Here is a 144,179-nt window from a genome sequence, read left to right on the forward strand (position 1 = left end):
GAAACCGGAGTACCCGGAGAAAACCCACGCATGCACGGAGAGAACATGCAAACTCCACACAGAGATGGCCGAGGGTGGAATTGAACTCGGGTCTCCTAGCTGCGCGCTAACCACTTGCAACGTGCAGCCTTCATCAAAATGAAATAACTTTAATATTTCATCTCAGCCAGCTCCTCTGAAAGTTCTCCCATCACAATAGGAGGAAATTAAACAGTGAATAACAGATTATGTTTATTGTGTTAACGTGTACATGTACATGTACATGTACTTACCAGAAGGGTGTGCTACTCACCAACCACTCAGGGTAGCAATACTAACAATAAAATATAAACACACCTCCTTTTTTGGAACGCTCAGGGGGTGGACAAGTTTTGCCCAGTGTTACTCAAGGCTCTGGATGTTGAGGGGCTGTCATGGCTGACACGTCTCTTCAACTTTGCATGGAAGTCTGATTCTGTTCATCATTTTCATGGTCAGAATTTCTAGGCCAAGGCATCGAGAGAGTCCAGTTTGGGGGCCTTAGGATCACATCTCTGCTGTTTGCAGACGATGAGGTCCTGGTGGCCTCTTGGGGCTGTGACCCTCAGTGTGTACTGCGACGGTTCGCATCTGAGTGTGAAGCGTCTGGGTTGAGACTCAGCACCTCCAAATCAGAGGCCATGGTTCTCAGTCGGAAAAGGGTGGAGTGCTTCCTCCAGGTTGGGAATGAGGTCCTGCCTCAGGTGGAGTAGTTCTCGGCGTCTTGTTCACGACTGAGGGAAGGTGGGAGCGTGAGGTCTGCAGTAATGTGGTTGCTGTACCATACCGTCGTGGTGAAAAGAGAGCAGAGCCGGAAGGCAAAGCTCTCCGGTCGATCAATGTTCCTGGGAAGACCTGGGTTTGAATCTCTGTTGAAATGATTGTTCACCTTTTTGACCTAAAAACATTCCCATTTTGACAGATCCTAAGAAATGTCCTACAATGTGTCCGATATAACTCTTTATTTGGACTGTCTAAAATGCAGTTGTTTTTTTATTGGCCTGTGGCCTATTGTAAATGGACAATTCAAGAAAAATGGAAAAGTCAAAAGTAATATTACAGGAATAAAATCAAAATATTGAGAGAAAAAATGTGTAACGTAATGAAAAATAATTGTAATTTTGCATCATTTTAGTAGCATTAAACTGAAATATTAAAGGGAAAGGATATATATATATTTAAAACACATGGTAATATGAGAATTAAATAGTTTGAGAATTAAGTTGGGGGAAAGTTGTAGGAGTGTGTTGCTAATAGCCGTTTCTCACCACAATTAGTATTTGCAAAACGATGTTACACTAAAATGTAACGCTAAAATTCTAAAGCTACTTACCATTGAGAGATATTTAAGTATCCTCTTTTCTTGAGAAACTTGGGACTGTCCAGCCTCTACGTCTGGATCAGATTTGGGATCCAACACGTATGGCTGTATGTCAAAAGCCGCCATTTTAAAAAGATACATTGCCGTTTTTTTATCAACTCCTACAAGGTTGGGTTCGCAGCTAGCGGCACAAACCAGAAGTCCTTTTCAGCTCTTGAGAGTGTGACCAACCACAGAGGATTGGGCGTGCCTGGAGGCGGGCCGTGGATGGAATATATTAAAACAGACCATTTTCGCGGGAACCACGAAATCCAAAGAAATATAGCTGAATAGGTGTAGATTCTGGAAGAACTATAAAGCGTTCTGTGCTGGTTATTGTGTGTAACTGCTCTATAGGAGTCCACAACTCAATACGAAGGGCAAAAAAATTAGCATAATAGGTCCCATTTAACATGCATGCCTTTGGAAAGTGGGTGAAAGCCGGAGTACCCGGAGAAATCTCCACACAGACAAGCCCAACAGAGATTCAAACCCAGATCTTCTAGATCTCCTGACTGTGAGGCCAACATGCTGCCCACAATCAAACTAGTTGGCCTACAATGTAAAGTATTGTTCTCATCTTAAAAAAGAGCTTCAAACGGACTGGGAAAGGACAAAGCTAACGAGCCAAAAACATACCACTTCCACACGGAATGGGAGGAGAGCTTTTTTTTTTCCCACTGTCATGTCGGACATGCCATGGCTACATGCAGTGTGAAGGCAGTCTGTTCTAAGGCAATGTCTCATCAATGGAACATTACCGACACCTCATGACCAGAATACGACTTTCAATATTTTGACATACACGACAATGGACGCACAGTGATACAACAGGAGAGAAAGTAACACTGAGCATTTGAGGCCTGATTTTTTTCAAGGGGGCATTTTTGTAATGCAAATATCATACTCATTTGATCGCATATTGCTTTGAGAAGACAAACCCTCTCAAGTGGCCCCACCGACTAACTGGAACTACATTCCTCATCACCGAAATCAGACTGGGGTAAGTCACCGTTGATGTGCTACACTACTGATGGGGATGTAATACAGCTACACAATAAACAATCTGCGGATCACAAATGGCCCTCGGGCTGGACTTTGGACACCCCTCTTATAGCTGATGTTTCATTCAAAACGATTCAACCTTTACTGCAAATTGTATTTATTTGCAATGTTTATAAACTTGCAGTATTTTGCATGAACCATCAAATCAAAATTGCAATAGAAATGGGAGTTCAATACTTTGGACAGCATCAGTGTGTATTTTTTGTGCTGGATGAAAACATTGTTGACCAAATACAATAATCTCCGCTATTAGCGTTATTGAGACACCTATAAAAAAAAAAAGGCAATTTTGACACTCTTAACACAAACTAACAGGAGGTGATCAAAGCAGACACCTCCCTGACTCACGGTGCAACCAAAAATGAACACGCGGAACACACAATGTAACTAATATCGAAATAAACGCTTCCGAACTTATAACTATGCAAAACAATAGTACTAATCTTATAACCCACAAAGCATGCTGGGTAACATCATGTTGGGGAAGTGTGCATTTGGCAGGTTATAAATTCTAGTAATGCTGGTATTGTTTTACATGTATGTTATTAGTGTGTAAGCATTGTCCGTGTGGTACTGGTCTGTTGCACCGTGAGTGAGATAGGCGTTCAGGTTGATGAGCTGCTGTTGGTTTGTGACGTGTGAGTCAGCAAGCAAGTTAGTTTCCTTTCTGTGCAACTCAAGCGTTACCAGTGTGCCAAAAAGCACAAAAAAGTGTCAGATTGCAAATATGCGGGGATCCACTGTAAGCCTTCAACAGAAGTCAAATGAAATGTACTGAATAAAATGTAAACACTGGATTCCACTTCTTTTGCATGAAGCCTTGTTGCTATGAAAATATCTCTCACAATATAAAGTTTGTCTTTGTCTTTTTTGGTGTAAGTCCCCACATGGCATGTTGTTAGACAGCGGCTGTCAGTCGTCAATGAAGGTCAGCCGTCCCGGTCCTTCATTCCTCATCCAGCGTCTGTACCTCTTCATTCTCGGGTCGGTCGCCATCTTCACCTTCATCTCCTCTTCCTGCTCTGCTCTGTACAGCTGGAGGATACACGTGAGGAATCGTTACAACAGCTGGAAGAAACTTCTCACGTCACATTAAAAGCCAGAGGCAAACATTTCTGGCCTAAATGGAGTATTTTCAAGCATAAAAATGGCTATATTAACTAAAATACAAATACAAAGTGTATTCTACATTGGCCACGAGGTGTTGGTGTTCAGTCAGACAGGCACTAGACTGGCTTATTTACTGTAGTCTACCTCTGTATATTGGCTAATTCAGCCAGACAGAAGTCGCTTTTATTGTAAATATTGATCCAAAATCTGAGGAGAACGTCAACATCCAGCTAGCAGGCGATTATGGTTGTAGGAGCAACCTGTATCAGTTAGTCATAGATTTTGGCCATGTGCCCGAAGGTATGGAACATTACCCCTGCCAAAAGAGGGGCTGTGCTGTCACAATCACACCAAATATTCAGTGTGGGATGTCAACTAATCTTATTAGACTGTCGCAGCATTACAGGACAAAATGTTGGGTATGTTTTCTTTGAAAAATGGCCATGCCAGGTGAAGCGTCTAACATCAGTGAGGTACCTAACCTCAGTGCAGCGAGTCTAAAAGGCTATCATGGCTGTTTTAACTTTAACAAGCCATGTTGACAGTGGAATGCAATAGGAAAAGTACAAAAGCACACACCGGACTAACACCTTTAACATGACTTTGGTACATGGGAATCAGTGATACAGTACTGTCTGCTTTTCATGGGGGTTATGATGAGATGCCTAGAAATATGTCTATTCCTCCTGCTCGCTTCATGTTCTTCCCCAATCTCAAATGAATATTTTCAAGAAAAGTGACAGTTGGAATTATTAGCTTCGATTCAGCTCCGGGACCCCCCCACCCCCACCAACCCACACACACACTAGATTTTATAAAATGTATAGGTCCAGTTAGAATCGGAGTCATGGTGTAGAAGTGGTAAGTTTCAATTTTGTGTCTCACAACAACTATGGTGCGTTTAAGGCCTGCCAAACAAAGTGGGAATGGGAAATCTCAAACAAAACATTATCAAAAACATATTTTTTGGGACAGAACTATGCAAATTGATGGGCCAGGATTTGCCTACTCGCTCTGAAAAAAGAACAGCTCCGTCCATCGGTATGTAGAAAATAAGAACAGATAAAGTCATGGTAATAAAAGTAATAGAAGGTAAATAGAGGACCGTCATGCAGACCTCATAGTTTTCCTTGATCCAGAGCCGTTTTTCCAGGAAGGACTGTCTGGTGCTTTCATCCAGACTGTCAAACTGAGACTGAGACATCTTCATGTATCTCCTGAGGATGAAACACATGATACCAGTGTAAGAATGAACGTGAGAAAGTCGTCCAGTTGAAGAAGAACTGACCTCATGATGTAAAACTTCTCCTGGTCTCCGTACTCCTCCCTGCAGAGGGTGAAGCGGTAAATCCAGGAAGCATACCAGGTCAGGTAGTTGGTCAGGTAGTAGGGGAAGAGCACGATTTGACACAACAGGATGTCTGACAGCTTGGGCTTCTGGTAGCCTCCTTTGATGTCGATCTTGGTTTTGATGATGTCACGGATCACCTCCTCCTCCTGTTCCCGGATCTCCTCTTTGGTGCGCCGGTTCTTGCCCTTTTCCTTGGGCCGATTCAGGAGGCCCTGTTCCTTGGCGATGGCGGTTGCCTGGATCCGGTACTTGGGGACCGTCACCAGGTACTTGATGGCCTCGTTGTAGCTGCTGTGCCAACTGTAGTACTGGAGGATCAGGGGACATGTTTTAATCTTGGTTAGGGACAAAAAGTATGATACGGTTTTTAATTCCAGTGTGTCACCTTCCATTATATTAAAGGGTGCCCTGCCACCCCAAAGCCAACCCCAACTGTGTTACAATTTATTGTATTTCTATACATACAATAAATCCATTGTTTAATGTGCTAAATCAGTGAATTTCCGTAAAGTATGATTCCTTATTTACAAATGGAAATATTTTCATTGTTGCATCATAGTAAACTCAACCTTCTGAAAAAATTATGTAACATTATTAAATGTTAAATAATTCCATGTCCGTCCTTGTCAACTTCCTGTTGACAAGGACTTCCTGCTGAGAACTCTGTCTTAATTCAGGACAAGGGAGGTCTGAACTCACCACATCAACAAACTGTAAGGCGAGCTAGCAAGCTGGTGGCTAGCTAGCTGGTGGCAGCTTTTAGCCTCCATAACCTCCATAACATCTCGGAACCTTCGTGGGGACATTACGGGCTGTAACATTGAGTAGTGAGGGACTATATTCGCTATACCAACGAACACTAGATATCGAAAACAGTTGTAAAAGCCAGCTATCAGGCTAACAACGGTCGGTGTTGACAAGGCGTTGCTTAGCAACCGCAACTATGCGGAGATCCAAGGGGAAGGGTTCACCCCGTGGACAAAATAGTGAACCTCTCAGCCTAAGTACCTCGAATCGAAGTGTACCTGGGAGCTCATGTAGCTCGGGCCGAAGCACTCCGGACACAATTATAGACACGGAAAAAGTCTTCAAAGATCCGCCGCCGATTCCCACCGGAAGCGATCTCCCCCTGTTGCCGCAGCCGCTAACGGAGAGTAGCATACTAGAGATGCTATCGAAGCTGCTAAATAAGGTGGATTATTTCTCTTTAAACAAGCAAAAATATGTTCCGATTAATCGATTAATTGACAAAAATTTCAGTAAAGGCTGCATGGCGGATGATTTGCGCGTAGGCCACACACCTCGGAGACTCGAGTTCAATTCCACCCTTGGCCATCTCTGTGCGGAGTTTGCATGTTCTCCCTGTGCATGCGTGGGTTTTCTCCGGGTACTCCGGTTTCCTCCCACATTCCAAAAACATGCTAGGTTAATTGGCGACTCCAAATTGTCCATAGGTATGAATGTGAGTGTGAATGGTTGTTTGTCTATATGTGCCCTGTGATTGGCTGGCGACCAGTCCAGGGTGTACCCCGCCTCTCGCCCGAAGACAACTGGGATAGGCTCCAGCACGCCTGCGACCCTCGTGAGATTAAGCAGTAGAAAATTAAAGAATTTCAGTAGAAAAATCGATTACTAAAATTTTCGACAGCTGCAGTCCTAGATATGATTATTAACGTCCTCAATGAAGATAAAAGTATTTCCCAAAACTAAAATTGTAAAACTATAAAAACATGCTGATGGCGTCACAAACGGGTGATGGAGCTGACTTCTGGTTCCTGTTTCCATGCTTTAGCATGCTAATAGGACGCCAACAATGATGTTTTGTGATAAAAATATAAGAGTACAGTTGTACTCATGCAGTGTGGGTGACAGGACGCACACCATTCTGCACACTATGCGGAAAATGCACACAAACTGAGGAAAAAAAAAAGAAATAAGCAATGAATTGATCAGAGTTGCGTTAGTGTGGTCGAGCTAAAACACGCCTCCTCTGCAGTCGTACCTGGAATATAGAAATGGCACAAATGGTGACCAGGATGACGATCCTGACATCCACTTTAGGGGTGAGCTGCCGGCGGTAGTAGGCGTAGTAATGCTGATAGTACTCCTCGGGGTGGTCCAGCATGTAGTCGTAGTCCCTGCGAGTGTCCTCATCCTGCGTACAGACAAGAATGAACTTTAAGGCATCATCCCTCAATGTAGGATGAAACTCATTTTGTCAGTGCAGCTCTGCACCGTAAAATACAATCACAAAGTCACAAAAATATTGTTCCCTTTATTGTGAAGGTCTACAATCACAGTGTTCCCCATAGATGAACCGCTACCTGTTGTACATGTTGTTGAACATAAACACATCATGATGGGACTGTCTGTGTATTTTGTAGATGGCTTCTTAACACACCTCATCTGTGGGGTTATGGGGAACTGTCAGGAGGTTTCATTTCACTGCTATATAATGCTCATTTCAAAGTGTAATTGTGATTATGGGGTGTTAGTCCAGAAGGCCATAAACAGGTTTTCTATGATTTAACTACAAAAATATTCTACAAAAAGCCTATCGCGTTAACAAAAAGTCACATGACCGATAGTTGCTGTTTCACCTGTCACTGAGACGCTAAATGATCTTTATCAGGAAGTGTGTCTGACACCTGTCAACGGCATGCAACGTCTCTGTGATAAGAACAAATCTTTTGAGGGACAGTTCTCTCATTGAATTAATTCATTCATTCATTCATTCATTTTCTACCGCTTTTTCCTCACAAGGGTCGCGGGGGTGCTGGAGCCTATCCCAGCTGTCTTCGGGCGAGAGGCAGGGTACACCCTGGACTGGTCGCCAGCCAATCACAGGGCACATATAGACAAACAACCATTCACACTCACATTCATACCTATTTGGAGTCACCAATTAACCTAGCATGTTTTTGGAATGTGGGAGGAAACCGGAGTAGCCGGAGAAAACCCACGCATGCACGGGGAGAACATGGCCGAGGGTGGAATCGAACCCTGGTCCTCCTAGCTGTGAGGTCTGCGTGCTAACCACACGACCCATGGAATTCAGTGAAGGCTATTTATTTTTAACAAATGAGAACAGGTAGATGTTGCTTCAACAGCGCATCGGGATAACACCACCACACTTAATGTCCACTACACCACACTGCATGTCTGAAGCAAATAAACACATAGTATAGTGTACAAATACACTGTATAACTTAGTCTTACAGACAGGAAGCACTACATTACGTTTAACAACAGTGAAGGACAATATTGGACCGACGAGAACCGACCTTTAACGTCTCGTATGCTGTTGCAACGAGGAGGAACTTTTTATTGGCAGACTCCACAGTCTCTCCCTTCAACTCCGGATCTCCTGACCTGAACCTATCCGGGTGGTACCGCCGGGCCAGCTGCCGGTAGGCACGAGCGATCTCAGCCTTGGGGGCCTCGCGTGTGACCCCGAGTACATCATAGCAGACCTCCGTGCCGCAGTACAGACCCTCCACCAGGGCCCTGGCCACCGGCAGTGAGGACGCGGACAACAGTAAGAGCGGGACCCACCACCGAGACCACAAAGACCCTCCACCGCCGCCACGGCAGCGCTCCGTGAGGGTAACCATCTCAACGACCACCGGTGCCTGCTGGCAACTCGGGGTGGTCACGTCATCAAGACGCACCGGAAACAAAGATGATGATTTGGCGGCGCGTGGAGATGAGGTACCTTTCATCTCGCGCTTTTCTTTTATTTTAGAACGATGTAAATATATTTTTTTCAAACGTAATAATTGTGTCATGCTACATTTGCTATGTATAAATAATTGTAGAAATGCATGTATTAATAATTCTTAAGAATATAGTTATATTTTATATTGTATTATATTTTATCATTGAGACTGCAACAGCAGGACACAAAGGACCCAAAACACATACAAGCAGATTGAAGAACCCTTTTTAAATATAACAAATAATTCCAGGTGGACTGTTAGAAACAAGGGTGCACGGCGGACCGAGTGGTTAGCGCACAGACCTCACAGCTAGGAGACCAGGGTTCAATTCCACCCTCTGTGTGGGTTTTCTCCGGGTACTCGGGTTTCCAAAAACATGCTAGGTTAATTGGCGACTCCAAATTGTCCATAGGTATGAATGTGAGTGTGAATGGTTGTTTGTCTATATGTGCCCTGTGATTGGCTGGCCACCAGTCCAGGGTGTACCCCGCCTCTTGAACGAAGACAGCTGGGATCGGCTCCAGCTCCTCCCTGCGACCCTCGTGAGGAAAAAGTGGTAGAAAATGAATGAATGAATGAATGTTAGAAACAACAACCTGTTGGGTTCACACCTGCCCCCGAGAGGGCAGGTATGTTTGCCTCAGTCACTATACCTGTATGTCCCTTTTCACCATGGTAATATGTTGGGGTGCTTTTGGGAACCATCATGTTCTTCGGTGAAGGTCAAAGCAACCTTATATGTTCATTATCCATTTACCCATGCACACACACACAAAGGTACAGGAAGGAAGAAAACATCCTGATCATCATGTGAAAGTATCACAGCCTGATTATCCAGTTCTGGCAGTCATTTCGTTTGTTGTTGTTTTAGAGAAGACTAATAAAAGGAATCTTAATACAACAGTACATTTCTCCACCCTGGGAACAAATCGGGCTGACATCTAAGAAAACACTTATTAGTTGGGACTCTGGTATACCAAGGTAACGCTGTATAAATGGCAATAAAATAAAGTACCTGCAGTGGACCAGTACTTAGTCACTTCTCCCTGAGAATGACTCCGGATCTTTCCCTTTGGCTGTGTTTGTTTTAAGTTTTTGTTAAGGAACACATGATCGTATATTCCGATAAATGCCTCTTAAAACTGATTGCCAGTGGTTAGTCTGGAGCTTGTTTTTGTCCCATGGTATCATGTTCATGGGGTAGGTATGAATTTTTTCAAGTGTCACTGAACAATTTTGCTTTCCTGTTGTCATGCTATTTACTATGTGCGCCAAAGGCTATTTGTATGTGCTTGTTTCATGCGTATAAACATTAGCATGTGTCTAGCCCTATGGTGGTGATGCGGGGGTCCACAGGGGTCTCCTATCTCGCCAGTCAAAGAATATTTGCTTCAAATCTAGCAATTTTTTATGGTAACTGTTGAATTCAGATTTATGCCTTTAGATAATAGCTTCAAGATGATTTGAGCGGAGATCTGATTGGTAAACAAACAATTGAAATGTTCATTCATTCATTTTCTACCACTTATCCTCATGAGGGGTGCTGGAGCCTATCCCAGCTGTCTTCGGGCAAGAAGCCAGACAATCACAGCCAGCCAATCACAGGGCACATATAGACAAACAACCATTCACACTCACATTCATACCTATGGACAATTTGGAGTCGCCAATTAACCTAGCATGTTTTTGGAAATGTGGGAGGAAACCGGAGTACCCGGAGAAAACCCACGCATGCACGGGGAGAACATGCAAACTCCACACAGAGATGGCCGAGGGTGGAATTGAACCCTGGTCTCCTAGCTGTGAGGTCTGTGCGCTAACCACTGGACCGCCGTGCAGCCAAAATAAATAACATTTCCCACATATTCATATCCTCCAAAACATGCATCCAATAACTGATTCGGTTAGTGCACGTTTCGGGTAGATGGACGCTAGTGTCAAATGAGCCAAGTCATGAGAAAGACACCAAAAGACGAAAACAAAAGGTCACAAACATGTGATTAAGACACGGTCCCTTCCAGGAGGGTGGAATCAACCTTTTCTCACATTAAGTCCACCAACATCCACAACCAAACTACTGAATGGAGAAGGTCATTCCTTCATGTCAACAACAACATCCTGTTTAGAATCATTTAGGAGTTGAATTACTTACGCGGTGATCTGTGATGCATTTTGGTTCAGCAAGCTTCACTGAGCTTAAGAAAGTATTCAGACCAAAGCATGCGGTACAGGAATACCACTTAGGGGTGGAGTTCTCCATCAAAACCGAAAGAGTCAGCTGTGTTGCTTCCAGTCTCTATCAGGAAGCAAGATGGGCATCCACTACTCCATCCCCAAAGGTAGAACTCACACGTCTAAGTAGTTGGTATATTCCTACAACGTACATACATTTCTGTCTGCAGGTGACCCCCTTCGAATCGTGCTGATCGGGAGGACCGGTGTTGGGAAGAGCGCTGTTGGTAACACCATCGTGGGTAAAAAAGTCTTCCTGTCTTCAACGAGTGCACAGTCGCTGACGAAGTACTGCGAGAAAGAACGCGTCAACTGTCGGAGAAAGGTTCACGTTGCCGACACGCCGGGGATTCTGGACACTTCAAAAGATGCTGAGAATATAAAGACAGAGATTAAAAAATGCATCCAGGTGACCTCCCCCGGCCCCCACGTCTTCCTGCTCGTGATGCAGATCGGCAGGTTTACTGACGTAGAAGCCAAGTGTGTGGAAGCGCTGGAGAAAATCTTTGGTGAAGCGTTGTACCGCTACATGATGGTCCTGTTCACGCGGGGCGACGAGCTTCAGGGAAGAAACATAACACAATACGTGCAAAACAGCCACCCACAACTTCGAGATGTGCTGAACAAATGCGGGAACCGCTACCACGTCTTCAACAATAAGAAAAGAAGGAACAGATCTCAGGTGGTACGTCTGATTAAGAAGATAGACGACATGGTGGGCGCAAACGGCGGTCAGTACTTTGGGGAGGAAATGCTGAAGTCATCCAAGAAGACTGAATCCTGAGAGAAATGATTGACAGCGGGACTGTTGTTGTCAATCCCTCCTGGTCTCGTCCTTCCGTCCATCATCAGTGATCGTTACGGTAATGGTTGCTATTTGCGGGCATTGCAAGCTACTGGTTGATGGTGCAATACCTCTGCTCTACAGCACTGCGGAAAGGCAATATTGACAGTCATGGAAAAAAATGATCAGACGAAAGCCTGCTACAAGTAAAGGTACATTTGTTTGCAGAGTCAGTTCCAAGTTCAAGTCCAGTCCAAAGTCATCAATATTGGACTGGAGCCATGAGTCATGACACTTGGACTCCAGTCGTGATGATATCAGTCCCTCCAAATGTACCTTCATTTGTAGCAGCCATTAAAATCAACAAGAAACTGTACAAACAAGAATGGTCCAATCATTTTTTTTTCCATGACTGATTCCTGAACGCACCGTACTTGGCTTCACTTTAACGCCGATCCCATCTTATATCGTCATGCGTTCGCGGTGAGTACTTAAACTGTGTTCAAGTATGAGTGGACAATGGCAACTGAAAAGAGAGGGTTCCCAAGCGGAATGATCACGTTTTTACGTTTGTTCTGGCGTCCTGGATGTCATACAGTAACCTCGGTGAAACGTGGGAACTGCTGTACTGGACCAAAGTATTTGGTTTCATCATTAAACACTTTAAACCTGATTGTTGTGGTTTCTAGTCAGGCTGCAATCGAAATAAAAGGAGCTGCAGTACATATACTTTGTTTGCTTTGATTGCTGTACTGTGTTATATAAAGTACACAATGAATCCTTGTAAAAACATTCCACAAGCTATGATGTTGACTCGTCAAACCAGTAGGAATCAAACTGTGAATGACATCATACTTTGGCTTCTCCATATCAGATTAGAAGGCTGACGAGCCAGTTAACGTCATTACGTCATTCATTAATGTAACATTCCACTTTATTTAACCGGGTGGCATGACTCAGCTGGTAGAGGATGGTTGCTGGTTCGATACTCAGGCCACATGCGGTTCAACATTCATTCATTCATTTTCTACCGCTTATCCTCACGAGGGTCGCAGGCGTGCTGGAGCCTATCTTCGAGCGAGAGGCGAGGTACACCCTTGGACTGGTTGCCAGCCAATCACAGGGCACATATAGACAAACAACCATTCACACTCACATTCATATCTATGGACAATCAAGTTGGAGTCACCAATTAACCTAGCATGTTTTTTGGACCCGGAGAAAACCCACGCGTGCACGGGGAGAACATGAAAACTCCTCACAGTGATGGCCGAGGGTGGAATCGAACTCCTGTCCCCTAGCTGGCCCCCATGCAGCCCCTGTGGTTCAACATATTTGTACATTTTAACAATCAGCTTCCACATTTTCACTCCCAATAAACTCCTCCCACATATCTCACCCACTTCTGCATTTAGAACGGAGCTTTCTATTCATTCCCACATTTCCCATAATTTAGTAGGAGTTCGAATGGAATGGATTTATTTTTAAAAGTAATATTACATATAACATTCTCCTGATTCTGCGCAGGGGAACTTGGCTCAGGTCATAGAGTGGTTGGCTTCCAACCGTGGTGGTTGCTGGTTCAACCCTCATTGGGCAAGATATTTCAACATTAATTTCAGCTTCATCTAGTTTAAAACTTATTTGTTTGTCACTCTATTATCTCTATTATCTCTTTATATATGATCATGTAATTGCTGTCATGTAAACTGTTTCCAAAATATTGTTATCACTTCAGGTTGAAAAAACACACAGTTTAGTACTGCACCAGCTCCAGTTTTTATTGCCATCATTTGTGCTAGGAGCATGCTTCAGTAAAAGAATCAGAATCGCAAGAATTTGACTCACTGGCGTCGACGTGTGGACAACAATGGTGTTGCACCAACCAAGTGACAGTGGGTTAGGACTGGGCCAAGAAGCCTCTATTTTCTATCCTAAACTCGACTCACGTATGCCACCTTGTGGTTACATTGTGCCTGAAACGTTCTCTTTTTCCAGCCACGTTCTCACGAGTATTGAGTTAGGGCAGGGGTCTCAAACTCAATTTACTTGGGGGCCACTGGAGCTAGGGTCTGGGTGAGACTGGGTCGCATCAGGTTTTCAAAAAACAAAAAACGCATTTATTAAAAACAGAAAAATGAATAAACTTTGCTTTTGTTCCGATTTTCTACAAGAAAAGCTCTGATAAAACATTCCACTGTTCTCAAATATCTTAATTTTTATTTTTCTACACAAAATAAGATGAAAAATAAATAAACAAATCAAGGATAAAGAAAATCAATCAATCAGTAATAAATAAATAAATATAATAATAATAAAACAGCAAATAATAAAAACTTAAGAAACCACATACAGTTGGTGGGTAGACAAAAAAAAATTCAGATTAAAATGAACAAAGCATTATTAGAGCCCTGTAGACATGACAAAACACGACTATAGTCACATTTATACTCTTTTTATTTACAACATATTGCGCAACTGCAGGGTCTTGAGACACATGCTAACTCGCAAACTAGAGAGCTAGCGACCTAAACGGTAGCCTTCAAGTTATTTCCTTTAAACTTAAATAGCCAAAAACTTACCACTTCCACACAGATAGGGAGGATAACTATTAACAGTTATTTAACCTTTAACATGAACATTAATCAAACGTAATAATTTTTTCTGGGTACATGATACCATACAGCATCCATATCAAACTTGCGCGGGCCGCACTAACATTAAACTTTCATATCAAGGCGGGGGCCTCAAACTAGTGTCCTGCAATTGGCCCGCGGGCCGCGTGTTTGAGACCCCTGAGTTAGGGTTTAGGAGCCAGGGGTTCTTCGCCTTTTTGACGTTGAGGGGTGATTCTTTCAGTGCAGAGTGGCCCGGGGCCCATTAAATATTAACACCCTATAGATTTAATAGATTTTATTTATTTGTTTTTAATAATAAATCAAATCCACTCACAGTTAACAAGCTAATTAGCTAAAACCTGAATAAAGTTTAATGAATAATGACATGATAAAATGTGATCACCACAAAGATTTTGATCAATTTTATCTTAACTTTTGCTAATAATTCATGGAACAAATCAAGCAAGAAAAAAAATAAAGTCAGGCTTATTAATAAAAGAATTAATTTTAAAAAAAGCCTTTATTATGAAGTCAGGATTGTACTTACGTAAAAATGTAGTCTTTAGTGGGGGGCACTGGCACCTTTTTTGTCTTCATTTATTGGTTTTAAAAACGTCTCCATTGCTAGTTGTAGTTAAACATCTTCTGATCTTATGTGAGCTTGTTAAACAACTGACTGACACATTACCGCCACCATTTGGTCAGAAGCTACACTGCAACTGAGCGTCTCACCGATAACATACAGTAGCATAGCGGCTAGCCTACTTCCGGTGTCGATAACCTACTACGCAGTCCCACGGCCCTCCTGTAAATGACGCTTGAGGCCCAAGTTTCGGCTCTATGATGAAGAATCACTGAATTAGACGACCGTGCGCCTGAATATACAATATTGTGGACCTTAAATGTCCACAGTGATGCTTTATTATTGTATAACAAGTAAAAGTAGCCCTAGCTTACGCCTCACTCAGCGGCATATTGCCTTACACACCTGCAAGTGATCCAGGCTCATCAATATGCTGCTCCTCATTTATTATTACAGAGTGACTCCTGTGGTAAAATAGAAAAAGAGCCCACAGAGCGTGACAGAGTGAATGCCGTGGCAGAGTGAGAATGGACGTTCCTGTTCTACCAAACAACAACCACCCACAGAAGTTCCTTCATTTGGATGTCAGGATGCTGCCGGTTACTCACAAGATGTTTCAGGTCGGGGTGGTAGATATTTAGCTTTAAATGGATTCTCGGGTTCAGGTTTCATTCAATGTGGATGTAACCACGCTCCCTGCCAGAATAGCTGGGACAGTCAGGGTGAGATGGCGGATACAGGCGGCTGAAATGAGTTTCCTCCGCAGGGTAGCTGGACTCACCCTAAGAGATAGGGTGAGGACCTCAGCCATCCAGGAGGGGCTCAGAGTAGAGCCGCTTCTCCTTCACATCGAGAGGAGTCAGTTGAGGTGGCTCGGGCATCTAGTCCGGATGCCTCCCGGACGCCTCCCTGGTGAGGTGTTCCAGGCATGCCCAGCCGGGAAAAGGCCCAGGGGCAGACCTAGGACACGCTGGAGGGATTATGTCTCACAGCTGGCCTGGGAACGCCTTGGTGTCCTCCCGGTGGAGCTGGAGGAGGTGGCCGGGGACCGGGAAGTCTGGGCTTCCCTACTAAGACTGCTGCCCCCGCGACCCGGACCCGGATAAGCGGAGGAAAATGGATGGATGGATGGAGTCAGGGTGAAACTGAACAATACGAGTCACATGACCATGATGATCCTTTGTTTCTCTCACTGTTCTTTACGTACTTGATGATGATTTGTGTCTCTTCTAACAACAGGGAGTGTTGGAGCAAAGGACGGAGATAAAAAGCAGGTGGTCCTCCTCCCAAGAGGACTCTGTGGTGTTTGTACAACGATACCTCGAGAAGCACACAACTCCTGGTAGCCAGCAGTCCCACGTTAAAACAAACCCTTTGTATAGCACGACGGATGCGGTGGACATGAAGAAATGCAAACCGTCCTGGACCATCAAGGAGTACACCACGCAGACAGGCCATGGCGGATTTACAGACTCTTTACAGGTAATATGGGAGAAGACCAGTAATCCGGTGAATCACTTGTGAGTCAGTGAAGGAAACGGCAGCTCTTTCGAGCTATGAGTGAACTCACAACTCATATAAAAGTCTGACTCACGGTGTCAGCTTACAAAGAACACTAAACAAGTATTTTAAGGTTTTCCCATAATGCATTGCGTCTCAGCAACACATTCATTGATGCCTTCTGTGGAGCTGCGTTGACATCAGCTTCCCTCTGGACTCCTCTGGTGGACAGAGGCAGCATGTGCTCCAACAAAAAGCTTTGCTCGATTGAAATTAATTAAACATTAAATCATTCATTATCTTCACAAGGGTTGTGGGGGGTGCTGGAGCCTATCACAGCTGTCTTCGGGCGAGAGGCAGGGTACACCCTGGACTGGTTGACAGCCAATCACAAGGCACATACGTATAGACATATATAGATGACATATATAGACCCACGCATGCAAGGGGAGAACATGCCACATGAGAGTGGAATTGAACTCGGGTCTCCTAGCTGTGAAGCCTGAGTGCTAATCACTCGGTCCGTCGTGCAGCCCTTTAAATAGTTTATTTATTTGGAACTCGTATTGGTATGTTTGTATATTTGTTAGTTATACATATACACCAGTGCCACTTATAGATGTACAAATAATAATTTTCCTTTAAATGTAGTGGGTGGGACTTATTGTGTATGTTCTTATCTGATCACCCAGGATGAAGAGAAGACAGCCAAAGATCTGGACTTTTGGTTGGAGGATCTTTACACACCAGGGTTTGATGTCTTACTGAAGAAAAAACAAGCAGAAGAGCGACGGAAAAGACTTCACAAAATCATGTGTGTCATAGGTTTGTCTGTGAGCGTCATTCTCGTCGTCATCATCGTGCCAATTGTCGTGCTAGGAAATAAAGTATGATTGACACGGGGAATGTTCTGGTTTGAATTCATCTTGGGAAGTCAAGACAGGGTTTGAGTTCGTGTTCACCCGTATGCAGCCCACTTAAGAGTCGGGTATGAAACATGAGCTTGACTTGGAGACAACCTGGAGATCGCCTGTTTCAGCTCCAGTGGACGTGTAGATGAATGTTCCGTCCATTCAGGTCAGGGCTGGAATTGGAGAGATGGATTGCGTGTGGAATGGATGATGTCCTGTAGCGTTCACTGTGGGTACGGGCCTGGAGGAGTGTGTTGGAAAATTAACTCCACTGCCCCTCTTTTGTCCCATGGAGTAGGTGGGCGGGGTTGTCCGTGAAGGAGAGCAGTTTGTCCAGTGTCCTCAAATATATAGTATTTACATTTCCCATATTTTTTTAGAATTCAATTTTCTTGTAATTATTCCCCCCCCCCAACCTAATTTTCCCCCAAAAAATCCAACTTTATTTTATTGTTTTCTTTTTAGATCATGACTTAAAAAAACATTTCATTTAATATTTCAACTCATAGTAACAATAGATTTTATTCTAGTTAATTGGCTGCTTTCTGCTGCTTTTTTTCCGAAAAATTACAGCCGTTTTTTTCAATGTTTGCTTTTTTAAAAAAATTTCTTCTTGTAATAACATGACTTTATTCCCATATCGTCTCGTTTTTCCCAACTTTTCCCCAACCTAATGTTCCCAAAATAAAAACTTTTTCCCTGATATTGCAACATAAAAAATGACTTTTTTCTTTAACGTTTCAACTTTATGCTACTGTTTCCTCATCATATATAATATATATATATAAAAGAAAAAAATATTTTAATATATTTTTTTGCTGAAATTTAAGGCATATTGTCACTTTTGCGATACTTTTTACGATGCAGACCGACAAGATTGTTTTTTGGGAACACTTTACAACAGGGGTCTCAAACACGTGGCCCGTGACACTAGTTTGAGGCCCCCGCCTTGATATGAAAGTTTAATGTTAGTGCGGCCCGCGCAAGTTTGATATGGATGCTGTATGGTATCATGTACCCAGAAAAAATTATTACGTTTGATTAATGTTCATGTTAAAGGTTAAATAACTGTTAATAGTTATCCTCCCTACCCGTGTGGAAGTGGTAAGTTTTTGGCTATTTAAGTTTGAAGGAAATAACTTGAAGGCTACTGTAGTGGCTATTTGTCCTTCACTAAAATAATAAACGTAACTTATAATCAAAAGGCCACTGATGCACCATGGGTTTTGTTTTACGCAGGCAAAAGAGTCATTGTCCAAACAATCTTGTTCCGTTTCTTCTTCTCTCCTTTTATTACCAAGCAAGCAAACAAACAAAAAAGGAACAAGGGCCTTTTCCTGTTGCCTCTCTTGTGCTGGTACAAAAATCATAGGCCCACCCCGGTGCATGTTGGTCCTGTGAGCACTGCCTACCTAAATATATTGCAGGTGCCCAGGGTGTTATCCAATGAAATAAACCCAGAAATTAACTACTAATTAACCCCAACAAAATATGATAGATAAACAAAATAAATAAATAACAAGAAAATATCAAGTAATCCAAACAAAACAACAACAAAAAATAAATCAACAGATATCAGAAACCTAGGAACACACTAATAAATAGCTCCTACAGCTACCATTTAGGTCGCTAGCTCTCTAGTTTGCGAGTTAGCATGTGTCTCAAGACCCTGCAGTTGCGCAATATGTTGTAAATAAAAAGAGTATAAATGTGACTATAGTCGTGTTTTGTCATGTCTACAGGGCTCTAATAATGCTTTGTTCATTTTAATCTGAAAAAAATCATTTGTCTACCCACCAACTATATGTGGTTTCTTAAGTTTTTATTATTTGCCGTTTTATTATTATATTCATTTATTACTGATTGATTTATTTGTTTATTTATTTTTCATCTTATTTTGTGCAGAAAAATAAAAAGTAAGATATTTGAGAACAGTGGAATGTTTTATCAGAGCTTTTCTTGTAGAAAATCGAAACCAAAGCAAAGTTTATTCATTTTTCTGTTTTTAATAAATGAGGTTTTTTTTGTTTTGTTTTTTTGGACAACCTGATGCGACCCAGTCTCGCCCAGACCCTAGCTCCAGTGGCCCCCAAGTAAATTGAGTTTGAGACCCCTGCTTTACAATAAGGTACACAAAATGACAGTAGTTAACCCCATACCATTACTCAGTATTTCCTCAGTTACTACTCCAAATTTCAGTGCCTTAGTCATTCGTACTTACGTAATTATTTTGCGGAACCCAATAAAAGCCTGTTGTTTTGGTGATCAGGTCTGGTCAGCAAACATTATAACATTACTGACACCTAGTGACCATTGTAGAACACTATGTCATCACATTGGCTTTGAATTCATCTTCTGAATGCCTTTTATTTGTATTTTTTACTTCACTTTTATGCTTGAATGGGGCAAAAAAGATTAAAGTTGCTACAATAGGCCACATGAAACAACATTATTCATTCATTCATTTTCTACCGCTTATCGGGGTGCTGGAGCCTATCCCAGCTGTCTTCGGGCGAGAGGCAGGGTACACCCTGGACTGGTCGCCAGCCAATCACAATTAACCTAGCATGTTTTTGGAATGGGGGAGGAAACCGCAGTACCCGGAGAAAACCCACGCATGCACGGGGAGAACATGCAAACTCCACACAGAGATGGCCGAGGGTGGAATTGAACTTAGGTCTCCTAGCTGTGAGCCATGAAATAACATTATTTCTTTTTTTTAAAAAGCTATTGTGTAACCTTTTCAGGGGACCATCTTTAAACTTCCAGCCATTCAATGTTTTCATTACTTTTTACTTGCTCTTTCTAACAAGGAATACATGTCAAAATTCAAAATAAGGGCAGACTCTTTTAGTAACTGCCTAGGACTGGTCACAATAAAAGGCCACTCCAAAATGTGGACATTTATTCCACAGCACACAAAATGGCACAGATGCCACAAGTATCAAGGAAGTTAGTGACTGCCTAAGAACTTTTAACATTTTGGAGTGTCCTTTTATTGCGGCCAGCCAAAAGCACACCTGTGCAATAACCATGCTGTCTAATCAGCATGCAGTAGCAGCTTTTTGACTGCTTTGATAAGAATATGCAGTTAAGTAATGAATTATGTCAGAATCTTTCAGTTTAATGGAGAATAGTAGTGTAGAGGGGTAATACAGTAGCCGAGAGCGCACTCCATTTTATTCAACAAGATTAATTAACAATTAATTCCAAACAATTGAACAATCAATACATCAAATCATGGATTATTATCCCCACGTGACACAAATAATGGCATGAATAGGTAGTTCTTGAAAGGAGGAAATGAAGTGAAGCCAATGGAGAGATGGCCTTTTATTACAAGGACGTCAGCGACACAAAGTGAAATGCATAGAGGTAAAAGTTTGCTCCTGACTTGACACATTCCGTCACATGATTCACAGCCTTCCGAACGTGTGACGTTCATTCTCCAGCCAGCAGTTCATCGTACATCCAGATGGCAAAAGGGGGTGGGGCCACAGCGCGAGTCCATCTAAAGCGTAGTGCTGGAATGTGTTCTATGTGTTCTATCAGCGCTCTACCAGCTGGTAGAGTTACAGGAAGCAACACGAGGGACACGGTGGACGGAGTACACGTCTGTGGTAGTGGATTACAGTGGAAGCCGTTTATGGCGACTTAACCGAAGGCAGTCACTTCGGATTTTGGAGTTCAGATGGGAGGGTTTTGTTAGCAGAGCTAAGAAGTTTACCATAAAAGCAGCACTATGGTGAAACTCTGTATTTACGTTCTGTTTTCCATCCCAGCCTTTTTTATTGTGTTTTTACTGATTTCGACAACAACAAATCGGCACACGAGCAATAAGGATGTGTTGGGCAATTACATCTATGTCAAATATGTCAAAAATTGGGATTTAGCTTTGCAGTGGTGTTGACGTTTGGATTTACAACGGACTTGAACAAACACTTTGGAATCGAACACCACGTAGACTTCACACGCATGTTCTCCACTTTTACACCAATGACACAGTAGTAGAAGTACTGCCTGTACTTCGTCCTGAAAACGACACTTAACTCAACAGACTCAACATTCAGTTGCAGCGAGTTCTCTTTGTGTGACATTCACGAACGAGTGGAGTCTTTTGAACAGCTCTTTTGAGTAAAAGTTGAAATCCAACTCCCTTGCTCTTATATATTCTATTCCTCGACTTGCCAATGGATTGTCATTACTCCTTCGGCGAGCCATTCAAATGAATGTTCGCGAACGTCACATCAGGCCATTTAATGCAGCACATTTCATGTCGGTTAGGTCATTAATTAGATTACCCGTTAGTTGAAAATGCCGTTACTCCCAACATGCATCGACCGATAAACGGACTGATGTTGCCGTCTGCTGAAGCGGCCACTTTAGAGTGAACATGACGTGAGCGACAGTATCTGGTATGGCTTCCAAATGGTGAAAGCGGTGCGGTGGTATTAAGGCAAAGTTTTCAGAGGACAAACAATGCAGGAAACAAAGCATTTGTTGAATGAGAGCATTTAGTTGATCGGCAGCTACATAGGAGAGGCTACTCGTCATGTGACACAGCGACAAAATAAGTCAGCCAAAAAAAGACCCAAAAAAATTCTATGCATGTTAGGCACTTTGCCTATGAGCTTAATAGTGTCTTTTGCAGAGTAGTTGAGGCATCAAAAATAAGATCTTTTCAAAGGAAGACTATGAAAAGAAAAGCACTATGGCCCCAGACACGGGCTGACGAAGGGGGAAGAACTGGCAGAAAGTCTTGATGCCATCACTAACATGTTGAATAAATTCATGCAGTTCACGCTACTAAGAAAGAATCAAGTTGATAAATCAATAAACCTAACTATGAAGCAATATAATAAGTGTTCTCCTCATCTAAATAGAGATTATTATCATCTGATTCAACTGGAAGGCACATCCATAAGGCTTTAAAAAGGTGTCGCAAAGCATTCTTTCTCCATGCTTGTCTCCAAACATTCCAGGGAAAACGGCGTTTTTGGGGGGGGATGAGGGAGATGGGGGGGGTCCTCGCCGCTTCACAAACATTAAAACTCGTCAAATAAAGCGAACAACAAGTGTGGCCGCAACATATTCCACATCATACGGTAACAGTTGGTGCAAAAGAACCGCTTTGAAAAACCACACATCCGTCCATTTCGGAGAACCCCATCATTTCCATGAATCAGAAGAAATTGGAGAGAATGTACAAAGGTTGCAGGGAACAGATAAAAAGGAGGAGAGTTGGTACATTTTTAAAAGCACCCCAACCCTACTCGAACTGGGTCTTTTCCCCATCCTTCAACTTTATTCTTCTTGCTTGATTTTAAAACGTGCGCATGGTACATACTTATGTTTGGACTGGAACTGGAAGGGATATACTGTATATATGTACTGGATATATACGTATATATATAGAAAAGTGGCTCCACTAACAGACACTAGGTGGATGCGAGACATTCTCCTTGTGTATTTTTTTAAGAATAGAAGGTTAGGACACTCTGGTGGTTGCCGCGTACCAGGAGGATGGGGGGCAGGTCCTTTGACAACACCTCCAGCCAGGCCATGTACAGAGCGCTCGACACTGCACCCTTCCTGGCCAGTGGTAGGCTCCTGACGGGGGTCAAACACAAAGAGGATCAACTGACGTCATATGTGATATGTGATGGAAAACCCCCCCACAAAGACACATTGTATGGTGGATCCCAGCACATTCACAATTCAGCATTTTTTAGTCCCCCCCCCCGCCAAGAAAGTTATATTTTTGATGGTCTTTATCTGTTTATGTTCAAAAAAACTTGAAAAGTTCGGAATGGATTTGAATGACATTTTCAGGAATAGGATATGGAAAACTGATTGGGGGGGGGGGGGGTGATCTGGCTCACCGTCTGGATCCAGGAATCTTTAATATTGTTGCATCTTCGAAAGAATAGTACATCTTACAATATGTCCTTCAATGGGTTTTCTGAATGCCTTAAATTAGCATTTCAGTTCATTTAGCCATTTTTATGCATGAAATGTTTAACTTGGCCGTGTTTTTGACTAATAAAAGGCCATATTGAACGACAAAATAGCATATTTATTAAGTGAAGCTGATACATTTGAAGCACAATGTAGAGGTGGATTACTGTGCTTCATGTATGTATCAACTATAAAACATCTGAACGATCGCGCGTGCGCACACACGCACACACACACACACATATATACACGCGCACGAAAAGACCAAAATGGCTTACATGACGATGAGGTTGGCTGTGCTGGAGTGCTCCTTCAGTAGTTCGTTGAGTCTGATCTGACGATTAGTCTGGAAAAACAAAATATTTCATAAAAGTATCCAAATAAAATGTTAAAAACATAATATTGAATTCAGTAATAATGTATACATACAGGTGATAAAAAGCTTAGGACATATATGGATGTATAAACTGTAGTTTATACATCCATATATGTCCTAATATGTCCAAATTTGACACACATATATGTGTGTCAAATTTGGGTAACCGTCTAGACAGAACTGGATCCAGATGCACTCAAAATTAGTCAACCCTCATTATGAATTCTATTTTCCCGCAAAGTTTCTCAACTAAAACACACAGACGGGGAGCACATGCAAACTCCACATAGAGCTGCCCTAAGGGAGATCCAAACCCTCTGGAACCAGTAAACCACGGTAAACACGGACTACTGTATTCCATTAGTCCTTATTCTGCTCCTTTTTCTGTCTGTCCAAAATGCAACAGTCATTCATTTTCTACCGCTTTTTCCTCACGAGGGTCACAGGGGGTGCTGGAGCCTATCCCAGCTGTCTTCGGGCAAGAGGCGGGGTAGACCCTGGACTGGTGGCCAGCCAATCACAGAGCACATATAGACAAACAACCATTCACACTCACATTCATACCTATGGACAATTTGGAATCGCCAATTAACCTAGCATGTTTTTGGAATGTGGGAGGAAACTGGGAGTACCTGGAGAAAACCCACGCATGCACAGGGAGAACATGCAAACGCCACACAGAGATGGCCGAGGGTGAAACTGAACCCTGGTCTCCTAGCTGTGAGGTCTGCGCGCTAAACACTCGGTCCGCCGTGCCGCCCAAAATGCAACAATTATCTCAAATGAGATTTCCATATGAAATGTGGACTTGTAATGGCATATGTACAATCAAATACAAAACAGACCTTGGCACGATAGAGCTCCAACTCATTGTCGGTAATCCTCCACGGCTCACTGTTTTTCAGACGCTCAGCTGCCTCCTGCTCCATGTCGTCTTCCTTCAACCGATAGGGCTCAATCAGCTCCTCAAAGGCGGCCACCCTATACAACGGAAACCACAGCCGTGCTTTAGAAAATAATACAAGATTGCTGAACATAAATAACTAATTTAAGGCTTAATCTGGGAAACTGCCTGCTTGCTCGTGTGCGAGTTCCTGTATTGTGAGTTAGCCCTTGTGCTCTGCAATCGTTGACAACCATATCCAAAAGGGAACTTGGGAATTTGCAGGTGAATTTTAAAAGTAAGTTGAACCTGCAGGTTCGCCTGTTGTTTGGATTTGTTGATTTGTTGTGGGAACTTCATTTTTTAGGTCAAATAACCAAATATTTTGGTTGTATCAACAATGTAAATCAAGTAATCTCAACTCATTTTCAAATCAGGTTAACAAATTATTTCAATTAATTTCAATTTAATTGTGAGTTGAATTTACTTGAACTAATTAGTTAGACTAAATTAAAAGTGAGTTGAGATTACTTGACTTCCATTGTTTATACAACAAAAATATTTGTTTATTTGACCTAATAAAGAAAGTTCCCGAAACAAAGCAATAAGTCACTTGAACTTGATCTTTTAAGTTGGAGAAACTTTGTTGTGAGTTGAAATTACCTAAAATAATTTGCTAGATTTAAACAAAATTTTAAGGCAGCGAGGTTACAAATTATTTTAAGTTGAGTCAACTTGGATTTTTTTACAGTGTGAAAGAAACAATCCCAAAGTCGCTTATAACAAGCGGACCTGGCAATAATGGGTGAGGTGCTTTGTTTATATGTGATGTAACAGGTCAAGGGGAAAATTAGCTGGACATATAGTGCATATACAGTGGACAGGGACATCCGTATAGGAATACGGGAAGTACTTACTGTTCTTTTTTGGGCTTCGTGTTTATATCTCCCAGCACAGTGATGTCTGAGAAGTCTATCCTGAATTTGCTCAGCAGAGTTGCCATCCTACACAGGAAACATGAGCACAAAAAAAAACTGTAGTGAGTCCTGGAAAACCAGCTGCAACTCAAATGGAACTTGAAGTAAGTGTATTGTACAGTGGACCCCCGCAGTAGATTTTCCATCCTCCGAATGCCTTGCATTGGTTAACTTACTGATGTACAGAACACAGTCAGAGGCAACTTGCTAGGGGTAGAGGTTCCACTGAACCTCAGACGATGCAGGCATTGAAATGTGTGTTTACACACTAATATACATGCAAAACAATACTATTTTACATCCTGCAAGGTGTTTATGTGAGGACATCCAGCTCTACATACCTCTTTATCAAAACCCAATCAAGTTGGAAGACATACGTATACATATCAGTATTTCGAACTTCAGCAACTTTAGAGAGAAAAATGTGCTAGTGCTAATTTTATCCCACAAAAGGAAGCAGCTGGAGGTGACAAGAAGAGAGAGAGACAAAGAAGCAAGGATGGGTGGGGTGCAAGTGTGTGCACATATGTGTGTGTGTGGTAGTACTATATGCTAGAAACTACACAGTAATCCCTCATGTATATTGGTTTCAGAGACGATCATGATGAGAATTTCCATCAAATAGGATTCCTTATTTATAAGTGGAATATTTTGGTAGTTAGAGCATAACACCCCATTGTCATATTTCCACTCATGTTATATATACACGTGTATATATGTGTGTGTATATATATATATGTGTGTGTATATATATATATATATATATATATATATATATGTGTGTATATATATATATATACAGTGAAGAAAATAAGTATTTGAACACCCTGCTATTTTGCTATTTCTCCCACTTAGAAATCATGGAGGGGTCTGAAATTTTCATCGTAGGTGCATGTCCACTGTGAGAGAGATAAACTAAAAAGAAAAATCCAGAAATCACAATGCATGATTTTTTTAACAATTTATTTGTGTGATACAGCTGCTAATAAGTATTTGAACACCTGAGAAAATGAATGTTAATATTTGGTACAGTAGCCTTTGTTTGCTATTACAGAGGTCAAACGTTTCCTGTAGTTTTTCACCAGGTTTGCACACACTGCAGGAGGGATCTTGGCCCACTCCTCCACACAGATCTTCTCTAGATCAGTCAGGTTTCTGGGCTGTCGCTGAGAAACACGGAGTTTGAGCTCCCTCCAAAGATTTTCGATTGGGTTCAGGTCTGGAGACTGGCTGGGCCATGCTAGAACCTTGATATGCTTCTTACGGAGCCACTCCTTGGTTTTCCTGGCTGTGTGCTTCGGGTCGTTGTCGTGTTGGAAGACCCAGCCACGACCCATCTTCAATGCTCTGACAGAGGGAAGGAGGTTGTTCCCCAAAATCTCACAATACACGGCCCCAGTCATCCTCTCTTTAATGCAGTGCACTCGTCCTGTCCCATGTGCAGAAAAACACCCCCAAAGCATGATGCTACCACCCCCATGCTTCACAGTAGGGATGGTGTTCTTCGGATTGTACTCTTCATTCTTCTTCCTCCAAACACGCTTATTGGAATTATGACCAAAAAGTTCTATTTTGGTCTCATCTGACCATAAAACTTTCTCCCATGACTCCTCTGTATCATCCAAATGGTCATATGCAAACTTAAGACGGGCCTTGACATGTGCTGGTTTAAGCAGGGGAACCTTTCGTGCCATGCATGATTTCACATCATGACGTCTTAGTGTATTACCTACAGTAACCTTGGAAACGGTGGTCCCAGCTCTTTTCAGGTCATTGACCAAGTCCTGTCGTGTAGTTCTGGGCTGATTCCTCACCTTTCTTAGAATCATTGAGACCCCACGAGGTGATATCTTGCATGGGGCTCCACTCCGATTGAGATTGACCGTCATGTTTAGCTTCTTCCATTTTCTAATGATAGCTCCAACAGTGGACCTTTTTTCACCAAGCTGCTTGGTAATTGCTCCGTAGCCCTTTCCAGCCTTGTGGAGGTGTACAATTTTGTCTCTGGTGTCTTTGGACAGCTCTTTGGTCTTCGCCATGTTACAAGTTAAAGTCTTACTGATTGTATGGGGTGGACAGGTGTCTTTATGCAGCTAACGACCTCAAACAGGTGCATCTGATTCAGGATGATACATGGAGTGCAGGTGGACTTCTAATGGGCAGACTAACAGGTCTTTCAGGGTCAGAATTCTAGATGATACACAGGTGTTCAAATACTTATTTGCAGCTGTATCACACAAATAAATTGTTAAAAAATCATGCATTGTGATTTCTGGATTTTTCTTTTTAGTTTATCTCTCTCACAGTGGACATGCACCTACGATGAAAATTTCAGACCCCTCCATGATTTCTAAGTGGGAGAAATAGCAAAATAGCAGGGTGTTCAAATACTTATTTTCTTCACTGTATATATATATGAAGAGCTTGCAACCAAAAGGCGCTAAATCCATTTTGACTGATTTCGAGAAAATCAATGATTTTTAATTACGCACATATCAATCTATTTGGTCATCAAGTCTATATTGCAAATGAAAGAGCTATGAATATAGGTCATAAAAATGCATGCTATAAAAATCCTGCACACACCATGTATTTTATATATATTTTTTAATTTTTTTTTTTCCCGGATTTAGCGCCTTTTGGCTGAAATGATGGATTTAGCGCCTTTTGGCTACGTGTACTTAATGTACACAAACACACGTATAAACACGTGTATATATATATATACATACACGTATATATATGTATATATATATATACACGTATATATATATATATACATACACGTATATACACGTATATATATATATACACGTATATATATATATACACGTATATATATACACACACGTATATATATATATACATATACACACATATATATATATATACATATACACACGTATATATATATATACATATACACACGTATATATATATATATATACATATACACACGTATATATATATATATACATATACACACGTATATATATATATACATACATATACACACGTATATATATATATATATATATATACATATACACACGTATATATATATATATATATATATACATATACACACGTATATATATATATACATATACACACGTATATATATATATATACATATACGTATATATATATATATACATATACACACGTATATATATATATATACGTATATATATATATACACACACGTATATATATATATACACACACACGTGTATATATATATACATACACACACGTATATATATATATATATACACACACGTATATATATACACACACGTATATATATATATACACACACGTATATATATACACACACACGTATATATATATATACGTATATATATATACGTATATATATATATATGTATATATATATATATATATATATATATATATATATATATATATATATACACGTATATATATACACGTATATATATATATATATATATATATATATATATATATATATATATATATATATATATATATATATATATATATATATATATATATATACATACGTATATATATATATACATACGTATATATATATACGTATATATATATATACGTATATATATATATACGTATATATATATATATAACAGAACAGAGATTTGAGGTCAGCAAAGACTGCAGCTCAAGAACTCTGAGGTGATCTTTATGTTTTTGTTGGTATTTATACTCCTGTTACATATTACTAGCAAATGTGTCGTTTTGTCTTTGTAATCTGAATGATTTGTAGTCATATTTATAGGTATTTAATGCTCATTGCCTCTACTGTAGCTAACATTAGCTAGCTACAGTTTGCTGATGACAGCTGGCTAATAGCTGAGCAAGCATAATATCAACAACAGTAATATAGAGTAGACAGTATTGCTGATGCCTCATATTTATTGAGAGTGGTACTGTAGTCCTACATAATCTGATATACACTTGTCCATTTATTATTTTATGCAACCCACCAGCTCTCCTAAGATGCTGCCCTCAACAACTAGTTCCTTTCAGACTATCAGTCGCTGCTTGGTCTTTGGTCTGGGCCCCCTTTGATAACCCTATAGAAAATAATGCTGTATAGAAGTTCGTTGTACTCAACATTTCCAGGTCAACTTTTTGGCAATTAGACTAGAAATTGCACATTTTCCGAAATTTTACAAAAGTTTATGTGTGAGGTGGCACCCCTAAATCTCAATGGATTTCCTCAAAACTTTGAAAAAGACATTTTTATGTTCATTAGAAAAAAATGGAATGCCATATATATATATATATATTACACGTACACAACCCTGACTTCTGCATCTGTCTCTCTCACACCAACTACCCTCAAGTCCTCCTTCACTACATCCATAAACCTCCTCTTTGGTCTTCTTCTACGCCTCCTACCTGGCAGCATCCTTCTACCAATATATTCACTATCTCGAACCATCTCAGTCTGGCCTCTGACTTTATCTCCAAGGCCTCTAACATGTAATGTCCCTCTGATGTACTCGTTCCTGATCCTATCCATCCTGGTCACTCCCAATAAGAACCTTAGCATCCTCATCTCTGCTACCTTCAGTTCAGCTTCCTGTCTTTTCCTCAGTAGCTCTGTCTTTAGACCAAACAACATCGCTGGTCTTACCACAGTTTTGTATACTTTCCTTTGTTTGTCTGTCAAAAAATGTTTTTTTTAAACTTACGCTCGGCGGTCATGGTCTATCCTGTTGATCTTGCCCCCAATGAAAACGCGAATCTTGCAGTCCTTCCATCGCTTCTTGTTGGTCAACAGATAGGGGATGAGCAGAGTCAAACCTGCAGACAAAAATAATGAATACCTCCTTCTCCATTATGAACAACAAATTACCACATTGCCCAAATAACTAATTATTATTTCACTGATTAAAATGGGTGTCTAATGATTTGCTACAATATAGCATGCAGTGATAAAAAGCAACACGTTTTACATTTGCTTTGATGAATAAAACAATCTGTGGGAGTCTGAGCAGAGAGACAAAAATCTTGGATACAAGGGATCCTATTTATTTCCTTCCAAATCTTACCTCCATCATCAAACAGCCACCAGACGTCAACAGTGCCCTTCCCTTGTTTCTTCTGGAACTGCTGGCTGGCCTCCAGCAGTCTCTGGTCACACACATTCAGTGGTACAGCGGCGTTCTTCTTATCTGCAGGGATGGTTTCCAAGCAGCATATCCGTGCACACAACACCACATGCAAACAACAGAACATTTCAATTAAAAGTCAATACATTTCACAATATCCTGTCACTTTGTGTACAATTGCAACTCAACTCAAACCAAAAATGAACTGAACAAAATGAATACATTTGATTCATTGTGTCAGCTTAATTAATATACTGTACAGTATTTACTTGAAAATCTATTAGAGTTGAAGTGAAAACACTGTATAGGTATATAGCTTTAGACCTGACTTTACTATTTACTTGCAAAGACTGGACGCAGGGGTGGACTTCAATTAATATATGAATATATCTTAATAGTAAAATACACTAGGTAATTGGCCATGATGTGAAATTTACAGCAAACGTATGATTCAATTAGTTAAATCAGTGTTTTCATGAGAAAAACTTGTATTGCTTACAATCATACAGTAGCTATTATTTGTGTGAAAGACAACCCTAGCTTTATCCTGGGGAACGCTCTCATTTATCCAGGTCATTGGGACATTGAATCGATCGTGATCGGTGTCATCAGTTTGAGCTCAAATACTAAATAGGACAGCTCGAGTCTGAAAAGTCAGACAAGAGCTTAAAGACCTGATAGGACAGCTTTAGTCTGAAATGCCAGACGAGGGCTGAAAAACTAGATGGGACAGCTATAGTCCGAAATATCAGATGAGAGCTCAAAGACTAGATAGGACAGCTCTAGTATGAAAAGTCAGATGAAAACTCAAAGACTAGATAGGACAGCTCTTGGATGAAAGGTCCAATGAGAGCTCAAAGACTATATAGCACAGCTCTAGGATGAAAAATCAGACGAGAGCTCAAAGACTAGATAGGACAGCTCTAGGATGAAAAGTCAGGCGAGAGCACAAAGACTAGGTAGAACAGCTCTGGTGTGAAAAGTCAGTCGTGAGCTAAAACAATACATGGTTAGGAAAACTTTCGGCTGAAATGCCAGATAAGAACCAAAGACTAACAGGTCAGCTCTGGTGTTCTTTGAGCTTGTCTGACATTTCAGACTAGGGCTGTCCTATCTAGTCTTTGAGCATGAACTGATGAAGACTGCTGTGTGATCAATTCAATGCCATGATAGAACCGAAGCTCTAATTTTCTACTAACACCGCATACATTTACATGATTGTGAATTGATTCCATGTATGCTTCATAAACACTGAGTGACTGCCAACAATGTGAAGACCTGAATTATATAGACTAGCCTGCAAACACAAAACAGGAGACACATTTCCATCCTGTAAAAGACCTCAAGACAATGCATCAATTGCAGAGAAGTGAAGCAACAAGTAGAAATCAACAGTTGCAGCCAAAAGTTTCCATAAAGTCATCAAGAGTATGAATGTCATAGTAGTTAGGAGCCCTTAATGATTTGTTTTCCAGGGTCAAAATGATTGTATAACATGCATCTTCAGTGATTTTAAGAAACAAGATTCATACGCATCATGAGTGTATGGAAACTTCTGACGGCAACCGTTAAGTTTTGGCAGACACTCAAAACGATGACAATAGTTTTAGGCTTTTGGCACTGGAAGACAGGTAAAGAGGCCGTGCTTGAGCTAGAAACTGGATAGCGGGAGAAGACAGCATTATAAACCAGTTGCGTCTTAGGTGAGAACAACAAATGACAGCAGAGATCAAGACCATATTAGAATATGGGGTTAATCTATGGAAAAAAAGATTTGAGCACGAAGGCAGGAAACACAGAGACTGTACAGAACAAACGGTAAAAACGAGAAAGCACTATGCTGAGAAAGAGAGCAAGATTTAAGGCAACCCATGAAATGAATATCCTGCCTTTTTTCAACAGGGGCTGGGTTGGAGCTTTGCCATCATCGTCATCATCTGGGAAATGTGAGACAAAAGAAGAGAAAAATAAAAATGATTTGCAAAACTGATCAGATAGCCACCGACTCAACAGAATTCCATGAGTACGACAAATAATAGTATACAAACCAAACTTTCAAACAATACATTGAAAAAGAAATTATGCTCTCTTAAGTTCAGTAACATTTTGTACAAAAAACAATTTACAAGGATTTAAAATAAGTAAATACACCCTCAGTGTCCCCTGTACATTTCCTATACCTCTTATGTTCACGGATAAGGTGGATGGGATAAGAGCCACATGACTGCATGGTAACCCATAGCAAGCCAGGCTGTCAACAACAACAAACAGTATGAGACCATCGACCTCTGCCCTGCAATAGTATGTGATGTCATCCATATAGATGGGACGGTAAACGTGGCATGTTGAAGCAATCTTAGCTCCCGTCAACACAGCCTACCTCATTCCATTGTGACAGAAACACTCTCAGAAAAAAAGACAACAAAACAAAACAAAAACATGTGATTCTACACACAAAACTGTCAAATAAAAGTGTCTTTTCTCTGGCACTCTGTTTACATTGGAAGGACATCTTGGTCTTCTGAAGAACCGCTCAGGAGTCTCACGTCTATGCAGAAGGTTTCGAACATAAACAGTTTTCAACAAAAATTATCAACAAAACTTTGCCTCGGTTCTTGTATATTGTCTCCATTATGATTGATAGCATCTCTAGTGTATTCAGCCATACATACACACACACACACACACACACACACACACACACACACACGCACTCCATCTTACAGACAACATGTAGTATTCTGGTCACTCGGTGTCAGTAATGTTGAGACATGACATTAGATTACATTAGCTTTAACACTGTATGGAGACTGGCTAATGAGCTAGCAGAAAACGAGCTGACATGTCATGGCTGAGATCGAATGGGGGAAAAAAATGGTTGGCCTCTCATTCTGTGTGGAAGTGGTAAGTTTTTGGCTTCTTTGTCCTTCCCCACTCTGTTTGAAACACTCCTTCTTGGAGAGGCTAACTAGATATCTCACTAGCTTGTTATGCTAGTGGTGGCTGCCTGTTACTGTATGTACCTGCAGTGACCCATAGCCTGCAAAACGTGATGTAAACAATGAATAATAGGAATGTAAAAGTGACTATTGGGGTGTTATTTTATGTCTACAAGGCTCTAATAATGTATTTGGAAAGCCATACACAGGTTTTCTATTCTCTAAATACGAAAATATTCCGTTTATTCATATTTAATCCTAAAACTGTCTTATTGCGGTTGTGTCTGGAGCCAATTAATTGTGACAAACAAGAGACGACTGCACTGAATTTACACAATAGTATGGTTTCCTGTAAGGAACATTGATTTGACAGTGTTACATAAGTCCATTTGCCCTGTACAGTATCAGTCCTTGGGATCGAGTGCCCAAAAAAAGCACTCTACACATTGGTGACTCACTGTCTGTGACTGCTAAATAATGCAACATGGGGCCAAAGAATGTTACGGGTGCTGGTGATTTCATAAAGATGGTGAGGAAGACTGTTGAATTCAAGAAATGACTCATTGCAAAGTACAAAGATGTCATCCACATGTAGACCAATCATTGTTCTCAATAGCCACGTTTACATGAGGAGTTTTTCCTCTTTTCGAATGGAATCTTTCCGAATGACTTTTCAGAAAACAATGGTATACATGGAAAGGAATATTCCAATCTCTTGTCGACATGTGACGCTATAATCAAACAGAATACTTAAGGGGACATGTGCAGTAAAGCGTAAACATCAACATCATGTGATACCGACTTCCCCAAGTTTTTCTTTCACTTGTTGGAATAACTCCGTATTGCAAATACTTTGAAATTTAGTTTGGATCAAAAACAAACTTTCCGCAACAGTCCAGTGCCGATTGCTGGCCTCTATTTTTAAAACTGAAGACGTCTCGAGCTGCGTGTTATGTCATATCTGAGCATGCACTGAAAGAACGCAGGATAAATGTTAACAGGAAAAGATCAAATTCAATCTAGCTAATATTTTATAATTAAACTCAGGACATGTTTTATATAGATATATATTTTCTTTTTAAAGAAAAACGAGACTTGTGAGTAAAGTATAGAAGGGTGTAGATTCTGTTTCACAGATGGCGCTAATGCACACGAAAGCTGCTTGCCAACCGCCAATAAACAAAAGAAGAAGAAAAACACGACGAAGAAGAACGCACCCTGACAACTTTCCGTTTGAGCGGGTACAAGATACCTCAATCGGATTGCGGAAAGGAATATTCCACCCCTGTGAATCCGATTACATATATGTTCATTCGTATTGGCACTTTTCTTATGGAATGAGGTGTAGACAAAGGTTAAATAAACTGAATGCAGTTGGAATATTTGGGTCCATGTATACGTGGCTAATGACATTTTTCTTACATTTTTACAGATAAAGAAAAAATGCCTTGAATTCCATACTTTTCCATCTGGCCTTTTGGAACTAAATGATAAGAAAAAACGAGGTACCAATCATTGCAAGAGTCTTTGGTGCAGAACAGGCAGGCATATTATATTACTGAATATACAGAAAAGTAGTGGTACTCCATACACTAAACAGGACATGTGTTAAAATAAACGGAAGGAATGATTGATGATTTCAAACAATGGATATGATGAAGTGTGAAAACATTCCATTCCATTAGCTTACCTTTCTGTGTAGCTGGACTGTTTTGGAGGCTTGTGGCTTTGGAGGAAGGCTTCGAGGAATCTCCGTCAGAGTCTTTGCTAGTGTCAATGGATACAATCACATCTTTCATTCCAGATGACTTTTCTTGGGAGGACAGCAAATCATCTGGAAGAAACAAAGTTCATGAAATTCTCAATTCATAGTCACATTTCTAGAAAGCTGTTCAGACACAGTATCTATGCATAATTGTACTACCTTGTCCATGTATGTGTGAAATATCCAAGCCCTCCTTCAGTCGCAGAATAACAGCACCATACTGGAAGTCAAATGCATCACTAAAAAGGAGGGAAAATAAAACAAATCAGCAGGAGGTCTATCGAAAAAATAAAGATATTTTAAAATCTGGCCCTTCTGACAGAACTGTACAAATGTGAGCTCTTGCAAATGTCAGCTTCAAGCTTATTAAAAAAAAAAACAAAAAAAAACATTTGGGGTAAACTCAGGTAAAAAAGATCAAAACTGAGACAGATCCAGACCACCCACAGCCAGCATGCAAAGAAGAGATGCAGTAACAGTCATGGTTAGGTAGTGCAATGGGGGCGCTGGTGTTCAAACTTACTATATCCCACCCTCTTCCTGCTCAATCCATGAAAGCCACACCTAACGTAGCACACACGCAGGAAAAGGTGACGTGAGCTTCCCTGAGACTGCATGCATGCGTTTGCACACATCCTTTTCAGGCCGAATGACCAATCTCATATCTCAACTCATAATTTGTACAGTCTGTTCTATGAAACCACAACATCTGCTCGCTGGTGTTGGTGTTGGTGTTCTCATATCGGTCGGGAGGGCCTTCAAAGTGACAAAGCGTATAAAAAGAACAGCTCGGAGAGGGATTTTGGGGTTTATGACAACAATATCAAGTATTATTTTTAGATAGATGTTCCTTACAGCGGGAGCTTTAACATGTTGTCAACAAAAGCTCAACTTACTGGATTATACTCATATACGTCTCCACATTCATCATGTCACCGTCCCGCCAATCATTCTTGAAGCCCAGCACTAGTGTGTTAGGCTTCAGACGACCCAAACCTGTAGCCTTAAGAGGGAGAAATATCTGATTTAGAAAATGACATCCTGAGAGGACGATGCCAGCCATTGGAGTACTCACTGCAATATCATGCACGGCTAACAATTTGACAACTTCATTTATGAAGCATGCTAATAAAACGTATCCCCTTGGATTTGATGCTTAATGTGAACCATTTTGTATATGTGCGGCTGCTATGACACAATGTAATTTACTGCACAGGATCAATAAAGTATCTATTAGTCGAATTAAAGCAATAAAACAACCCAAATACATCCAGAATAGAATATTCAAAATGCTCTTTTGCATAAGACTAGAGAGGACAAGCAGTTGATGCGCAGGCGGTGATATCAGCATTGTATGCAAATCACAGTGTCTTATGGCATATTGTTGTTTATGTTAAGTAGTAATAACAGCATGCACAGAATCCTTGACAAATATTCTTGTGAAAGTTGTCATGTACATGTACATAGGCCCTACCTGGAGCAGGAACTGGCTCCCCTGCCTCATGTCCTCTGCAAACACTGGAGTATAGAAAGCCTTTGTTTCATTCTTCAGCAGCCAACGCTGGTACCGGGATTGTTCTGTCGCAAGATCTTTAAAGTTTGGTCGTCTATAACCCTGTGGAGTGGCAAACACACACAGTATGATAAAATGGTGACAATGTAATATTTGATTAACTATGATAACTCTATACAGGGTCAGGCAAAATGATCTGACACATTTGTAGATTAAATAAAAGGCAAATAAAGAAACAAGAAAGTGTTTTTATTTTCGAAAAGTACATATAATGCCATTTTTCTTTGTTTCTTTATAATGCCATTGCTTTTCGTTTCTTTTTCAGTTGCTGCCATGCATTGGACTGGTGAGCATGGCGCTTTCATTGTGGAAAAGTTTATCAAAACAAACAAATCTGTAACTGCAACACAACGAGTGTTCCGTTTGCACTTCAATCTTGGTAGACATGATCCCACCAGTACCAGTTCGAAACACCATCTTGTTATGGGTTACCAACATCAGAGCTACTGGATCTGCATTAAAACCAACATCAACCGGCTGACCTCGCACCGCAAGAGCTGATTTAATTTTTAAAACATAATGAAACAGATGTACTTTTCGAAAATAAAAACATTTACCCTACAAATGTGTCAGATCATTTTGCCTGACCCTGTATAATATCAGCATATTTTTCAGATGCAATTTTAATCTTTATTATTCTAATTATGGATAAGTAAACTCAGCGGAATATTAATAAATTGTTATCCTTTCACTAGCAGCAGCTACTTATGTAGAAATAAGCGTTTTTGAACCGTTTCTTGGCTTTGCTTTGTGTCATGAAATCCACTATAGAAATGAGTGTTTCCCACACTTAAAGTTTCTTAAACTATTGCCACAAGAACAGTTTCTTCCCGTTTCTTCCCGTCTGCTGTCAGTTTCATCAACAAGGCCCCCGAACCCCACCTGACACTCTTCACACCCCACCTCTGCCTCATCCTGCCACTTTGACACTTTCATTATACGTATGCGTTACATTAACGCTCAGTTTGGACTCTTAGGAAAAACAATCAGACTGCACTTCCGGAATAACAAACAAAAACAGACTGTGTACATATATTTATACTGTTATTCTGTATATTTTGTATTTTCATATTTTGTATTTCATATTTTGTATTTTTCATTCTTTTTTAATAGATGTGTATGCACCTACTATACCAAAACAAATTCCTAGTATGTGTTTGATCATACATCATACAATAAACCTTTTCTGATTCTGATTCTATTATTTCATGACAAACTGAAAAATGTGCCTATTGCTGAAACCTTTTCAATGTGTTGCCTTGACTTCGACTGAATTGCCTTTTGCACAATTTTATGACGAAGACGAAGGTTCCAATGTATGTTGTGAAGACAGTTAGATGGTCACCAATGTTATTAATTAACAGGCAACTCATTGTATTGTTATCAAAATCATTAGTGAATACATTGTCAATTTGCATTATTGTATTGTATTGTTACACGCTCTGTATGATATAAAGCCATTAAAAAACATTATCTCACCGTGCGAACATGGCCACAGACCATCAGACCCACATTCTTCGTGAAGCTGTGGACCAGGTCCAGTAGAGCTGGACGGGAGTTGGGGTAACCGGTCATCACCAGACACTGGGGTCTACACAGAATATTAAGTAAATGTGTCAGTTTTCTAACTTTGAGTTCGTGTTTCTGTGGTAGTGTCTTCAGGAGGGGAAAAAAGCTCTAAAGCAGATTAGCACATATCAAAGCAAATATGTTAAGCTCCTTGGGATTTTCACGAGAATGAGCTCAAAGGACATCATTTGATACCCGTTATCTTGCTTGCTTTGTTACCATCTGAACTTAAATGGCAAAATACAGCTACTAATGTTTCTACATTCCAATGCTTCCTATTTTTAACCATTCTAATTATTAACTAGCCAAAACATAACATAATTCCACAGAACTTGTGCGTGGTCGTGTTCTATACCTGAAATTCTTAATGTGGTCTTCTACGCTGCTGAGGTGCAAAGTGTGGGTCAGAGCTTGGTGGTAGGTCAGCGCCTGGGTCGATGAGCCCCAGTTCACATCTGGACGGGAAGGTGCACGCAGAAACAGACATTGGAATTAGGAAGTGTGTTTATGGATCACCCTGCTGAGCCACAGGCCGCCTGGCCCATGTGGCGTTGCAGGCAGTAAGTGAGCTTTGTATGTATGTGTAGCTGCATGTCAAACTGAGTGTGCACACAGATGTGCTCCGAGTTGTGTTTGTGGAGACTCCAAAGACATAGCAGTCATGTATCACGTAAGCACTTAATTCAACATTCGCAATTCAACTGATAACTGACCCCTGCACATTCATCATTCAAAGCCCCACAAATTTATGGTCAAAACATTTTTTTCACCTAAAGTAGGCTGTTTTTGCTGCAGAAAACCCAACTCATTCACCCCAGGTCTGTAACATTTTTTTTAAAAATACAGTGAAACCTCATTTAACATCCACCCCCGATTAGAGTGTTCACTTAACATAAATAAATTCTGGTTAGCACATCGTAACGTATGTGTTTTATCGTGTTATTAACACACTATGCGAGTTCAACTGTGTTCTTAATGTATTTTTTTAAATCACAAATCATCGTTAGTTTCTAACAAAGAACATATCATGCCAAGTTACATAATGGCAACCTGAACAGCAAAAGTACATAGCCCGTTTATGATGTCATCAGCGGTCGACCTTCAAAATGTTAACACAAAACATGTTTTTAAAAATAGTTTTACATGCATAAAACAATCCTTGATAGAATATAAATGATGAATGAAGGGGATAAATGAACTAAATGAACTTCATTGAGATTCCTGATGTGAGTATTCCCAAAGACATGATGTGGCAGCGAGACACAAAACGGAACCACCTTCTTGTTTTACCATGAGTTATTTCTTGCATTCATCTCAATTCAATAGTGTTCCTAAACATTCCTTACCAAAAAGCTGTTAATTGAAACTTCCTGTGGCTCCATTTTGTCTTACAGAGGTGAGAAATACCATTGAATTCAAGTAGTAACTCATGGCACATCATGTCTTTGGAAACAGTCACAACAATCACGTCTTTAACCAAAGTAACAGTAACATCAAATATTCATTTATCCCTTTCGTTCATCTGTTTTGTGTATTTATATGCATTAGAAAATGTTTACTGCATGCATCTCTCCCATTGAAATACATGCTCTGCAGCAACCAAGAAGTGAAAAAGGTATCTTGCCGTGTTATACCGAAGAAGTTACGCATTGTAGGGAAATTTCACATGTGCACACACACAGTTCAGTTGCACATGGCCATGGTGCTATATTTGTAAATTAATAGTTATTTCCTTGTAAAACAAACATTTTTGGTGGTGTTTATGTTGTGGCATCATTTTTTAGACATTTTGCCTAAATATACGTATATATGGCTAAATATGTGTCAAAGTGAAAGTTATACTTGTTGACAGTGTGTTTTCAATCATGACAGTGTGGGTGTACTTTACATATTCAAATCTAATAGAAACAAACGGCTGAAGATTACATTCTTACCTGGCTTTTTGTAGTTGACATAAATATAGAGACCCAGGACAATGACGTTGGTGAAAAGAGCAGCCCACCAATTGATGACAAACATCACCACGCAGCACAGTATAGCTCCAGCCAGAGAAACCCACATGTTGTAATATTTGAAGCTAGGACGCCACCCTGGAAGATGAATGGTACAAGTTTAGAAACAAGATGTGAAAATTAAAATGACCTGTGTACAGCAGCCTCTTTTACACCGAGGTCCCACAGAATTGCTGCATCAGAGCCATTACAGAAGATCTGGAATTAATCTGTGCATGTTTACACAGAAACCAGCAGAAGTGGGAAATTGCTGTAGCTCTCACACAGCAGCACATCATCCCAAAATGTAATTCCGTATTTTCAGACTAAAAATCCAACATATATAGATCGCACTGGCATATGAGTCTGGTATATGATGGGGCTATCATCCGAACAAGCGTTCATTTCTTACAAAGACATACAGTAGTCTCTAAGGTAGAAGCATTTATGTGCCAAACTGTGTCACAAGCTCAAATCAAATTCTTGTGGCCACTAGGTGTCACCAACCAACTAAGAGGCAGCATATGTACATTTTGATGTATGAATTGCGGCAAACTATAAAAGTGTGAAAATACAGTAATTAGATGCATGACAAAATCAACACGGTGGGAGAGGCGAATGTGAAGAAGTCACATTGTTCCACTGTTCCCGTATGTATGCGCCGTCCCTCCTCTGTTAAGGCTCTGATACTATCCCAAAAGGATTTTAAAGAATTGCTCGGTCGACTTCTTCCCCCATTCCGTGCCTGTTACACCACACAGCGACACAGAAAAAGGCTGGAAAATTTAGGCTTTTATGGATAGTTAAAAAAGGGGGTCGGGGGCTGCTGGCATGTCCACATATAAACCTTGGCAAAATATATACTTCTGTTAAAATGAGGAAAAGAATTAGATGTTGAAGTTGAGTAGGTTCGTCAACATGGGTGGACAACATGAGAAACTGTTTTTGAATGAATTGTGGTCATGGTCTGAAAGGAAATAAATGGATAAAGGGCAAGTTGAAAATGAGCTTGGGTTAAATAATGAGATATCAGTCTGTTACACAGGACACCAGAAAGCTATACCAGCTATTAGGAAACACAGTATTTATTGACTGGTTGTGGAGGAAACACAAGAGCTAAGCTAATTGGTTTTTAGTGATAGGACATAGTTGCTCTGCCTTGTTATATACTGAGAGTCTAAAACCAAAAGACATAAAGGGTACATTGACTGTGCCATTGAGCTCAATCAGAAGCAGGTATATTTCCCTGAGTAAGATTGGCTGTAAAGAGGCGACATTTCTTTTTTTTTTTTATTTATTGTAGTTGGATAAGTGGTAAAATCTAGTCTCGCCGTTCACCTCAAATTGAGCCATGTACCATTTGTGTCCATATTCAGTAATTACATGATCTTGAGGTGAGAGAATCTGTACCTGGAGCACAGCTAGAGCGCTGGGATTAAAGGGGAAGAGAGCACAGAATTTAATATGGAAAAAACCCAAAACATTGCAGTTTAATCAAAGCATTTCTTTGAAAATCAGTCATAAAACTCTATTCCAAAATTTTCATAGCTATTTTTCTGTAAACAAGAACATACTTATTAAAAAGTGTGTGAGAGTGAGAGTGAGAGTGAGAGAGAGAGAGAGTGTGTGAGAGAGAGAGAGAGAGAGAGAGAGAAAGTACTGAGGAATCTGAAGGAGCAGACCTGTCAACTTTCAAGATGTTTTATGAGCACTCCCCATGACAACAACAAAAAACAAAGAATGAGGGACGGGGGAGGGGTGTATGTGTTTTTAGGTGGGTGGGAAAGGGGAGCGTGGATATTTTTGTACACAGTCATCCCTCACTAAATAGCAGTTCCACCATTGTTCCCTCACTCTATCGCATTTTTTCAAAAATTAATTAATAAATGCCCATTGTTTCGTGGCCATCTATGGACTATTAAAGATGAAATTATATTAATTAATTATATATGTTGTAGTTCTACTTAAAACCTAATTATAGTCCAAAAGTCCAAAAATGCATCCATCCATCCATTTTCTACCGCTTATACTCAAGAGGGTTGCAGGGATGCTGGAGCCTATCCCGGCTGTCTTCGGGCGAGAGGCAGGGTACACCCTGGACTGGTGGCCAGCCAATCACAGGGCACATATAGACAAACAACCATTCACACTCACATTCATAGCTATGGACAATTTGGAGTCGCCAATTAACCTGGCATGTTTTTTTTTGTTGTTGTTTTTTTACACACAATAAATTTTAGATTTTGCAGAATCTGCACCAATTCCAGCTGTATTTCCTTGGATTTGTGCTTCCTGCCAAAACGGTCTGTTTTAATTTATTCCACCCACGGCTTGCCTCTGGGCATGCCCACGCCACATAAGGACGTCCGCCCACAGTGACATCACAAAAGAACAGTTTTACCACGCCTTTTGAAACTGAGCGTTTTGTGCCATCCCAAACTTCTTTTAGGGCCCACTTCCAAATGCGCAAACCTCATTATCTGAAACGTTGGCATCGTTTAATATGAGAATACAACATTCTAACTAGATTTTGTGGGCTGGGCCATACTATGTAGGATCTCGCTCACAAGTCAGATTTCAATCATTCATCTGTGATGAGTATGGCGAAGACAAGCCCGTGCTCTCATGTGTATGATGTCACCCTGATCCACTTATGCCTTTCTTCATTAATTATGTATAAAACATACCTCATGAGCTGTCATTAATTCTGATTTAAGGTTAATTATTTATGATAGGATAACTTGACGCAACGTCCACATGGGATAATATGTTGTCCAGCAAAATTTATGATTGATGAGTATTGATCATACACATAACAGGTTTATAAATGTGAACAATGTTGATCAGCAATAATTTGCAGACTATCCTAGACACCTATGAGCTCCACGTCCTGTGTGCCCACCGACTCGCTTGAAACAGAGAATTGCATCAGGGTGTGACAGCCCATCGGTGCTGTTTCCAACTGTATGTAGTTATTACAATTATTATGTAGTTATTGTTATTATACAGTTAGAGAGAATTCCATTTTCTCATATCAAAAGTAATTTTCTAGATTCTGTCACTCTTGTAACACTTGTGAAATTAGCCTCCATTAAATATTTGACTCATCAGTCCAGAACTTACCTGGCGAGTTGGCCAATGAAGCATGGAACACAGAGAAGTTGATCAAGGCGTAGGACGCCAAAAAAAAGTTAGAGATGATGGGAGCAATGACGTTCAGTTGAGCTGTAAAAACAAAATATTGGTCACAATCTTAAATACTGCAATAATGGCAAGATAATAATCTCGCACTTGTCAGTATGTAAATAAGCAGTGTGGTCTACCTACCAATGAGGATGAAGGCAAGAGCAATCACAAAGGTCAGGATGTAGCCTCTGAGAGGTTCATTGTTCTTGCCATAACCTTTGGCAAACATGCTCAAGCTGGGGTAGATGTTGTCTTTGCATAAAGCCTGAAAACATTATAAATGATTCATATGCAAAATCATATTGCTGTCTGTGATTATTGTCATTCACCCAGATCACTACAGTTTAAGGGCATTGATTGCCTATTGTTGTCTTGGAAGAGGTGCCCAGCTCATTTGAGGAGGCTTCATCAGCTCATGGACGAAGATTAGACAGTTATTTGGGTGGAATCCAAGCAGCCAAAGAGCTACAGCCTACATTTCGACACCCAAAATCGCATTGAGCCTACATGTTTGAATAATTTGAACACTTCAAACACACTGCAAACATTCAAACATTTTTCAGGAAGAATGATGCTTTATCGTATTTTGCATACTACTGGCCAAAATCACAGAAAACACACCCACACAAGTACATGTCACCAATTAACCTAACATGCATGGTTTTGGAATGTGGGAGGAAACCGGAGTATTCAGACCCAGCTCTTTCTGATCTCCTGACTATGTGGTCAACATGCTCACCACTTGGATTTACATTATTTCCAATGGAAAAAGTTGCTTTAGTTTTCATGGAAGGGGAAGACCCCTTGGAAAAGATTATAACAACAACAGAGGTTGAACTGTATATTTTGTTTGTTGCTAGTGGAAAAAAATGTATATATATTTTAGGTGTTGTCTTACCTGAAACACTTTCGGTGCACTGACTAAAGATGCCAGAGCTGAGGAAAGCGTGGCGGAGAATATTCCAGCAGTAATTATTGGTCCAAAACCCGAAACCATGCTCATAACCTGACGACACGATCAAAACATTTTATTTTTTTGCGACAAATAGCCATGTTATTTTGAGACTGTTAATATCTTAGCAGAGATTAAAAAAGTGGAAATACCTGGAAATCCTTATGGAGCCCATAGCGACAGCTCTTGTCACTCTTACAGGAAGAGAAGTCATAGCCAAATTTGCAAGACGCATCAGTACAATTCATCATGAACTGAGAACTGACTGTGTCACTCATATTCCCACTGGCATCTCTCACAATACATGAGCCTGGAGTACAGTTCAAGCACATAAGAACGCTTAAGTACTGTGATAATCATATTTTAGCCTTCTCTTTTGAGGTTCTAGAGAAAGCTCTGTACCTGTAGAGATAGCAACTCCCAGATAAACTATTCCAGTGATCAATATGGCAAGGAGTGTTCCTTTGGGAATGGCAAGCTGTGGGTCCTGCAACAAACATCAATGGTTGACGCTGCTTAGAGTTATTACTTCAAATAATTTTATATGTTATAGTTTGCTGTGACTTACAGCAAGGTCTCCAGAAATGTTCGCCCCAGCCAGAATACCAGTGGCTGCAGGGAAGAAGATTGCAAAGACAGAAAAGAAGGTTTCCTCCCTAAAGTCAGGACCCATGTTTTCCCACATGATAGAACCTGACGGAACACAAAAAAGGCTATTAAAATACAATGATGACACAAAATCAATCAAATAAAGTCTTTGGCTTTATCTGGCACAGACTGATCTGAAACCAAAGCAAACTGCAACTGGACATGTTAGGACCAGGAGGTCCCTGATCATACTGGTAGATGTATCGTTGTCTTTATAGAAGAGTGAGAGTAAGATAGGTCATACCATCATAGCCAAAGAAGCCCATAGATTCCTTGGACTTAAGAGGAATAAAGGTTCCAATGAAGAAGTTGATGATTGCTGTGATGAGTACAATGAGCAAGAAGATCTGGGCCTGAAGGGAGACATTTTGCAATTATTATTATTATTTTTCAATACCAGCTTGTTGATACAAACAAGTCCAGGCTCATACTGGTGGATGGTGGGTCTGTATTCATTTAGTGCTTTTAATTTGATGTTTTAGTTTTACACAATACATACTGTAATAAATAACTTATATCACTGCAATGTATGTACTGTAAGTTTCACTGATGTGTTTAAAAAAAAAATGCTAGCGAGGCTAATGCTATTCAGATCCATTCTCGTCTTCAGCCATGCTAAGATAAGCTGAGCATGCATGACTAATGTTTAATAGATGGACTGTGAACCAGATGTTAGCTTAGCGATACCCGGTGCATGTCTCTACTGATGCTTAATTTAATGTATTATTTTTCAGTTCCAGTGAACACAAATGCTGAAAATTCAGTTTAGGGCAGCCTCGCCACTTTTGTTCTATACAATAAACGCTGCCCTTACATGTACTTTAGATACTGTTAGATGGGATTCATACCTTTGCTTCCCATTCCATTCCTGCGACAGATATGCCCAGGAGAAGGATTACTGTGATGGTGCCAATAATTCGAATATCATTGATCTCATCCGTCATGAGGGCATCGGCACTCTGAGAGACACAACACAAAGAGTGAGAATAACAAAACTAAACATGCCTGCTGCCTGTCTATGTACATACAAGACTGTATACACACTTGATTAGTTTGCAACTGGTTATTTCTTCACATACAAATGGACTATTTTTCTTCCTTAATGTTATATGAGGTGTTACAGTACCAACCGTGCCATTGAATTGAACCACGATTAAGAGTGAATCTTATTGTATCGTATCGGTTCGCCAGTAGCTATACACGTACAATGAATGTATGGTATCTTCCAGTTACTTATCGCATCAGTGATTATTATCGGTCAACTTACAGCAAGAAGTTCCACAACAGTTTCGGCAAAGCCCACCACATACATGGCCACTGCCACCGCATTGGCGAAGGCAAAGATTAGACCAATAGAGCCACCAAATTCTGGCCCCAAACTTCTCGAGATCAAGTAGTAAGCTCCACCTGGAAAGGTAAACACATGGGCACATCACACTATGTCATAGTCACAGTTTAAGGACCAAAGCCAGTTCCAAAAAAGACACAAAATGAGTGTTGAAGGACTTGGCTTAGGGAATGACTAGATGTGTGTGCATTTGGGGGGACGGGGGGATGCTCATTACAGCAGCATTACTATACTACATAAAGGTGCCCGAAAAGAATGGATGACATCTAATATAATAAAAAATACACGGCAACATGTCATTTAAAAACATACCTCCTCGAACAAATCCGTTGGTTGCAATGGCAGAGGTGGAGAGACCAGTGATTGTTGTCACAACAGTGGCCATGGCGACAATTAAACAGGATAAAGCTGCAGAAGACAACAAATTAGCTTTAGAATGCCTTGATCAAAATTACCCGTAAACCTGTTAAGTACCTAGTAACGTTTCCACTACATTATTTTTCGGTTTTATGCCAATGTCTTTAATATTTGGAACGTTTTGTCTTTACCCCAAAGATCCATCCAACATTTGCATGATAAAATAAATAAGGAAACTCTGCCACAACCATAAATTGTCCTTTTGGCAGCCTTAATAATAAATGACTTACTACAGTTAGGCCTGGGATGATAATCAAATCAATTAATCGCACAACAAATGAAACTTAAAACCAACCAAATTTTCCCAACATTATTTCTGTATATTATCATTTAATAAGGGATGGATTTGGTCACAAATGTTGACAATAAAATTGCTTATCAGCAATAATTTGTGGGGCAATATATCATCCAGCAAAATTAACTACCCTCACAGGCCTAACTATACTCCATTATTACCTTATTATGGACTTTGTACTCTCACTAATTATACCAGCATGGGGTTGTTCCATGCTGGTATAATGTCAAGCTATTTACAGACTGGTATTAAGCAGACAACAAGTGTACAATTGCTGATTGTAAGGGCGTCTGAAATGAAGTTTGATCACTCACTAATGGAAAAATATACGGTATAAATATACGGTATAGGAACATGCATACATTTGAGCACAACTCTTACCATGCTAGTAGTAGAACAGTGAAACTACAAATAGGGCTGGCACATCATCTTGCTATGTGCTTCACAAATTAACTGAGAGATTTACATCCCAATGTAAACATCAGCTCCAATTGATCCGCCACCGATCAAAATCGAACGATTTCCATGAAAAAGCATGTGATTGGCATGTCAACAGTGGACACTCGCCCGTGTGTGTGTGTGTGTGTGTGTGTGTGTGTGGCAGTCGGAGGTGTAAGACCGGGTTTTGCGACTGCCTTGGGGTCCTGCAGGGGCGGCATCATGCTATGTGCTCTGGCATGCAAGCTTTGATCAGTTGACAGCCCTAGTTTATGTATTTGTGATGCCCATGTAAGCAGTCTGTGCCAGTGACTCGCTGATTTGCAGTAGAGTGTTCGTGAGGTTTGCCAACACAGCTCTCCATCAGAATTACTGTCACATTTATTTTAATCGCCACGAGTTAAACTGTCTAATAAATGTTTATCAAATACCTCTGCCCAGCTTTTTATTTTTGTTAGTTGTCCTCCTCCAGTTACAGATATTCGTGTCTGAAGGTCATGACACATTTTTTGGCACCAACTTTGATGCCAAAGCATTTCTTTTTTTATTTCTGAGACCTCTGATCCGACAAATTAACTGCAGTCATTACCTTCTCCCAAGAAGATTTTTTTAAATTTATGTTGGTCACAATTGCATTAAGTGCTTATGGTTTGTTTGTATTTCTCGACTTCAATTTTGGTGTCTGAGAAATTCCTCCATTCAAACATTCTTTCAGGGATTGCTGCTACCATGCATGGTCAATTAGAGGCTTTTCTTAATGTAAATGAACCTATAGAGCCACAAGCATATTAGTTAGAACAGGCTGGAATTATCAACACACATTACTTCCTGGTGTGCCTACAACTGGTGCCCGGACGTTTGATAAATACTGTACGCATTGTTTTGTACTTAGAATTAGTTGTATGAAAGAAGGGCTCAGATTTTTCACTGGATGGATAATGTTTATGTGTTGACAATGTATGTTTGTTGATATTGTGTCTCTCTGTCTGTAAAAAATACCTCTCTAAAAATGTATGTCTCTCTAAGGGATAAACTCAACAGGGGATTGAATTATTATCACCTCTACAATTGAGAACCTTTATTATTTATCTGTGCAAACCACTGTATGAGTTGCCGCCACAAGCATATAAAATCCATGAAATCCCATCAATAAAATGAGTGGAGAGAACGTGCAACATCTTAGTTTACACAAAGTTTACTCATGGCATCCCGGACATCTACCCACCACCCCCCCCAGGGGGCTCGCCCCACTATTTGAGAAGCACTGACCTAAATGATGTTAAAAATAGTCAACTGTACAGCAAGCAGCTTATATCCAATATATTTGCTTACCGATTCCAGCCTGCCCCACAATCCAGGACATTCGGATAAAGAGCATCACACCCCATATGTTCAACATACAGCGGACCTGCAAAAAAAAGAAGAAGAAGAAACATGGAAGCATGCTTTGGATTAAAATGAGAAGAAACAAACACTGCAGCAACAGAGTATTTGCTGGTAGAAACACCAGAGTAGGCTGTAGGGAGCATGGAACAAAGCAAACATCAGGTCGTTAAACATCTATAATTTCAACATGATCAGCTGTATATTATGATTTTAATCGAATTTGATTCATCGGATTTTACTCTCGAATATCAGCAAGAAAATGTACAAAACAAACTTGTTTGATGGCTCAACAAACCCAACTTCAACAGGACAACACTGCAGTAGTCAGCCACCAAATGATGCCATTGCACATCCCAACGCAACCTACATCTTTAATCCCTTCTCTTGGAGATGCTGTCTCATGGTTATTGGGCTACAGTCAGCTTCATGAAGGGTTTTGGGTCCAGGAATGGCTTATGTCTTTGCAGACACACAGGCGGGCTTAGAGAGAGGTCTTAGAGGATGTGAAATATTTGGACTACTGCTTGACTTTTTGGGTCTGAGTATTGTTTGCAAACAAATTAAATCACTGTTTCTGTGTCTAACCTCATTGTCTTGCTTGTGCAGATCAACAATCTTATCACGTTCAAAGACAGAAAGCTTTTTTCCCCAGGGATGCACAATTTTTTTTTTAAAGCCAATACCAATAACTTTCTTCTTCTCAACACAATTTCCGATAACTTTACATCTATTATTTTTTTTAATTTAGATTTAACTGTAGTTTGGCACACCTAGAGCTAAGACCAACTCAAACAAAGTGACAAAAGATTTGACAAAGTGTGCCTGTAGATTTGTCCTTACCAAATATCATGACATCACTACTTAATAATGGCTAAGAAGTACAATCTGTTGCTCCAAGGGCTTCACTCGCTAATGGTAAAGGGCTGGTGGTAATCAAATCACAGATGGCCTTAGCCCTCAGGTCATCTCTGGCATACTTTTTGTATTATTCAAATGCCATGGAGATAGGAACAAGCCCCGGGCATTTCAGGTGGCAGATAAGGTTTGATGTGCTGAAGCTCAATTATTTTTTTTCCCCCTCATCGTGGAATGTTTGCAGAGCATTTGGCAATTTTTTTTCTTCTGAAAGAGAATCACATTAATGGAAGGCATAATCTTTTTGGATGAAAATGTAACATAAGCAAATGCAGTGAAATGCAATTATCAGCAATTAACCCAGGGGTGGGCAAACTTTTTGACTGGCGGGCCGCATTGATTTAACAAAATTGACGGGGGGGCAGACTCGATATTTTACACATAACAGTCCAGCTGGAATTATTGTATCTGTAAAAGTGTCATGCAATCTGCTTTATGTGCACTTTGAGATCATTTATTTGATGTAAAGTGCGTCATAGATTTATAATAATAAATTGATTATTATTTTTATTATTATTATTAGTTATTATTATTATTTGTATTATTATATGCTTGTGTCCCTTTTTTCAGGAGCACTTTGTAATCACTTTGTACATCAAATAACGAAATTATTAAATCTGTAAAAGTGTCATGCAATCTGCTATATGTGCACTTTGAGATCATTTATTTGATGTAAAGTGTGTTATAAATTTATAATAAGAATACATTTTTTATTATGTTTTATTATTATTGTTTGTTATTATTATTATTTGTATTATTGTTATATGCCTGTGTCCTTTTTTTCAGGAGCACTTTGTAAATAACAGACCGCATCAAATAACAAAATTATTGTATCTGTAAGATTTTTATGCAATCTGCTATGTGTGCACTTTAAGATAATTTATTTGATGTAAAGTGCGTTATAAATTTATAATAATAAGAATAAATTTATTATTATTTGATATTATTTGTTATTATTATTTGATATTATTATTTTATTATTATTATTATGATGTAAAGTGTGTTATAAATTTATAATAAGAAGAATAAATTTTGTATTATTTTATATTATTTGTTATTATTATTTTATATTATTATTATTTGTTATTATTATTATTATTATTATTATTATGTGCCTGTGTCCCTTTTTTCAGGAGCGCTTAGTAAACAACAGACCGCATCAAACAACGAAATTATTGTATCTGTAAAAGTGTTATGCAATCTGCTATATGTGCACTTAATTTATTTGATGTAAAGTGGGTTATACATTTACAATAATATATAATAATAATAATATAATATAAACAGATCGCATCAAATAACGAAATTGATAAAACCATGAAAATGTCGTCTCAAGCCATGATGCCAGCTTGTATGTTGACTTTAAATGAAATACTTTGGAAAGAACGGGCGGGCCGTATTCAAACACTTGGCGGGCCGGATGTGGCCCCCGGGCCGTAGTTTGCCCACCCCTGAATTAACCAGTCAGAATGTACTAAAAAACTACTACCAGAACCTTTTCACTTAGTTCTAGAATAGCTACTGTATAAAAAAAACAGAAGGCCACCAACCAGCACTCCTTTAATCCATCCAAACTTGACAACTCCTTTAGATTCCAATGCTTCTTTTGCTGCAGCTTCCTCAGCTGGGGTCAGCTCATCACCATTGGCAAACCCATCCTCAAAAGGTTCCTGAAAAGCATAAAAGTATGTTAAACATTGACGATATGGAGAAACAAAAATGTTCCTATAGCGAAGCAGTCCTTTATCCAGATCTACACCATAGTCCCGTTCTTCAGGACCATATCATCTGATGTGATGACGATTGTCTACAACTAAACCCAACCAAACAGGTGATTGCGACATATAGCAGTAAGCAGTTGGGGGGGGGGGGGGGGGGGGGTCAGTGGTGGTGGTTGAGGAGCATAGGTATCTGGGCACAAAATTTGATGGCCCTCTGAGGATTTCCTCCAATACAATCTTTTGGATCTATCTTTTGTATAGACGGGCTAGCCGACCTTCTATGACGCCTTTATTGAGAATATACTAACTTTAATAGTTTTATTCAATACATATTCAGGACCAGACACTCTTATTCAGCATCAAAAGAGTTTGCACCAAAATCATCCTGTTAGAGCTCTTTCTTTATATTGCAACCAGCAAATAAATTGCATTACTTACATTATCTTACAGGACCCCTCACACACACACTACACTCTGTGTTTAAGTGGCTTCCATCATGTCGTAGACTAAGATGCCCACACAGGAGGAGGTCAACCTTTGTCTCCACAGCAACTCAGCTTTTGAACTTGGACCCCTGCCTGGCCATATTTTGCACAACCTCCATTTAACTTGTTTTTTCTCTTTAATATTTTTATATACATGTATAATATTTATATGTGCGCGCGCATATGTGTGTGTGTATATATTATATATTATGTTGCATAATTTGTGTCCACGGCGGTCGAGTGGTTAGCGCGCAGACCTCACAGCTAGGAAACAAGGGTTCAATTCCACCCTCTGCCATCTCTGTGTGGAGTTTGCATGTTCTCCCCGTGCATGTGTGGGTTTTCTCCGGGTACTCCGGTTTCCTCCCACATTCCAGAAACATGCTAGGTTAATTGGCGACTCCAAATTGTTCATAGGTATGAATGTGAGTGTGAATGGTTGTTTGTCTATATGTGCTCTGTGATTGGCTGGCCACCAGTCCAGGGTCTACCCCGCCTCTTGCCCGAAGACAGCTGGGATAGGCTCCAGCCCCCCCCGCGACCCTTGTGAGGAAAAAGCGGTAGAAAATGAATGAATGAATGAAACATTTGTATTTATGTGTGCGCGCATATGTGTGTATATATATTATATATTATGTTGCATAATTTGTGTCCAGTGTTGTCTGTTGTCCTACTTGTGTTTGTCTTGCTTTTTATTCTGTACGCCGCTCTTTGTGTCTTCCAAAAATTGCCCCACGAGGATAAATAAAGTGTTTGAATTGAATTAAGCTGTGGTTGCTATGATACGAAAGTATAAGCAAACTACACAGACAAAACAGTTTAGAGTCCATCGTATGCCCCGATGTTCATATTACTGTTTATGACTAACATTATTGCCAAAACTATGTCTCAGTTATCATACAGACAGACTTGGTGACTCTGCCTCTGAAGCATGGATAGTGGTTCTTATGGAGTTGAGACACTTCAAACAGTCTCTGGCCTGATTCCTTTGATGTGTGTGTGTGTGTTTCTAATTAAATGAAGTTGACTTGATAAGACAAGTGTGTGGCCTGTCTGGAAAATTAAAAAAAATACAATACAAAGTCCAAATTAAAATAACAATAATAACCGATTACATTTTATATAGTGCTTTTCAAGGCACCCAAAGCATTTCTCAATGAAGTGAACTTTAAATTATAATTATTTATTCTAAATTATTTAAATTATTTGTACAAATTACTGTTTACGCTGTACATTGTTCATATCTGATGTCATCTATTTATTCTCCACACTATTATTTATTATTATACGGGAGCCAGGCAACGACATTTCGTTGGCAATTTCACTGCTGTGTTATTGTGACAATAAAGACAATAAAGAAAGTCTATCTGTCTGTCTATCTATCTGAACTCATTATTCATTCCAGTTAGCCACACACTGGTGGTGGTATCTATATCTGAAAACGAAACGTGGTTGCCAATTTGCGCCTGCAGCCTCTCTGACCACCAAACAAAACAGCAGTGTAGGTTAAGTGCCTTGCCCAGGGACACAACAATAGTGAATGGGTGAAGGGAGTGAGAATCAAACCGCCAACTCTCCGAATTATGGACCTGGTAATGGTTTAATTATATTTGAACATGCACCAGGTTACAATCGAATGAATCACATAAATCAACATGCTCAACCTCCTGAGCCACTGCCACCCCAAATACAAATACTTCTGCTTTTCCTTAGAATTTTTGAGTTAAAATGTTAACACGAGTTAAATATTTGGAATCTAGCCTGTGGGGATTAAAAACAATAAATGCCAAAGTTACTAGATTTCTTTAACACAAGTAGGGGAAAAGGAGACACACACACACTGTAGCATATCTATGTCAAAAACCCAATAAGCTCCCCGTTTCTGTCAGTGAAGCTTGAAGCATTTCCCTCTGAACTGCACACCACGTGATGGAAAAACAGACGTCACCACTGCCATTCAGCTTTCCTGAGAAGAGGATTGTGTTTGGTTGTGTAAGAGTAAGGGGGCACTGAATTAAAAACCACATGCTGCACAACAACAACTTATTCCTTGTTGAGCTTTCCTCATAATTTGTGTTGACCCAAATAGGGCACTGCGTAACTCGATAGTATCTCAGTCTACCAAACAGGTTTTCCACCCAGCAAATACAAGACCACCACTCCTGGCTGGCATATGTTACCAATAGTGGTTTCGGAGAACCGACTGTACAAAAAATATCTCTACTCGTCACAATTACGAGTTCAATGGAATGAGATTTGTCTTTCAGCCCGAAATGGCTGTCTTACAGACACATGATAGACAGCACCTTCAAGTCAAGGTATGGATTTAGTAACTAGAAGGAGCAAACTGAACAAACAAAACAGGCCCTTGAAAACCATAGCAGACAAAACTAAGCTCTTTTTTTTAACTTTCTTTCAAATGGGCTAATAGTGCTAATGAATACTCAGTTCACTATTACAGACAGAAGGCAAAGAGATCCCCACTATCTCATGTAATGCCGTCTCTGCATTGTATGGGGAAAGCCCCCCCCCCTACCCACCCTGTTCATTGTACCTTTACAGCACTCAAAGTCTCTGAGGGGCCTGTTGATTGAAACAAAATAACCCGTACCAACACTGTCATTTTTGTTTTGGAGAAGTCCTGAATTACAGTGTAACTCTGTAAAGGTTGTAAAAGGATATCAGAGATGAATCTCACGTCGGTAAAATCTGGAAGGATCTTGCTTCTATTCATTTATCGGACTATATTGTTAACAGGAGGTTGTGTGTGACTTAATAGGCACATGGTAGCAATGCATGCTTTGTCGGTCCGCCCTTTTAAACTAGTGTTTACAAAAAGGGTCACTGAAGAATCCCTAATTCAGTCAATGTTCGCAAATTGAGCGGATACATGTGGAAGCAAACCTGTATAAATAAAAGGATGTCAGCCAGTTTTCCATGACGCAAACAGGAACTTGACTTAAAGGGAATCCCAACTGTTCACAGGCTCGCCTGATGTGTTAGAAGAGGAGTTCTCAATTGGTTTGGCTGTAGGACCCACCCTACCCACCAAATTAATTGCTTCTTTGGGACTGCTTTAGTGTTTATTAAATTCCAGGTTGCGATCAGCTGTGAGCATACTCGGTCAAACATGGCTGACATGACTGTGATAACAGTTCATCAGAGTTTACCTTTTCTTTCTGCACCGTCGCTGTTAGTACGAAAGTTACCAGAAAAGTAAACAGAATGACTGAAGATGGTGCGAAATGCGGCGCTGAGGGCAGCAAAATAGTCCATATGCAGCTGGCATTTAACATTATCTGTTTATGTGTTTTACACTAGTCAAATTTGACAGCAGCAAATTGGTGAACAAATTGCTGTTATTGTTTTTGTGTCCAAGGGTGTCTGTTAAAAGCTTTCAACAAACCTCCCTGCATAGATTTTTTGTGGCATGATTGGGATTGCCCTCCAAGCATAATCTCCTGTAAAACTATCTTGTCTATAAAATGTGTTTTGCGTTAAAATTGTGTGTCTGGAACAGATTAATAGCATTTACATTATTTTCTATGAGAAAAACTTGCCTTGGTTAGAGCACATTTTAGTTTGAGTTCTGAAACAGATTCTCTACTCATTCACTACAATGTTTTTTTCAACCCGAACAATTTTCAACCCCAATGATGCAAGTGCGCAATAGAAGACATGTTTAGGGCAGTTTTAAGCCGTGAAAACAGCTACATGGTGGCAGAAACATTTTATAAGAGCTCATCATGCATCTCTTCCATGTAAAAGAGGACTCTGCAGCAACCAGGAGTGCACAGGAGGTTAAGCATGGGGGGGAGGGGATTATAACGCATGCACGCATACAGTTTAGTTCCAAATATGGAAATTGTAAATAGTTCTTAGTGCTAGATTTGCAAATAAATTTGTATTTTCATGTAAAACAACTATTTTTTGTGTTTGTTTTGGCTACATTCATGTTTTAAGTTGAAAAACGGCCTAAAGGTGGCAGAAATGCATTATATAAGAGCTCTACATGCATCTCTCTCATAGAAATACATGCTCCGCAGCAACCAGGAAGTGAGAAGGCATCTGGCCGTGTTACGCATTTAAGGGAAATGTTACTGCACGCACATGTGTGCACACACAAACACATTTCAGTGGCTAATGTGAAAATTGTAAATAGTCCATGCTGTTATGTTTGTAAATAGTTTTTTTCTTGTAAACCATCCTTTTTTGGTGGTATTTATGCTGTGTCATTGTTGTTTAGACATTTTGACTAAATATCAAAAATAAAAAATCAACATGTCAAAATTAAAAAACCTTTTTTGGTTGAAAACTGATATTTTGCTGAAACTTACCTATGTTCTACTGCTGATTACTAAAGAACGAAAAAAGGTAGAAACAAACTTTTGTTCTGATGAAAGATGAGAGGCACACAATATTCTGTGTGCCTTAAAAAATCAATCAAATAATGGCCAGTACCGAGAGGGACAGCTTTTGAAAAATGGCACCACTGTACATATATAAAACATTATATGACGTACTATATAATGCAAGAAAAGAAAATTCTGGCCGTCCATTACTTTAAAAAGATGTTTCACTGAAAGGATATTCTGTTTGTTGTTCTTTCAGTATCACACTTCTTAGCTTTGATAGCAGCCATAACATAGTATGTTGTGCCACTCTGTGGTGCTGAAAGGGAGGGGGTGGTGTCATGTGAGCTGAGTGAAAATATTGAATGTGGGATGTGAAGTGCGAGCAGTTGGAAGCTCGCAGTCAATCTTTCATGCCGGGCTGTAAGAGTACGTGCTGCAGGCCACAGGAAATGATTTTCAAGGTCAGGGTTATGTCTCCGATGACGACAAAATTCCACATTTCTCAACGGTGGCGGTGCAAGTTTCCTCAACAATGTGTTTCTTTAATCAATAACTCTTGGAATGTATACCTGAGTCAGTTTGGACGTTCAGATTGTTTTGCTGGATTTTGGAAGCTGAAATTTTGCAGTGTCGTGCGTGTGTTACAACAGCTGTAAGGCAAGCAGGCTTTGCTGATGCTGTGACAAAAGGTCTCCCCCACGAGCAAAAAGCCAAACTAAAATCCCCACTTCCTGTTTGTGTGCGACCTTTGATGCAGCAAACAAAGAAAAGGGGGAGCATTGGGGGGAAAAGGGAGGTGGAGATTTACTCATATAAAATACTCAAACAAAGGTTATATTGTCCTGGCTAACCTCGCAACATCTCCAGTGACAAAGCAGGGAACATGGCAACGGCCGTCCCTCACTATAAGCAAGGAACATGTGTGTAGTTTGAGTAGAGTGGAAACCTCTTGTTCTTCTTCCCTTCCTTGCTTATATATTTTTCATAGACTAAAAATAATCCAAAAGTCAAATCCCACTTTTAGGTGCGTAATAAAGATGTGTCATTTAATTGTGTGAAGCATTCATACATATAAAAATAGGTTAATAATGCAATTGGTCCTCTCACAAGTTATTAACGACAGCTGCCATCTTGTAAAAAAATAAAATCAGACCTAGTCAAAATAAGACTGGGAATAATCTCCAAAGTTGGCTGCACTAATAAAGCAGAATACTGTACAAGTGAAGGGACAAGCAAACAGGTCAAAGCACAAATGCTCAGTGTGCGTGCAGCCAGCGGGGGACCAGGAGAGGGTGGAGGGGTGGATGGAATCATGCACAAGTCCAGCATGATACAATGATCTTGTGTGAGTGTGCCCCAAGACAGGGGTACCCATCACGTCAATCAGAATTGAGGCGATGTGGGTGGCACATGCAGTCAACCCACATCATAAACATCACTTTGAGGCCGTCATATGACATCAGTCAGCTGACATTAAGCTCCCCTCCTGATTCGCCGTTGCGCCTCCGCGGCAAAGTAAATGGTGAACAGCCGTCTCCAGTGACACACAGAAATGCAACTTTTGTGTTTATTATCAGCAGTCACCCAGATGCCTACTAATAACTTCACATTAGTGACCAATTTTCACTGGTACACTGGTGCTTGTAAACATGTCGCTCAGCCAAATGTGACGAGCATAAATACAACGGCTCGATGATCAAAGGTTCACACTACTCCAAACATCTACTGTAGATAATCATCTGAAGCAGTTCACAATCAATATTTAATACCTAGGGCTGTCAAAATGGCATTTTAACAGTGGTAAAGTTTCTTGAATTATGTCCATTTTCTTGGTGTAACATACGCATCATGGCAAGTCAGACCTCTTTCTTATGACGACAGGTGGAGCCACAGATTCCATTGCTCTTTTTGAACTTTATTATGACCTGATCAGCAGCAGTGCAACTCCAACATTATATATGTATCTCCAACTCACAAACACGTCTCTAGTCAGCTTGTCCTGGGAATTAAGTGAAATACAATCGCTGTCACTCCAAGCATCATCTTTATTATGCATGTATAAACAGAAATACAAATAAAAACAATAAGTGGATATATTTTGTGCATGTGCATTTAAACTAAAATCTAAGTCAAATTTTACTACTACATGTGATCATTTATGAATGAATTAATTCATTTTTGAAAACCTGCAATGCTTTTTTCACATTCAAACAACATTTTATATTACATTCCAAAATTTCAAGATGGCCAACTTTAGAAAACTGTGACTGCAATAATCGATGTGTTGAGCTATTGCAAAGTACTGCAAGTTTATGCATTTTGAAAATAAGCAAATTTACAGTGAGAGGTGAACAATGTTGAGTGCAACTGCAGTTCACCAAAAGCCACTAATGAGTGCATACATAAATCATTCCAGTGAACATTTCCATTTCAGTCTGTCAATATCCAAAGCACAGCACAATGTGCCTGATTCCATTTCCTTCAGCATCCAAGCATGTCCGCTTCAAGTAACAGTACACCGTTTTATAAAATCCCTACCAAGCTGCTCGGCAAGACAACCATCACGATCCCTAAAAGGATACGCGATGATTGCAAAGTATCCCCCTTCAATGAGAGACAGCTACTCAGCCTCTCATCATGTCAACAGTAAACCCAGTGACTTATTGATTGCTGTGAAAAACTAAAAAGGGCAGTCATCCATTGATACAGCTACACAGAGAGGAAAATGGCAGGGTAAGACAAAATACAATACAAACACCAAGGTCACGCCAACCTCCACAGTAGAAGTCCCAAACATGTTGAGTCAAAATGGCTACTAATGACGTTCTGTTGCCTTTCAGGTATCCTGCATACTGTATTATATTTTGGCTACTCTCTGTAATTTGGAGCTGATGAAACTGAATGAAACAGACCACTTGCCAAGACTTAATAAAATCCAAATACAATAGGGGCTCTATTTTCGTTGCGGGACAATATGAACACAGCCTTTCATCACCACGCACTCAAATAATCAGGTAGGAGAACTTCTGGTTACCTGCTTCAAAGAGTCAGGTCACCCCCAAATTAAAATTGGGATTTGTTCTTGTCCCTCCTCGAATCTTCGAACTATTTAAAGAAGCTACAGAGGTCTTGACCGAAATGAATCAATGTAGCCTAATATATACAAAATTGCCCCATCACGGATAGACTTCGAAAAATGGAGGACTACAAGCGTGTCCTACAAGCCTTACCACCATGGAGTTTGCAAGAAATAGTCAGATATCTTAGCAATTTTTTGTTTTTTGTCAAACTGGGCATCCGCACCACACTGCTGCCTCTCATAGGCCATTTCAGGTACTACAATCAAGTCATGTTTGAATGTGTAAGGACTCTTATTGGGCGGAAAGACTGATTGGCCGTGGAAAATGTCAGATTTTGAGCATTGAATCTTATACTGTAAATAGACACTGTACAGATAGAGTTACAGGAACGCTCTCACTATCGTGAGTAGTGTGCGACCAGCAAGACTGTAGTCTTGCATAACAATATTCTTTCTCTGAAGATTATACACAATAATGGCTGTAAGGTTGGGTTTTTTTTAATGATTGACAATCTTACGGCCAATCAGGCGGACACTTGCATGTAATCTCAATCATTCACGTATTTGTGGCAGGCCGCCACAATTCATTTTGGACTGGCACAGAAGATTTTTTTTCTACCTTGCACGAGATGGTGAGGCGGGCTGTGGAAAATTGCTTAAATGAAATTCATTTATCCCCAAAATATTATTAGTCACAGCAAATAGTAAAACTAATACAAATACTGTTTAGTACCTGTCTGTATTGCTCTATGCAGTACTCCTTGTCAGTGGGTGGCAGTAGGTAGCACACAAAAAACTATATAAAAAGGCTTTAGTCTCTATATAAAAATAATATATGATGATTTTAGTATGACTGATACAGTGGGGGTGTCCAAACTATGGCCCACGGGGCAAACGTGGCCCACCAACCATTTTTAACTAGCCCATATCAAAGTCTAATAATAAAATTGACTACGGCCAGCACACGTGCTTGACTGTTGTGTACTTCTTACTTTAAACACAAGGTGGAGTTCCTGTCTTGAACAGGGCGGAGTCTCCACAAGGAAAGCTATCACAGAATAAAAACACAAAACACCAGATATGTGGATGTGGATATGCGACCTTGAAGTTTAATTTGGACACTAATCCTCCTCTTCCACCAGGCGACGGCTCAAGGCAGGGGTAGGTGTGCCAAGTCTGGACGAAGTCTGGTATGTACCACAAAATCCATAACTAAAGGAATTGTTGGCTGGGAGCTAACTAGCCAAGCTCACACTTTGTACCCTAGGCTATGTTTTCACTTAGGGCCAAAAACGCATATTTATGTTGAATCCACAAAGTGAGTTTAGACAAAATCAAAGCCAAAAACGCTTGTCAAATTGGAAATAAAATAAATACTTAACATGAAATAACATTCCTATTGTCACGTTTAATTATTCATTGTTTACACCACATTGCACAAACACACTGCAGGGACTCAATACGGCCGCTAGCAAGAAAGCTAGCAAGCAAACCCGTTAGCCTTGAATGTATTTCTTCTAAACTTAAAAAGCCACATACACAGTACTTCCATATGGAATGGGACGAAAACATTATTGACTCCATGCAGTTTTAAAGTAATGTAATGTCGCAATGTTGTATCATTACTGCCACCTATTGACCAGAATACATTTAACTTGTATTTCAGTATAGCCTTTGGCTAGCAGGAGTCATGGCTAGCAATAATGCAATGCAGAAGCCAGAGCCTGGAGATCCACTTCCATTGTTAAAATCGCCTGTTCAGGAGCACTTGGCTGTTTGTTTTTTAATGCTACGAGTCCACTGGGCCGGCGCCAGTTGGTGCCAGTTCACACCAAAGATTATGTGATTGGCGTGTAGTGGCTCGCTGTGGCATCAAATTAATGTTCGCTCGGCATGGTGCTGTTACTCGGCGCCACAGCAAGCCACTACGTACTAATCACATAATCTTTGGCGCGAACTGGCACCAACTGGCGCCAGCCCAGTGAACTCCTAGCATCATTGCTAGCATCATTGCCACAACTTAGCTCACGCCATTACATTCCAGTGGATTCCAATAGGCAGATTGTTTGTGACATTTGGTTTCACTTGGTGGACACGAAGATTTTGAAATTTTATTGGGCCAAATTAAATTTTGTCCACAGTTACGGGCCACCACAAGCCAGTTGGGAGGCAGTTTGAGCCACTGCACGCCACTAGGCACCTTATTGCCGACACAGCAAATTGCATTGGCGTGAACTGGCACCTACTACCGCCGGTCCAGTGGACTCTTAGCGCAATTGGTCCTCGACATATTCTAAAAATAAAATTAATTCATTATTAATAAGATATATTCACTGCTACAGAATAACTTTTTTCTTTATTACTCGGAGCACAGTGGCCACATTGACATTTAATAGTTAATAGTATGAGGACATTTCCTCCATTTTCATACTATTAACTCCTAATACTCTCTAATACTCTCTAAAACTCTTTCACACACACACACACACACACACACACACACATCGACCCTCCTTCTTCTTTGGTGTTTGTTACTGTCAACGACTGGGCTCAAGTGTGGAATAGAAGTTTGTCAGTAATAAAAAGTATTCAATAATAATAAAAACAGCAAATTAACTGCTCGGGTTGCCAACGTCTGGGAAAAATAAGTAATAATAATTTTATTATATTTCTCACAGAAATATAAAACAATACAAAATGAGTCTCTAAGCTTATGTCAGCACAGGTGTGTCCACCTTCCAGCACTATTAAAGCTACTTTTACAAATAAACATTTACAATGTACAAAGCACATCTACACTCAAACTGTGTGCTCATTGTCTTTATTAGGATATTTTCTTCTCATTTGTCAGCAAGTAACACTTAAAAAGGTAAGTTAGCACGAACCCATGAACACGATAGCCAATTGTGGCTTTCCCCGTGGGACAAAAACGAGCTTCGAATGAACCGCATTGCTTATTTGCTTGAAAGTCAAAATGTCACACTTGTCACGTATCAAAGTGTTTCATTTTTCAAGTTCATTTATTGGTGAATTATCTCCCCAAGGTTTACGGTTTGTATGAACCGTGACCCGAATACCAAAGAATGTACCGAACTGTGATTATGGCATATTGTTATCCCTATCAAGTATTGTGCTTTGTTATGATCTGATTCGCGCCCTCATTTAAAAAAGGGACCTACTGGGCTATTTTTTCAACCCTTTGTATTGAGTTGAGGACTCCTATAGAGCAGCTACACGCAATAACCCGCACAGAAAGCTTTCTAAATCTTCCAGAATCTGCACCTATTCCAGCTGTATTTCCTTGGATTTCCAAAATGGTCTGTTTAATTTTTTCCACCCACGGCCCGCCACTGGGCACGCCTACTCTGTTGCGATTGGTCCCACTCAGTTTGTACCCGGGCATGGTCATAGAAGGAAGTCACTGGCTGGATGGAGCCGGTGACGTCTCACAAGGCTCACTGTGACATCACAGTGAGTCTGTGTTACGAAAAACTCTCTGAAACCAAGCGTTCCGAGCCATCCCAAACTTCTTTCAGGGCTCACTTCACATGTGCAAACATGCTAATACAACATTAATAGATCATAAAACTGGGAAAGGCATAATAGGTCTTCTTTGAACCATGGTAACTCTTATGGCCCTGCCTCTTAAAAGCATGGGGATGGAGAATCATTGCCAACTCGGACTGAAACAAGGAATCTGAGTGTTATTCCTACCTAAGAAGTTGTACATAAACATATATTTTTCACGCTGAAATGTAGTGGTTAAACAGAAATTTGCCATCTGCTGGAGATAATTAGGGTAAAGTTTTTCTCATTTAGAACTCTTTGACCACAGATAACATGCTGCATTGCATCAATGCCATCTATTCATAGTCTAGATGTTTACAGTACAATCCTTGGAATAGCTTTCTATTAGTGATCGGGCAACCATTGGAAATTCAACATCAGGCCTCTGATGCATTAGTTAGTCTACCGCAGGCAACAGGAACGTTGACATTTGATATGCTAGTCATAGACAATTGAGTTGTAAAAGTTCATCACAATTTGCCAGAAGTACAGTCGCCCTTTCATTTTAGGGTATTTATTGGTTATTTGAACAGAAGTCAGACACTTTGGTCGTTGCTAGGGTGTTCTGAGGGGGAGAACTTGAGATGAAGGAAGATAACTGAAACTTTTGCTGCCAAAACAAATTGACCTCGGTCTTCAACTAACAGATGCTAAAAATAGTACACATGTCTCCTTTTTTCCATCCAAAAGTGTACTATTATAAATACAGGTGCTTCTCGGGTTACAAAGGAGTTCTGTTCCTACATGTTGGAAGAGACGTTTTAGTGTAAGTCTAGGCCAGCACATTTGGCCCAGCATTATGATTTTTTCTTCGGTCCACGCCATCGAGACTAAAGCCTGTTTCGTGCTCGCTGAATATACAGTATTTTCGGTAAAGTATGCCAAACCATGGAAGAATTGGACTGGTCAAAGCTTGCCAGCATCACAACTGGCGGGGCTCCTCCTTGTATGGGGGGTGCGTCTCATATGAGTCATTTAAGTAAGAGATTCTGTTAAGATTGTGCACGACGCAACAGAAAATTAATGTTCCATTGACTTTTTTTTTCAGGAAATATATAATAACACTATTTATGAAATACAATTTATTTATATAAACAAATAGTGTTATTTATTTTATTGTATTTGTGAGGAACCCAGACAGGGTTATTTGTTTATTATTAATTTCACCAATAGTGTTATTTCTTTCCCGACTATTTTCTGTGAAGAACCCACAGAGGGATATTTGTTTTTTTATTGATTTTATTTCAGAAATACTGTTATGTCCTCACTTTTTTCTGCGAAGATCCCGGGAAGGGTTATTAATATTTGCTTATGTGTGACTTTCTGGAAAACAAATGTTTACGTTTCGTAACACTGTTTCTATTACCATCAAAGTAGGGAAAAGTTATGTGGCCCTCACAGGAAAAAGTTTGGGGACCTGCACGCAGCTCCTTGGCCCATACACACACACACGACACATTCAAGGCTTCACAAAGTCTTGGAACTAACAAAACTCCCCATCAGCAGTGTGGAGCATCTTGTGGGTCGATTTCTGGTCAGTTTTTGGTGTTTGACAAAGGAGTTCCGTCTTGTTGGTGGGGGTCACTTAATTAACTAAAGCGTTGTTTTTCTCAAAATAATATGCATTGAAAAAATTTTTCCACAAAAAAAGTCAGACCTTATCAATGCGTGTTGCCGCCTGCGTATGTGTTCCACAGCATTTACTACATGCGCAGACGACGACGGCTGGGAGGGCAAGAGAGTAAAAGTGGTATTGTAAAAATAAGTACCTAAAAAAATTATAATAATAAAAAATAAGTACCTACAAAAAAACAGTGCTGTCTTGTAATTATCTGGACTGGTACAACAAGGATGTGTCTGACTCTGAATCATCCTGTATATCCCATCGCTTTCCTGGCATGGACATTACCATTGGGAAACTTTGGCTTCTTGCCATTTTGGCTATAAAGTGGGAAACAAAGAGCTGCGTGCAAAGAGGACATAGTTTGTTTTTGAAATAAAAATTGTTGATAGACCACGTCCTTGTCATCCTTACAACTATTAAAGTCAGTGTTTATCCTTAATGATGTGCGGCCAATAGTTAATTCTTCTCCAGCAAGTCTCATGTTTACAAAACAAAATTAAGTTTAATTTATGGGAGCTCATTTGTTATTCAGAATATAACTTAAAATACAAACATTCCACATGATAGCCGATTGTATTATGTGCTGTTCTGCCAGGTCAAAACTAATACATAAAGACTGCCAAAACATTTCCACGCTGTGCCCATGTGACAAGATCTGAGCACAGCACATGACCTGAATTAATCGGTTTTTATCCCGAACTGCTGATTGCGTTCTCGCATCGGAGGTCATTATGTTTGTTATCTCAATACCAGCGGAAGATGGATACAGCACTGCGTCACGTCAACGTGTACTCACAGCCATGTGTCATGTCTTACCTTGTCCAGTTCGTCGTGCAACTCCGACAGGGTGGGTCTGATGAGCTTCTCCCCGAGTGGTGCGGCTGTCTGCCGGTAGAAATCGATGTTGGGCACGGCATCGATGGTGTTATGGCCAAAGGTCCTCAGGTAATAGGTGTTCGTGTGGGTGTCATAGTGATAGTGATGCTGGCCGCCTGTGGATGAATGCAAGCTCGTCTCGCTCATCACCGTGTCCCCGTTCCGCACCCCCTCGACCGGCGCTGCCTCTGGTGAGGCCGGACTCCCAGCTCCACTCGGGTCTGCAAAGTTAACAACCCGAAACCGTCCTTTGGCTTCCTCGCCGCTCGTCCCCGGATCTTCAGGAGCAACGCCGGGAGTGGCCATCTCGCTGGACGGGACAGTGGTGGAGGCTTCGGAACTCGGCGACTTATCTTCGACCGCTGCTGCCGCCTCGGCCACAAGGTCCACCTGGAAGCGGCTCTGACTGTGGGTCGGACCCGGCGGGTTCTGCCCCGCATCGGGCCTTAAAAGATCATTCTCCGCTGCTGCTGCGGGAGGCGTGGATGATGGCGCTGACATGGCACAATCAGCACTTCTAATGCAAAAAGTAACGGATAACCCGCTTTACAGAAAGGCACGTTGGGCCCGCTACCCCAAGCCAGAAGTTCAATACGGTCCTCACAACTATTTGGTTAGAAAAAAAGCGCTACAACGCCTCGAAGCTTGTTAGCTCGAAACAAGAACCTACAGCATGAACACTCCCAGCCACCTCCTGACTTTATTCTCCTTTAACCGAAATTCACAAGGAAATCATTGTTGTTCTCCCCGAAGTGAAGGCAGTCTTCCTGTAGTTCAGAGCAGGATGCTGCCGTCGACCTTGCCGGAGCTCCTCCTAGCTTCCTAAAGCCTCCCTCGCCAGTAATATATGCTTGGCATCACTGAAGGGTGGGTTTGTGTGCTATCGCGAGATGTCCATGTTCGCGTTTCTTTTTTCAGACGCGCATGCGTGGGGGAGGTGTCCCGTGAAGAGTGAGAGGGGGAAGGGGGTTCCCAGAGATAGCAGCTTCTTTAAAAAATCTATTTATTTTGCACAAAGCAATATACAATACATAATATTAGATGACTTTTCTTACTTTATAAGTATTATTTTGGTAGTGGTACCACACCAGGCATTGGTACTATCATTTTTGATCAATATGATCATTACTGGATACCCAAGTATCTCCAAAACTGATGGGTCTCAGTTTGGATTGGAACCTTACAAAGGTGTGAAAAGAAGCTAGGTGCTGTTACATGTCGTTTTTAAGGTTATGTATGTTAAACTCACAAAAAATATATGTGGATCTCACAAATGTAAGAAATGCTACAATTATCACAGCACCTATCAGTAATCAGGGAAAACTGGGGGCAAAGATGTGATGTTTCATGAAAAAGTTCCTCCGTAAGTTATATTCTTTTGAAAAGGTGAGGGTTTTCCTCACTGCACTTTCGGTAAATGCATATTTTGTAGTCCAATTTTCAGTGTTTACTTTTCTTTGTTCAGAGCGGTTAGTGCCATATTTGTTTAAGTGCTGCTTCATTGTGACGTATATGCCTCCTTGTTGCCCCCTGCAGAGCGTAGGCAGTACTGCAGGAAAGAGCGCTTCTCTAGTTCGACCTAATGGTTTCCTTTATTTGGGGTGATGATATTTAGCAGGCCAAATGAAAAGCTTTACTGAGCCAGATGTGTAATACGTAGAGCGACATAGGAACAATACTACTATTTAGAATGTAAATAATTGCATTTCATGTTTGTTTGTGTTCAAATGAAAATCCTGGTGGGTGTTTATTTGTGTTTAAACTGGGAGTGGGGCTCTGCAGAGCTGCCATACAAGGAGAGCGGAAATACTTTTGGGTGTGGACATATGTGAAACTGAGCACACCTATGAGTGGAAAAACAGGTATAGAAAATGTGTCTGTGACCGTTATACTGTAATTGTAACAAAAAACACATCTGACATTACATTTAAAATGTTCCATAAATTGACTCATTATTTTGGGGGGGTTTTGTATTCGGTCTCGGGCTGATACTGGCACGCGGGGGCAAGACACTGGGCCTGATACCAGACAAACCATGTGATGATCTTATTATCACATACTATTTAATCATGAGCTTATTATCACGTACTATTTAATCAAAAGACCATTTTGTTTCCAGAAAATGTTCAGTTTATTACATGTATTATATCTAAACAGTGTAAACACAACAAGTGCAAAAATATTTCAACAATAATATTTTATCAACAGTCTTATCTTATCAATGTCTGACAATTAAAGTTTCCATTAAAATTAAGTTTGTTTTTTTTGGTGACTGGAGAAGCACTAGGCACGAAGCACTCGTGTGCTGTTCTCTGATTGGTTGTTTCACGGGCACGATACCAGAGCAGCGCGCTCTGAGTGGACAGCTACGGGGGCTGATACTGGACATGGTTAAACTCTATATTTTATCAGTATCACTGCCCTGGGCTTTGACACAGTATCATTTCGGCCTTTTCCCGTATCATTCATGGGGTGTTTCTAGGGTACAGGGCCAATTAATACTGTAGTATGTGATAATAGATGTTATTGATGGTAATGCTCATGCTTAATAGGTTACCATTTTTTCTAAAAGGGAATAGATACGTATAATAATAAAGCTAGCTGATTCAGTTTATTAACTTTTTTAGTTTATTAATTTTTATATGAGAAATTTGGTCCTAGTATTGACCCCTGGGGTACACCGCAAACTATCTAGACATGAAGATGCGTGTTCTCTTTTGCAAAATGCTTAGCGTAGGAGTAAAGTTAGTTGCCCCGTGACATGTTTACCATGTTGTAGACTAATTTGTAATTGCCTCTGTTGAAATACTGCGTGCAGAAATAGTGCATTTCCTTTGAAGAACATATTACGTCATATACAGAATGCTAATGTTGTTCACTTGTGCTGCAGTAAGCATGACTTCTTGACGGACTTTTTATACAAATGCCCCCAGCTACCTACCAGGCTAAGAAAACATGCACAAAATGCAGCTTTGTATGAATAGTTAACATCTGTAAACACATACTAGGTATACTGTATGGCAAATGGCTTTCAGCCGTCTTCTCTGAGGGAAAGAAAACAACCCAACAAGAATAATGGTGCATATACTAGAGAGAGAGTTTTGGGGGGTAAAGGGCTGTTGTAAAAAGGGTGAGGGTAAAAAGGGTAACATTAGGGTTTTAACCAATGTTGCTCAAATTTCACAGAGATGTGTATCAAATTCAATGGTGTACAGGCTCCAGGACCAACTCTAAAGCAACCAGCCTGATCACACACATTCAGAACTGGAGATGCCCGATATTGGCTCTAACCGTGTTCAAGTCAATTTAGACATTTGGAGTCAGTCTAATTAGCAACTTATTCATATTTGTTAGTGTTGCTATTCTTGCCTTTGTATCTGCACAGAGTCTGGTACGCTAGTTCCTGGGTGGAGCCACATACATACTATGCTGCTGCTTGTCTTATATCTTCTCCAGACGACACTCAAACGCTGCATTCCAATGGCACTTTGAGGTGCCCTTGTTGATGTCCCCTTGGCACTTACCCCGGGGGACTCCTCGTCACTATAAGCCTTGGTCCACAACTTCACAACATTGGAAACCAACTACAACTAAACAGATTTTTGTAACAAAACATGGTAATATACACATAGGGATTATTGAATAATTAAAAAAATACAATAATAATAACAATGGGAAGGTGTTTGTTATCACACTACACCTCCAACTAGTTTTTGGAATAGCAGGAAGTGAACAAATGTAACAGTTACTGATTGTAAAAGTACCAGATGGAGGGGTAGGATTTAATAAGCTTTGCTTCTTCCTACTCCTTTTGGACATGTGGAACTGTGAACTGTGAACTGTTATGTGATGTGAGTTAATCTGATGCATGTTCAAATGAAATAAAACCATTACCAACCCTTACCATTACCAACTAGTGGTAGAACCATTGCTCGGTATGAAAGTGAATAAGGGAAGCTGCGTTCCATTTATTATTTCCGCTCCTCCCACTTCCACCTTCTCTCAGTTTTGCCAGTGGCCTCCACATGACGTCGGCAATGATATCATACCAAGTGCCTAGGGGAAGTCAGCGAGGGCAACTCAATCTGCTATTGGAATGCAGCCTAATTATCCTTGCTAGACTCGCTTTTTCTACCTTTATTTATTTTCGTATGCATGGCTTTGCCATATTTTTGGTCTGTACTTTGTCCTCACTCGACCTTATGTCGTAACTGTTTTTCGTTCTTACCTTTTTCCCCTCTAGGTGTAGAGCGCCTATTGTTAATAAACCTTAAAATACATAAAGGGGCTTGAAAAGATTATTATTTATGCTATGGCAAGCCAATCCAAAACAGTGAAGTGTAGCACACATGCTGCACTGAGAGCAAGGGTTGAGTTGTTTTTGATGAAAGTCATAGTACCCTGTTACTCGAAAGGTCACAGATATGGTCAAAACAAACGAGAATGTGATGGTACATAAACTGCACTACACCAGCATCTGCCATGTGATGTAACACATAACCGGGACATTTTTATAGTCGCTGATATTCTTCTCGTAATATGAAGGTTTTATCTTCAAATAATGGAAATGTGTTTTAGAAGTAAACGATGCAATTACTGTTTTGTTTCGGTTTTCCTCACAGCCAAGAGATCCTGGTTTGAATCTGCAGTGGAACATAATTGTTGGCGTTTGCATGTTCCCCCTCGGGGGCTATAAGGGTTTTCTCCAGGTACTCACACATGCATGCAGGCTAATTATAGACTACTTAAATTGCCCATAGGTGTGAATGGTTATTTGTTTATATGTGGCCTGTGTTTGACTGGCAACCAGTCCGGCAACCAGTCTCTCCCAAAGCCAGCTGGGATAGGTTCCAGCTCACCTGCAACACTCATGAGGACATTTTCCACAGCAATGATTATTGCAGCAAATGATTCTCCAAAAACAGTTATTAAGAATTCATCTTCTTGCAGCTCAGAGGCCAAAGATGAGTGAAGCCGCCTGTGTTGGTGTGAGGTTTGTTTGAAACATACGGCAGAGATTCACAGGGTATGTGGCAAAGTAGCATGTCTGTGCAGAGTCACCCGAAAGGTCATGCAGCACGCTGCCAATACCTTCTGTGTGCTTTTCATGACACTGTGGGGGTTCGCTTGAATATTTTAACTTGCTCGCCACAGAAATAACCCACAGGGCCAAACCGGTGGCACACTTCTCACATTACAGTGAAACGCTTTTTTCAAAAATGGCGTATCAACCCTGTGGTTGAGTTGCAGACACTTAGACTCTAGACGTCCTGGTTGATGACATTATTCCTGTTTGTTATATTTATTTGTTTATTATATTATATAGGACTGTAATAAATTAAGTAATCACACAATAAATGATAATTTTGTCAGCCTCAAAATACTGCCACGTGCATGCGAGGCTGTTTCCCCTGGTCCACTGCTTCCAAACACATAGAGAGTTCACTCCATAGAACAATGGCATGAAAGGAATGAGCCCTGAGTCAGTCATACTAATCAGGGACAGGAAAAAAGGACGGATGGGGTCCGTGGGTTTGTACTGTGTCCAGATTTGGTCTAATGTAGGGGTCTCAAACACGTGACCCGTGGACCAAATGTGGCCCACAGGACACTAGTTTGAGGCCCTCACCTTGATATGAAAGTTTAATGTTAGTGCGGCCCGCGCAAGTTTGATATGGATGCTGTATGGTATCATGTACCCAGAAAAAATGATTACGTTTGATTAATGTTCATGTTAAAGGTTAAATAACTGTTAATAGTTATCCTCCCTATCCGTGTGGAAGTGGTAAGTTTTTGGCTATTTAAGTTTAAATAACTTGAAGGCTACCGTTTAGGTCGCTAGCTCTCTAGTTTGCGAGTTAGCCTGTGTCTCAACCCTGCAGTTGCGCAATATGTTGTGAATAAAAAGAGTATAAATGTGACTATAGTCGTGTTTTGTCATGTCTGCAGGGCTCTAATAATGCTTTGTTCATTTTAATCTGAAATAAATAATTTGTCTACCCACCAACTATATGTGGTTTCTTAAGTTTTTATTATTTGCTGTTTTATTATTATTATATTTATTTATTACTGATTGATTGATTTTCTTTATTCTTGAATTGTTTATTTTTCATCTTATTTTGTGCAGAAAAATAAAACTTAAGATATTTGAGAACAGTGGAATGTTTTATCAGCGCTTTTATTGTAGAAAATCGGAAACAAAGCACTGAAAAAGTTTGTATATTTTTCTGTTTTTAATAAATGCGTTTTTTTTTTTTTTTTGAAAACCTGATGTGGCCCAGTCTCACCCAGACCCTCGCTCCAGTGGCCCCCAAGTAAATTGAGTTTGAGACCCCTGGTCTAATGCAATTAGACTATCCAAAAAATGCATGCAAACCAAGGCAACATTTTGCGTATTTTTTTGTACATTAACTGAAAAAAACACTAACTGGGGGATATGCTAACCAACGTTCCACTGTCCAAACACGTTTTCATCGTTTTAACATCACAAGATGTACGTCATATTGTACACTATCCAAAAAATGCATGCAAACCAAGGCAACGTTTTGCGTAATTTTTTTTTACATTAACTGAAAAAAACACTAACCGGGGGATGTGCTAACCAAGGTTCCACTGTCCAAACACGTTTCCATCGTTTTGGCCTGAGAATTTCAGCTCATTCATTCATTCATTTTTTTCCCGCTTATCCTCACGAGGGTCGCGGCAAGTGCTGGAGCCTATCCCAGCTGTCTTCGGGCGAGAGGCGGGGTACACCCTGGACTGGTCGCCAGCCAATCGCAGGGCAAGAATTTCAGCTAATGTTGGTAATTACTTTAGTAAGTATTAATAAAACTAATACAAAAAAAAAGACAATATTGTTATGGTTCAATTCTTTTTAAACATGTATACAAGTTACACCTGAGTACATCACACAGCCCAAAAAGGAGTAGGAAGAAGAAGCAAAGCAATAGAGCTTCAGCTCCTGTTCTCCACATTTGTTTCCATGGTGGACAAGTGAGGAAGAGTACTCAGTAGGAGGTTGAAGTAGTCGAAGTAGTACTACTGTCCTACCTGATAAGAACAATGGTTGGGTGTGCGTCAGGAGGGAGCAGGCTGTCACAAAGTAAAACAAACAAAGGAAGGAGGTGAAGGCAAAGCAAGTTGGTTGCCATCACAGGATAGAATGCAGGTGAAAATATTTTCCTGTCGGCCAGTGTGCTACCCAGGATGTCAGAGCGCGACATACTGAAAAAGAACTCATCAAACTGACAATTGTGACTCCATGTAAAGCCATTTGCAATCAAAATGCATGTGAAACATGCATGGCTACTGACTGGATCTTTTCTTTACTGACAGAAATATTGGCTTCAAAACGACTTTGTCATAACTTTACAGAGACATTCACACAGTGTGTCAAAATGAGGTCTTGGAAGAGTGGAAATTAACACATACAGAAGAAAACACCAACATCTGCAGTCGCAGGTGTGGAATTCAAACACACACCAACTCACCAGTGTGGCTCAAAAGCCAAAAGAGAAGCCTTTGGAAAAGTAAATTTGACCCTTTCTTTGTCTTTCTTATAAACAGACAATAGCCGTATTTACGCTACATGTTTCTGGTCAAAATAGAAGGCACTACTGGCAAAATATGCTCATACTGGTAACATGAGTACGCCTGAAAAACGTTTCATTTTGTTTCACTTATACATCTTGACATTTCAGCGACGCTTTCTTCTTTAGATTGAAGGTTATGACTTAACTTTCATTTTAATCAAAGACGCTGAATTGGATAATACATTTTATTTTTTTTTATTTGTATAGCGCTTTTCAAAATACTCAAAGGCACTTTACAGAAGAATGGAGTTGAATAAAGCAAGTAAACGATAAAAAGATACATTAAAATACAACATTCATTGGTTAATACACAGTTAAAAGATGAGTAAAAGCGGGGCGGGGCACAACAGTCAGATATAAAAAGTTAGACATTAAAAACAGATTTAAAGAGGTAGGTTTTTAGTTGTTTTTTGAAGGTGGGAAGGTCAGGGCAACCACGGAGTGAATGGGGCAAAGAGTTCCAGAGGGTGGGGGCAGCGATGGAGCAGGCTCTGTCTCCCCAGGTTCGGAGCTTGGTCTTCCAGGGGAGTGCTAGGAGGTTGGAGTCTGAGGAGCGAAGGGGGTTTGTGAGATATGGGGGGGTCAGATCGTGGAGGGCTTTGTAGGTGATGAGAAGAACTTTGAAGTGAATGCGTTGGGGAACGGGAAGCCAGTGGAGGTTTTTAAGGATGGGGGTAATGTGTTGACGGGAGCGGGTGGAAGTGAGGAGGCGGGCAGCGAAGTTGTGAATATATTGTAGTTTTTTGAGGGTTTTGGACGGTGTACCGTAGAGAATACTGTTGCAGTAGTCCATTCTGGTTGTGATGAATGCATGGATCATAAGTAATCATAAGGATCATAAGGATAAGTTAGAGAATGAGCATGGTGGGGTGGTGGTTCCTCAGGAACGCTCAGGAATGGTGGCTTTGTGTGGTTTTTGTGTGATCAAGCAGACCAGTGTAGTCCAACCTTTGTCCAAAGTGATCTATTTTATGTACGTATGTGTAGTATTGTGGTCAGTCAGTGTCAGTAACATACGTTCACACTGCATGGAGTCAGCCATGGCATGTCCGATATAGAATGGAGTGAAAATAAGTTCTCCTCCCATTACATGTGGAAGTGGTAAGTTTTTGGTTTCTTACTTTGTCCTGAAACTTTCTTTGAAAACCTTTATTAATTTAAGAATAAATAAATTGAGGGCGGGCGGCACGGTGGTCTAGGGGTTAGCGCGCAGACCTCACAGCTAGGAGACCAGGGTTCAATCCCACCCTCGGGCATCTCTGTGTGGAGTTTGCATGTTCTCCCCGTGCATGCGTGGGTTTTCTCCGGGTACTCCGGTTTCCTCCCACATTCCAAAAACATGCTAGGTTAATTGGCCACTCCAAATTGTCCATAGGTATGAATGTGAGTGTGAATGGTTGTTTGTCTATATGTGCCCTGTGATTGGCTGGCGACCAGTCCAGGGTGTACCCCGCCTTACGCCCGAAGACAGCTGGGATAGGCTCCAGCACCCCCCGTGACCCTCGTGAGGAAAAGCGGTAGAAAATGAATGAATGATGATGATAAATTGAGGGCGAAGTAGTTACCTTGGTAGCATGCTATATTTAAAGTGGCGGCCCGCTCTTGTGATCCCTGTAGTGATCCCGTCGCCTGCGCATTACAGTTGAGTAATGTACTGTAAACCAAGAATAATATATATGGGTGCTATTTCATGTCCGCAGAGTTCTAATAATTGTGAAAATCATGTTATGAAAGTCGAAAACAGGTTTTCTAAGTTTGAATGACAAAAATATTACATTTATTAATATTGAACCCTATTTGTTGGAAATTCGCTTATCACGGTGGTTGTCTGTGAATATTTTGTGTTAACTGACATTACTGCTGGCCAAGTGGTTAGCATGTAGGCCACACAGTCAGGAGATCAGGAAGACCAGGGTTCGATTCTCTGCTTGGGCATCTCTATGTGGAGTTTGCGTGTTCCAAAAACATGCTAGGTTAATTGGTGACTCAAATTGTCCATAGGTATGAATGTGAGTGTCTATATGAGTGTCTATATGTGCCCTGTGATTGGCTGGCGACCAGTCCAGGGTGTAGTCTCTCCACGACCCTAATGAGGATAAGCGGCATAGAAAATGGATGTCTGCAATTTAAAGTCACGGTTAATTGGTTCTAGACCAAATATTTGAAACTTCGAAACTAAAAGGGCTTGAAACGGTGTGGGAAGAGGGCCCCCCAAAAAGCTTAGAACTTACCACTTCCACACTAAATGGTAGGAGAAGTAAATGGTAGGAGCCATGGCTGACTCCATGCAGTGAGAAGGCAATGGTATGCAATGCAAGATAATGTCTCATGAATGCAACATTACTGACAACTTGTCTTTCAATATTTTTGGAATAATAATAATAATATATAAACTCTTAATTCATTCCTTCTGGAAGAAATGAACCGGATTTCCATTAGTTCTAAGGGAAGGAAGTGATTCACTTGGCATTGGTTTTGCTTAGAGTGTGAGGTTCTGTAAGGGATGAACGAGGCGAACCAAGGTTCTACTGTAGTTGACTTTTATGTGTAAATGCATGTAACCTATTGTGGAATGGTTGCAGAAGGAAACCGGTCTGTGGTTTGTGAATTGATTTTGTCTACTGTCTTATAAATCAATAATACTGTAGCTTATTTCTTCATGTCTGGGAAATGATAAATGACTGATGCATGTTAATGGTTCTAAGCTCTCCTTGATAGCAATGATAGATTCCATATCCAATCCATTACAATCAATCAATATTTTAGACATAAATCCTTTATGTGGTTGCTGTGGGCAACAATCATACATGATCAGAAAACTCTGATCTCGTTCAAGTCCATTTAAATGTGCACAGTTTATTATTTCATTAACTGTTTTTTGATAATCATTTGTATTTATTGTTTTTGCTGAACTTTGTGACGATGATGACAGGAGTGGTGTTCTGTACCGTGGAATGCATGTGTCAGTGTTGTTGACATCCACTTCCTGATTGCAGAAAGTTGAAGCAACATCCATTTCCTTTGCTTCTCATCTTCCGTTCTCAGCTTCTTCTGCATTTAAGACCTGGCTTTAATGCAATGGCCAGTCATAATTACAGTGGAACCTTGGTTAGTAGAAGTTCCGACTCTAACCAAATCCCATGGTTTCTTTAATCATGTAAATTAAATTAATCCTTTTCAGTAAGCCAAATATGGTTTTGTCCAATCATGTTCCCCACTTCAGGCTTCTGCTTTTCTTTTGTAAAATAACAGTCATGATTTATTCAAATTATTTTCTTATTAGTTTAAAATGTCAATACGTTGCTAGGCAATGGCATTGAAGTTCGCCCATTAGCAGCAGTTAGCTCGGTATGCTTTTGGCAACCGTAAGGCGTTTATAATAATAATAATAATAATACATTTTATTTAAAAGCGCCTTTCAGGACACCCAAGGTCGCTGTACAGGAGATAAAAAACACCAATATAAAATACAAGATAAAAGACAACAAACAATAAATAAGAGCATACAATAAATCGGGAGAGGGGGTCCATGTGAAGCTGCTAGAGGGAATAGGCAAGTTTAAACAGATGAGTTTTGAGTTTAGATTTGAAAATGGGAAGGGTGGCAGAGTTACGGAGGTCTGGTGGCAATGAGTTCCAGAGTTGGGGAGCAGAGCAGCTGAAAGCTCTGCTCCCCATAGTGCTAAGGCGTGCAGAGGGAACAGTGAGATGGAGGGACGCGGAAGATCTGAGGGAACGGGATGGTTTAAGAATGTGTATTATTTCAACAAATACGTAGCCCAGACCAGACAGAGGTACGTATCCAAAAAGACAAAGAAAAAGCAAGCTTGCCAAGTCGAGGTCCCGTGCTAAACGTATAACTAAAGATTGATTGATAGATGGGGAGCATATGGGAGACTTTGTGAGTAATATTTCATTTGGAAATTTTAGGAACAGATATTTGCATGACAACTGTATACATGCTGAAGGGAAATACTATGGATTAAAAAAAAACAGTCAACAACCATGTACTCCACTTTGCCTTTGGGTTTCTATCACCCCCTGCTGGACATGAAGAAGAATACAGTTAAATATGACTAAGCTAGAAATATAGTTATGCATCAAATGGCCCGTTTAGAACGTCTTGTCAATAATCATACAGACCCTCCCCTCCCCAAAAATGCCATTGGCTTGCACATTCAATAGGGTATTTTCTGGCCTCTAAACTCTAAACACTGAAAAATGTATGGCTGTATATTTAAGTTGTATATACGTGTGTATATATATATATATATATATATATATATATATATATATATATATATATATATATATATATATATATATATATATATATATATATATATATATATATATATATATATATATATATATATATATATATATATATATATCACCAGAAGCTGATCAGACATTTACAACAAAATATCACAACTTTTTCTGGACAAGGATAGGGTGCATGTATATATATATAGGGACCAGGGTTCAATTCCCACCCTCGGCCATCTCTGTGTGGAGTTTGCATGTTCTCCCCGTGCATGCGTGGGTTTTCTCCGGGTACTCCGGTTTCCTCCCACATTCCAAAAACATGCTAGGTTAATTGGTGACTCCAAATTGTCCATAGGTATGAATGTGAGTGTGAATGGTTGTTTGTCTATATGTGCCCTGTGATTGGCTGGCAACCAGTCCAGGGTGTACCCCGCCTCTCGCCCGAAGACAGCTGGGATAGGCTCCAGCACCCCCGCGACCCTCGTGAGGAAAAGCGGTAGAAAATGAATGAATATATAGGGACATCTATAAGGGACATCTGTCATGCATTTGACTTGCTGCTTGTGCTGCTGTTACTCTATGGAAAGACGGCAGTGACAAGCACCTTCCAGCTCACACACATTAGGTGTGCTGAGCCTACTGCAGAGTACCACCCCTATGACATTTATGTCTTCCAATAATTTTATTGTGGGATTAGCAAGAACAACAATGTCCACAAATGGTGTCTAATACATTATTCTGCAACATTAGGTTATTAGCCACATGCTGACAAGCAAAAGGCACCATGATTGTGGGAACAACGCCCAAGTAGTTGACTGTTGTTGACTGTTCCAGGTTTTCCCATCATGAAGGCAGAACTGGGCAGGGATGGAGTAGTTGGATTTATGTACTGTACAACTGTGTGTCCAGAGTCCATGTTTGCTGATGATTTTTCCAAGGGGGAAGATGTAAATTATGAATCAAAAGGGTATCATGGGTGGAGCCTTGTGGCATGCCATGATTGACTGGACTTAAGAGTGGATGTTCAGCTTTATAAATGTAAAGAGTCAAAAATGAAATCACTAAAAAAAGTACTGTCCAGTGGAACCTTGGTAAGCGTACATCCCGGTTTGCGTTGAAAGGTTTGCCTTGGTTAGCGTACATTTTCCATTTGACACACAATGTTGTTCTGTTATTAATACAGTGTTCTTAATGTATTTTTATTTAGCACAAAACGTCCTTATTAGTAGCTTGTTGGTGTAACCGGCCTGCTTCGCACCAGCCCGCAACAGGGCTTGAACAGAGGACGTTCAAATGGGAGTCGAGGGAGCTGGAGCCTATCCCAGCTGATTTATGGGCAAGAGGCGTGGCCAGCCATACAGACAAACGCAAACCTTTATTTCATTTTTAGAAACCAACTTTTCAGATCTGTGATGGAGTTGTGGCAGGTGAATGTTTATTTTGTTGACTGAAAAAAAAAGTCACGTCCTATGCTGTATGCTCATATTTTGGTGTGCTGTGGTACTTCCTGTTTTCTCCGTGCCCACAGACTTCCGGGAGTTGGGCGTTGTCAGGCGGAGCCACGAGCAGCACCTGCTGCCGTTTGTCTGGCATAGCAATAAGGAAGTCACTCACTGAAATGAATCGAATACATGCAGAAATTCTCAATTTGAAACAAGTTGTGAATCGGGTACTAGTTTCACTAGTATGCACACCTGCATTGAATCGGGTACTTCAATTGAATCACCAATCACATGTGCATAAACGTCCACCTGGGACTCCTGATTCAGTGCAACACTGGCGAGTTTTGAAGGACTCGTTCAATACTCACATCTCTCGTCTGGCATGATTTAGTGACTTCATCTTGCTCATGTGTGTCGGAGTAATATTTTCCCCTGCATACCAGTTATCATTTGTTGTTGCCTCGTTTTTGTGCTACTTACCTGCCGTCACTTTGTGTCTGATGTTTGCTAGCTGGTATAAGCATTATTAACTGTTTAGTCTTTTCTGTTTTGTTATGCAAGTAAAGTACTCTATTTTCAAATTACTAGGGCTGTCAATCGATTAAAATATTTGATATTCGAACAATTGCATTTTTTGTCCATAGTCAACTCACAATTAAGAGATTGTAAAACTAAAATCACGCTGTTTGGTAACAGCAGAAAGGACACGTACCAGCAAATACAAATAGACGCTGTAGACATTGAAAGGGTGAAGGAAACTAAATTTCTGGGGATCACAATAGATGAAAATATGAGCTGGAAGCCTCATATTACAAACATAAGGTGGCAAGAAACATTTCAATATTGAACAAAGCAAAACTTGTATTCAATCAGAACTCACTCCACACTCTTTATTGCTCTCTGGTTCTACCATATCTTACTTATTGTGTGGAAATATGAAGTAATAACTATAAAAGCAATCTTCACTCACTAAATGTACTGCAAAAAAGGTCAGTAAGGATAATTCATAATGCCGCCTACAGAGAACATACTAACTCCTTATTTCTAAAATCACAAATACTTCAACTTGCTGATATAGTTCATCTTCAAACAGCTAAAATAATGCATAAGGCTAAAAACAACCAATTACGAGCCAATTCAAGAAGCAATACAAGCAGTTGATGTTTGCTAAATACAAGGATGAAGAGTCTTGAACCAGTCATGATGTGCTATATATATATATCACTATATTGACACTTACTATGGTACACATTATGTCATTGGATGGTTATATCACCTCCTACATTGGTACGTGACAAAAAAAATCAAGAAAAATACAAAATAATAAATAAAAAAAACTTAAATTATATTAGAAAGGCAGGAAGTGAACAAATGCAACAGTTACTGATTGTAAAAGTACCAGATGGAGGGGTAGGATTTACTTGGCCCCAGAACAAGGCCACTGGCATATGGTTTCAGCCTGTCGTAGTGAAGCACCTGTGCCCATCCGTCCTCAGGGAGAGGGTCACTGATGCAATATGTGAGGCCTGACACCCCCTCAGACTCCAGGACCCCCTTGATCTTAAAGGGGACCCTCCAATGAGGAGCCAGCTTCATCCGGTCCTCCCTGGGGTTATACAGCCGCACTAAATCCCCCACACTGTACAGCTTATGACTGGCCTTAGCGTCATGATACGGCTTCTGCCTCTTGTGAGCAACCGCTGCAGCAGTGAGGCACCCGGTCCTCCTGACCATGTGTGAGGTAGTAGGGAGTGTACCCAGGGCTCGCGTGAACCGACGTGTTGTAAGCAAAAGCCACCTGTTTCAAATAGTAGTCAAATTATAGGCTAGCAAGCCAGCAAGGATTTAGCTAGCTGGTCAATCAGAGTACGGTTGAAACGCTCAACCATACCGTCATATTAAGATTTTATATATATATATATATATATATACAGTATGTCACAAAAGTGAGTACACCCCTCACATTTCTGCAAATATTTTACTATATCTTTTCATGGGACAACACTGAAGAAATGAAACTTTGCTACAATGTAAAGTAGTCAGTGTACAGCTTGTATAACAGTGTAAATTTACTGTCCCCTCAAAATAACTCAATACACAGACCTTAATGTCTAAACTGCAGGCAACAAAAGTGAATACACCCCTAAGTGAAAATGTCCAAATTGGGCCAAAAGTGTCAATATTTTGTGTGGCCACCATTATTTTCCAGCACTGCCTTAACCCTCTTGGGCATGGAGTTCACCAGAGCTTCACAGGTTGCCACTGGAATCCTCTTCCACTCCTCCATGACGACATCACGGAGCTGGTGGATGTTAGAGACCTTGTGCTCCTTCACCTTCAGTTTGAGGATGCCCCACAGATGCTCAATAGGATTTAGGTCTGGAGACATGCTTGGCCAGTCCATCACATTCACCCTTAACTTCTTTAGCAAAGCAGTGGTTGTCTTGGAGGTGTGTTTGGGGTCGTTGTCATGTTGGAATACTGCCCTGCGGCCCAGTTTCCAAAGGGAGGGGATCATGCTCTGCTTCAGGATGTCACAGTACATGTTGGCATTCATGGTTCCCTCAATGAACTGTAGCTCCCCAGTGCCGGCAGCACTCATGCAGCCCCAGACCATGACACTCCCACCACCATGTTTGACTGTAGGTAAAACGCACTCGTCTTTGTACTCCTCACCTGGTTTCCGCCACACACGCTTGACACCATCTGAACCAAATAAGCTTATCTTGGTCTCATCAGACCACAGGACATGGTTCCAGTAATCCATGTCTTTAGTCTGCTTATCTTCAGCAAACTGTTTGCGGGCTTTCTTATGCATCATCTTTAGAAGAGGCTTCTTTCTGGGATGACAGCCATGCAGACCAATTTGATGCAGAGTGCGACGTATGGTCTGAGCACTGACAGGTTGACCCCCCATCCCTTCAACCTCTGCAGCAATGCTGGCAGCACTCAGGCGTCTATTTTCCAAAGACAACCTCTGGATATGACGCTGGGCACGTGCACTCAACGTCTTTGGTCGACCATGGCGAGGCCTGTTCTGAGTGGAACCTGTGATGTTAAACCGCTGTATGGTCTTGGCCACCGTGCTGCTGCTCAGTTTCAGAGTGTTGGCAATCTTCTTATAGCCAAAGCCATCTTCGTGTAGCGCAGCAATTCTTTTTTTCAGATCCTCAGAGAGTTCTTTGCCATGAGGTGCCATGTTAAACTTCCAGTGACCAGTATGAGAGAGTGTGAGAGTGATAAAACCAAATTTAACACACATGCTCCCCATTCAGACCTGAGACCTTGTAACACTAATGGGTCACATGACACTGGGGAAAGAAAATGGCTAATTGGGCCCAATTTGGACATTTTCACTTAGGGGTGTATTCACTTTTGTTGCCTGCAGTTTAGACATTAAGGTCTGTGTATTGAGTTATTTTGAGGGGACAGTAAATTTACACTGTTATACAAGCTGTACACTGACTACTTTACATTGTAGCAAAGTTTCATTTCTTCAGTGTTGTCCCATGAAAAGATATAAGAAAATATTTGCAGAAATGTGAGGGGTGTACTCACTTTTGTGACATACTGTATATATATATATATATATATATATATATATATATATAAGAAAAATATAAATTGAAATATACATCCATTTTGTTCCTTCACCCATTTTTTGCATCTAATTAACTTGCACCTAAAGGTGCTAAAGGCGGCCAGGCTTCGGTACTCACCACTAGGCCTGTTAGCATTAGCGAATATACACATGTATATACACTGACTTTCTTTTCTCACATAAACAACTAATATACATTACAGAGGCATCAAAAGTCACTCTACATGACTACAATACATATCATGGTGTACTTAAAAACACTTCTTTTTCACCAACCTGAAACACATGAAAGAGTGGGAATAGTTGGTCGTCTCTCCAACACAGCAATTTATTTATTTCTTCTTCACCGCTGTGTGGCCTTCCCAACAACCAAGCCGCAACGCCCCCTGTGGCGCCACTGTGCAACAGCACCGAGCAGCGAAAGTGCCCTACTTTCAACCAACAATTATAGGAAGATTAAACGAAAACCCCTGTTTTTTGTGTTTTTTTCACACCTTTACACGGGCAGTCGGAAATGTTAAGGTGGTGCATACTATGTATAGATATATATACTATGTATGATTCTTCCAATGATAAGAAAATGACTTATAAATGTATAAATGATAAACGTAAACAAGCAGAGTTGATGATGTTTATTGATACATTTCTCTGTTTCCTCAAAGTCTTGAAACCTGACACCACAGCGGCTCCTGGCTAATTTGCATACTAACAGTGATTGGATGTTTACTGGGGGGCGGGTCTGGGTTGTGAAGACATACGTATGCAGCATTGACTCAGAGATGAGAGATGAGTGGAGCTTCACTTGTTTTCACTTGTCCGTTTTTATTTGGTGGGGGGGGACTCATTTAGTTAGAGCCGGCCCCGAAATGTAACAATATAAACACAAACGCACAACAAGGCACACATTGCAACATCAGAATGAGAAAACAAATGTGAACAATATGGATGTGACACAATACAATTTTTTTTAAAGTTCCAGATATTTCGCAACAAAAGCTTCAGTTGTGAATGTGAAGGTTACCAAAATAATTTATAATAATAAGTCCAGTACAGTGCATTCATCTCTGGATTTATTTTACATTGTTATAATTGTAGTGGAAATAAATTTAAATGTTGCTTGACTGTAACAATATTAGAAATTCTGATTGTATTTAGATAGAAAATGTAAACCACAAATAGTGCAAACATGTAATTATAATATATTCAATGAATTGGGTGTGTTTGTTTCTTCATGAAATTAACACTTACTACTAAAAAGTATTTGTATTTATTGTATTGGTGGACAAATAACTGTTCTTCATTGTGACAATGGTTAGTTTATAGCTGTTCACCAAGAACAAAATCAATGTTTGATTGCAGTTGTTAACCATGTGAAAAACAAGGCGAAGCCAAGCTACTTCATTATGTCACGTGCTTGGATGTGTGCCATTACGCTCAGCAGAGGGCGCTATAGCTTGCGTTTGCCGCAGAGTATACTCTCGTATGTAGTGTCTGTTAAAGGGATATAGCTGTGCTGCTGATGGTCCAATACATAAAGAGGATCTGATATCGCTGAGGGGTTGAAGCCGCTCTGAACCAGCTGAAACTTCTGTTGCTTAAAAGTGCTCGTCATTTCCATGACTTCCTGAGGAGACAAACACAACACGGTACATAAAATACCTAGACTGACAACAAATCTACTTTCAACACGGTAGAACAGAGTTCTATCCCAGGGAGTTTCCACATGTTTGGATCAAAACCCTGAGTGCTGAATTGCAAATATCACTTTCAATGTCTTCGTTTTTGGTTTGAAAGGAAAATGGCAAAAGCCTTCGCACAAAGGCAATCACTTCTTTAGTAACAGCTCATCAAGTTAAACATACAAGACAGAAAAAGGAGTATTTGACTTTCTTCTGAGTATCTTACCTGAAGCCGTACAAAGAGGGGTTGAGCATATGTGGGTAAATCCCGCACCACATGCTCAAAAAGTTTGTTCCCGTCAAACTTGAGGTCTGGTCGTAAAATCATGGCGGCCATTCCTGCTCTTCCTTCATGTCCTATGAAAAACAACGTTGAGCGTAAAGATCATCACTCTGCAGCATAAACATGTACTGTAAATAATCCTCTCCGACTATCTTGTTAAATAAATAAACTTGATATTGTTGACTTGTTGGTTGCATTTTTGCTGTCCTCTCTTAAACCTTGTACAGTCGAACACTGGTAGCGTCATAAATTTGTTCCAGAAACTCTATCCAAAATGTACATAAAAAGATCCATTTTACCCAAAAGAACTCATGTAAATCCAGTTCATCTTGTGACATCCCCTGTGCCTCAGAACTACTACTAATCGTTTAAATATCGCACTGCTCCCAGGTCAGTGAGGAAAAGGGAGCTCTTTCTTTAGCAGGAGCCAAGGAACTCCTAACAAGCTTGCCAAACCATTGGAAATGTCAGGAGGTCAGCACTCAATAAACTCAACAGTCTGACTCACAGAGTCATTTTAGAAGGCTAAAATCATCACACAGCAACTTAACACTCAAAAGAGAACTAAGAAATATACATTAATATTCCAAAATATACAATCATACCCCATAATATGATTATGGGATTGGCCAGTGGCAGCCATTGCTGGTGAGCTGAGCTGATGTTCAGTTGCTGTGTGATAATTTTAGCATTCTATGTAAGAGTGCACCGTGAGTCAGATTGTTGTTAAAGACAATATCCTTTACACTTTCGCTCACTAAATGTTGTGAAATTTGGTTGACAAAAACTAAATCAATTAAGGCAACTAGCAACTATGTCAAAACAATCAAACAAAGCAAAACAATCAAACCCTACGATTAAACTTCAATGGAAAACTGCTGTCAAAATGAACACTGCTTCAATGTAACCTTGTATGCATGTGTCCATGGTTCTGAGTATTGCTGAGTATTGTTGAAGAAATACTTTGCCAATCAGCAAAAGTCAGGGGGAGTTAAGGCTTTATGCTTTTAGTCTTTAGCTTTTAACTCCAGTGTTTCCTTAGGGGGGTCCTCCACACTGGGGGCTGTGTCGGGTCTGCTGAGGGGGTGCCATCCTTGGGTCCCTTCGACCCGGCCGGCTGGGGGTTCCTCCCTTTAATGTGGGGGTCCGCCCGTCTGTCAGAGTCGGGAGACCCGGGTGCTGGTCCCCCGATGGCACGGCCTGCGGCTCCTCCCAGTGTGGACGGCCCCAAAGGTGGCGTTTCCTTGTTCCTCAGTACCATGCCATGTCTCCCTACTGTGTGTGATTGTGTGTATGTGTGTGTGTGTGTGTGTGTGTGTGCTTCTAGTATGGAGGGTGGGAGGGAGGGGCTTTCTTATTATATGGGAGCCAGGCAACGACATTTCGTTGGCAATTTCACTACTGTGTTTTTGTGCAATGACAATAAAGGGAGTCTATCTATCTATCTATCTATCTATCTATCTATCTATCTATCTATCTATCTATCTATCTATCTATCTATCTATCTATCTATCTATCTATCTATCTATCTATCTTTTAATTGTAGTAATTGTTTTTAACTCTGTAAAGCACTTTGTGTTGCATGTTTTGCAGGAAAAGTGCTATACAAATAAAGTTGATTTGATTTGATTCATGGCTTCAGTACCTGTTAGATTTAGTACCTGTACCTGATTTAGCTTTAAAATTCAAAGTTTGTAAAATTAACTGACAATGGATATCCTATCATTTCATCCTGGAAAAACAACCATTCACATACTATATCAATATAAGTGTGAATGTTGGAACTGTACCTGGTATTTCCACCCCGTAGATGTTGACTTCCTGAACAAAGTCCAGTAAACCAAGAGTCTCTGCCACCTCTGTGGTTGCTACATTTTCACCTTTCCACCTGAATAAAAAAAAAAACAAAAAAAACAACCACGGTCAATGATAAATACAGGATATAAAACAGTCAAGAAATACCGCATGTTTAAGCTGACGTACTTACTTTAGAGGAAAAAAAACAGAACACCAAACCAATCACACAGGAAGTACACTAAAAAGGTGTACACCAGAAATATACCAACATGTACCAGTACGAGTTGAAACGTTTGAATGAAACATTTTCCCACAGCAGATGTTTAACATTAGTTTAAGTGAAAAAGTGCTGCATACGTTGGTATCAGCTGATACTTGTATCGGAAAGGAAGTGCTGGACAGTATCAGGATATCAGATATCATTAAGGAAGCCAATATCAAGCATCTCAAATGTGAAGCTTCATCTTTAAGAATATATAACCTATACCCTCAATAAAGATAATTCAACCATACCTAAAGGTGTCTCCTATTCTGTCTTTGAAACAGATGAAGCCCTCGTGGTCTTCAGCCATAAGGTCACCTGTGTTCAAGAAGACATCTCCCTTCACAAACACATTTCTGATCAGCTTGTTCTCAGTCAGCTGCTTGCTTCCAGCATAGCCAAAGAAAGGACTGCGGGGGCCTACTTTCGAGAGTAAAAGCCCCGTCTCACCTGAGAAATAAAAGAAAATGTATAATGTGATACAAGTCAAAGTCACGAGTATTGTGTTTTATTGCATACCCAAAGGGTTCCTAACATGAATCATCAACTTAACTGCTTAAATATTTTATATATTGTTTGTAGGGGCGCTCCGATCCATCGGCCACCGATCGATATCAGCCGATGCTTGTTTCAAAACGCAGATCGCAGATCCCCTCAACCGATCAGCTCAGCCCCAAATTTGGGGATGAGTACAGCCTCAGTACGGATTTGGGAACATGCAGACACTATGTAGAACTTTTAGTGTAGGAGGAACTTTTGTTCTGTGCAGGGCGGACATGGACTTCAGCCTTAAAACAGGGAGCTAAAGTTTGGTTGCCTTCAAAACATAGAATGGTAGGGGTAAATTACTCTGGAGTTTCTTATCATTGGCTGCTTAATGAGCATAAAAGGGCTTAAATAGCCTGTTAGATTGTATATGTAGATAAATGTTCAATGCCATCCGGCAGAATATACCACAAGCCAAATGTGTTCCTTTGATGAAGTCATAAGTGAAATGATCACTGCAAAGAACCTCTCGTTCTCTGCACTTCCTCCATTCTTGTCTTAAACCTTAGCATAAACAGTATTACTCGGATAGTGTGAACATCCAGCAGCAACACAATGTTTTGGCATGACTATTATTTGGATGAAAAACATACTGAACCAAGTCGACCTTGAGAAGTGTTTGTTTACTCTGCTTTGGCTTGTGTCACACAAGTGTTGTTTGGCTTGTGTTACTTTGCTGACGTCACTTCCGGAAACGAGGTTGAACTGCGAGAGCTCGCGAGTCACAGGTGACGCCATCAATTATAAAAGTATTTTTTTTTTGCGAATTTACAGTTCGATTTAAAAAATGTAACAATATAGAACATAATTACAAACTATTTGTAACATATTTAAGCAAAGTTGATGGATCCTGTCAGGGGCCCTTTAAGCTTCCAGATGAATCTAAAATCTTAATTTGACTGCATCTCCAACTGTTGAATGTTTCACTGCTTTTTACACAATTTCTGTCAAACAAAGAACTGAATGGCAATGGTGAGATACTGTTGACCAATTGTTAGGTGAGGTCTTAGATTCATACTGGAAGCCTAATAACCCTGACTTTCTGTGTGCAGTTTAGATGAAGGCAGCCTTCAGTGAATAATCCTTCTTTCATATCTTGGGAACACTCTTACCCTTCTTCACTCGCTGACAGAAACCAAACCGATCTTTCATTGGCTCGTCTTTCTTCACGTCGTACCTAACCAGGTCATACTTGAAGAGAAGCTGTGCAAAAGACAATAGGACACTCCTGATCAATATTTGAAGACCAGTCGAAAATTGCAAGAGTGTACATTTTGCAACGTTGGCTCTTAAGGAGGTTCTAAGTAGAGTTCAAAAGGCCAAAAGATAAAATGGGAAATCGCCGAACCGTCATTCCTACTTTGTTTAGCAGTCCACTACAGTGTGTGCTAGGAGACATGGGAAAAGTTACGTATAAGGTTCTCTGATGCTGTCACAAATATACTGATAATGGGATCTCTGTTAGTATAGTGAGCATGTTTCTGAGGTAACATCAAAAATGTTCACCAAAATTGTATTCAATCTTATGACCAACTGATTTGGTGAATGAATGTTTCTGTTTCTTCTTTCACCTCCACTTTGTTCCCAAAGGCCACTGCTGTGTGTGAGGTTTGATGATATTATGATGTGTGTGTTGAGCGCTAGTGTTCATACTTGTTCGATACATAACCTCGAGCAAATTCATGCTAGTGCCCTCACGTCATATCTTCTCTCTATAAACCAAAGTTCATGTTTGCACGAGTGGTGAGGGTGTATTCGTTTTGGACTTTTCATTTGTATTTCTTGGAAGCGCTCCTTTTCTGAGATTATTATTTTGCTGAGTGCAGTTAAACAGGATAAGGCGCTTTAATGTGTGACAGGAAGAAGAACACATAACCCTCCACCGTTTGACAACCCTGCACCACTTGAAGCTCCAGTCCAAACTCTAGCAAATTTTCAACTGGACATTCCCCCCTCTAGTAAGTTTTTCCTCATCAAATCAAGTATCATAGGGCTACTTACCCATACAAAACCAACAAGGATAACAAAAAACCCCCACAATTTTTAATGTTTTATCTCGTGGACAAGCCTACCTTTTTATTATTGAACAGAAAATCCTGTGTTGTAGTGACTTAAGACCCCGGGAAGAGCAGCCTAAGAATAGCTGCAGTCAGAGGGCTTACAGCTAAATACATCCTTTTAACCTCCCTGGCTAAGCATTAGTGGTGATAACACCTGCTCCTTATGGTGTAATCCGTCTATTTTTAGGGTAGGGAGTAAAGGTACACTCCTGATCAGAGTTTTAAGATCAGTAACCAATAACCATCACATGGCATCTATGGGAGAAGGGTTTAAGGAACAAAAATGTCTCCTTCAATGCCACAAAACTTTGAAAGGTGGAAGAAAGTTTTATCCTCTGATGAGGAAAAATTGAACCTTGATGATCCTGATCCTTCCAACGTTACTGGCATGACAAGGAGATCCCACCTGAGATGTTTTCCTTCAATGGAACAATGGAGCGTCAGGTTGTGCAGGGGTGTCAAACGGCTATTTGGAGATGTTGCAGGGGCTTTTTCAACAGGACAACGCTGCGGTTCACAATGCCCACCTGATAAAGGACTTCTTCCAGAGGAATAACCACAGGACCATCCTGTGTGTTCCCCTGATCTAAATCCAATTGGGGAGCCATCTTCACCATCTGGAGCAACATTCCCACTCGCCCCCTGGAAACACTGGCATCAAGCATGCCGGTTCAGGTCTTTTTGGACGTCTATGGTCTTAAACTTTGGATCTTCACTTTCATAAATTGCTTGATAATTTTTTGTCTCAGTCCCATTTATTCTTTCTACATTTTGAAGTTCTACTTAGGACCTCCTTAAGATCCAACAGGAGTGTAGTACAATTTAAATGTGAAATTCCTTTATCTGGATCTGCAGCAAAGTGAATGTGTTCTTCTGAGCATCGAGAAGAGACATTGCAATGACCATCCACTGACCCTGTAGAAGAAGTTGGAACGTCCCACTGTGCCAATCTTTCCAATGTGGTTCATGAAACACAGGTTCCCCTCAGTGGATCCGTACACCTCGCACATCTTAATGTTGCCGTAGCGTGTCTGGAACTCCTTCCAGACATCCTGACGCAGCCCATTCCCAACTCCCATCCGCACGGTGTGAACTTTGTCCATCTCTGTCTGAACAGTAAAAGTAAAAAACTTGTTATTCTGTACCTGTAGACGTTTCCAAATGAAATATCATGACGTCACTACTGTTAACAAAACATTTCAGCTAAGAGTGCAAACCAAGGCTCCAAGGGGTTTCTAACCGGAAAAAGTCGGGCGGGCGGCACGGTGAGTGGAGGCATAAGTTATAGTGCAATATTAGTGCAGACCTGCCAACATGTAGGAATTTGTTGTACTCAGCATGCAATTGGACGATTACGCTTGTATGCTTCACTGCTCTCCGTTTTTTTGCATTTAACTGGTTTCTCTTTCAAGTTCAGTCTCTGCAGTCATTCATTCATTCATTTTCTACTGCTTTTTCTTCACGAGGGTCGCTGTCTTTGGGCGAGAGGCGGGGTACACCCTGGACTGGTCGCCAGCCAATCACAGGGCACATATAGACAAACAACCATTCACACTCACATTCATACCTATGGACAATTTGGAGTCGCCAATTAACCTAGCATGTTTTTGGAATGTGGGAGGAAACCGGAGTACCCGGAGAAAACCCACGCATGCACGGGGAGAACATGCAAACTCCACACAGAGATGGCCGAGGGTGGAATTGAACCCTGGTCTCCTAGCTGTGAGGTCTGCGCGCTAACCACTAGACCGCCGTCAATAAATAAATACTAGATATTGTCAGTGTCTCAATAGTATTAAAAAAAAAACATGAACAAAAAAATATATTTTGCAGAAAGATGACTGGAATGGATAAATTAATATTTAACGTCACTTTTCTTTGGCCCCATAGCGGGTTAGTTACGCACATTCAGGAAATGGGTTTATTCCTACTCTCTTCATGACATTTAATACGTGGTCAGAAAGCGCTAGGGCCTTTCTGTCACGATTACGGCGACTAAGCCGATCAACAAGTAAGCGTGCACTTCTGAAAAAGAAAACACCCTTGTTTCACCGTTTTCCAATTACCGCTAATCAATCCCAGTACAAATGATGCTAGTGCCATGGCCAAGTTTGCTCCCACTCAACCAAATAACACAAGGACAGTGAACAAAGACGACTTTCAGTCCTGCATCCATAAAAAAAGGGCTCTGCCATCATATTATGTGTGTGTGCATGTCAATGTGTTCACTGTGGGAGGAGGAAAACACTAAAACAAAGACTTTCCTTTTGCTTGGCAGGGCACCGGGTGATTCACTAATGAGCGATTGTGAAGTAGCAAACTGTCACAGATGTTGGCTGATTAGCAGTGCAGAAAATACGCTGAGCTCTGACAAAATATGAAGTTGTCCTACGAAAAGGCAAATTTGGTTATGTAATTGTTATTATGGAGTACAAATATGTCAGTAGCCTGTACAGTGATCATTCTTCTGCCTTTTTTGTTGGCATTAAAATGTCTTAAATAGAATGTTTACAGGTGGCTCTCAGTTTACAAACAAGTTCTGGTCCTAGACTATGATGTCAGTCAAGTTTTAATGTAAGCGGGACCTTAATCCCTCGTTTATCAAGGTTAATTGGTTCCATACAGACCGTGGTAAGTGAATTTCTACAATGTAGGACTAATTTAAAAAGGGCAATTTCATAGTTGGTGCATAGAAGACCTGTTTATGACCTTATAACATACGTTTTTAACATTATTAGAGCCCTCTATACATTAAATAAGACCCCTATAATCACCTTTACACTATATAGTAGAGACATTCATTCATTCATTCATTCATTTTCTACCGCTTTTTCCTCACAAGGGTCGCGGGGGTGCTGGAGCCTATCCCAGCTGTCTTCGGGCGTAAGGCGGGGTACACCCTAGACTGGTCGCCAGCCAATCACAGGGCACATATAGACAAACAACCATTCACACTCACATTCATACCTATGGACAATTTGGAGTCGCCAATTAACCTTTTTTTGGAAAATGGGAGGAAACCGGAGTACCCGGAGAAAACCCACGCATGCACGGGGAGAACATGCAAACTCCACACAGAGATGCCCGAGGGTGGAATTGAACCCTGGTCTCCTAGCTGTGAGGTCTGTGCGCTAACCCCTAGACCACCGTGCCGCCCCATAGTAGAGACAATAACACAAAATAAGACAGAAATAAGAAATAATATATAGTGTTCCAGACCCATGGATTGCAGTATTGCAGTATTTCTAGCATATTGCAGTCCATTTGTCAGTTTCTGTTAGTAAATCCAGATTTTGTTTTTTTTAACTAGATCTATTCTCCGACTCTTATATTCATCAATATTATGGGTTTTCATTCCAGGGCTAACCAGTGTTTTATTTTGGCACTGTCTGTGTCGTATTCTAGTCGTGACGTCACAGCCATGATGGTTTCGGTTTAGAAAACTTGCCGAGGGGCGTGTCAAAGTCACAGCTTCATCGTTTCTTTATGTATGGCAGCAGTATGATAAAAAACATTTTTGGGAAACACAGTGATGAACTGCAGATACCAGTATGTTAGTTTTACCTGTGGCTGGTTGCAGAGGTATCTGCACAGTTCACCAATATACTGGAACACTGTCACATTGTACTTTCGACAGTCACTCCAGAACTGTGATGCTGAGAACTTCTTCTTCAGAACGCAGGTGGCACCTGTGATGAGCAGACAATGAATTGAATACAACGTTACAATAACAATGTTACAAACAATGATACAGAAACACGTTGGTTTTTTTGTGTCTTGATTTCATCCAGCTCATGAGTTTCCCTTAGAGCAGGGGTCTCAAACACGCGGCCGGCGGGCCAAATGTGGCCCGCAGGACACTAGTTTGAGGCCCCCGCCTTGATATGAAAGTTTAATGTTAGTGCGGCCCCGCGCAAGTTTGATATGGATGCTGTATGGCAGGGGTGCTCATTAAGTCGATCGCGATCTACCGGTCGAGGTGGTACTGGTCGATCGCGGCGTGACATTAAAAAAATATCATCCTCGCATCAGTGCCGTCACTTGATTGACATACAGGGCAGCCATTCAGATGACAACTGAATGTTGCCCTTCGGGCGACCAATCAAATCAAACAACGTCTCTAAGTGCAGCAGAACTTACGATGTCAGCCTATCATCCATCCCCGTTACTTGATTGACATACAGGACAACCAGTCAGATGACAACTGAATTTTGACCTTTAGGTCACCGCTCATGCGTAAACAACGATGCAAAGTGCTAAGCTAGTCGGCGAATTGCGTCAGATTTTAAGCCCTCGCTAAAGTTTATGGTCACTAAAATGAGTGAAGGAGCTGGACCAAGTAAAAAGGCAAAAACATATCACATATTAAGTTTAAAGGAAATAACTTGAAGGCTACCGTTTAGGTCGCTAGCTCTCTAGTTTGCGAGTTAGCATGTGTCTCAAGACCCTGCAGTTGCACAATATGTTGTAAATAAAAAGATTATAAATATGACTATAGTCGTGTTTTGTCATGTCTACAGGGCTCTAATAATGCTTTGTTCATTTTAATCCGAAAAAAATAATTTGTCTACCCACCAACTATATGTGGTTTCTTAAGTTTTTATTATTTGCCGTTTAATTATTATTATTATTATATTTATTTATTTATTACTGATTGATTGATTTTCTTTATTCTTGATTTGTTTATTTATTTTTCATCTTATTTTGTGTAGAAAAATAAAAAGTAAGATATCTGAGAACAGTGGAATGTTTTATCAGAGCTTTTCTTGTAGAAAATTGGAACCAAAGCAAAGTTTATTCATTTTTCTGTTTTTAATAAATGAGTTTTTTTTTTGTTTTTTTTTGGAAAAACCTGATGCGCCCAGTCTCGCCCAGACTCTAGCTCCAGTGGCCCCCAAGTAAATTGAGTTTGAGACCCCTGCCTTAGAGAGAGCGAAAAGCAAATCAGAAAAAATAAGGTCTGTGAGGCCTACCGGTTGTATGTATATAAAATAGCAGAAATGGAAGGGGTGCCCACACTTTAGTAAGATGACCACTCTCACCAATGACCTCTCCATGTTTTTTCGGATCAACTGGACATTGACCACCACCAGCCGGTGTCAATGACTTTGGCATCAATTCAAGATAAATGATTCTTTGGAGGACAAGGGTACTATTTATTCAATGTTGTGAAGCAACATACTGTGTATCACATTCAAGAGATTGCCCACACCAGCATATTTTCATAGAATGCACGGATGAATGCCGACATTGTGGACAAAAATGAAGAAAGCATTGAAGGATATAGTCACAGACGAATAGCAACACGGAAAACAACATATAGCCTGACTTAGTGGCAGGTTAGTATGAATCTTGAAATAGATGGAGCCCTGATGTACACACACATCTGATATGAGCCACTTTATTGAACCAAAATAACCACAATATCAGAAATTGCAGAGGCGAGAGAAGGAAAGTGGAGGCGTGGTTGTTTATGTGGCACTAATGGTGGAACCTCAGTTAACATACGCCCCAGTTAGCATTTTCTTCGGTGTACATCTGCAAGATTTTGCCTTGGTTTTATTACATTTTCCGGGTTAGTGTACAATATGGCACGTTAATATACTGCCTGAGTCCAATGTTACACAAGAACGTATTTGGAAAATCATAAGCTGATGTTTAGGGTGGTCCTTATTTTCGAAAGTTTGAAAATTCAGTCTCCAAACCCGGATTCTTGTTCCACTCCATGAGAAAACCACGCGAGTAATTTTTTTTAAAAATCGAATAATATTTACCCGGTGCTCAACGACCTTAAAGTTTTACTATATAAGATCATTTTCACGTTCAACGATACAGGGGCTTTGTCGGTGACAAATGCCGCGGCTCTGTTCTCAGGTGCTCTCGTTGGTGGACTATGGACCAAGGACTGTGTGTGGCAACTCTCGTCTAGTGCTCCTTTTCCTCTGTCTAGGATTTGTCTAGTGCTTGGCAGTACTTTTTCAACGTGTTTGCATGTTTCTGGAGTGCGTTCTGATTGAGAAGGAATTCCTCTTTTAATTTATTGAAACTCTTCCCTCCATTGCCCTTATTAATCATGTAAATACCACACATACTTTATGTGCTCATACTCAGTCAATAAACTCGTGAAAACACTCGTGATACGCATTGCGAACGGCCTCGAGCGAACCTCAACATCGTCACCCCGGACGTGGCGGCCTCTTTGGATCGCGTCAAGGTGAGCGACCGTGGCGCAGTGTTCGTCCTCACCGAGACAGCCCGTGCCCTGGGGCACGACACAGTTGAGTACAACATCAACAGGACATCGATCCAAAGCCAGCGCCGTCGTCACCGCGAGCAACTGGCCTCCGCCCTCAAGGAGAAGCTGCGAGTAGAAGGCCCCTTGGTAGTCCACTGGGACGGGAAGCTGATGCCGGATCTCACCAGCAACGCCCACGTCGACCGCCTGCCCATCCTCGTGTCTGGGGGAGGGGAGGTTCAGCTGCTGCAGGTGGCGAAGCTTCCCAGTGGAAGAGGGGCGAATGCAGCGAAGGCCGTCGTGGAGGCGTTGGAGAAGTGGAGCATCGCTGACCGGGTCGTGGGGATGTCCTGTGACACCACCGCCGCCAACACGGGTCGCCACACCGGGGCGTGTACCCTGATTGAGCGGCAGCTGAAGAGCGACCTCCTCTACCTCGCCTGCCGGCATCACATTCTCGAGCTCGTGATCGAGGCGGTCTTCACGTCGGTGATGGGGCCAACTACAGGGCCTGCTGTCCTGCTGTTCAAGCGTTTCCAGGAGAGGTGGCCCTTCATCAACCAAGGCGAGTTCCAGCCGATCGAGGATGGAGCAGGAGAGGTCGACATCGAGTGGTTCCTTCAGGCCCTGAAAGAGCGGACAGACCTTCGGGACGACTACCGGGAACTTCTGGAACTAACCGTCATCTTTCTCGGCGGCGTACCTCCCCGCGGAATCCGCTTCCGTGCCCCTGGCCCCATGCACCACGCTCGGTGGATGAGCAAGGTGCTGTACTCGCTCAAGGTGTGGCTGTTCAGGGGACAGTTCAAACTGACGCCGAAGGAGGAGCGCGGACTGTTGAGGGTGGCCATGTTCTCCGCCCGCCTCTACAGCAAAGCCTGGACGCAAGCCCCACTTGCTGTCGCGGCTCCGCTCAACGATCTTCAGCTGCTTCAGGCACTGGACGGGTACGAGGACGCGGAGGTCTCCAAGGCCGCGACAAACAAGCTCCTCGGCCACCTCTGGTACCTCTCGGAAGAGCTTGTAGCCCTGGCGTTCTTCGACGACCGGGTTTCATCAGAAACAAAGAAGAAGATGGTAGCGGCGATTGAGGAGAAGGATGGCAACGACACAGCCCAGAAGCGAGTGACCATTCCCGCTTCAGCGATCAGCGGCTGCAGCCTTGAGGACTTCGTGACCTCCAATACGTCCTCGTTCTTTGACAAGATGTCCATCGACAAGGGATTCCTGGCGTTGGAACCGGCAGACTGGAAGAAGGATGAGGCGTATGGCAAGGCGTGCAAAGCGCTGGGGAAGCTGTCGGTCACCAATGACCACGCGGAACGAGGCGTCGCCCTGATTCAGGAATATAACCGGCTCCTGACGAAGGACGAAGAACAACTGCAGTTCCTCGTCCAAGTCGTCGCGGACCATCGGCGCCAGTTCCCGGAAGGGAACGCTTGCACGGACCGGGCGACAATGAGTGGCTAGCAGCCACATAACCCCCGCCAGGAGAGGAAAGCGGCTAATACTCCCACAAGAGCAACGTGGGAGGGGGACCCGGAGTGCTTGTGACTAGCGTTCGCTGAGTAAAATTTCAGAGTCGTTGAGCACCGGTTAAATATATTCCGATTTCGACGAAACTTTGCACAGCACGTTTCTGGGTCAAAAGGAACAAGAATCCGGGTTTGGAGCATAGACATTATTCGTTTGAAATTTCACCCCCTTACAGAGGGCCACCCTACTGATTATTGAAACAAAAAAAAAGCTACCGTGAAATACGTCACTTTAGGCCGCAACAATCAAAAGAAAAGCCCACAGAATTCCGAGGGTTTGTTTCATTAAAAAAATGGCTTACAGCACAGTGTGTGCCAGCCTGCCACTGGGCCGCACCACCACAACAACAAGGATGCAATAATTCTTCACAATGGTCTTCAGTCTTTGGTTCCAGTTCAAAATATCTTAGCCAAGTAAAAAGCGGGTCATCAGAGAGTTCCAATGTTTGGTAGATACACGTTGGCCAGTGGACACTGTGGGTGTGGTGGTGAACCAGGAAAATTAAAAAAAACCCATTCAAAGCTTATGATGGAAGAGTACATGCATATGGGCAGCTGAAAAAATGAACAAACAAAAACGAGGTTTCTTATTAAAACGTACTTAACATGACCTCATTTCAACCTGTAAAACTTGACTGTAAACAATGCACTTGAGCCTGTTTTGTCACTTTGTGTTATCTTATCTTTCCTGAAAGGGACCACGTGGAAGAGATACTAGATGCCATGTGAGGTATTTTCTTTTGGTTCATTCAAGTCAACAGTGGCTTTTAATGACTGATGTACCGTATTTTCCGGACTATAAGTCACACTCTTTTTTCATAGGTTGGCTGTTCCTGCGACTACTCCAGAGCGACTTATATATGTGTATATATAAAATTTGGGGCTGCATGTAATGTCTGTTTTGGTCAGGTAGTTTGTAAAATAAATTAGCCACAAAAAATGCGACTTATACTCCAGTGCGACTTCATTCATTCATTCATTTTCTACCGCTTATCCTCACGAGGGTTTTGGGGGGTGCTGGAGCCTATCCCAGCTGTCTTCAGGTGAGAGGCGGGGTACAATCACAGGGCACATATAGACAACCATTCACACTCACATTCATACCTATGGACAATTTGGAGTGGCCAATTAACCTAGCATGTTTTTGGAATGTGGGAGGAAACCGGAGTACCCGGAGAAAACCCACGCATACACGGGGAGAACATGCAAACTCTACACAGAGATGGCCGAGGGTGGAATTGAACAAGGGAGGGTATGCTAGCTGTGAGACCTGCGCACTAACCACTCGTCCCCCGTGCAACCCCATGTGCGATTCTGTTTTTTTTCTACCTAATTATGCATTTTTGGCTTTGTGCGACTTATAGTCCAGAAAATATGGTATTTTCCCAAATCCAAAGAAATGACCATGATAACTGTATGAGAAGTAGATTAGTATATGGTCATGGTTTGGTCGTTGTGTTTTTTACTCACAGCCCATCCCCACGCCAAACTCCCAGACCCCCCAATGCAAGATGTGATATGAATCATAAAGAAATGCAACAATATAAGCAAGTCAATGAAAAGACGTCATAGAAGTACAGATTTTGTTTCTATCGAGTTTTTCGTTTTTGGTTCCAAAGGTATGGGATTTTCTTTGACAAAGAAGGATTTTAGTTGAAGTTCAGTTGAGATGCTGCTATGTTTGCATTTCACAAGGATATGCAAGTTTGCTTTATCACTTTGTATCACAAAACTAAAGTAGTACTGTAAGTTAGTAAACTAAGCAAAGTTCATAAGTGTAGTTAACGTATATTATAATATAGTACAAATAGGGACCCAACGTATATAACTAGTACAATGGCAGTATATAGAAAAGTGTACTTGTGGTATACTTTAAGTATATTAGAGTATACTTTTTATAAACTTAAAATGTTCCAATTTAATCCGAAGAAGTATTAAACTTGTATACTTTCTAGTACACTAAGAGTACATGGTTTGTAGTACACTTAAAGTATACTTTTTATAAACTTAAAATGTTCAAATTTAGTCAGAAGAATTATTAGTATACTTTCTAGTACACTAAAAGTACATGGTCTGTAGTGCACTTTTATACTTGTACTTATACTAAAGTATACTTGAAAAATGAACTTCAAGTATACTATTTTTTGCCAAGAGACAATTAAATACAGTATTTCCTATGCAGTCATACAGTCTATATAGTCAGCCATATCATGTCCAACATGACCAAAAGAAGTTCCCCTCCCATTTTGTGTGAAAGTGGTAAGTTATTGCCTCCTTTAGCCTTCTTACTTTCTTAATTTTGGCTCGCTAGCTTGCTAATGTTTAACCTTCCTCTTCTGGTATCATCTCTTATGTTATTGATGGTATTAAATCAGCTATAATATACACTAAAAACAATAAGTTACCAGCAAATTTGGTTCTCATGTCTTGGTTACCTTCTTAGGCTTCCTCATCCATGAAAATGTTGGTTTTAATACTTTTGGTGTGGGCATGTAGGCCTTTTTTTGTCACTATACCCCTCCATTTCAATTTCCAAAAATGGTAAAATGAACCTCAAAAGAATCATATTAATAAATTGAAGGTTATTTTGTTACCTGGCTATTACTGAGGGCTATAGAACAGCTTCACCACCAGCAACCTCTTCATCTGACTCGCATCATCTGTGTCTTCTGGATCATACTCCACGTTGTCCTCCTGCTCATCTCAGAGTATGCTGAGATGAGTCTATGCGATCTATGCTGGTCTGTCCTCTCCGTAATGGCCACCAAAAATTTAGTCCAGATCTTGGTTCATTGTACTTCTTGCCATTCTTTCCATGATCCAAATTGTAAAAGTGAAATCAGCCATCAGTCAAATGAGTGAATTCACCTCACATGTCTGGACCTTGTTTTTCTGCTGGTATACTGGAAAAGCGGTCAAAATGAGAATCCCCTGAAGCTTACATGATGAGAAGAGGAGCTGGTTGTCATTGTGTTGGCTAATTGTGCACTTATGATTTCAGTTGTGGCTCAAAATATTGCTTTTTAATCATATTATTATTACCAGGTCGAAACCGACCCTAACAATACAGCGGTCATAATTTCAACCAGACCATTTTTAAATTTAGTTGTTTTTTTTGTTTGTTTTTTTTTTTTAAATCGGGTTTCCTGATAAAGTCAAAAAGCCTTGATGTAATAAAATGTTATGTGATTCTTTGTATGCATTAAAATGTAAAACGGGTCGGTGCCGACCCTAACACAAGAGGAAGGTTAAAGCTATGGCCGTCTTTTGTGTCCCTGACTGCAGGGAACAGTTGAACACAAAAGGGTAAAAATTGACTACGGGGGTGTTATTTCATATCTAGAGGGCTCTAAAAATGGTAAAAGTCATAAACAGGTTTTCTATACTGAAATTACGCAAATATCCCATTTATTAATATTGAACCCTACTTGGCAGAAAATCACTTATTGCGGTCGGGTCTGGAACCAATGAACAGTTTTTACTCAAAATTTGAGTAAAATGGAAAAAAAAAACAAAATATGTCATCATCTGCTCACTTGACACTACACCGCAAAGATCTTCATCAAATCATACAGGCACCTCAGCAAAGGGTTTTTCCACGTTCTACCCGTACTGCGAACCGAGCAAACTTACCAAGCTCGATGGTTCCACCAATGCCGATCAGTGAAGCTGCACTGTGGTAAAGAGGCAGAGGGATGTACATGATGTCCTTTTCAGTCACTCCAAACGCCCAGAACCCTCCTGCTGCTTTCAAGCTTTGGAGGTGAGTGATCACTGCTGCCTTAGGAAGCCCTGAGAAGGGAATCAAAATATATGCTTTTACCAAAAGTACAGATACTAATTCTGAACCCTTCCCAACATGCCTTATGGCAGGGGTGCTCACACTTTTTCAGCATGCGAGCTACTTTTAAAATGACCGAGTCAAAATGATCTACCCACTACAAAAATGCAAAACATCTATTTATTTTCAAATGTATTGAGGATTATTTGTACGTACAATGTATGTTGATGTACCTTACATAACCAAATGAGCCAATATTGCAAAACACACATAATTAACTATTAACATTTTTTGTAATTACCTGAGTTTACTTTGATGACTTGCACTGAATTGAACCAGCCAGGGACGCATAGTCCGGACAGTAGCTGCTGATAGCCAGCCTCAAGCACACTTCCAAATGTTTATCAGTCATGGATAATATCCGTATCATAATATCCGTATAATATTCCATATCCGTATGGAAGTGATATGTTTTTTGCCTTTTTACTTGGTCCAGTTTTTGCCTTTTTACTTGGTCCAGCTCCTTCACTCATTTTAGTGACCATAAACTTTAGCGAGGGCTTAAAATCTCGCAATTCGCCGACTAGCTTAGCACTTTGCATCGTTGTTTACGCATGAGCGGTGACCTAAAGGTCAAAATTCAGTTGTCATCTGACTGGTTGTCCTGTATGTCAATCAAGTAACGGGGATGGATGATAGGCTGACATCGTAAGTTCTGCTGCACTTAGAGACGTTGTTTGATTTGATTGGTCGCCCGAAGGGCAACATTCAGTTGTCATCTGAATGGCTGCCCTGTATATCAATCAAGTGACGGCATTGATGCTGGGATGATATTTTTTTAATGTCACGCCGCGATCGACCAGCGATCGACCAGTACCACCTCCGCGATCGACCGGTAGCTCGCGATCGACTTAATGAGCACCCCTGGCCTATGACCTCGCTACTCACCAGTTGTTCCAGAGGTGAAGATGTAGAGGGTCGGGGATTTGAGGGAAGTGACAGCTCGTAACATTGCTGGTACAGGTTTGTCGGATGCAGCATCTATGTGAGCCAACAGGTTGTCCACCTGCGTGTTCCCACACTGGCTCTTCATGGTCCACACCTGGATGTTGTCCTCCACGAGGGTGCTTATGATGCCATCAAGACACGCTACATCTGGGGGAAAAAAAAACATCCATGTCACAGTTATAATATCTATATTTTCATCTTCCAACCTTTCATTTCAATAGTGTTTACTGCAAAATGACCCAAAATGGAGGCAAAGAAAGTTGCACACTTGCTGCCACATCGTGTCTTTGGCCTCAATCAAGTCTTATATGAATTTCACCCTTTCATTCATCATTTATTTGCATTTGGAATAGTTTCTGGATGTAAAACTATGAGTGTAAAGCTGATTGATACTTGTGGCGTCAGAGTCAAGCGCTGATGACATCATAGATGGTCAACAGAGCTGACTTCAGGTTCCTGAACCTGAAGTATTAGCATGTATTAGCAAGCTAATAGGCTGCGAACAAGGATGTTTTATGATAAAAATACATTAAGACTCATGCAGTGTATTATCAACACAACAAAATGTGTGCCATATTATACGCTGACTGGACTATCTATGCAAACCGAGACAAGGTTTTGGTTTTAACCCAAAAACGTGCAAACCAGGACGTGCGTTAACCAAGGTTCCACTGTAATTATCACCGTCCACCAACAGAGGGCGCTTTTAAGTGGTAGAGTGGTCACTCGTTTATCGCCCCCCACCGTGGTAAGTGAATTTAGTAGGATCCAGTATTAATACATTTCATAGTTTGAGCAAAGAAAACCTGTTTATAACTTTCTTGCTTTTTTTTACCATTATTAGAGCCCTGAAATAACATGAAATAACACCGCATAGTCATCTTTACACTCCTATTATTCTTTATTTACACCACATTGTTAAAGCGTATTGTAAAGGATCACTGCAGGAACACAAGACATGACCATGGCTGCATAGCATGCTAGCGAGCTAACTAGTTAGCCTCCAATTTGTTTATTTTAACTGAACAAAAGTGTTTCAAATGGAGTGGGGAAGACAAAGTAAGAAACCAAAAACTTACCACTTCCACATGGAATAGGAGGACAACTTCAACAAGTCATGCTAACAACATGCAGTGTGATGGCAATGGAATGAATAGTCAATGTTTTGTTCACCTGGTGGCGATTGAGTACTACATACAGTACAACATGTATATCATTATTTTTGACTAATAATGGGCCATAGTAAACCACAAAACTGCAAACATTTTTGGATTCATTTTCATTCGAGATGCAATGCAATGTAATAATAATAAAAGTAATAATAGAGGTAATTCGCAGACCTTGTTAAGAATTAACGGTTCGCCCACTGAGCCCAGCAAGCTTTGGAGCTTGAGTTGAAACAAAAAAAGACCCTGAAATTCGAACAGATTGTGGAACCATGATAATGGAAAAGCAAGGTGTAGTGATGTGGTGTCCGAAAGCCGCAAAAAAGTAATGAGGCAGACTTGCAGTTCGCCAAGGCTAAGCACATTTATTTAAAATGGAAGATAAGCTTACGAAAAACACTAAAATATAAAAAAAAATAATGAAACTTCATGAAAATCATGAAACTCTTAAAACTGGATTTCAAAACTATCATCTTATGTGAACCCACTGCTACTACAACTCTCCATAAAACACATACACATATTTCCCTGCCCGAACCCAAGATTAAATACCCATCAAACCTTAAAACCCCCTCCCCCATCCCCAGCTGACCATGGTATGGTCTGATGATGTCACTAATGACATCACCAAACCTATAAAACCCAGAGACTCATGGCGGCTCCTCCCCAACATTCCTGCAGGTGACTCCCTTGGTAAGTATCCACAGGTAAGATGACCTCTGTACCTGTTCCTAACGAATCACGTTATGTATACATATTTCAAGAAAAACCTGCATCTCAAAAAAAGCCTATTATTAGTATGAACTTCAGTCTTTTTTCCATTTTTTGCTGTTTTTTTTCCAAATATTTCAACTTGGTTGTTAACCAACCTTTGTAAATTTCCTTTTTCGTAATATTATGATTTTAATCCCATGATATTTTGACTTTATTCCCATAATATTTTTACTTTTCCCCAACCTAATTTCCCAAAGAATTACCTCGTTTTTTCTCTTAATATTTTAACTGTCAACTTTATTTATTGATAAACTTTATTAACTATTTTTTTCACCATTATATTTTGACTTTATTCTTGTAACAATCTATAATTTTTACTTATTTCCAAAAACACATAATAATTATGTATTTTTTCTTTAATATTTCAGATTTATGCGGCGACTGACGTTATTTTTTCCTCATAATATCACGCCATGATTTAAACTATGACTTTTCACATCATTATTTTTGTGCAGTTACGACTGATTTTTCCATTTTTTTTTATGTTGCCATTGGGTTTTATTTTTATTTTTCTTGTTAAATGATACTTTTAGAATGTGTTGCAGGCCAAGAAAAAAAGAAAAAAAAAAGTGAGCCGCCAATGACCCCGGACCGCACTTTGGACACCCCTGCTCTATGGCATCTGCAACATTAACAGATGTTAACAGTTTGACTTTGAGATGTACTGTACATCGTTATAGGTTGCACTGTATACCGCCATATGGGTTTGATGCCATGCCAGAGGTCCCTGTCAGTCTGTGTATATAATAAAGTGACATCATATTCTCTGTTAGGTAGCAGTGAGGACGCTTTTCATAACCAACATCATGCTTGTTTGGTTGGGTAATGGTCACATGGTTGGAGCGTGGTAATTCCTCTTAACACAATTCTCCTTGTGGAAGCAGGACATCAGCAGATCAGTTCAACCGAGGCCCCACTTCAGTTTAGTTTAGACACTGACCAAACATGCAGATCCAGATTTTTGAGGATGTTTTTTTCCCCACATAGTTCCAGTCTATGCCAATTCCATATTATTATTAGACATACACACGTGGACAGAATTGTTGGTACCCCTCAGTTAAAGAAAGAAATTCCCAGAATTCTCACTGAAATCACTTGAAACTTACATATGTAACAATAAATAAAAAACTTGAATTGTTGGTAAACACAATTATTAAAAAAAACAAATTAATGAAACAGACCTGAACAAAAATGATGGTACCATAACTTAATATTTTGTTGCACAATCTTTTGATGAGATCACTGCAATTAAAGGATTTCTGTGAGTGTCAATGAGCCTTCTGCACCTGTCAACAGGTATTTTGGCCCACTCCTGGGAGCAAACTGCTCCAGTTGTCTCAGGTTAGATGGGTGTCTTCTCCAGATGTTTCAGCTCCTTCCACAGATGTTCAATGGGATTCAGATCTGGGATCATAGAGAGCCACTTCAGAATAGTCCAACACTTTTCTCTTAGCCATTCTTGGGTGCTTTTGGCTGTGTTTTGGATCGTTGTCCTGTTGAAAGACCCATGACCTGCGACTGAGACCAAGCTTTCTGACACTAGGCAGCACATTTCTCTCTAGAATGCCTTGATAGTCTCAAAAATGTACACCACAATTTTGCCTCGGTTTGTGTGAATTGCGAGTGTCTTGTCGTATTATTATTATTATTATTATTATTGTATGTGATTCCATCTGTACTCTTAGTATATTTTTGAGAAACATCCTTCCTTGTTTTACATGCATAAACAATTCTAAATGCATACAAATGATGAACGAAAGGGCTAAATGAACATTGAATGTTACTCTAACTGTGATTGGCTGGTGACCAGTCCAGGGTGTACCCCGCCTCTCCACCAAAGTCAGTTGGGATAGGCTCCAGCATACACCAGCGACCCTAGTGAGGATAAGCGGCATAGAAAATGGGACATTTCGGACATTAGGGATGTCCGATATTGTTTTTTTTTTTTTTAGGAAAACCGATATACCGATATTGTCCAACTCTCAATTTCCGATTTCTGACACATGACATATCTCCTGTGGTGGAATGACCACATGTGTGTTGTATACAGCATTTTTTTTTAAATATCTGTTTTCATGAGTTTTCAGAGTTCCCCCGGCCCAACTTGTTGATGTTGGGCCGGGGGATCTGGACACTGGCGGAGTTGGCGTTTGGGAGGTCACCAGACAGCCCAAAGGACCGCCCAGGACCTGAGTATGCCCGGAGGTTGCAGGACCGGCTTGAGGCGGCAGATATGAGAAGAGGAACCATGATGTGAGCAGCAAGGGACGTGACTTCCTGTCGGGTGAGCTAGTTTGGGTTTACACGCCCAAGCGGAAAAGTGGACGTTGCCCAAAACTAGACAGTCATTGGGATGGACCATGCAGGGTGCTTGAGCGGGTGGGGGAAGTACTTTATAGAGTTGCCGTACTCCCGAGAGGCAGAAAGTGTTGTGTTGTTGTTGACAGGTTGGCACCGTACGGGGCGGGGACGTTCCCCAGTTCGAGGTGGGGCCTGCTTCACCGGCTGGCTTGCAACATGCGGTGGATCCCAGTTCCCCGGATCCCACCGCTGTTGTTCCTGTTGAGCCGCTGGCGTCACCTGGAGACGGACATGTGTCAAGTCAGAGCCGGCCCCGGAGACGGAGGCCGCCTCGGTTCAGGGATTTTGTTGTTGACCCCTCGGGAGAAGGGCTTATTCAAGGGGAGTACAGTGTAATATCTGTGACTTTGTGCATCTGGGCCTTTAATAGGGCGGGGCTTGGAAGGTGACGGTGCGACGTCACGAGTGAGAGAGTGAGTCTGGGTGTGATGCTCGGTGTGACTGAGACGTGGGAGAGCTAGCGAGGTTGAGAGGGTGCGCGTGTTGGTGTGGGTGAGTGAGTGTCTCATCTTTACCACAACCAGGGGCATTACAGTATTGTAGCGTCGCTGGGAACCAGGAAGTGTTCCCAGTGCTTTGCGGCACCGTCAGTGTAAATCCACACGTGGACAAAATTGTTGGTAAGAAAATCCCACACTGAAATCACTTGACATTTACAAAAGTAACAATGAATGAAATTGTATTGAAAATCAAACAGGGCGGCACAGCGGTCGAGTGGTTAGCACGCAGACCTCACAGAGAGGAGGACCAGGGTTCGACTCCACCCTCGGCCATGTGTGGAGTTTGCATGTTCTCCCCGTGCATGCGTGGGTTTTCTCCGGTTTTCCTCCCACATTCCGAAAACATGCTAGGTTAATTGGCGACTCCAAATTATCCATAGGTATGAATGTGAGTGTGAATGGTTGTTTGTCTGTATGTGCCCTGTGATTGGCTGGCAACCAGTCCAGGGTGTACCCTGCCTCTCGCCCGAAGACAGCACCCCCTGCGACCCTCATGAGGAAAAAGAGGTAGAAAATGAATGAATGAATCAAAATCAGCCATCACTTTTGAATGGTTGATTAACATAATTATAAAAAAATAAATAAACAGGCCTGGACAAAAATGATGGTACCTCTTCAAAAGATTGAAAACCATTTGACCAGAGTCACATGATTATCTGACGTGTGTCCTTTAATTGACATTATAGGTGTCTTCAAACTCATAATCAGTCAGTCTGCCTATTGAAAAGGTGACAAATAGTCACTGTGCTGTTTGGTGTCGAGGTGCAACATGGACAACAGAAAGCGAAGGCAAGAATTGTCCCAGGACATTCGAAAGAAAAGTATAGAGCAACATCTGAAAGGTAAAGGTAAGACCATCTCTAAGCAGCTTGAAGTTCCTGTGGTAAGAATAGGAAATATTATTCAGAAGTCTAAGGTCCACAGGACAGTAGCCAACCTCTCTGGACGTGGCCGCAAGAGGAAAATGGATGACATATTGAAGATATGGATAGTTGGAATTGTATCCAAAGAGCCCAGAACAACTCCAAAGAAATTAAAGGTGAACTCCAAGGCCAAGGTACATCCGTGTCAGATTGCATCCATTGGTCGTAGTTTGAGTCAAAGTGGACTTTATGGGAGACGACCGAGGAGGACACCACTGTTGAAAGCAAATCATAAAAAAGCGAGACTGATATTTGCGAAAATGCATGTTGACAAGCCACAGAGCTTCTGGGAGAATGTTCTATAGACAGATGAGTCAAAACTGGAGCTTTTTGGTAAGGCACATCAACTGAATGTTCATAGACTGAAAAATCAAGCCTATGAAGAAAAGAACACTGTCCCAACTGTGAAACATGGAGGAGGCTCAGTTATGTTTTGGGGCTGCTTTGCTGCATCTAGCACAGGGTGTCTTGAGGTTGTGCAAGGTACAATCAAATCTCAAGTCTATCAAGGCATTCTAGAGAGAAATGTGCTGCCTAGTGTCAGAAAGCTTGGTCTCAGTCGCAGGTCATGGGTCTTTCAACAGGACAACGATCCAAAACACAGCCAAAAGTACCCAAGAATGGCTAAGAGAAAAGTGTTGGACTATTCTGAAGTGGCTCTCTATGATCCCAGATCTGAATCCCATTGAACATCTGCAGGAAGGAGCTGAAACATCTGGAGAAGACACCCATCTAACCTGAGACAACTGGAGCAGTTTGCTCCCAAGGAGTGGGCCAAAATACCTGTTGACAGGTGCAGAAGGCTCATTGACACTTGACACATGATATTAGTGAATTGCAATGTATTGTCATATTTTTTTGTATTTTGTCATTGTCTTTTCTTAAAAGTAAAGTTAAAATCTCAAATCATCTTGTTCTCATAGACCCGATCTCGTGACACCTCTAGTATTTGTATTTCTATACATAAAAATGCTTAAATATGCATTTTGTTTTACTAAAAATAGCCGTAGTCAAGCACAAAATAGCAGTCATTTATTCATGATATGCTTCTTAAACCTACGTATGTCAGTGTTTCCCATACAGTGACTGGTGATTGGTCTGCCAGAGAATAAGAAGATGTAGCGGAAGGGATCAGTGTTGCCAATTTAGCAACACTGTCAGCTGGAAACGAGTAATTGAGGTAGTGAATGGCGTCTTGTTTGTAGCAACCATGTCAAAAGAGACATCCTGTGGTGGTGGATAAATGTGATACTGTTTCAGGGAGATCACATTATCGGGACGTACCAAGCATGAGGAAATGACTACAGATTTTGCTAAAACTACTCCGATCAGGTCAAGACCAAAACTCATGAAAAGAGATATTTAAAAAATGCTGTATACAACACACATGTGTTCATTCCAGGAGATATGTCATGTGTCAGAAATCGGAAATTGAGAGTTGGACAATATCGGTATATCGGTTTTCATTCATTCATTCATTCATTTTCTACCGCTTTTTCCTCACGAGGGTCGCGGGGGTTGCTGGAGCCTATCCCAGCTGTCTTCGGGCGAGAGGCCGGGTACACTCTGGACTGGTTGCCAGCCAATCACAGGGCACATATATACAAACAACCATTCACACTCACATTCACATTCATACCTATGGACAATTTGGAGTGGCCAATTAACCTAGCATGTTTTTGGAATGTGGGAGGAAACCAGAGTACCCGGAGAAAACCCACGCATGCACGGGGAGAACATGCAAACTCCACACAGAGATGGCCGAGGGTGGAATTGAACCCTGGTCTCCTAGCTGTGAGGTCTGCGCACTAACCACTCGACCGCCGTGCCACCATATCGGTTTTCGTCAAAAAAAAAAAAAAACAATATCAGACATCCCTAATGTACGAAATGTCCCATTTTCTATCCCGCTTATCCTCACTAGGGTCGCTGGTGTATGCTGGAGCCTATCCCAACTGACTTTGGTCGAGAGGCGGGGTACACCCTGGACTGGTCACCAGCCAATCACAGTTAGAGTAACATTCAATGTTCATTTAGCCCTTTCGTTCATCATTTGTATGCATTTAGAATTGTTTATGCATGTAAAACAAGAAAGGATGTTTGAGAGAAAAGCGTTGGACTATTCTGAAGTGGCCCTCTATGATCCCAGATCTGAATCCCATTGAACATCTGTGGAAGGAGCTGAAACATCTGGAGAAGACACCCATCTAACCTGAGACAACTGGAGCAGTTTGCTCCCAGGAGTGGGCCAAAATACCTGTTGACAGGTGCAGAAGGCTCATTGACACTCACAGAAATCCTTTAATTGCAGTGATCTCATCAAAAGGTTGTGCAACAAAATATTAAGTTATGGTACCATCATTTTTGTCCAGGCCTGTTTCATTAATTTGTTTTTTTAAATAATTATGTGTGGGGTAATTTTGATTGTTTAATTCTCAATTTTTTTATTTATTGTTACTTTTGTAAGTTTCAAGTGATTTGAGTGAGAATTGTGGGATTTTCTTTTAACTGAGGGGTACCAACAATTTTGTCCACGTGTGTATGTTCAATAATAAAAGTTTGTAATTTGAAGTTGCATAGTTCGTTGTTGTTCTGCTCAACCAGTGAGAATGCCTGGTCTGTTTTTATTGGTGTGTTGCGTTGGTATGTTGTGATGTTTTTGGGTTTTCTTGTCACACCATGACTGAAATTGTTAAGCCGACAGGTCACCCGGTGGACTCTGATGGGCTGTGTGTGTGTGTGTGTGTGTTAAATGCAAGTTTTTTTTTATACTGCTCTTAAAATAAAGTCTTCCATGAACCTTGAGCACCACAGTATGTTGAAATATATAAAATCACACATGTGATTAATTCAATCTGATAAAACATGTTTACTAATATTGAATCCTGGAACCAATTGACGCGATATTAATTAATTAATCTTGTCAAAGAATGACCCTACAAGATGCCAAGAATTACTGGTGATGGGGAAAATTCCAAAGAACGTCAACGTCATTTGAAGCGCCAAGCACGTGCCATAAGACGGAAGAGGACTTCTTTACCTGCACCAACTATGATGGTTTTGGCCCCACAGCAGTTGAAGCAATGGAGCAGAGATCTCGACTTGATGTTCGTGTTGAGAAACGCCACCGAGCAGCCGAGCTTCGCCAACCCGAACCACACGCAGATGAAGTCGGGCTCGTTGCTCATCAGCAAGGCAACGCAGTCTCCTTTCCTCACGTTGAGTTTGTGGAGGAAAACATTGGCGAACTTGTTGCTGCGCTGCTCAACGTCCTTATAGGTGAGGATGCGTCCTTCGTAGATCATAAAAGGCTTGTCGGGGATGCGTTGAGCCTGCTGGATGAACCTGTCCAGGACGGTGCACACTCTGGAAGTTAGCTTGAACATCTCCAGCCTCACACCATACCGAATCACGTTCCACAGGAAGAATACATCTTTCCAAAAGTACGGAAAACAAAGTCTTTGCAAAACATGGAGAGAACAAACAGCCACGACCAAAGAGCCCAAGCACAGCATCGTATCTGCTGGCAGGAAGGAGATGGGTCGCTTCTCACTACGCGCTAACACATACTACTACATAATACTACATGCTCAACGTGACAAACAAACTGTCAGTGACGTCACTCAGCTACAACTTGTCAAGGCCCAATGGCAGCAGCTTTACCGGAAATGTTGGATTCAAAATAAAAGTATCGCTAACCAGTCCGGGAGTAGAAATAACATTGTTAAGAACTGCGACAACCATTTTGAATGTACTGGTGAATATATACATTTTAATAGCGTTTATCAAACCTCTACGGGTATCCTTGAACCATTTTATTTAAAAAAAACCCCAAAACATCCGGTTTTACCTTTAGGATAAGAATTTGTCAGTGTCACTCCCGGAAGTTAAGCAAGTGAAGAAACGCCATGTCCAGCATGTGTCAGATTTGTCATATAAATATGTATCTTTGTCATATATATTTGTCATAATATATACCCATCACATTAAAGAATCACACAACTTTTAAAATGTATTTTGGGATATTAAACGCTTTACAAGATAGCTTTGTCACAATGATGCGGCCCACTGAAGGGAAACTGCCACTTATCTGAAGTAACAATGTGCTAATTAATACTTCAAGGAGTGTATCTTGGTATGCGATTGCAACTATCCATTTGGCCTCTTGCACCCATGACTAAGTACTAAGTATCAAATACTGTCGGACTGATAAGCTATAGCAGTTTCTCAACCTATCACATACTTCCAGGTACTTGAAACCAGTCACACAAGAAAAACCAGTTCAGGGGGTTGTGGAGTTTCTCATGATGGTGAAAGTTATTTTATAAACAATTTGTATGTTCTATAGTGTATGCTGAAATCTATAGATACTATATTAGATTTACAATAGTAAATAAATTCAGTTTTAAGTTAAAGGTTTTTAACAACAAATTTTAATATTTGACATTATAGCAAGCAACATTGAAAGTTGTTTTTGCATGTTAAAATAAAGTATCACTTTAATACAATATCAATATATCATCCATCATCGGGGTCTCCAAGGGGCTGTTCTTTATTGGCCCGTGGTTACATTAAAAATATATTATTTTACAAGAAAACTGAGCGTAACATTTTTTTTTAATCTGCAATAATTTAACAAGAATGAAAAGAAAATACTACAAGAAAAATTTACAAGAATAATGCCATAATATTTTTGTCATTTTAGTTGCATGAAGTTGAAATGAATAAGTTTTTTAAAAATGTATTTAAAAAAAGTCACAATATCATGACAAACTAAGAAAACAATAAATACATTATAATTCTAACATTTACAAAAAGAAAGTTGAAATAATTGGGGGAAAAACGCAGAAATAGGGGGATAATTTCGCTATTGACAAAAAATTATGTAATAGTTGTACTATTATTGTTTTGTTTCCAAGAATAAACTTATATTAGAAGAAAGAAATATTTTAGTGGCATAAAGTTGAAATAGTAAAGCTATTTTTTTAAGTCATAACATGATGAAAAATAAAACCAAATACAGTTGTAATATTTGGAAAATTAGATGGGGGGGGGGTTATAATTGGGGATGTCCGATTATTGGTACTAATAATTATCGACCTGATATCAGTATAAAAATGTGATATTGGTAAATATTGGTATCAGATTTCAAAAATATTATAACATTGTGCTGATTGCACCCCAGGAGGTAGTATGTCATGTTACACATATTGGTATCGGCTGATATTGGTATCTTAAATTGAGAGTCGGACAATATCGGCCTATCGGTTTTCAGCAACAAAAAAAAAGCCAATATCGGCCATCCCTAGATCTAATATTATGAGAATACATTTTAAAGGGGACCAATAAAGGTTGTTATGTTGTATTCTCGTGTTACAAACGATGCCAACACGTCAGATTATGAGGTTTGTGCATTTGAAGTGAGCCCTGAAAGAAGCTTCGGGTGACTTTTCCACTGATGTCAACGGAACCCGGACTTCCTTTGATGGGCATGCCCAGGCACAAGGTGTGTTTTTGCGACTGTCACCAATCACAGTGGAGTGGGCTCAGCCGAAGGAGTAAAAGACACAGGCCATGTCAGCAGAAGGCAGCAAACCCATAGCACTGCAGGAATAGGCGCAGAGTCTGGAAGATCTAGAAAGCTTTCTGTGCAGGTTATTGTGTGTAGGTGATTTATAGGAGTCCACAGCTCAATACAAAGTATTGAAGAGGAGTATTTTAGGTCCCATTTAATTATGAAAATTAAGTATATTATATTATGAAAAAGTTTAAAATGGACCAGGTGGTGGTGATGTTGACAGCTCCTTGCCGCTCTCAAATCTCCAAAACATGTGGCAGCAAGTCTGTCAATCATGGAACTGTGGACCGGGTTGTCCTGGTGCCAAGTGTCATGCTATATGCTTGAACACTGTCTTCATTGTGGACAATCTGTGATGAGCTCCAATAATAAGCACTGCCATTTCCCACTCAGTCCTTCCAGGTCTCACAGTCGCTGCCAACGTCAGTGTTGATGTCCCCCAGCACAACAAGGGAATCCCATAAGAGACCACTCTCCAGTACTCCCTCTAGGGCAGGGGTCTTAAACACGCGGCCCGCAGGACACTAGTTTGAGGCCCCGTCTTGATATGAAAGTTTAATGTTAGTGCGGCCCGTGCAAGTTTGATATGGATGCTGTATGGTATCATGTACCCAGAAAAAATTATTACATTTGATTAATGTTCATGTTAAAGGTTAAATAACTTAATAGTTATCCTCCCTATCCATGTGGAAGTGGTAAGTTTTTGGCTATTTAAGTTTAAAGGAAATAACTTGAAGGCTTCCGTTTAGGTCGCTAGCTCTCTAGTTTGCGAGTTAGCATGTGTCTCAAGACCCTGCAGTTGCGCAATATGTTGTAAATAAAAAAAGAGTATAAATGTGACTATAGTCGTGTTTTGTCCTGTCTACAGGGCTCTAATAATGCTTTGTTCATTTTAATCTGAAAAAAATAATTTGTCTACCCACCAACTATATGTGGTTTCTTAAGTTTTTATTATTTGCTGTTTTATTATTATTATTATATTTATTTATGACTGATTGATTGATTTTCTTTATTCTTGGTTTGTTTATTTATTTTTCATCTTATTTTGTGTAGAAAAATAAAAAGTAAGATATTTGAGAACAGTAGAATGTTTTATCAGAGTTTTTCTCGTGGAAAATTGGAACCAAGGCGAAGTTTTTAAAAAATTTTTGGTTTTAATAAATGCGTTTTTTTTTTTTTTTGAAAACCTGATGCGGCCCAGTCTCACCCAGACTCGAGCTCCAGTGGCCCCCAAGTAAATTGAGTTTGAGACCCCTGCTCTAGGGACTCCTCACTGGTGTTTGGGACATAAGCAGCAACAACCGTCAGGACCCACACCCCACCCAAAAGCGGAGGGAAACTATCCTGTGCCTACAACCTCTCACTGCTGGTAACAGCAAAGTGGAATAAAGTCCAGCACCTCTCAACAGGAGGGCTTGCTCTGCTTGCAGAGCCCTTGTCCTTGCCATGGAGGTGATGAGTCAGACTATCTAGCTGGAACTTCCTCCTGCACCAGCTCAGGCTCCTTTTCCCCACCAGAGAGGTGACCTGCCATACCAAGATCATCCCATCCCAAATATGTTTACAAAAAGCATGCACACAAAACTGCTTACAGTTTATTCCATTTATTTATTCCACTTCAATTTTGCAGGCACTCATGTGATGACATTTAGTACCCAAAACAGTAACTTCATTCATTTATGGGTTCTGTCCAGATAAGAACAGTCCCATTGGCTACATTAGAACTGCATGTAAGACTACCGTTGACCTTCACATTGTCAGTTATTCTGGGTGGACCTGAGCACAGTACGGGGATAAGATCATCAATTCTATTTAATTATGATCATCATTTATTTATGGGTCGTTATCAGCCAAAGGTACCTTTTGGCGTCCTCACCAGAACCACTTATCCACTGTGAAATTATATTAGAATAATATTTTTAGAAAAACTGCAAAATATAACCCAAATTGTAAAGTCCAAAAGGGACATTTGGCTGAAAAATTTGGGGGACTGCTGATCCTGGAGGCGATTTGCTTTGACTTCTAGTGCCATCTAGTGGCAGGTATGATAAGGTCACATTTTGCACACAATTTTTAATGAATTAAGAGACAAACTTACACAGGACCCTGACTTCCTTAAAATATGATCGTGCTTACGACTGATAACATTCATTTATTTTTTGGATACTTACAAGTAATTTTAACTTAAGCCTAGGTTCCCAATGTGGTGGGGGCACGCCAATTGTCATGGGGGCTACGCAAATTAAAAACAATTAGCGCCCAACACTCAATTACGAGAATGGAGCAGAAAGAGAAAAAATGAATTAATCAACCCATTAAAAAGTTTGGGAACCACTTATTAAATTATAATATAATAATTTAAAAATACACAAAAAACTAAGACAAAAGCTCCAATCCTCAAATATATTTGGGCAACTGAATAAGAAGTAATTTTGCATGTGTAAGGAAAAGATTCAAACAGTATTGAGTCGCAATAGAAACAGAGTTTCCGTTGGCAGACGACTGGTGGTCGATCCCAGAAGCTGATTGGCTGAGAGGGCTCACATAATGGAGCAGCCTCGCTTGGCACTCAGGGGGTCAGCCTGCACAAAACCAGGTCAGGCATTTATACTACTGTTTTAAAAACGTTTTGATCCAAATGCTTTATCATGTGTTAAAAAAAAATAAAAGAAAAACAGGTTTGTGAGGATGACAGCTGAAGCTTTAAAAAGAGGCTCATTTTTTTGGCACTCAAGAATGGCCGTTACAACTGCTGTGAAGATAAAGATAAAGATAAAATTGTCTAGCCCAGGGGTCAACAACCCACGGCCCCAGAGCCACATGTGGCTCTTCAACCTCTTTGTTGTGGCTCCCTTTGCAATGCTCAAGTTATTTCTTTAACACCTGAATGTGGAAAATACGCATCTTTGTAATGAGTTTTGAAAGCCTGTACTTGATACTTGATCAACTCTGCTTTTTCTCCTCTCAACTACTTTACCCCAAAATTCCCTCTAAATCTGTCAGTCAAAATCTTTGGAGACTAGCAATTCTCTGCACTTTTCTTCAGGCGTCAGGTTAAACCAAGATGATACTATCATTACCCTATGTGTTGGCATCCATCACACACTGCACCTCTATTTATTGTATTCCGCCGTTAAAACTTGTTAAATAATAACAAAAAGATATTTTTATCTAGATAGATTTATAAGATGTTTTTAAATTGTGTTTTGCGGCTCCAGTCTATTTTTCTTTAGTGAGCAAGGGGGTAAAATGGCTCTTTTGATCGTAAAGGTTGCCGACCCCTGGTCTAGTCTAACAAAAGCGTATGTTGCGTACTCACTTGCTGGTGGTCCAAGTGATCCTTAACGCCTTCATTACTATCTTCCTTACCATTATTCCCTTTATCCATTGCTGTCTTGTATGTCGTGCTTCTCCTAGCCACCTCCTAGAAACACACAAATTCAATCAGGACATTGTGTGATACTAATGTGCCATCCTGGAACACTGAATCCAGTTCATACATTTTTTTTGCTGTAGACTGGATATGTTTGGGTTTGACATCTAAAGACAAATACACGAGCAATACAGAGCAACTCTGCTACACCTTAGCAACCGTGCCAGTGACGTGCGTTGACGTTCGTCCTCCTCCCCATGAAGAAAAATAAACAAACTAAAAAGATGCACGGTGGTTTGTGACAAAGGCTTCACTGTAGACCAGCAATTTCATTTTGTGGTATCGTCACTTCAGTTCTGTTTGTGAAATAAGATGGACTCACCTCGCCCTTTGAGTTGATCAAAACCACATGGACATCCTCGCCTGAACCCCAGGAGCAATGTTTTTTCCAAACCAGATCTGTCGGAGGTTTGGAGCTCACACCAGCATCAGAAGCCCAAACCTGTAAAAGAGGGTAGTCCTGTCCTATAGGATAGTCCTGTCCTATAAGATAGTACGGTCCTATAGGATAGTCCTGTCCTATAAGATAGTACGGTCCTATAGGATAGTCCTGTCCTATAAGATAATACGCTCCTATAGGATAGTCCTGTCCTATAGGATAGTACACTCCTCTAGTAAATACAGCAGACCCTTCTTACCGTGACTTTCTGCCCAGCCTTCATAATATATCTGGGTGTGAACTTGTAGGTGGCTGCTACACTTCCAATGGTTTTAATCATTTCGTAGCCTACCATGGCCTGGTCCTAAGACATAAAAAGACCCTTAGTCGACAGTCTATCTATCTATTCTATGATGAACATGGATACTCAATTTCTCTTAACACTGACTCTCACCTCATGACCAGAGTTATGGAAGCTTATAAACTTGCCATCAGTGTCGATTTCATCAATAATTACGGGCCCTGTGGCTGAGGAGGAGTGGTCGACCGACACAGAGCTGCTAGCTTCCTGCTCCTCAACATCAACGCGCTTCCTCTTTGCCTGGGTTGTCTGAACACTTCGACTGTTGGAAGAGACTCGAGACACAGAGACACGAGAGGAAGGGCTGGGGGAGAGCTTCAATCTGCAATACAAAGCGGTGGTGGTTGGGGGTGGGGCGGGGGGTCACAACAGAAGCTAAGCCATTTCTTTTGCTGGTCTTCAGGTTGTCACCTTTGTTCTTCTCCCTCGAGAAGTTTGCGGTATGCATTGATCTCCATGTCCAGGGCAAATTTAACATCCAGGAGCTGTTCATATTCATCCAACTGTTGCTGCATCTTCGCCTGGATCTCTGCCACTTCGCTGTCTTTTGCGGCCAGGAGTTTGCGGCTTGTGTTTTTCTCCTGAACCAGCGCTGCTTCAAGGTCTAAGATGCGATCACGCAAGCCGCGACTCTGAAGGAGTGAGGGTCAGACAGTGGTGGCAAAGTAGGGGGGGGGGGAGAAAATCAAAATATTAGCATGAACTACAAATATATGGACGCAGGAATTGTTGTGGTCCAAATGACGCTGTCTTAACACATCATCCTTTTAACATACCACACCTTCATCACAATCAACCTTCAAGAACAAACTGGTCAAATATGAGAATGTTACTCCACCTCCTTCTGCAGCCCTGCCAACTGGGAAGTAAGGCTCTCAATTCTTTGTGTGGACTCTCTCAGTTCCTCTCGGGCCATCCTGGCTGAGGTGCCGCTCATCTCAGACTGACAACGCAAGTCATCCATCTTTAGACATACAAAGAATCTCATCAAATCGGTTGGGTTCTTATTTTCATGCTGAAAGAGGAACTACAAAGGGGTGGTTTCTTCCTGACAGGCAGGAAGTTGCTGGTTTGCTAATCTGAGTGTTGCTTTTTATCTGTATGCATGGTTTGTAACGGCAGGTCATTTCTTTGCCTGGGGTTGTTGCCTCGGTAAGATGCAGCACTTGTTTCGTATAAACGCTCCATGCACTCACATAATTCAAGCATGGTGAAAAATAATCGCTTCAACAGCGTACGGGGTAGATTTAAAATTGTATGATTTACGGTATTTCAATGAACATCACACATAACCTATTTAGTGAACATGTCACACTACAAGTCAATGTGTATCACACGTGTGACCCTGCAGTGTGTCCATACTTGGGCAATGTAAGTGCTCGCCACGTCGTCTTTGTAGCTCTTGAACCGCTCCTCATTCTGAGTTCTCATGTCCACCAGGGCCTGTGTCAGTTTATACTCGTACTCCTCCTTCCGCCCAGAATCCACCTCCACTATACGTGCCTCGTAGCGCTGTTGTACCTCCTTCACTTCCTGTAACAACAAAGTGGCTTCAGTTAAGTTGCCAGTTGTCTTTTGTGGTTGAAATTGTTAAGTTACTCATGTCAACTAAATGGTTAACTGACATTTTGTATATTTTATGCATGCATGTTTGTCACAATTATATGTTTCAGATCATCAAACAAATTTAAATGTTCCTCAATGACAACACAACTGAACAAAAAATGCAGTTTTTAAATGAAAACTTATTATTGGAGCAAAAATGCAAACCGACATGGCCCTGTGTGAAAAAGTAATTGCACCCTAAACCTAAGAAATGCTTGGGCCACCCTTAGCAGCAACAACTGCAATCAAGTGTTTGTGATAACTTGCAATGAGTCTCTTCCAGCGCTGTGGAGGAATGTTGTCATTCAGCCACATTGGAGGCTTTTCCAGCATGAAGCCTTTTTAAGGTCATGCCACAGCATCTCAATAGGATTCAGGTCTGGATTTTGACTAGGCCACTCCAAAGTCATTTAGGTTTATTTCAGCCATTCAGAGGTGGACTTGCTGGTGTGTTTCGGATCATTGTCCTGCTGAAGAACATAGAAGGATTTTCTTTGGTAGACAGCAGAATTAATGGTTCCATTTATCACAGCACATCTTCCAGGTCCTGGCGCAGCAAAACAGCCCCTTACCATCACACTACCACCACCATATTTTACTGTTGGTACAATGTTCTTTTTCTGAAATGTGGTGTTACTTTTATGCCAAATGTTATGGGACACATACCTCCCAAAAAGTTCTACTTTTTTCTCGTCAGACCACAGAGTATTTTCCCAGAGGTCTTGGGGATCATCAAGACGTTTTCTGGCAAAATTGAGATGAGCCTTAATCTTCGTTTTGTTCAGCAGTGTTTTTTGTCTTGGAACTCTGCCATGCAAGCCGTTCTTTGGATGACGTTGTGGGGTCTTTTGTGACCTCTTGGATGAGTTGTTGCTGTGCTCTTGGTGTCAGTTGTTGGCTGTCAGTTGGCCGGCTACTCTTGGGAATTTGTGTACAATGGCTCTCACTGTGGTTTGCTGGAGTCTCATCATCATCACTTAGTTTCATCTTCTTGTTGAAGGTTGGAGCTCGTGGTTCGCCAGTAGAACGCCGTGGTTCGCCCTAAAGTTTTAGTGTTGGCATCAACCAATATTTAAATTTGCTTAAGTGCGACAAACATGGAACAGAAATCAGGAAGCGGTCACAACACTGTATGTCAAACAAACCCTCACCTCCTTGTGTATGCGCTTACAAAAGTCCATCTCCTCTGTCACACTCTGGTATCTGTTTTCCAAATCGACGCGAAGGAGCATCTCCTCATGAAGGCGATCCTTGGACTGGTTGAGAGCCAAATCCAACTGACAGAAAAGTTCCCACACATTGTCCCAAGCTCAATTTAGACAAAACATTTCTGGACCATTGTATCATTGATATTTAGTCGAGGTAAATGATAAAGAAAGAAAGAATAAATGTTTTTAACCTGATGCATTTTTTCTTGCAGCCCAGACATGGTGGCCTCCAGGCCATTCTTGGCAGACAAGGCTGTAGCAAGTATGGCATCTTGGGCATTACAATGGGCTTCCAGGTCTTTGAGCCGGGCCTGAGCTTCTGCTGCCTCACAGTCCCTCTTATGGTAGCTGGGGGAAAACAGGCCGCAGTGCATGACAAAGTAAGATCACAGACGGCATAAGATCACAGACGGCACATTTCAAGCTGCAGGCGGCCACCAGTAGGCAGTTGGCACCAGTAGGCAGTCATCTGTTGGCAACAGGGGAAATCTTTGCACAAAACACAAGTCACAGGTTTATTTGAGGAGTCAAACTTTGGTTTGTCAGATGTCCTGATTGCTTCATGCAGGGTTTTTGCAAAGTGTGATGCACACCCACCTCACCTCAGGGGATGAGGATGCATTGGAAAATATGCAGCAAGTTGAATATGCCAGAAAAACAAACACTGAAAACTGTAGTTACATCTTCAGCCCACCAGATAGCGACAAAGACTACGGATATGCCTCACAGGCAACACAGCTCTGCAACATAATTAGTGATCAGCCAATAAGCATGGAGATAAATCCAACCTGACCACAGTGGCAGGCAGGGGTGCCCATTACGTCCATGGTGGACTTCCAGTCAATCGCCAAGAGAGTTTGGGTCAATCTTATCAACATCATGCCATATGATATCAGTCAGCTGACATTAAGCGCCCCTCATGATTCAGTGGTGCCCCCAGGATAAAATTAAGTAGTGAGCAGACATTTTAAGATGTACACTGAGTCAAGTCTCTACTATTGTTATGGATCATATTTGTAAAATAACCAAAAATGGCGCCAAACAAAGTTGTGTCTGCATTAGAAACACAGTTGGACTCACACTGTGTATTAATAACAGAACAAGATGAGTATGCTAACTGGAAAATGTACATAAACCGAGGCAAATGTTCAACGCCGAAAACCGGGCAGGGTAATAATAATAATAATAATGAAATAGGCGACCACAAAAACAGCTTGTTATAGTTTTCAAAGCCATGCCTCTTCCAAATAGTTCAAAGACAGCTTTATATTTACCTTTGAGTCTATTATGACATGGCATGAAGGCACAATGTACTCATACGAAAACCTTTTAACTTTGCCAACACACGTCACGTCTGCCATGTTTCCCCCATCACAGGTTAAGTTGGTAAAACCGTTGGTCCATTTGTCTTTTAAGAAAACACCGGTCTAAAATGAATATAAAATGATAATTTGTGATTATTTTGTGAGTAGTGCGTCAGATATAAACACAACTTGTTATGGCTTACCTCTGTGAAAGCTGATCTTGCTCTGATTTGAGTCGTCCCAGCTCTATCTGTAGCCAAGCGCGTTGTTGGGAGGAATCATCCAAACTCTTCCTGACATCTTCAAGCTCCGTGTCGTACACGGCTCTCAGTCCACTGAAATCCCGGCTTCTCACCTCTGCGTTCTCGCTAATTATCAGATTAAGGGTGTCGTTTTCGGACTCGAGTTTTCGGACTTTGTCGATGTAGGTAGCCAGACGGTCGTTGAGGTTCCTGAGCTCCTGCTTCTCCTGAAGTCGGCTCATTCTGGCAGGGCTGAGCTGGGAGTCGCCGCCGCACGTGCTCAATTGGCCGGTCGGATTTGCCGCCACGCTCGCCATCTTTGTAGTTTACAAATGTATACAGGAGTTTTGAGAATGTCGCATGCGTGGATGTACTGCTTCCTATGGAAACCATTCAACGTCAGATACTTATAAAGGAAACTAAAGTATTTGAAGCATACAGGGATGAAACTGGGTGGGCGTGGGGGTGGTGGGCGGAGTTCTACAATATGGACGCTTCTATGAAAAGTTTACGTTAGGTACAAACGGCCAATATGAGCGCTCAACGCAATACTTTCTTTCTGTCGTAACATTTCTCGAAAGGCGGAGTCGATTGGCTGGTTGCACGTGACGTCACATCCAGTTGCAATCGCCGGGCTTATCATTTATGGGAATTTCGTGTCTTGTAAAGGAGTCGGTTCAAATCTCCAAATGTTCAATCTGATTGTATTATTTGTGTATTTACAACTATTATATAACACAAAAGCAACAAAACAACACACAGCCAAATATACATTCAGGTAACCGATGTTTGCTAGTCTTTAGTTAAGATTAGCAGTCAGAAACACCCCTGCTCGTTTCCCTCACCTTTCCATCTTGCCTGTGCGTGTGTAACCCCTCCCTCCCACCTGTGCTTAGTGTCGACACACAGAGAGCCAGACATTTCGGACAATTCCCTGCCACTTTAACAGAAAAAAGAAGACAGCTCGTTCACTTCAAAGAATTGTTTCCAAGAGCCGTTTTGTTCGCGAACGACCCATCACTACAGCGTAAATCAGTGGTGTCAAAAGTACGCACAGCATATGCACAGCACATTCTGAAAATATAATTTAACAATTAAAAAAAAAACGAAATACTGAAAATAATAAACAAGCAGAAAGTTGAGAAACGGAAAAAAAAGCTTTAAGGTCAAAATATTAAAAAAAAAATATTCTAACAAGAAAAAAATGCAGATTAAAAAAAACATCGCATTATCATAAAAAACAAACAGGTTGTAATTTTTGGAAAATTAGGTGGGGGGGGCACTTATATGGGAATAAAGTCAATAAAATGGACAGAGAGAACAAAGTATTTGGAAAATTAAAAAAAGAGTAAAGACCAAAGTTCATGCTAATAATACACTATCTACATATATCAAAGCTGAGATGTTAGTTTGAAAAAACAAAAAAAAAACACTTCATAGCAAATCTACATAAGTGGACCTTGCATCTTTTCATTTTTCAGTGTGTGGCCCTCACTTGAAAAGGTTTGGACACTCCTGGTGTAAGTTATGTAACATCGGAGTGGACATTCTGCACATATACGCCGTGGAAATCGTTCAAAAAGGGATTTGGTGAAAAAATATTACTACGAGCAGGAGAGTTCAATTCCACTCATGCCATCTCTGTGTGGAGAGTGTTCTCATGTTCTCCCCGTGCATGCGCTGGTTTTCTCCGGGTACTCCGGTTTCCTCCCACATTCCAAAAACATGCTAGGTTAATTGGCGACTCCAAATTGTCCATAGGTATGAATGTGAGTGTGAATGGTTGTTTGTCTATATGTGCCCTGTGATTGGCTGGTGACCAGTCCAGGTTGTACCCCGCCTCTCACCCGCGACTTTCGTGAGGATAAGTGATAGAAAGAAAGAGCATCATAATGGCTTTAAATGACTTTAAAGAAACAACACAAAAAACACCAAGCTGCTGAATGTAGCTGCTGAACATGTCTTAATTAAATATTGTTTTAACTTGAAAATGCTCATAAAAATTCAAAGAATTGCCTGATGGCAAACTGTAAATTCATAATTTTTAATGCAGACCTACAAACATATCCAAATTTATAGTAGTCAGTACAGGTAGATGAAAAGATATAATAATTGACAAACACTGTATTCATGCAGACTGACTTTTCATGTCTTTATGCAACACACTGTGTACACTCACACAATTGGAGCAATCCATTTCTACAGCATGCACCATTCTTCGCTATAACCTGCCAACCACAAGTTTCAACTATCAAGCTGTTGAGAAAATCCGTAATAAATTTTAACATTTTGTGTGGGAAAAAAAGTCTGGACACTTAGACAGCCATGAAACATTTTTAAACTTCTATTTTATTTGTGGAAAAGTCACATTTACAAAACAGAACATTATTTGCACCAAAACTCTTATTCATGCTGCTGCATTGCTCAAATAGCCTTAATTCCCGCTCATTAGACAAAATGCACTTTTACACAAGCAAAATAAAAAACAAAGCATGCCTGATTAGTAAATAGTTGCATCCAGATGAAAACGATGTCATACACAAGGCACAACGACGTGTGGCATGCAGACGGAAGCACATGACACACCAAACCAAGCTCACACCAGCTCAACAGTGCATCTAACAACCTGACAAACTGGTGAACTTTCATATGGAAGGTGAGAATTCAAGAAGGAAGTCATAGTAAAAATGAAAGTAGCGTCTGTTGCAATGGGACTGTAATGTAAAGGTAGGAACCTTTAACACAGGTTGCAGGAGGACCAGTGTAAGTATCTGTAGTGATGATTGGAACTACTGCTGAAGTTGACCATACAAGTATACAGCTCAAACAGTCCGCTCTTTAAAAACGTGTCAGCCTGGCTCTTCCGTCCCCTCTGCTCGTCACCGTGGTCACCAAGTCTTCAATAGAAGGGATGTAATTTGTGATTTATGTGTATTTTGCATTTTTTCTGCACATAATTACTCTGTAAAAATGAGTTTTGTGTTCATATTTTTGGGTGTCTAGAACGGATTAATTGGATTTACATGATTTCTTATGAGAAAGATTCACCTTTTGCATGGATTAATAATGAACACCAAAATTCCACTGCTAGTTTTTTTTGTTTTTTTTATCATTGTGCTTGTGTTCCATATTCTGAAAAAAACATCAAATCAGTGTTGTTTTAAAGACATGTGCCATAAATGCTCCAATTTTAAACTGCAAGTTATCATTGGACAAAAACTCATATATAATAATACAATAATCACTTAGAGTACACAAGAAAGTGGAATGGAAAACAGTTCTCTTTGAGCACACGGTCATTTATTAACAAGTATGTTGCACAACACAGCATCAACAGAAACAATGTTGTCATACCAGTAAAGAGTTCATATGTAAACAGCAGCATGACAGTATGGCATGTGTCAGCTGAGCAACGCCATGGATGTTTTCAAGCGCATGCAGAGGCAAATCAAGCTGCTCGATACGAAACACTCACGATGCAACAATTGCGGCTACTGCCATCTTGTGGAGTTAATAACGACATGAAGAGGTTGCCTTGAGCCACGGTGTAAATTGGAGCATTTACGGTACTTATGCAATTCAAACACAAGGTTAGCCTCTAGCACACACACACAGTGAAAGTAACAATCACAGAGAAACGTAATGTAACTTTTCAACCTGTCTTTCTTACTCAGTTGCGTGCATGTAAACACAGTCTACACTGTGCGGTGACACACAAACCCGCATTTGAATATCTCATACATTTTTCTTACATTGGCGACATCGCTTTTTCAATAAGGTAAGCTTTTTGGCATGTCTTAGGCACAAATGCTACTGAAAAATAATGTAATACATTCTATATTAATATATGTATACAGTATATGGCACTTCCCCACGATTTGCAGGTGTTGTGTTCTTGTTGATTTAAGGGGTCATCAAACCAAATGTCTGCCTCACTCACTGTGCACCCCAAAATAACAATAAAGTAACCCTTTGCCCTTTGGGCACTGCCACTGCTGCTGTGCCCAGGAAGGAAGTTCCCGTCATGCTTAAAATGACCAAAATACAGCCAAAAACTGTAAGTATTATGTGTTATCATAATAAGGATATCATTATATTAATAGCAGACTTTCTAGGTGGAATAGGTGTGTCCCATTACGTGCAATCATGAGCTGCCACATTTGAGCTGTTTTTATATCTTTAGAATGCACAGGAAAGAGAAAGATGTATGTTCATGTCTCACAATAAATATCAAGGTAGAGCTGCAACATTTATTGACTCAATGATTAGTCAATTATCCAATTAATCATATGCTGTGGGCCAAACCACTAACTGTTTATGGTTCATATTGATTTGGGCCGGCTAAGGCCAAACTGATAACTTGATTAATCAAAATGGTTTCATTTTGGAGATTATTATCCAACAAATTGTCGAAAATCCACAAATATGCGAGGATCCACCGTATATGGGTCAATCTACTGAAAGGGGTACCAAAGAGGGCGCTGTCACTTTAAGGGGCATGGCCACAGTGACTTGCAGCTATCCACCAATGGAAATATACTGCAAGCCCACTGAATAAACACGGGAAACATATTTTATTTGTGTCTGTTGTGTGTAAAAAAACAATCTGATGTCAACTTTGGGACCATAATTTTGTGACATGCAAAGTTTGTCACAAATACGATGAAATAAATAATACGAAAGAGGGGGACTTATGTTTCAGCCGCTGTTATATAACACCTCATTGTGCACCAAACGCAATATGGCGTAATGTCCGGGATACGTGTGACCATGTTTTTTTTTTTTTTTTTTTTTTAATAATACATCATGCTTCTGCTTCTGAGTTTTGGAGCATGTTTGTGACAATTTAGGGATATTTAAAATGTAATCTTATGATATCCTGAATGTCCATTGTTTTGTTGTTTAATGAGGGTTGTTTGAAGTAAAAGCAAAAACCTGGAGGTGGTTTTCCTTGCTGTGTCACCCATTCAGGAGACTGACCCATAAAGTAGCAAGTAGCATTGTGGCTAGTAGCATTTGTCAGTGTTTACAGACTCATATTATATTATCTGTACAGCAGGGAACCACTCGGAGTTCCGAGTCCCGCATGGCTACAATTTTACTCCACTCATCAATAATCTGCGGTCTCATTTAGGAAATTTGTGGTGGTGCAAAATAGCGTACCTCCCTTTTTTCGGCAATTTTAGGAATTATGAAAAGCAAGTTTGGGAGAATGTGCATAACTGCACCCATCTGTTCAATTAAAGGAGCTAATGTGGGCTGGGGGGGTTGTCTCCATCATTCATTTCGATACTCTGGATTTTTCAGAAGCATATTTTTTTGACCGTTTTTGGCTGTCAAACACGGGTACACACCAGGTAACAATGGCAATATACCGCATAAAATAATATTGTTCCATCATTAATATAAATCACAATGCATAAACTTGAAATAATTTCCTTGAGATGACGTTTGTAAGTGATATGCTACAGTAAAATCCTGTTGGGCTGGAATGTCAATAAACACTAATCTTCACAGACGAGCATCTGGCTTTGCCCACTGAGGAAATAAAAAAACGACATACCACGTAGCGGTCAGCTAGTGTTCCTTCAAAATGTCTGGAAGTCCTCAATAGATGAGAAACACACAGAAAGCGGTAAAGCCTCATGTCGTTCTAGGAGGCAGCCTCTGTTTGTAGATTCCAGCCAAGGCTCTGGCAGCACTCTGGATCATCTGCCTTTGTGTCATCCCTGTCATGGCCAAATGCCATTCTGTTCTATTGATGTTGGGCAGATTGCGCTCCAGGATCTCACCCACAGTAACTGTAAGACCAGACCAACGTAGGCTGTAGTCTGGAGGAGTCAGGGACTGCGCCTGTATGCAGATGACAAACACATTGGATTTGGTTTGACTTGAAGCTTTGTCCCCTAAACTTGTTTACACATCTGTTAATCAATACAATGATACATGAGGTGTACAATGAGTTCATTTAAAATTAGCCTACATTTACGTGGAGCCCAGGAAATATCACAAACGTTCCACCCTCCCTGCCCATGTTTAAAGGGACACGCATGTCTTGCTGCACCACATACAACTAACAACTGGATTGTTAAATCATTTCCAATGGCCAGAAGATGCAACCTTAACGTTAAACTGCAGTCACATACTAAGGGATTTATACTAAGGGTGTGAAAAATAATCAAGATTAATCGATACATCGATTCGCATGTGCGCGATGCGAGTGCATCGACTCATTCACTGGGTATGAATGCAATTGACGGGTGAAATCTAGATTCATCTTGATGCGTTCGTGGGTAAAATCTGATACAAGCGCTGTTTTATTATGTTCAACTTCACCCCAACTTCACCCCATATGCTGTTCCCCAGGCGCAATGAATGTACCATCATTATTTCGCCTTTTGTGTTGAATATGGACAGAAGCCCGTGAGGCACATACAACTACTAATAAAACAGCATGGACCTGCTCACGCAAGCAGCAGCGAGGAAGTTTCTATATTTAACCCACCCACAACGTTTAAATAGTATGTTTGGAAACACTATGGATTCGCAAAGAACGGCAGAAAGCTCGACAAAACGTTCGTCATTTGCAAAGAATGCCACGTTAAGAAGCTGTACGTTAAGAACGGCAGCGCGACAAAAATGCAGACCCCCTTAAAAAGGGGACACCACAACACGGACAAGTCTACCGCCGCCTCCCGTCTAGTTCCTCGTCGGATACCGGGGAAAAAACAAGCAAATCAGGTCAGAACAAGTGGACCTTCCGCTGCTTTCCAAATTGTCCAGGAGCTATTTGTCCGTCCCTCCAACAAGTGTCCCCTCCTCCCTCTGAACGAGTGTTCAGCACAGCAGGTGACATTAGAACAGCAGAGCAGTTGGCTTCTTTTGAAATTGTGAAACAATTTTAAAAGGGTATAAGTTGTTTTACACTTTCTGCTCCTCACTACCGTATTAGCCTAGCTGCTAGTGCATTCATATTAGCAGTATGTTTTGCAGACAGGAATATAAACAAACAGTGATTCCGCTGTTGAAAGTGTCACCTTAACTTTGCTGTTGCTGCGAACTGTATTCTTTACAACAGTAATTATTATTTAATTGTTTTACTCCACTGAATCGCAGCTATTGTAATTGCATAGCTGATGTGAAAGTGTGAGGAAAGTTGTTTTTGAAAAGTCGTTGCCGTTTTAAGATGGCAAAAAGAAAGATCAAGAAGTGGTGCATAGTAAAAAAGACAAACAACACTTTTGTTGAATTTACTGCCAAGTGCCTATAAGGAATAAATCCAAATCCTTTTTGTAGGAACATACTGAATTCCATTTTTTTCCTTATTTGTATCATATCACAAGAAATTGCACCATATCGTATTGGATCTCATTGATTTGAACTAAATTATAATTAATAATTATCACATCAAATCGCACCGTGAAGAGGGTGAATCGTATCACATTGTATGGCCAGAAAAGTCCATGTATCGTTAAAGTATTGTATCGCTGGCTTTGCCTCAAGATGTGTATCGAATCGCCTTCAGTGCTGAGATTCACACCCCTAATTTATACCCACGTACAAAAGAGGCCTGAAAAAATGTAGGATCTACTGTGCACACTGCCATGAAAAAGTCAAGATACACAAAAATGTGGTGTTCTGTTCCGAGTAATTATGCGTACCTGCTGGACATGTTCCAGAGCCAGAGGAATTGCCTGGGTGAAGACCTCCACTCTGATGTTATAACCAGGGTCTTCTAGGATCAAACAGCCAATGTCAAACCACCTGGAGAGAAAACCAGCACTAAGTCATGAGACTGAGACTTCCATAGTCCCGTACTCTGTTCCATACCAAAAGCCACAATCATCAGGTTGGTAGACTAGCACTCCATCACCTGGGTCATACCACCCCATCCTAAAAAGACTACATTTTCTTGGAAGACTGTACATCCAGAATGAACTGCGGGCTCTGCAAATCTTTTGTTGAAGGTTATGGTGTTTACAAGATAACTAGTCTTTAGAAAAAAAAACATTTTGCAAACAACTAAAACACTGCAATGTGTGTGTTTGCGCAACAAACATTGTCTCATAATCTCAGACACTGGATTTGTTTCTTACTTCTCAGGAAAGAGCTCAGCAATAAAGTTTTCCAGAGAGACCACAGGCTGCTTCTCATGGATCACCCCGGATCTTCTGAGACCATCAATGCGCTCCTGAGCCCCCTGCACAACAGAGAAAAGCCAGTCTGTCATTTGATAGGTTAAAGTGACCTGTTGTGCTCTTTCCACTTTTCTGACCAATAAATGTTGTTAGAATGTTGTATTATCGTGTTAAATGATGCCAAAGTTTCAGATAATGAGGTTTGCACATTTGGAAGTGAGCCCTGAAAGAAGTTTGGGATGGTTCTGAACGCTCGGTTTCAGGGAAACACCGGATCCTCCTGTCATAGACCTGCCTCCCCCCACTCTGGTGCGGATTGGGCATGCCCATTTTTCAGAGGTAAACTTATGCAATCAGTGGGGGATCAAATAATGATTTCCCCCACAAGCAAAGCAGCATTGTAGGGTTTTAAACAACTTAGCATCAGGATTACATGTGGAACAACTGTTGTTCACCTGTTACAGCCTCTCAGTGACAGTTCAGCTGTCACCTACTCAAAGGGCTTCATAGTTGATTCAAAAAGTACACTTCTGTATCATAAGAATGTGGCGTGTGTGTGCTTAGAGCAGCTGTTCTTAAAGAGACAGCATTTCCTCCAGCTGCCCCAAGAGTGCATGGAACATAACATGTCAATGCAACGCCAGCATAGGCATTAGTTATATTTGCTGTCAGCTAATGATAGCCACTGACTTTAGCTATTGAACTACTCATGCCAGGTTTGGACCATCTGCCCTTTATATATTTCAAATAAAAAAACTAATGTATAACCATTGTGATGTGGTGTCATTCAACCATCATTTCATTACACTGATTAGACAATAGCCACAGAAGGACGTATGCTGTCCTGAAAAAAAAAACAAAACAGAAATCTCACAATGCTAACATCTTATTTATGCCTTTATGCATGCAGGCCTCACAGCTAGGAGACCAGAGTTCAATTCCACCCTCGACCATCTCTGTGTGGAGTTTGCCTGTTCTCCCCGTGCATGCGTGGGTTTTCTCCAGGGACTTCGGCTTTCCACCACATTTCAAAAACATGCTAGGTTAATTGGTGACTCCAAAAACAGGATTAGCTCTGTGTTATTGCATTTTGTCATTACAATCTTAACTAAAGTTTCATTTGAATTTTCCCTCTTATCACTGAGATTGAAAAAAAACATGCTAGGTTAAGTGGTGCCCTGTGATTGGCTGGCGACCAGTCCAGAGTGTAATAGGCTCCAGCACCCCCGCGACCCTCGTGAGGATAAGCGGTAGAAAATTAATGAATGAATCTTATTTTCTCTTATCATGTCTACTATTTTGGATAATATGAGCGTAAAGGTGACTATATGAGTGTTATTTCATGTCTAGAGGGCCCTAATTATGTTCAAAACCATATTTAGAATGTCGTAAAAAGGTTTTCTATGCTCTAACTACAAAAATTTTCCATCTACAAGTAACAAATCCTCCTTTGTGGAAATTCACTTATCATGTTGGGGTTTGGAACCAATTCACCATGATAAACAAAGCATTATTGTATTGTTATCAAGTGATCATTATCAATATAATTGCTGTTATTTTTTGCTGTTATTAATTGCTATAATTGCTGTGCAGTGAACACACCTTCATCCCAGCTGCGTAGCCCACAGGCTGTGGGGCAATGTTGGACAGACCATTTTCCCCAGTGACCATAGCCATCCCAAACACCTCCTGAAAGGCATCCCGAACTGCATCAACATTCGCTTCTTTCTCGCAAGTCACCACAATGTCAATGTCCCCTCCAGACTCTGGAAACAAGAACACATTCTTTAATGTATTTGTGCTCGTCACAGTGAAATCAAGATCGTCATTGGCAGAGCCATAAAGTTGGCTGTGAACATGCTGTGCTTACTTATATATGGAGCCATGCCGGGATCCAGAGTAGTGATCATAGACTCTACGGAATGTTTGGTCTTATCCAGGACTGTTTTTACGACAGGGTTCCCTGCAACTCCCTAGAGGAAACAAAAAACTCTATGTAGGCTTAACATCACAAGCATGCATTTAGACTACATACCTTCAGCCTACACTGAACTTTTACAACTGGAAAAAATTTTTTTTTTAACTTTTGTACATGATCGGTACGGAATACAACCTCATTTTATAGACTGCTACTGTAAAGAATTAACTTCATACCTTTAAACCACAATATTCACATCGTCACAGTAAAAACATTTGACCAGTATTACCTTAAAAAAGCCCCATATTCCTCCACCAGAATTCTCTGCAGAGACTCTGGGATCTTCCTGCTCTTCTGGAAATGTGATAGGGGATCTGGCATCCAAACCTCCTGTCATGACAGGCTGCTGAACCATGGGGTTGGACACTGCACCTAGAGATAAAGGGAAAAACGTGAGCTTTCCATGGGTCGATTGTGATGTTTCAGATGACTCTCCTGATATTAGCCGTTTTTAACCACAAGGGGCGGAAATTGAGTTAGGAGTACCTTCTTACAAAGAAAAGAGTAGTTTTTGTGCTTCATGGGCTTAACTTCTAACACCAATGTCATTTTATTTGTTAAAAGTAGTATATTACAGAACAGTATAAAAACATTAGCATAGCATAAGGGAGACCTTTTGTGTTTTTGAGACGTTACCTGAAATAGCAGAAGGACTGGAAAACGTTGGCATCAGCGGTGTCTGTGGTGTTCGACCAGCATGTCCCCGTGTGATGTCATATCCTGCGCTCATGAAATAGCCGGAAATAGGCGGCCCAACGGGAGGTGCACCAGAAGACAAGGGAGGTGGTCCAGTAGAAGAGGACAGGGGGGGCACAGAAACGGAAGGTACAGAGGGGAAGGAAGAGGTGGTGCTGAAAGGAGGAGCAAGTGAAGATGGTGGAGGAAAAATTGACAGTGGAGCCATGGGGCTGCTAAAAGCGGGATGGGGGGGACCAGGTGGGGGAGGACCACTGACTGAGTGGGTAGTAATGGCCACTGAACTGGTGCCTGCAGCAGGAATGGGGCTTGACAGACCTGTAACAAAAGTGAGCAGATATTTTTTTAGAGTTCAATCTCTGTATCATGTTCTATCCCCAACAGGTAAATGGCACAGGTATAAAGGTAAAGCATACAGCACCATGCAAAAGTGAGTACACCTTCACTTTTCAGCAATGGGGTTCTTACAATTCAGTCTATTATTCTATGAGATCTATTACACAAGGCCATCGACAGGCATAGAAAGCACACACAGCAGTCTTACCCATGCTCATTGGTGGGGAGTTGACTGAGGCTGCTGCACCCCCACTGGGTGTAGGGCTGGTTGGAGGTGTAGTCTCAATCCCACTCTCTTCCATCATCTCCTGGCCTTCAATGTCCACTTATGGGGAGCAGAATCTAGCTGGAATACATACATGTACATGTGATTCACAAAATGGTATGAAACAATGTGACAGCAGACTCAAAACAGGGTGAATTATCTGCCATAGAAAGAAGATTCTCCAACATGACCTTTCTTGCAGATTTAAAGAGCTGTGGAAATAATTCATAGAATCTGTATGCCTCAGGTTGTTACAATTATGTTTTTAATAGAATCTGCATTTGTGATGCCAGAGCACACAGCCGTATGTACTCTGACTACATGTACTCTGACAACATACTCTAGCTAAGAGTGCTCCGGTGTCAGATTAATTCATAAAATATCCTGCAAAATTTTTCGTTAGTGATTAATACACTGAATACTCGAACATGGGCATTTTACAGGCCAATTCAGTCGAGCACCTTCACTATTCCACATCAGCTGTACACGTGTACAAAGCTATTTGGTAAATGTTGACGACAAACCCAACTACAAAAACGTCTGCTATCTGTTCTTAAAAGGAGGAGGAAAAGGTATCGATTGACTTTTATAGAAGTTACTAATACTGCACAACGTAAACAGCTGGACCACTCACCTGCTAGCTTGACTAGCTCAAGCCCATCAACCACGGACCCACTTTGATGACGTCGAGCGTTGCCACGTCTGCTCAATAGTAGCCCCTCCCACTACCGGGAGAACCCGGACAATGTCGCGAGAGGACTTGTACAAGTCAATTAAAGGAAATATAAATCTATATTAACAATAACTTAAATATTTTATAACATTTGATTTTCTTCATGATGGTCGATACGCAATGTGTACAAAATAAAATGGTGTTGCCAGATCTCACGAGGAAAACAAGTCACCAAATACATTTTAAAAATTCACATTGATGAATACCTGTAAACCCTTCCGTTTCACCAGGAAACAGTCGTATTTGTCCCTTTTCCCCGGTGCCCCACGTTTTAATAGTTTCCCGTGTTTTCAGGTATTTTTCTTTATGAAAAAAACCTTTACGGTTCTGTCAGAGCAACACGGCTTCCGGTCAGCTCGACAACACATCGGAAAAAATCGGAGTAATACATCCTGTGACCAGTAAAATCAGTCCTTCAAAATAAAAGACACGCTACAGTAAAATACCTCGATTGTACCCACAGTCGGCAGCAAAGAGTTGTAGGCATGTTTGTGCACATATATGCTGCTGTAAGATCAGAATGTCCTTCAGTTCCCTCATTTGTCTGGATTTTTTAAATATTGACTAATTTAACTGACACAATCTGGATTAAATGTTTTACCCTGATTTATTGGATAACACTGCTTCTGTCCATACTGATGCTCAGGGCATGTTGACAGTGACTATAAAAAATAATAAATGTATGGTAGGAAAAAAAGTCAACACAGCCTCTCTCACATCCCACTGGTAAAATGTTCTTCACATCAAATATCCTCAGACAATCCAAAATATACTATTTCACCTTCCTCTAGAAGGAAGTTGTCATCTAACTGAGACAGGTGGACCCAAATCCAGTTTAAAAGCAGAAAGTGAAATTGGCTGATACCGATCACATAGATGCCAAGAGCTACTCATTGTTGTAACATTTATTTTCATAGCTTATTTCAAGCCAAGCAAAGCCAATATCCTTGTTTTACCAAAACATGAACAACATGCTGGTATTTGACAATTCATTTATTTCTAGTCTTCTCACATTATTAACTGAAAACCTGAATGAAAGGCAGGTTTGCGCCAAGGCTAACATGCACCCACCACAGAGTCAGAAGTGGTTGCAGAGGGCACCCACGTCACACGTCATCCATAGCCCGACGCAGCCCTGCACACAACCAAAGTTTCTCCTGCACTAAAAGTGCTACATAGTGTCTGCATGCTCCCAAAGCCGTACAGAGGCGCTACTCATACCCACATTTTGTACAGCGGGTAATTTGCTGCTGTTGTGGTAAGCTGAGTCTTGCAATATTATTTTATATATGACATTGTACAGGATATAACAATCGATTCCACCATTTTTTTGGGTTGACTTGAGTACATGCAGGTTTACTCTGCGTTGAAGACCACTGGAACAATAGCTACAACTTCGCTGAAAAGAAACTGGAATAATTCTGTATGTAAATGTCATCTATTTTAATGCTATGACTTATTAAGACAATTAAGACCTTACGACTTATATATATTATAGCTTGATTTTTCCCAACACAATCTTCTCATAAAGGGATTCGTTGATGAGAATATAGTCCTTCTGAGTGATATCTAAGAAAAACAGAGGATCCGGGGTGATATCTGGGTTAAATCCGTCCAGGACCAGCTTCCCCTTCTGCTGCTTAAAGGTCTCCGTCACATCCAAAGAGGGCTGCGATGAAAACATTGACATTCTGAGCTCTAAAAATACAAACTGGATTTCAGAAATGTTCAGAAACATACCCGTATTCTGAGAAACCACGGCCAGGCATATTGAGGAAGTGCTTCAACCAAGTGTCTGTAGAGTTCTGGACCATTCAGTTTGTGTTCCGGTTTTAAAACAATAGCAGCCATGCCTGCTCGGCCTTCGTGCCCTGCAAATGACACAAAGTTTCTCACTCACTCCATGTTCTTCAAGACATAGCATGAACAACTCTCTTTTGCAACTCTCGTTGTGCTACGTGAGTGTCGTTGTCGCGAAAGCATTTCTATGAGAAGCTACATACAGTAAGCTATTCAACTGGACCTTATGGTATACAAATATTAGAAATAGTTGGATGTGCATATCACATTTATTTATTAAAACATGGATAGATTGATGGACGGATATAGAGCGGATCCCAGCGCATTTACGATTGAGCATTCATGGTGTCACAAAATTGTGGGCTTGTGGTTAAAAATATGCATTTTAAAATGTTCACAAAATGGGCATTTTTTCCACAAAACACACACCTCATTCACCCTACGTCAATAATATTTGATAATAAAAAAAAAACCCAGAATTTCTATGTTTATGCCTTCATGCTTCACTGATGTTTTATGGTGGTGGGCACCTCCACCTCCACCTCCAATCTGAAAAATCATCGTCATTTTACAAGAATACAGTGAAAATATTGAGAGAAAAAGGTTGTAATCTAACCAGAAGAAGGAATATGACTATATGACTAAAATAATTTTAGACTAATATGACTAAAACAATGTGATAAACATGAAAAAAAACTTGTCTAAACTTGTCTAAAGAAAAATACATTATTATTTTTAAAGTCGTAATATTACGACAAACAAAACAATGAATAAAGTTGTATATTATTTTAAATTAGGTTGCGGGAAAGGTTATGAGACTGAAGTCAAAATATTATGGGAATAAAGTCCAATTTATGAGGACAAAATTTACAAGAAGAAAGTTGAAATAGTTAGGAAAAACCTAAGCAGAGATAGAAAATAAAGTAAAAATCTTGATGAAAAAAAGCAACTGTAATCTAATGAGAAATAAAGTTACAAATTTCTGGAAATATTATGAAAATATTAATAAAAATACCGTATGTTATTTTTGCGAGAGGCCTTGCTTATGCAGTTCAATCCGACCATGCCATTTAATATTTATAGGGGTGTCAGGATGTTAAATAAATGAATTAATCTCACAATAAATGAAAATTAACTTGATCATTTTGCCATGCCATCTGCATGGGTGTCTGTTTCCCCCCCCCCCCACCAGGGCAGTAAGAGGGTTCACGGTAGGTGCATCGGCTCAGCACTTAAACGTTTCATAGAACAACAGCGAACAGAGTGAACAGCGGATCCCTATTGTATGGCTAGATTGAAAGTGAAAGTGTGAATGTTTACACAATTGAAAGGTCACAGTGAGGTCATGACTTGTAGTGTGGCAGACCTGGTACGGTGACTCCATATACACTGGCCTCTTGAATAAAGTCAAGAAGACATAAAACGTCTGAAACCTCCATCGTGGACACATTCTCTCCTTTCCACCTGTAAGACACAGGGCCCATTCAAATGTTAACATTGATATTAATAACTCACTTAAGTTTAACAATATGAACTCTCATTTAATCATACACTGATCTCACAGCAGGTACAATAATTGTGGCCGTAACCCCACAGTAAGTTAAAACTCAATTCTGTGAAGCCCTGATGTCACTTCCTGTCCGCCTGCCCACTCAGCTCCCCTAGCACGGAAACATATTTACAGCCACACACACAAGCATGCATGTCTTATTGGCTCTCATCGTGTCTACTATATGGGGTGTAAAGGTCACCATTGTTACCATGTAAAGGTGACAATAGGGGTGTTATTTCATGCATACAGGGCTCTAATTGTATTTAAAAAAATGATATTTCAAAGGTCATAAACAGGTTTTCTATGCTCTAACTATGAAAATATTCCATTTATTCATTCATTCATTCATTTTCTACCGCTTTTCCTCACGAGGGTCGCGGGGGGTGCTGGAGCCTATCCCAGCTGTCTTCGGGCGAGAGGCGGGGTACACCCTGGACTGGTCGCCAGCCAATCACAGGGCAATATTCCATTTATAAATAAGGAATCCAATTAAAACGATAAAATCATCAACAAGGTATTACTGTACATAAATAAATTAAATTGGTTCAATAAAAGAAATGTAACTGACAGATCTGAGGCCCATGTTGTCTTGAAAAAATCCATCGGCTTTCCCAGCAGTGTTGGATGTTTGGTTGGATCTACATGTATAAATGAGACTGGTGACCCTGCCTCTTGCCCAAAGTCAGCTGGGATAGGCTCCAGCACACCCCTGCCTTCAGGACTTCAGCAGCACCTCTAGAAGAAGAGGTCCTCCTCGCTTCTGTTCCTGTAAGCTTTCATCAGCTATTGGAACAACATGCCCCACTCCAGAAATGGAAGTATATGGTATTTTTACAGCTTGAACTTAACGTTTTTGCAGACGTTCAGGTGAAGAGGACCAACCATTAAAGATGGTCTCAGGACAGACCTCGGCCCATCCCCTCCCATAGTGAAACTGGTATAATATCACCTACTTGTTGTACTTCCAGTACTACATTATGGAATGAACTTGCCAAACACTGTAAACATGATCATGTGACAAAAATCATTTGATGTAGAAAATGTTTTGTGACAGTGACTACCTGAAAGTGTCTCCAACGCGGTCACAGAAGAAAAGAAAGTCTCTATGGTCTTGGAGCAGAAGATCCCCGGTGTTAAAATAGACATCACCCATCCTGAACACATCCTTGACCAACTTCTTCTCAGACTGGACCTTATTTCCAGCGTAACCCGGGAACCGGTTCATTGGTGTCAGAGGAGCTACCAGGATACCAGACTCACCTGCTCATCGGTGATGTGTTACGATTACTGGCTTTCAGCATTGGTGGAGATGGTGGGATTACCTTTCTGCGCTCGTACACATCTCCCGGAGGCCGTTCTGAGGGGCTCGTATGTTTGCGTGTCATATCTCAGGAGTTCAAATGGCGTTAAAAGCTGAAAGAGCAGAAATGGGAAAGAAAAAATGGCCATTTTAGATGCAATCATCTGACAAATGAGTCTTTTCTACTCCACATCAACTTACACATTTCTACTACAACTATGAGGTACAGATTTCTGTGAACTAGTCATGAACGTACCGTGAATGCACCTCAATAGACATTGTGTTTATAGAAATTGTATTTTTAAAATGTGCCACGTGTCAGATAAAAAAACAGCCTCCTCACTTTGGACACCCTTGGACTAATACAATACAAACCTTGGCCATAGTTTTTTGGTTATTGTACGCTCTCTTGATAATCATGCAGTATATTGGACTCGGTGAAATAACCCACCATGGGGCCAAAGAAACTTGTGAGCGCAGCTATTTGATAAATAAGGTGAGAAACAAGATTTAATTAAAGAAAAGAGTCATCCCAAACAACAAAGATGGCGTCCGTGTGGCCAATCTCACCAGGTTGAACAGTAATTCCACATCAACATTAAGGTCCATAAAAAAAGGTCTTTTTTTTTACTTCCCAACCTTGTTGAAGGCACTTGCTCTTCCAATGGGTCCAATCTCATCCGTGTAGTTGAGGAAGCCAATGCTGGCCTCGGTTAAACCATAACCTTCTCTGATGGTGATTCTCCCAAAGCGTTTGGCAAACTCCTTCCACACGTCTGACCTAAGCCCACTTCCTGCTGCTAGCCGAACTATGTGACTTCTCTCTTCTGGAACCTGTGTGGAGAAGAGGAATAAGTTTGACTGTGGAACGGATGAACAATATTTGGAAAAATCGAGACGTTCCTTCATCGTGACTGCAGTGGAAGCTTAAGTCGACACACCTCAGATTGGCTGACTCACGTTGGCATAGCCACTGCTTGCACATTTACCCGTGACTTGGCCAGATGTACAAAGAATGGACGATAATAAAGGATTTTTTTAACAAAAGCAACCGTTTATGTTGATGTTTTAAAGCACTCGAATATTGTGTTCTCTGGCTATATAAACATGGAACCTACCAAAAGAAAAAGTGGACTCCCGTCTTCTCTCACATTCATTCATCTTCTACCGCTTATTTTCACAGGGGGTGCTGGAGCCTATCGCAGCTGTCTTCGGGCAAGAGGCGGGGTACACCCTGGACTGGTCGCCAGCCAATCACAGGGCACATATAGACAAACAACCATTCACACTCACATTCATACCTAATTTGGAGTCACCAATTAAGCTAGCATGTTTTTGGAATGTGGGAGGAAACCCACGCATGCACGGGGAGAACATGCATTGAACTCGGGTCTCCTAGTTGTGAGGCCTGCACGCTAACCACTCGGCCACCGAGCAGCCCTCTGTCTGTTTTTATAAAGACGGGTTCATGTTTCACTTAAGGATTGTGGATGATGGGCAAAATTCTCCCCAAAAGTGAGCATTTCCTTTAAATGATCTTTATTCATGAAGCAGATCTCAGTTTTTACGCTATTTATTCACAAACTCCACACAGAAATGGCCGAAGGTGGAATTGAACTTGGGTCTACTAGCAATGAGGCCTGCATGCTAACCACTCGTCCGCCGTGCAGCCGACTACCATCAGACAAAAAAAATTTGTTTCTACCTTTTTATGCAAAAAAAGTTTTTTTTACATCAAAATAACAACTACTTACATTTTTCATGTTTGGAAAGAAAATGTGTGTGCGCATGCATTTGTTCAAATTTGTTAAAACCCTCCCCACGCTACGTTCCTGCACAATGTTGCTGTTGTATGCTTTTTCTATTCAAATTCACATACCAGCTCTTATCATTGCACTACTGCCACCATTCTGGACATTTTCATGGCTTAAAACTGCTCTAAAACATCCATTAGTGTGCCTCTCACAAGAAAAAGGTAAATACGCATTTGGGATCTGAAGTTTGGATTATAAAAATATATAAATACAGATGTTGGTATTGAAAAGTTAATCAATTCCTCCGGTATTAACTACTCTTCTGCCATAATCATTTTTAAAGTGCAAACAATATTGTATATAGCAAGAAATTCACAGCCTGTACAAAATAACACCTTAAAAGAGACTACAGTATTTTCAGAATGTGTCAAGGGCCAATAAAACGGCCGCAGATGCACTTTGAACACCCCTGCCCAAGAAGGACCAAATCAATATGAACCAATGACACGAAGAAACAGTTAGTACTAGTTTGGTCAACATATCAGAAAAGAGGCTAAAATATCATATATATACATTTCCACAGTCAAAGTCGATGTGTGTGAAAATAAAGAAAAAAGCAAGAATCACAAAATAATGGTTTAAAAGGTTCAACTTACTCTGGGATGGGTGACCAAATATCGACAGAGCTCTCCGATGTATTGCACCACAGTCACCTTATATTTCACACAATCCTTCCAAAACTGACTGGCTGAAAACTTCTTCTTTAAGACACAAGTTGCACCTTTGATACAATGTAGAGAAAGAGAGAACATAGTATGTATAAGCTATAGGAACATCAGTATTGAAACTATTACAATATAATTAGGGATGTCCGATATTGGCTTTGTGGCTGATAACCGATATCAACCGATACCGATATATGTAACATCACATACTGTACAGTGGTATGAAAATGTTTGCATCATTTTCAAGATTTTCCTTTATAAAGGACTGGGATCAGCCATATCAGTTAAAGAACATCAATATTTAGTAGATCCTCCTTTTGCAGAAATAAATGCTTCCTGTAGCTTCCAAGGGGGTTCTAGATTTTGATTGAGGGTATTTTTGACCATTCCTCTTTCCAAAACATCTCCAGTTGAGTCGGGTTTGATGGTTTCCAAGCCCACTTTAAATCACACCACAGATTTTCAATAATCAATAATCAATAATCTCCATGGCCTCTGCTTATCTGACTGGGCCTTAACTAGAACTGTGCCTGTGGACTTCCATTTCCTCACTATGTTCATCAGAGCGGAACCTGACAGCTGAAATCTCTGAGCTAGCTTATGGAATGGCTGATCCCAAAAATGTATAAAGTAAAATCTTGAAAATTATCAGGGGGTGCCCAAACATTGTCATACCACTGTATATGTTTTTCTTGACTAAAATTGCTGAAAAGTAACAACACTCTTACATGAGTACAGTTGTTTTGTTGGCTTCTCCACCCATCCCCAATACATTACATATTTTATACAAGAATGAAAAAAAACCTTTGCCTAAATGATGCATTTTCTAGCATAAAATTGGCCATATGAAGCAACATCGAAATACAAAGCATGAAGGAGACTCATTCAAATTGTGAACGTAGTATTCCGCACCGGTCACTAGATGTCAGTAATGTTACTTTAATGTTCAGTGAGACTGGGTGGCCAGAACAACAGGCATTTACTGCAGGTTCGAAATATGTTACGACAGTCACTATAATAACATACTGTATTTTCCAGACTATAAGTCGCTAGCACTATAAGTCGCACTAGACCATAAGTCCAAGAAAACAGGAAATGCATGAGTCATGGCTAATTATGCAAATGACATGGTGCCACCTGGGTCTCCCCAGATCGATGATGATACTGTGATGCTTTCCTTACTGATATCAAATGTGCTTACCAAGCTGTATGGTTCCTCCAATTCCTAACAGGGAAGCAGACATGTGGTAAAGAGGAAGGGTGATGTAGATGATGTCATCAGATGTAGCCCCACATATCTGAAAGAATGCCATACTCATAATGGCTTTTAGATGACTTACACAGGCGGCCTTTGGGAGACCTGTCCAGGAGAAGGAGAGACCACCAGTTAGGGCTGACACCATACAGTGTAGAGTTAATAACATATTGGGTATTTTAAAAATAACTCAGATAGTATTTTAAGAAATGATGCAATGAAACAGCATTTATTATTCATAGTAACTCTTATACGATACCTGTTGTGCCGGAAGTAAATATGAAGAGGAAATTGGACATGATGTCAACTTTGGGAAGCTCAATTTGGTTTTCTGTTGAGCTGTTTTCCACCTTATCCAATAAACTGACAAAATCCTCTGAAGGCGCTGAGTGCTGTACCACAAACACAGTCATGTTGTCCTTCTTCAGGTCAGGGAGCACACCCTCCGCCAAATGGACCAAACCTGCATAGACAGACACAAGGAGGCGGAGATTTGGATCTTCCACCAGACCTGACTGCCTGCTGTGATGCAACCATGTTATTTTACTGGCATGTGGATGTATTTTGCAGACGTTGTCCGGACCGCAAGTTGTGCAAGTTTCAGATAATGACGTTTGCGCTAGTGGCGGGCAAAACCGTTAATTTCAGTGGACCGGATCATTGCGGTTCATTCAGTAAAAAGATCCGTTCATTTTCTGTGCATAGGCCCGGTCAGCCGTGTCGAGTCAGTCCGTCACTCATGTTCACGTTCGTTCCGACTCAACAGCACAACAACACGTGATGACGTGACGTGAAATGTCAAGTATTATTACAGCCCTACGTATCGGAGCATCTAAGCTCCCCGGTCCCCCACAGGTCTCGGTCTTTCAGTCAGCTAACCCCACCCACCCACAGAGCGAGGAGCGACAGTAGGATAAGACAGGCAAGCACGCAGATGGTCCCGCCGTCCAAAAGGAACGGTGCACTGACTCTCCAGCCAATCAAAAAATAGCATTTGCAACTGAACGGAACGAACGGAAATTTTAGGGGCGGTGCCCTCGTTCATTCCGTTCACAAAAAAGAACTAGTTATTTTGACCCGTTCGTTCATGACCAACACACCACTAGTTTGTGCATTTCTAAGTGAGTCCTGAAGGAAGTTTGGGATGGCACAAAACGCTCGGTTTCAAAGGGTGTTGTAAAACTGGAGTTTTGTGATGTCACAGATCGCCGGGCATCCCTATATGTGCACGCGTTGTAGCGCAGATGTACTCTCTGCCCTCCCCCAAGCTGTGCTTTTGTGTTTCAGATGTTAACGATGGCTCACGAGAAGTGTTTGTTTAAAATTCCTAATTACGTATCAGGTCCAAGTGGTTGGAGTTCCTGATTTCCTACTAGCAAAAGAAATGCATTGTAATCTGTCAATGGCATTTCAAACTGGACTGTTTTGTGAACATTGGCCAGTATGCAGCTGGACTAGCCGACAAACTGTTGCTGAAGCCTGACGCCTTTCTGACGTTACTTGGTCGTGTGGAAGAGTCAGAAGAGCAAGCAGTAAGTAACAATTTAGTCATGGAGCAAAAGCGCTTGCCTGTGTAGCATTATAGAGTGTGCATTGCTAATAGCAGTTTCCCACTACAACCAGTGGCTTTACCCAAGTATTTTAAACATTGGTAGTCCCCCAAAAAAGGTATAATGACCACTTTACACGTTACCAATGCTAAAGCGACTTACCAGACGTCTTGAAGTAACCTCTTTGTTGAGAACCTTTGAACTGTCCAGTCTCTACTTTAAGTCTGTTCAGTCTGCAGTGAGGAACTCTGTACCTTGTACCCGATGGTAGCAGCTCAAACTCACTATGCAGGATGTGTCATGGATCATTGATGATTTTATTGGCTTGTTACGGAGTGGCCTCATAAATCTTTAGACTCGCAGTGGTCTTTTGTACCAATAATTTTACCAGTGGCATGAATTAGCCGACTTAGTTTATCTTTGGTTGCACAGGTAGGCTACAAAGCCAAGATGTGATACTGCTGTTGGAATGT

General features: G+C 40.8%; 8 protein-coding genes across 14 annotated transcripts in view; 2 read left to right on the plus strand and 6 right to left on the minus strand.

The window, feature by feature from the left end:
- Positions 1-2,523: 2,523 nt before the first annotated feature.
- dnajc25 (DnaJ (Hsp40) homolog, subfamily C, member 25) lies at positions 2,524-8,586 on the minus strand. Its single transcript, XM_058059745.1, has 5 exons — positions 8,189-8,586; positions 6,907-7,059; positions 4,842-5,212; positions 4,671-4,770; positions 2,524-3,478 (listed from the first exon to the last, which is right to left on the minus strand). The coding sequence occupies exons 1-5, from the start codon at positions 8,516-8,518 to the stop codon at positions 3,356-3,358; spliced, it is 1,077 nt and encodes a 358-aa protein (XP_057915728.1). The 5' UTR covers positions 8,519-8,586; the 3' UTR covers positions 2,524-3,355.
- A 2,051-nt stretch (positions 8,587-10,637) lies between these two features.
- Positions 10,638-12,349, plus strand: LOC131108625 (GTPase IMAP family member 7-like). The gene is made up of 2 exons (XM_058059783.1): positions 10,638-10,962; positions 11,026-12,349. The coding sequence occupies exons 1-2, from the start codon at positions 10,935-10,937 to the stop codon at positions 11,637-11,639; spliced, it is 642 nt and encodes a 213-aa protein (XP_057915766.1). The 5' UTR covers positions 10,638-10,934; the 3' UTR covers positions 11,640-12,349.
- A 2,797-nt stretch (positions 12,350-15,146) lies between these two features.
- LOC131104630 (major intrinsically disordered NOTCH2-binding receptor 1-like) lies at positions 15,147-17,237 on the plus strand. Its single transcript, XM_058051999.1, has 3 exons — positions 15,147-15,460; positions 16,080-16,322; positions 17,033-17,237. The coding sequence occupies exons 1-3, from the start codon at positions 15,368-15,370 to the stop codon at positions 17,231-17,233; spliced, it is 537 nt and encodes a 178-aa protein (XP_057907982.1). The 5' UTR covers positions 15,147-15,367; the 3' UTR covers positions 17,234-17,237.
- A 3,167-nt stretch (positions 17,238-20,404) lies between these two features.
- On the minus strand, positions 20,405-66,553 carry slc12a2 (solute carrier family 12 member 2). Of its 2 annotated transcripts, XM_058059617.1 has the most exons (27): positions 65,641-66,553; positions 51,544-51,663; positions 49,025-49,100; positions 46,855-46,950; positions 46,462-46,601; positions 46,043-46,153; positions 45,439-45,547; positions 45,115-45,239; positions 44,949-45,033; positions 44,699-44,856; positions 44,493-44,600; positions 43,736-43,859; positions 43,532-43,633; positions 40,352-40,507; positions 38,773-38,872; positions 38,328-38,439; positions 36,750-36,890; positions 36,172-36,278; positions 35,435-35,514; positions 35,201-35,344; positions 32,461-32,508; positions 30,512-30,634; positions 30,152-30,263; positions 25,386-25,472; positions 24,431-24,566; positions 23,488-23,555; positions 20,405-22,861 (listed from the first exon to the last, which is right to left on the minus strand). In XM_058059617.1, exons 1-27 carry the CDS (start codon positions 66,199-66,201, stop codon positions 22,726-22,728), a joined length of 3,465 nt encoding a protein of 1,154 aa, XP_057915600.1. In that variant the 5' UTR covers positions 66,202-66,553; the 3' UTR covers positions 20,405-22,725. The 2 variants fall into 2 exon arrangements, with proteins under 2 accessions (XP_057915600.1, XP_057915609.1); XM_058059626.1 differs by lacking the exon at positions 32,461-32,508.
- Positions 66,554-83,244: 16,691 nt separating this feature from the next.
- On the minus strand, positions 83,245-111,120 carry slc27a6 (solute carrier family 27 member 6). 2 transcript variants are annotated; one of them, XM_058059641.1, is made up of 10 exons: positions 110,555-111,119; positions 101,731-101,937; positions 100,635-100,793; positions 92,796-92,920; positions 90,146-90,340; positions 88,284-88,374; positions 86,877-87,075; positions 86,357-86,454; positions 84,510-84,640; positions 83,245-84,228 (listed from the first exon to the last, which is right to left on the minus strand). In XM_058059641.1, exons 1-10 carry the CDS (start codon positions 111,027-111,029, stop codon positions 84,052-84,054), a joined length of 1,857 nt encoding a protein of 618 aa, XP_057915624.1. In that variant the 5' UTR covers positions 111,030-111,119; the 3' UTR covers positions 83,245-84,051. The 2 variants fall into 2 exon arrangements, with proteins under 2 accessions (XP_057915624.1, XP_057915635.1); XM_058059652.1 differs by having other exon boundaries at positions 84,063-84,224; positions 110,555-111,120.
- Positions 111,121-114,669: 3,549 nt separating this feature from the next.
- lmnb1 (lamin B1) lies at positions 114,670-122,100 on the minus strand. 2 transcript variants are annotated; one of them, XM_058059677.1, is made up of 11 exons: positions 121,586-122,100; positions 120,270-120,426; positions 120,022-120,147; positions 118,628-118,798; positions 118,104-118,229; positions 117,677-117,897; positions 117,359-117,587; positions 117,164-117,268; positions 116,848-116,967; positions 116,462-116,516; positions 114,670-115,674 (listed from the first exon to the last, which is right to left on the minus strand). In XM_058059677.1, the coding sequence occupies exons 1-11, from the start codon at positions 121,939-121,941 to the stop codon at positions 115,670-115,672; spliced, it is 1,671 nt and encodes a 556-aa protein (XP_057915660.1). In that variant the 5' UTR covers positions 121,942-122,100; the 3' UTR covers positions 114,670-115,669. The 2 variants fall into 2 exon arrangements, with proteins under 2 accessions (XP_057915660.1, XP_057915650.1); XM_058059667.1 differs by having other exon boundaries at positions 116,412-116,516; positions 121,586-122,099.
- Positions 122,101-123,998: 1,898 nt separating this feature from the next.
- prrc1 (proline-rich coiled-coil 1) lies at positions 123,999-133,774 on the minus strand. Of its 4 annotated transcripts, none has more exons than XM_058059714.1 (9): positions 133,672-133,707; positions 132,981-133,114; positions 132,377-132,754; positions 131,970-132,112; positions 131,633-131,735; positions 131,365-131,528; positions 129,721-129,824; positions 129,286-129,388; positions 124,000-127,477 (listed from the first exon to the last, which is right to left on the minus strand). In XM_058059714.1, the coding sequence occupies exons 2-9, from the start codon at positions 133,075-133,077 to the stop codon at positions 127,268-127,270; spliced, it is 1,302 nt and encodes a 433-aa protein (XP_057915697.1). In that variant the 5' UTR covers positions 133,078-133,114; positions 133,672-133,707; the 3' UTR covers positions 124,000-127,267. The 4 variants fall into 4 exon arrangements, with proteins under 4 accessions (XP_057915714.1, XP_057915697.1, XP_057915705.1 ...); XM_058059722.1 differs by lacking the exon at positions 133,672-133,707 and adding an exon at positions 133,499-133,518 and having other exon boundaries at positions 132,981-133,118; XM_058059704.1 differs by having other exon boundaries at positions 124,001-127,477; positions 132,981-133,118; positions 133,672-133,774.
- An 855-nt stretch (positions 133,775-134,629) lies between these two features.
- The window catches only part of LOC131119839 (long-chain fatty acid transport protein 6), an 11,964-nt gene continuing 2,414 nt past the window's right edge, over positions 134,630-144,179 (minus strand). Inside the window, exons 2-10 of the mRNA XM_058064771.1 lie at positions 142,416-142,619; positions 142,103-142,261; positions 140,833-140,957; positions 139,062-139,256; positions 138,445-138,535; positions 138,184-138,382; positions 136,937-137,034; positions 135,511-135,641; positions 134,630-135,439 (exon numbers count right to left, since the gene is read on the minus strand). Coding sequence (XP_057920754.1) covers positions 135,263-135,439; positions 135,511-135,641; positions 136,937-137,034; positions 138,184-138,382; positions 138,445-138,535; positions 139,062-139,256; positions 140,833-140,957; positions 142,103-142,261; positions 142,416-142,619 — 1,379 coding nt within the window. The 3' untranslated portion in view covers positions 134,630-135,262. The remainder of the gene's footprint in view (positions 135,440-135,510; positions 135,642-136,936; positions 137,035-138,183; positions 138,383-138,444; positions 138,536-139,061; positions 139,257-140,832; positions 140,958-142,102; positions 142,262-142,415; positions 142,620-144,179) is intronic.

Source organism: Doryrhamphus excisus, chromosome 2 (genome assembly GCF_030265055.1).
Source record: "Doryrhamphus excisus isolate RoL2022-K1 chromosome 2, RoL_Dexc_1.0, whole genome shotgun sequence".
NCBI lineage: Eukaryota > Metazoa > Chordata > Actinopteri > Syngnathiformes > Syngnathidae > Doryrhamphus > Doryrhamphus excisus.

Bases quoted from the DNA above. Each gene is read 5' to 3' on its own strand.
- LOC131108625 (XM_058059783.1), top strand. From the start codon at position 10,935: ATGGGCATCCACTACTCCATCCCCAAAG. The intron at 10,963-11,025 runs GTAGAACTCACA...TTCTGTCTGCAG, and splicing joins CCACTACTCCATCCCCAAAG to GTGACCCCCTTCGAATCGTG.
- slc27a6 (XM_058059641.1), bottom strand. From the start codon at position 111,029: ATGCTGTGCTTGGGCTCTTTGGTCGTGGCTGTTTGTTCTCTCCATGTT. The intron at 87,076-88,283 runs GTAAGAGTGTTC...TTTATTTCTCAG, and splicing joins CTGTCAGCGAGTGAAGAAGG to GTGAGACGGGGCTTTTACTC. The intron at 84,229-84,509 runs GTAAGATACTCA...TTGTCTCCTCAG, and splicing joins CCCTCTTTGTACGGCTTCAG to GAAGTCATGGAAATGACGAG.
- slc12a2 (XM_058059617.1), bottom strand. From the start codon at position 66,201: ATGTCAGCGCCATCATCCACGCCTCCCGCAGCAGCAGCGGAGAATGAT. The intron at 43,860-44,492 runs GTAAGACAACAC...TAATGTTTTCAG, and splicing joins GTGCACCGAAAGTGTTTCAG to GCTTTATGCAAAGACAACAT. The intron at 30,264-30,511 runs GTAAGATTTGGA...TTTTGTCTGCAG, and splicing joins GTGGCTGTTTGATGATGGAG to GTTTGACTCTGCTCATCCCC.
- dnajc25 (XM_058059745.1), bottom strand. From the start codon at position 8,518: ATGGTTACCCTCACGGAGCGCTGCCGTGGCGGCGGTGGAGGGTCTTTG. The intron at 5,213-6,906 runs GTACGACTGCAG...CTGATCCTCCAG, and splicing joins GTGCCATTTCTATATTCCAG to TACTACAGTTGGCACAGCAG. The intron at 4,771-4,841 runs GTCAGTTCTTCT...TTTCATCCTCAG, and splicing joins GAGAAGTTTTACATCATGAG to GAGATACATGAAGATGTCTC.
- prrc1 (XM_058059731.1), bottom strand. From the start codon at position 133,077: ATGATGGAAGAGAGTGGGATTGAGACTACACCTCCAACCAGCCCTACA. The intron at 132,755-132,980 runs GTAAGACTGCTG...CTTTTGTTACAG, and splicing joins CTCCCCACCAATGAGCATGG to GTCTGTCAAGCCCCATTCCT. The intron at 132,113-132,376 runs GTAACGTCTCAA...CTTTATCTCTAG, and splicing joins CAGTCCTTCTGCTATTTCAG to GTGCAGTGTCCAACCCCATG.
- LOC131104630 (XM_058051999.1), top strand. From the start codon at position 15,368: ATGGACGTTCCTGTTCTACCAAACAACAACCACCCACAGAAGTTCCTT. The intron at 15,461-16,079 runs GTCGGGGTGGTA...TTCTAACAACAG, and splicing joins TTACTCACAAGATGTTTCAG to GGAGTGTTGGAGCAAAGGAC. The intron at 16,323-17,032 runs GTAATATGGGAG...CTGATCACCCAG, and splicing joins GATTTACAGACTCTTTACAG to GATGAAGAGAAGACAGCCAA.
- lmnb1 (XM_058059667.1), bottom strand. From the start codon at position 121,941: ATGGCGAGCGTGGCGGCAAATCCGACCGGCCAATTGAGCACGTGCGGC. The intron at 117,269-117,358 runs GTGAGAGTCAGT...TTTATGTCTTAG, and splicing joins TCCATAACTCTGGTCATGAG to GACCAGGCCATGGTAGGCTA. The intron at 116,968-117,163 runs GTAAGAAGGGTC...CCTCTTTTACAG, and splicing joins AGGCTGGGCAGAAAGTCACG to GTTTGGGCTTCTGATGCTGG.